The sequence below is a fragment of the Panthera pardus genome, unplaced genomic scaffold (genome assembly GCF_024362965.1).
Source record: "Panthera pardus isolate Hobbes unplaced genomic scaffold, ASM2436296v1 HiC_scaffold_16, whole genome shotgun sequence".
Lineage (NCBI taxonomy): Eukaryota > Metazoa > Chordata > Mammalia > Carnivora > Felidae > Panthera > Panthera pardus.
The window spans coordinates 150,706,403-150,831,642 of NW_026526721.1; the positions used below are offsets into that span (position 1 = coordinate 150,706,403).

General features: G+C 44.6%; 1 protein-coding gene across 1 annotated transcript; it reads left to right on the forward strand.

Annotated features, from left to right (window-relative positions):
- Positions 1–2,156: 2,156 nt before the first annotated feature.
- Positions 2,157–87,657, forward strand: SCN11A (sodium voltage-gated channel alpha subunit 11). Its single transcript, XM_053903973.1, has 26 exons — positions 2,157–2,464; positions 5,563–5,681; positions 7,726–7,827; positions 15,597–15,725; positions 17,025–17,128; positions 20,998–21,171; positions 22,113–22,176; positions 27,581–27,722; positions 28,288–28,485; positions 29,307–29,480; positions 32,564–32,693; positions 33,777–34,015; positions 38,124–38,306; positions 40,724–41,092; positions 43,242–43,673; positions 53,708–53,821; positions 54,553–54,667; positions 56,636–56,790; positions 59,726–59,899; positions 65,381–65,482; positions 65,948–66,217; positions 66,893–66,946; positions 69,645–69,786; positions 77,736–77,836; positions 82,847–83,117; positions 86,044–87,657. Exons 1-26 carry the CDS (start codon positions 2,192–2,194, stop codon positions 87,072–87,074), a joined length of 5,361 nt encoding a protein of 1,786 aa, XP_053759948.1. The 5' UTR covers positions 2,157–2,191; the 3' UTR covers positions 87,075–87,657.
- Positions 87,658–125,240: the final 37,583 nt, after the last annotated feature.

The following is a 125,240-nucleotide window of genomic DNA, read 5'->3' on the forward strand; positions in this document are numbered from 1 at the left end:
TGGGATGTCTCTTCAGTATGGTGCCTTGCTGAGGGATTTCCAAGAGAAACTTGACTATGCTTTTTTTTTTTTTCTTATATGCTATATTCAGAGGCTAACGTGTAAGCTATGATTGCCCTGTATTCAAATGCCTCCTGGCTCTCTCTACTTACAGGTTCATAAACAGCTTCAGCTTTACCTGTTTTAAACTCAATTTCTTCCCCCAAAGCTTCTTCCTTCCCTAGTGCTCTCTGTCTGAGTGAGTGGCACCTCTGACCAAGCCATTGGTGCCCAAGCCGGGAACCTCAGCTCCTTCCTGTCCCTCGAATCTCTCCCTCACCATGGCTATTTCGAAAGTGACTCTCAAATCTACCCACTCCATTAGGTCATCCTCAGCGGTTGTGATCATTGCAACAATTTCTTCAGTTCTACCTCCTCACCTCTTTCAGCCCCTGTCCCAAGTCCTATCTATTCTCATCAGTAAGAGGGATTTTTTTTTGAAACCCTGACAGTGTTACTCCTCTGTAACAACAACAACAACAACAACAACAACAGTAGCAACTCACTCTTTAGCAACCCTCCATTACCATCAGGGTGAGGTCCATGGTTTTCACTAGGATTCTAGGGTCCCACATGCTCTCTCGATGCTGACTGGGGCCTTATCTGGCCATTTTACAATGGCAGATAGAACTTGTTGATGGATATCATGTTCTTTTTCACCCACGGGTCACTGCATATGCTGCTTGTTTCCCCTACCGTACTCTAATGTCCTCCTTTTTGCTTATCTATGTCTTATATCTCCTTCAGGTTTCAGCTGAGACATTAAAGCTTTGGGAGACCATCCCTGATTCCCCAAGACTGGTTCGATGCCTATCCCATGCACAGACATAGTACCCTCTCTTTCTCCCTATAACAGCATCTCTCTTACTCTTATAATTTCCTGCTTTTTATCTGTCTTCTCCACTTACACCAGGAGAGCATAACTTGTAGGACTAGGAGGAGGGACTGTTGTGTTTTTCCATTAGTGCCTACCACTGTTCTTAGAGCAGACACCACGCATGTGGTTGCTGAATGAACAAACCAGTGCTATGCTGGATTACTCGTAATTCTCTGGAGTGCCTTGGAAGTCAATCGTAGATTGGTATTCAGGTAAATAAGAAAGGAAGACGATGCATGGTATGGGAAGTAAAGGCATTTAACATGAGCCCTACTGCCTTGTCTCATAGCCTACTTTTTTGTTTCTTTAAATGTTTACTTATTTTTGAGAGAGAGCGAGAGAACGAGAGCGCAAGTGATCAGGGGAGGGGCAGAGAGAGAGGGAGACACAGAATCCCAAGCAGGCTCCAGGCTCTGAGCTGTCAGCACAGAGCCCGATGCGGGGCTCAAACTCACCAACTGTGAGATCATGACCTGAGCTGAAGTCGGACGCTTAACCAACTGAGCCGCCCAGGTGCCCCTTTCAGAGCCTACTTTTAAACTTGAAGCTATAGAGAAAGTCCTTGTAGAAGGGTTGTCAGGGATGGGGGCCAGTACAGCTATTATCCCATGGTAGAGTGACCCCGTTAGTGTTGGCAAATCATTTCTGCTTTCTTGGATCCTTACTTCTGCCAGGTCTGGGTTTCAGAAGTAAGAGAGTTGGCATGGAATCACAGGTGTTAGTGTAAATGTCCTTGCCTGTGTTTATGGCCTTTTTGTTTCCATTTCATCATATTTTAAGAACTTTGCTGACCAAATGTGAGAAGATGTGTGCACTTAATAGCTTTGATTTTGCAGCTCATACTTATGTCCCACTTGATTCCCTATTTTTTCCTCTCCTGTTCACACTATGGCCACTTAGTCACCATCTGCAGGCCCCATTTCAGTAGTTTAGCTGGTTCAGTCTTACTGTGTTGCTCAGTGCTTGGGTCTCAATTTTAGAGACTGGGCTTCTTCTGCCCACTGTTCCCGAACTTAACTTTCCACTTATATCTAGGTCCTCCAGGAATGATGGCCTGCTTTGGTCTTCCCTGCGCCCAGAATTCCTGCTGTATCCACAATGGTGGTCACCTCTGCTGGCCTGCCCCACAATCAGTGAGCTCCCAAGCCCTCTCACCTCACCCAATCTTATAGCTCCCCATGACATCACCCCTAAGGAGCAGAATTCCAGGGCAGGCTGTGTGATTTCTATCTTCCAGAGCTCTCTGAGGATCTGCTGCTTATCTCTGTCCCGAGGATGAAAATGGATGACAGGTGCTACCCGGTGATCTTTCCAGATGAACGAAATTTCCGTCCCTTCACTTCGGACACCCTGGCTACAATTGAGAAGCGGATTGCCATCCAAAAGGAGAAAAAGAAGTGCAAAGACCAGACACCAGCAGAACCCCAGCCTCGGCCTCAGCTTGACCTAAAGGTCTCCAGGAAGTTGCCCAAACTCTATGGCAACATTCCCCATGAGCTGATAGCAAGGCCCCTGGAAGACTTGGACCCGTTCTACAGAAATCATAAGGTAGTTGGCTGGGGTTCTGGGGTGTTCTAGCCATGCAGTTATAACCGGTGTCACAAGAACCTCCAAACATTGATCTTGGGGTTTGCAGGGGTGTCTGTCCTCCTTTGCTATCACCACTTGTCATTGCCTCCATAGTCCTGAGACCCTCTTTCAGTCTTCATTTTCTCTCTGTAATGCATGTCTTGGCGAAGAAGAGAAGGTCCAGGGGGCAGCAGGAAGGTTAAAAGGAAAACAGAGAAAACATAAATGGTGTCAGGAAAGAGGACTGGACTAGCAGTCAGAAAAATTAGGTGTAGGCCATTTAAGTGACTGGCTTTTTGACTTTGGATAAATCCCTAATCCTCATTCTTCTAATCTGTAAAATGGGAATAAAGCATGCTTCCTACAACATGGACAGGCCACGGAAGCACTTATAAACTGTAAAGCATTATACTGATATGAGAGATGAATATCACTGTCCAGGAACGTCCAATTCAGTAGTAAGTTTTCCTTGAAAAGCTCCCCAGCTATAGGCTTTTTAGGCTATTAAATGAGAATTCTGGAGGTTGGAACCATATGCCAACATGATGCATAAGAGAAGTTCAATAAGTGATGTTCAAGAATATGGTAATCAAGTGGGCAGGTGGAGATTTTGCATAAATCCCATGCCGATATGTGATAGGCTTGCTATTTAACCTACCTGAATATAGTTGTTGCAGGGAAATTCTAGTAAAAGTTCTTTAAAGGGGCTCCTAAGTGAGGAAATGTGAGCTCTGGGCTCCTCTGATGGCTGCTTGGAAGCCTGGGACAGTGAGGACGGTCCTCTGCAGACCATCCGGAAAAGCTCAGAAGACCTTGCCATAATAATCCCATTGTGTGATCCAGCAGAGAATGGAAAACCCACCTCACCAGACTGAGGGCAGAGAGGAAGGAAGTTTGGGTAGAAGTCCTAGAAATATGAGATGCTGAGACCATTCTCTGCTGGCAACCATGAGAAATCGATCTCTCCAGAGAAATATTGCCTGGTATGTTACCTTGCATTGGGACAGACTTAGGGTTACCAGACCAAATGGGAACTGTGTGTATAGAGGAAAGTGGGGTGTGAGTGGGAAAGACAAGAAAGAAGAAGAGAGATGAAGGAACGAAAACACCCCAGTATTTCTCCTTCTTCTTATGCCCCAGAATCCCAGGGGCTTCTTGGAGGCAGAGTTGTTAAGTGCGAATTAATTTCTGGAGGTCTTCTGCTTCGAGGCTGGAGCAGGTGGCAGCTTGGTATGCTGCAGACAGTCCTGGGAGGACAGGTTCTGTTCCAGCCTGGCTGAATGTTCTAGGACTATCTATCTCTTCTCAGCTTGGGCTCTCCCTTTAAATTAGAAGACACGATACTTTTTTAGAGCTCTGCACACCCATGACCCTGCATGGCTGGTACTCTCAGCAGTCATGTGAGGTATATGTGATAGTTAGCCCTCCACCTCATAAATGAGAATCCAAAGACCGGATGGGGAAGTGGATTATGACAGGTCAAGCAACCAGTAAGGGATGAAGCTGGGCCCTAAACCCAAGGGCTCTTTCGATAGTCTAAGGCCACTTCCTGTCTTTTGAAACTTCCATTTTGAAGAGCTACAGAGAGAGGGGTGGAGATATGTCAGCAAGAAGACAGAAGGAGCGGGTACCTATCATTTTAATAATTTAAACCCTGGTGAGTATAGTTAAATACACCATTAGCTGAAATATTTAAAGCAGGGAGAGATGGCATTAATAAAATATCAAGGGGCACAGAGACAGAGCCATATCATGCCACCTATTAATCTGGGGTGACCTGCCTCAAGGAGGGGTTTGCTCTCTGCCCTAAAATTGTCTTTCTAGCCGAAGGAAGGGCCCAGAATCCCTAAAGTGGGTCTTGGGCTCCTGAGCTCATAGCTTTCAGAGAAGCCTGTGGCCCATTTCCTTTTGTTGTGGAGGCAACAGAAAATATCCTGCCCCATTTTTTCCTGCCGCCAGATGGCCAGCAGACAAGTAAGTTCCAGCAACTCAGCAAAGGGAGGTTGATGGTTGGCAGTGGCTGAAGTTCTGGTACCTCAGCCAAGGCAGCACCCACCCTGCTATATTGGGCCTTGGCGACAAGGCCTGTCTTTCCTGTATAAGAACATACTGGATTACATGCCAAGTAGTACTTTTGCAGATCTGAAAGGAGCAGAGACGTGGGGAAACAGGAATGACCCTCATTCTGTGAAGGCTTTTGTAACCAACAGCCTTGGGGACATGTAAGGGGACAGCCAGATTATAGCTAAATGGAAAGAAGGAGCTTTCGGGGGGTTGATGTGAGACCCTGTGAGTGATGGGTTCTTCTGCAGGCACTGCTTCATTCCTAGGTCCCAGGAAGAATTGGGCACACGTCTGGTGTTGTCTTCAGTGGAGCCCAGTGGGCATTTTGGATGGGACAGTGTACCACTTAGCAGATCTGTCCGGGGTTCGGCATCCCTAGACCTACCCACTAAAGACCAGTAGGGCCTCCAGTCGTTGTGACAGACAGCCAAAAACACCCACATGTATTTCCAGACGCCTTCTGTAGGGCCTCCCCCACCAGTTGGGAACCGGAGGCAGATTTGCTCATACATCAGTGGGGAGAATGGGAGAGCAAGTCTGGGAAGCTTGATGACTTTTTCTGTTGAAGATCCTCAAGGTTGGAATTGATCGGCAGACTATCTCGCATAGAACTGCTCAGGTACAGCAACACAGACTCCCCGGGTCCCTGACTGTTCTAACCTTTGTTACGAAGCTCTTATTCGTAACCAAAATAATTGAAAATAATCTGCTGAATGTGAATGTTCAATACTACTCCCCATCTCTTCAAGTTCCCTCCTAGTTCTTATCTCTCTAGACGGAGATACAAGACGAAGGGTTTTGCTGGTGTCCAGAGTCACAGCGTGGGCTGGTTGGAAAGTGCCTCGGGCTACAGAGTGACAGTAGCCCAATCAGAAACTGTCATGATCATGATAAGCCAAGCCACGCCTCAGTCCGCGGTCCCACTGAATTTCCTCTGAATGAACTAACTCGCGATAAATATTGTTCTGTCACTGCATGTAATTCTTGTGGCATTTGTTTGCTTGTCTTCGCAGACGTTTATGGTGTTGAACAAAAAGAGGACCATCTATCGCTTCAGTGCCAATCGTGCCTTGTTCATATTTGGGCCTTTCAATCCAATCCGAAGTTTAGCCATTAGGATCTCAGTCCATTCATATCCTTTCGTTGCATCTTCTGCCAAGTCCAGGTCATGTGAAAAGTGCCAGAGCCCCAGATTGAGGGGAAGGAGCTGATTCTTGGAACCAATAATGGCAGAGTGCCTGTGGCTGCATGGCGGGGGCTGTGCTTTTACTGCGTGTGAACAAGGCTTGGCCCTGCCCTGGGATCCTGTGGCCTCAGAAGGAGACGGGCCAAAAGGCAGGCAATTTCTTCAGTGGGTCGGGCAGTTTGGGAGCCGTAGTGTGGAGAGGCACCGCTGTGCTTTGGAGGCATCCAGGGGGACTTCCCGGAGAAAGGAACATCTAAGTTGGGGCCCAGACTAAGGTGGCAAACCATCTACCTGTCTCTGTATTTACCTGCTAACGGTGTTGTGTTGGACCTAGACAGAATTTATTTTTATTTAAAAAAAAAATTTTTTTTAACGTTTTATTTATTTTTGAGACAGAGAGAGAGCATGAATGGGGGAGGGGCAGAGAGAGAGGGAGACACAGAATCGGAAGCAGGCTCCAGGCTCTGAGCCATCAGCCCAGAGCCCGACGCGGGGCTCGAACTCCGCGAGATCGTGACCTGAGCTGAAGTCGGACGCTTAACCAACTGAGCCACCCAGGCACCCCGGACCTAGACAGAATTTAAAGCTTTATGGAAACACTCTGTAATGTGGAAAGTCCGGATTTCTGGCTTCTTTTGAAAAACGGAACCTCTCTCAAGGCTCAGCCTATAGTCCTAGCTGGCAAAAATCGGTGTCGTGAGGAACCACTGCCTGTTTTAGAGGGTCCATGCAAGCTCTGCTTCACCACCTCTCCACCCCTCTCTGTGGCCCATTTTACCCATTTAAAGGACTCCCGAGGGGCGCCTGGGTGGCGCAGTCAGTTGGGCGTCCGACTTCAGCCAGGTCACGATCTCGCGGTCCATGAGTTCGAGCCCCGCGTCAGGCTCTGGGCTGACGGCTCAGAGCCTGGAGCCTGTTTCCGATTCTGTGTCTCCCTCTCTCTCTGCCCCTCCCCCGTTCATGCTCTGTCTCTCTCTGTCCCAAAAATAAATAAACGTTGAAAAAAAAAATAAAAAAAAAATAAATAAAATAAAGGACTCCCGAGACTCTTAAGGCTTTGAGTTTGCAACCTCAGTCTTAAGGATAAAGACAGGAGGGGATTATTGAGCATTCCTGCTGTGTGCAGGGGGTGGTGGAAGACGCCAGGCAGTTTTAGACTGGGGGAGGTCAGAAAGACATGGACTGGTACATGTATTGAAGTACTGGGGGGATGGGAAGGAACAACTGTTCAGGTTGGCTTCCCTAGAAGCAGAATCTGAGATGGGGATTCTTATTTAATCCCCATCTTTAGTATTATTATTATTTTTTAAATTTTTTAACGTTTATTTATTATTGAGAGACACAGAGAGACACAGCGTGAGCAGGGGAGGGGCAGAGAGAGGGGGCGACCCAGAATCCGAAGCAGGCTCCAGGCCCCCGAGCTGTCAGCCCAGAGCCCGACGTGGGGCTCGAACCCACGAGCCGCGAGATCATGACCGGAGCCGAAGTCGGACTCCGAACCGACTGAGCCACCCAGGCGCCCCCGCCCCCCGCCCATCTTTATTATTTAATTATTTAATACCAAATGATGACTTAGTAGAGGAGTTGCCCTCTGGAGAAGGAAAGAGGGAAGCAGGATGGAGAGAAGGAGGAACAAACAAGGATAGGGTCTCAGCTGAGCCCACATCAGCTGGAGTCCACCAGGAGCTCTGGAGCACCGATGACGTCACAGAGGAAGCCCACCTGGAAGCGAGGGCCAGCTTTTTTCTACGTCTCAGTCAGTTGGACATGAGGGAGGGAGTTGTAGCCCTCCAGGTGAAGGGGCTGCCATTTGGCTGAGGACCGTTCTTCAGGGGAGGGGACAGGTGTGGGCGGTCGCCCGCCAACACGCACCGTCCGCAGACAGGTTGCACCTGCAGCCAATGGGGCCTGGAGGTATGCCCGCAGCCTCCACCGTGACGGATGACCCGGGCCACCCTGAAGTGTACCTGCCTTAACAGACAGCGGTTACATTGTTCAGCATGTTCATCATCTGCACCGTCATCATCAACTGCGTGTTCATGGCCACCGCCTGTGGGAAGGACAACAGCAACATATATACCGACAATGCCGAGTAAGTGTTTGTCCCGCGCTCACCCGACCTAAGGTTTGGAACAAATACGCCTAAACGACCTGTGATTAGATCAGAGTTCAGCTATACGGAGAAAGACAAAGTCGCCCATGGTCCCAACTTCCCAGTGCAAATGCCGGAAGGGTCCATTTTAGTTTGGTACACATATTTTTAACAATTATTTTTAAAGACCTCCAAAATAATAAGCAGCGCACTTACAACTTTTATGTCTAGCTTTTAAGAGGTTTTCTTTGTGTTTATAGAGGCTTTATAGGAATCTGCTTTTATGCTAATATAACATTCTATCAGGCGAATAAACCATAATTTACTTAACCGTTCTAGTATCTTACTCCTATAAATATCACTGCAGCAAGCATCTTTTTTGCATAAAGCTACTTTTCAAAAATGATTACTTTTCTTAGGGTAGAGTCTTAGAAATGGGTTTACTAGATCCAAAGTACATTGCAATGCTTGAAAAACATATGGGGACAAAATGTTTTCCAAAAGGTTTGGGATAGTTGTTAATTTATGGAGTTAACAATATTTCCATTTCCCATGTATCATTTTTGCTTTTTCCCTGGTGAGTTTGAGTGAGTTCTTCCTATAATTAAAATATTAACTTTTTGTAATTTTTAGTTGGCTATTCAGTAATGCAAGTTAATTTTTCAACTTAGAAAGTTCTGTATTTTGATAAGTATTCTCTTATCAAAGAGAATGTTGTCCTAGTTTTTCTAATTGAACATATTTGCTGCTTTAGTCTTTCAGGAATATATTGAATAATTGAGAGAATAATAAGAAATCACTTATTTTATTCACGTATTTTTATCCCATATTTAGCTTAACTGTGTGATAGAAACCATCACAGTCAACATACAGAACATACAGAACATTCCAGACACTCTAAAATTTCCACTTGGCAGTCAATCCCTTGACCCCCACTCGCAACCCCAGACAAATACTGATCTGCCTTCTGTCGCTCTAGACCAGTATTGCCTTTTCTAGAATTTAATATAAATGGACTTATATAATGTATATGATACCATACTTTCCTATCTGGCTTCTTCCACTTAGCATGTTTTGAGATGCACCTGTGCTGTTGTTTGTATCACTAGCTTTTCCCCTCCTTGGTGTTGAGTTGTATTCCTTTGTATGAGCATATCACAATTTGTTTTCCCATTCACCTGTTGATGGACATGTGGGTTGTTTCTAGTTTTGGCCATTATGAATAAAGCTGCTAAGAACATTTCTGTATAAAAGTCTGTTTATGGGGATCACTTGGGTGGCTCAGTCGGTTGAGCATCTGACTCTTGATTTGGGGTCAGGTCATGATCCCAGGGTCGTGAGACAGAGCCCCATGTTGAGTTCTGTGCTGGGTGAGGAACCTGCTTAAGATGCTGTCTCTCCCTCTGCCCTCTACCCTGCTCATGCTCTTTCTTTTTCTCTCTCTAAAAATTGAATTAATTAAGTAGGTAAGTAAAAGTCTTTTTGTAGATATATGTTTGCATTTCCCTTGGATAAATACGTAGGAGTGGAATTGCTGTGACATATATGTGAAGTATATGAGTGAGTAACTTTGTAAGAAATGGCCAAACTTCTCCAAAGTGAACTGTTTTACATTCCTGCAATATATGAAGGCTTCAAAGTCTTTATTAATTTCATCCTTAATTTGCTCTTCTATTTCTAGCTTCTTAAGGTAGAAACTTAAATAGTTGGTTTTAGACCATTCTTCTTTTCTTGTACAATTGTATAAAGCTATAAATTTCCACTACGCACTGCTAAAGAAAGCTTCATCCCACATATTTTGATATGTTGTGTTTTTATTACCTTTTGGGTAAACATTCCCTACTTCTTATGATTACTTCTTTGTCCCATGTGTTATTTAGAAGTGTGTTTTTTTCCAAATATTTTATATTTTTCTAGTTGCCTTATTGTTAATGATTTCCAATTTAATTCTGTGGAAAGGATATACTCTGTAAGTTTTCAATCTTTTGAAATTAGGAGAAACTTATTTTATGGCTCTATGGGGAATGTTTCATGTGTACATGAAAAAATGTGGATTCTGCAGTTTGATATGATTGTAAATAGTCCTATTAGGTTAAGGTGGTTGATAGTGTCATTTATATATTTTATCCTTTTGCCATTTCAATTAGTACTTCTATGAATTACTGAGGAGAGGCTTGAAATCTCCATCTATGATTGTGAGTTGGTCTATTATCCCTTCATTTTTGGCAAATTTTGCTTTATATATTTTTGCAGCACTATTATTAGGCACATACAGATTTATGGTTATTATATCTTTCTGATGTATGCATTCTTTTATCAGCATGAAATGCCCTTCTTTATCTTTAGTAATATTCCTTTTAGTATTTGTTTTGTCTGAGGTTAATACAGCTGCTCCAGTTTTCTTAGGCTCATTGTTTGCATGGTATATCTTTTTCCATCCTTTTACTCTCAACCCTTTTGTGTTTTTGTATTTATAGTGTATCTCTTGTAAAGAGCACATAGTTGGCTTTTGTTTTTTATGCAGTCTATTTTCTAATCTCTGCCTTTTGATGGTATATTTATTTCATTTGCATTTAATGTAATTATGAATGTGCTTAAATTCAGGTCTGCTGTTTTTCTATTGGTTTTCTGTTGCTCTCATCTGTTTTTTGTTCCTTTCCTCTTCTATCGTTCTTCCATTCCTACCTTCTTTTTTGTTAATCAGGCATATTTAGTATTTCATTTTAAATCTCTACTGTTTTTCTGTTAGATTTACTTCTTTGCATTACTTTTTAGTGATTGCTCCTTCTCTGTCGTTAAGTGGGACTTGGGTCTAGTTAAGGACAGTGAGCTTGGGGCTATGCCTTGAAGCAAGGGGCATGGATACTGCTGAGAATAGAAGTGATCCTGGGCAATATCACTGGGGAAAATGGTCTCCCCTTTAGATAGTTGGCTATTCCATGTGAGGAGCTAATTGAGAGTGGAGGAGTTGCTGCTCGTTATTTACTGCAGTGTCTCTGGAAGCCTTTGTAGTCAAAGTGTAGCTGAGCCTGCTCGGCTCTTCTAGTGAGATGCAATGAGTCTTCTTTTTCCTATTAATGGAAAGCAGTGGCCCAATTGGATGCTAATCTGCTCAAAGGTCATTTTCACTACTAAAAGACCCATAAGGCAAAGATATGAAAAAACCCTTGTCTAGGCTGTAGGGAAGCTGCTGCTGTCTCCTGGTGGCATTTGTACTGACAATGGATGCATAAAAGTGAGGGTGGGAGGAGGAGGTTGAAAATGTTTTTACAAAAGAAGGCATGTGGTTGAGTTATTAGGCCCATGGGGGGAGAGTTTCTCTAATTTTGTCAGTGTCCTTTGGTTAGAAAACTTTTAAATGGGAAATTGATTCCAAGTTTATAGCTCTCAGAGAATGAATGCCAAAGTGCCCTAGGATCAGGCGATGGTGTTCTCTTAACCTACCTGGACACCACCCATGGCCCTGATTGGATACCCTAACCGTGCTTGAACTGACAGTGACACGCTCCAGAGGGCCTCATTTGCCTGGTGGGTTGGGATCTCTCTGTCATGGAGCTCCCAAGCCCTGTTCCTTGTGGTGGGCATGGCTGTACTCCATATCAGATAGCATGGTGGGTCTGCCTGTCCCTCTATTGGCCAGGCTTCGGCTGGGAGTGGGAGGTGGGAGACCAGGTGGTTAGGTAGAAATGGCAGTCAAGGGCTGCTGTCTCATTTGCCTGAGACCTAGATGGAGATTTGCAAAATCCCACAAATCTGCAATTACAGCTTTTCCCAAAATACCCTTAACTTTGTAATTATGCCTGTTTTTTTAAAACGGTATTTCAGGGCAGACATGAATTAATCTGCTATGTTCTTTTGTCACCTAAAAGGTGATCAGCTTAGAAAAAAAGGGCTGAAGCAGAGAGCAGCTCATAACCATTTCTGCCCTTGGATTTGGCTACTTTGGATTTTTCAAGTTTCCAAGATCTTAGCTCTTTAGCTTTGTGGGCTGCCAGTGGTTGGATGTTCTACCAGAAAAGGTCCATTTCTTTTACTGTGAACCAACAGATTGTTTGAATTGATTGTTTCTGTCCCCAAAGTGGAACCTGTTGGTGTGCGTGTGCCCACGTGCGCACGGACAGACCCAGCATTTTTAACAGACTGTTTTAATTGTGGTAAAATACACATTACAGTCACATAGTTGTGCAACCAATTATCACCATCCGGCTCCAGAACTCTTTTCATTTCGCAAAACTGAAACTCGGTGCCTATTAAACACTAACTCCCCTCCAGTCCCTGGCAACCACCATTCTACCTTTGGTTGCTATGTATTTGACTGCTCTAGGCGCCTCACTTAAGTGGAATAATACAGTATTTATCTTTTTGCACCTGGTTTATTTCCCTTAGCAGAATGACTTCAAGGTTCATCCACGTTGTAGCCTGGGTCAGGGTTTCCTTCCTTTTTAAGGCTGAATAATATTTTTTGGTATGTACCCCATTGATCTGTTTATCCATCAGTGGACATTAAGGGTTGTTTCCAACTCTCGGCTATTGTGAATAATGCTGCTGTGAACGTGCATGTACAATTATTTCTTTGAAGTCTTGCTTCAGTTCTTCTGTGTGCATGCCCACAAGTGGGATTGCTGGATCACATGGTAATTCTATTTTTAATTCTTTTGAAGAGCCTTCGTAGTGTTTTCCATGGCTGTTTGCATCATTTTACAGTACTGCACGAGAATTTCTGTTTTTCTGCATCCTTACCAACACTTGTTATGTTCTGAGGCTTTTTTTTTTTTTTGAAAGCAGCCATCCTAATGGGTATGAGGTGATATTTCACTGTGGTTTTGGTGTGCATTTCCCTGATGATTAGTGGTATTGAGCATCTTGTCGTGTGCTTGGTTGGCCATCTGGATGTCATCTTTGGAGAAACGTCTAATTCAAGTCATTTAGCCATTTTTAAATTAGGTTACTTGATTTGTGCTGTTTCTTTTTAAATTTAGTTTTTTAATTAAAATCTTCTTATGGAAATGTAATGACATCAATACTGTATTAGTTTCAGGTGTATAGTGATTCAAAGTTTATATACATTATGGGATGATCACCATAAGTCCAGTCACCATACAAAGTTTTACAGTGTTATTGACTGTAGTCCCCATCGTGTACATTACATCCTCATGTCTTCTTTATTTTATAACTGAAAGATTGTACCTCTTAATCCCCTTCACCTATTTCATCCATCTCCCAACCCCCTCCCCTCTGGCAACCATCAGTTTGTTCTCCGTGTCTAGAAGTCTGTTTTGTTTTGTTTCGCTCTTTAGTTTCTACATAGAAGTGAAATCATACAGTATCTGTCTTTCTGTGTCTAATTTTACTTAGCATGATACCCTCTAGTCTATCTTTGTTTTCATGAAGGGCAAGATTTCGTTCTTTTTTATGGTGGAATAATATTCCATTGTGCACATATACCACATTTTCTTTACCCATTTATCCATTGATGGATACTTAGATTCCTTCCATATGTTGGCCATTGTAAGTAATGTTACAATGAACATGGCAGTGTGTGTATCTTTTCAAATTAGTGTTTTCACTTTCCTTGGATAAATACTCAGAAGTGGAATTGCTGGGGGCGCCTGGGTGGCGCAGTCGGTTAAGCGCCCGACTTCAGCCAGGTCACGATCTCGCGGTCCGTGAGTTCGAGCCCCGCGTCAGGCTCTGGGCTGACGGCTCGGAGCCTGGAGCCTGTTTCCGATTCTGTGTCTCCCTCTCTCTCTGCCCCTCCCCCGTTCATGCTCTGTCTCTCTCTGTCCCAAAATAAATAAAAAAGGTTGAAAAAAAAAATTAAAAAAAAAAAAAGAAGTGGAATTGCTGGATCATATGGTACTTCTATTTTTAATTTTTGAAGGAACCTCCATATTGTTTTCCACAGTGGCTGCACCAATTTCCATTCCCGTTAACAGTGCACAAGGGTTCCCTTTGCTGCATCCCTGCCAGCACTTGTTTCTTGGCTTTTTGATAATATTCACTGCGACAGGTGTGAGGTAATATCTCACTGTGGTCCTGATTTGCATTTTCTTCATGATCAGTGATGTTGAATGTCTTTTCACATTCCTGTTGGCAATCTGTATGTCTATTCAGGTCTTCTGCCCATTTTTAATCAGATTATTTGTTCACTTGATATTGAGTTGTATGAGTTTTTTTTTTTTTTTAATATTTTTTGGATGTTAACCCCCATGTGATATATCATTTGCAAATCTTCTCCCATTTAGTAGGTTGCTTTTTCAATTTTTTTTAAATGTTTATCTCTGAGAGAAAGAGAGAGAGAGACAGACAGACAGATAGAGCACAAGTGGGGTGGAACAGAGAAAGGGAGATACAGAATCCCAAGCAGGCTCCAGGCTCTGAGCTCTCAGCACAGAGCCAAACACGGGCGTGAAGGGCTCAAACTCGTGAACTGCGAGATCATGACCTGAGCCGAAGTTGGACATTTAACCGACTGAGCCACCCAGGCACCCCTAGTAGGTTACCTTTTCATTTTGTTGATGTTTCCTTTGCTGTGCAAAAGCTTTTTACTTTGATGTAGCTCCATTTGTTTATTTTTGCTTTTGTTATCCTTGTCTGGGGAGACAGAACCAAAAAAATATTCCTGAGACCGGTGTCAGAAAGCTTACCGCCCAAGTTTTTATCTAGGAATTTTATGGTTTGGTTCTTGCATTTAGATCTTTAAGACATTTTAAGTTTGTTTTTGTATATGGTGTGTTTTTTTTGGTTGTTAAGTTGTGGGAGTTCTTTGTATATTCTAGATATTAACCTCTCATCAGTAATATGATTTACAAATATTTTCTTCTTGAAGTTTTATAGTTTCTGCCCTTGCACTTAGATATTTAATGCATTTTTGAGTTAATTTTTATACATGGTGTAAGGTAGGGGTCCAACTTCATTTTTTTGCATGTGGGTATTGAGCTTTCCCAGCGTTATTTGCTGAAAGGCTGTCCTTTTTCCATGGAATAGTCTTGGCATCTTTGTGGAAAATCATATGACCATATATGTTAGGGCTTATTTCTGGCCTCTCTGTTCTATTCCAGTGTTCTATATGTCTGTGTTTATACAGGCACCACACTGTTTTGATTAGTTTAGCTTTGTGATAGGTTTTGATATAAGAAAATCTGAGACCTCCAAGTTTTTCAAGATCATTTTGGCTTTTCAAGGTCCCTTAAAATTTGGGGTCCTGAAGTATGAATTCCAGGATGGATGTTTTTATGTTTGCAAAGAATGTCATGACAATGTCATGTCAATGTGATAGAGATTGTACTGAATCTGTAGATCATTTTGAGTGGTACAAACATCTTAACTGTATTAAGTCTTCTGATCCATGAACATGGGCTATGGAAAGATCCAGCTTTTAACCTTTTCGTTATTCTCCTTGTTTCTTTGCCATCATCCCCTTCTGTACATCAAAGTGACAATTCTAGAATAGTGATGACAAAATAGCAGTGACAACCCCCGTCCCAAGGCCCCAGGTTGCTGAAACAACTCTCAAGAATGTGGCCATGGAACTAAGCACTGAACAGCAGCTTACAACTTTATCTGTGGGCCTGTTGCTTAGAAATTCTGACTACTAGAACTTGCTTACGATGCTTGCCACTCTGAACTCGGGTTTACTGAAAATCAGAATGCTAAACGTCACACTGAAATGTAAAAAAACCACATAAAGGCCAGGTAAGACAGATGGCCTCTCTGCTTTTCCCATCACTTACCATATTCCTTCTTGTTCTGAATGATTTACTTTGCAGGTATGTCTTCACTGGGATTTATATTTTTGAAGCTTTGATAAAAATATTGGCAAGAGGTTTTGTTCTGGATGAGTTTTCTTTTCTTCGAGATCCATGGAACTGGCTGGACTCCATTGTCATTGCAACAGCGTAAGAATGTCAGAGATGTTTACTGAGGAGACTTGGGGTGGGAAAGAAGCTCCTTGGCTTCCACCAGGGGTCTCTGTGGGTCCATGTGAGTAGCTAAGCATGTCCTAATAATGCCTAGAGCTCTGAGTGCAGCGTGGGTTGGCCCTGAACAGCATCATGCAGCCAATTGGCCAGAGGCCTCCACACGTGAATCCATTTCTAGGCCACATTCATGCTCTCCTTCCTCCAGCCATTCACTCCCCAAACAGTGGCCTGTGATGGGCCAAGTTCTGTGCAAGATACAAGGGTTGTGATAATGAAAACAAAACAAAACAAACAGACATGGTTCTCACCCTCTTGAAGCTCACAGTCCAGATGGGAAGAGAGAAAATTAACAACCATTGCAATCTGGTAGGGTGAGTGCTGGGACAGGAGCTGGGCATGTATCGGGCTGTCGGAACGTGTAGGAGGAACCACGGAATCTGGAAAATCTTTGGCTACTGCAAGCTGTCAAGGAGTTTTCCTCATTTTCCTCTAGAAGTTTTCTAGATCTGGCCCTTATGTTTAAGTCCATGGCCCCTTTTGAGTTAATTATTGTGTGTATATTGTATATGACATGAGGTGAGGATTGAAGTTCTTCCCGGAGGAAAGGGCATCAGTTTGGCATCTGAATGATGACACAGGGTCGGCAAAATGAAGAACAAGAAAAGCAACGGCCCATCACTGGCACAATAATAGTAACCTAACATTACTTAATTTGTGCCAGCCATCGTCTTAAGCACTTTGCTTATGCTTTCCTGTTTAGTATTTGCAAAAGCCCTTTGAGGTAGATGCTATTAATTCCCAAGTTTGACATTTGAAATTCAACGGTTGGGTGATCTTGGCTATTGAAAGGTGGCGTAGTGCAGTGGTGAGAGCTCAAGAGTCAGATTGCCTGGGTTCCTTCTGGGCTTGGCCACGTAGTGAGACCTTACGTAAATGCACTGGGCCTGGAACCCGGTAGTCAGTCAATACGTGTTTTGATTGATTTCTCTTATCGATAGCTGTAGCCACAACTGCACGGACTATTCCAAGGGATCTTAATCTATGTCCAAATATAAAAATTAGCCGAGAACAGCCTCCCGTGCAATCTGTGGCCCCCAGCTATGGAGAATGATACTACAGACCCCGAGATGAAGGTGGGGCCAAGAAGGTGAGGCCCCAGATTTCACCTTGGTGGACAGAGAGCTGAGGCCACGTTTATTTGTGGCCCGCGTGGAGATACACAGCGCAGCTGCAGGACTGAGTAGGCCCAGGCTTTTCCTGTGCTTTGTCTTCTAGGTTTGTATCATACTCACCAAGTATCAGGGCCAGTGGCATCAGTCTGTCGTCCCTACGTACCTTTCGGGTGTTCAGAGCTTTGAAAGCAATTTCGGTGGTTTCAGGTAAGTCAGTCTGACTTTCAGCATTGCCTTTTAGTGGGAGGAATGTTCTTGTACGTTAAACGTTTCCCAAGATGACGTATAAACCAAAACCAAACAAATTCTGCTTTCTTCATTTGTTTGATCACTCAACAAATGTGTCTTTGAGCACCTCATATGTCTAGACACTGTGCTAACTACTTGGGGTATATCAGTGAGTGAACACACAGAGGTCCCTGCCCTCAGGGAGTCTACAGTCTGAGTGGGAGTAGGGAGACAGATACTGAGCAATAACTATAATAAATAGGTAATTACCTGCCCTGTTAGAAAGTGCTATGTGCCTTGGAAAAATAAAAAGGAAAAGTAAACAACAGGAGGGCTACTGGAAGCCATGGGTTCAGGGAAACAGGATGCGGTTTTCAATAAAGTGATCAGGATAGGTGTCATTGGGGAGGGCATGGGAGGGCACGGGAATGGATTTGAAGGCAGTGAGAGAGAGTCCCACAAGCGGGTGTATGGGAAGGAGTGTCCTGAGCACAGGCAAGAGCTAGGAGTGCTGAGACTGAGGAATAGAAAGGATACAGATGCGCCGAGCAGACAGAGTGAGGGGCCAGGTGGTGGAGGTGGACCACCCTAGTGAAGGCGGGAGGTATGTAAGCACTAGGAGGACTTGGGCTTTGCTGTGAGATAAATGGGAGAGCTTTGGGCAGAGGAGTCACATGACCTGACAAGGCTTTTGTTTTGCTTTGTTTTTATGCAAGTTGGCCAACACACCATGATACGTTCGTTTCAGGTGCACGATATAGTGATTCAACAGCTCTATAAACTATGCTGAGCTCATCGCAAGCGTAGCTACGATCTGTCGCCATACAGCACTCTTACAATACCATTGACTATATTCCTTATTCTTTTCTTTAAATGTTTATTTATTTTGAGAGGGAGAGAGAGTGCAAGCAGGGGAGGGGCAGAGAGAGAGAGAGAGAGAGAGAATCCCAAGCAGACTCTCCACTGCCAAGGGAGAGCCTAACGCGGGGCTCGATCTTATGAACCGTGAGACCATGACCTGAGCCAAAATCAAAAGCTGGATGCTCAACCAACTCAGCCACCCAGGGGCTCCTCTATTCCCTATTTTGTGCCTTTCTTCTGCACGGATTACTCATTACAAAACTGGAAGCCTGTACCTCCCACTCCCCTTCTTCTGCCCATCCTCCTTCTTCCCCCTCTCTGGCAACCACCAGTCGATTCTCTGTATCTATGAGTTTCTATTTTGTTTTGTTTGTTCATTTATTTTGTTTTTGAGATTCCACATGTCAGTGAAATCATGCGGTCTTTGCCTCTCTCCATCTGACTTATTTCACTGAGCGTCTAGGTCTATCCGTGTTGTTGCAAATGGCACTCTTGTTCTTTTTTATGGCTGAGTAATATTCCTGTGTGTGTGTGTGTGTGTGTGTGTGTGTGTGTGTGTGTGTGTATTTACATTTACCACGTCTTATTTATCCATTCATCTAATCTGACAGGTTTTAAATGGACTGCTCTGGCTGTTACATGGAGAATAGAGTGAAGGGAAGGAAAGGCAGAAGCAGGGAAATCAGATAGGAGACATGGTGGTCGCCATGGAAATGTGTCACTCAGATCTGCTGCGGGCAGCATAGCTGAATAATGATCCCAGCTGCCACGTCTCTGGATTCACCACTGCATCCGTGTCCATGCCAAGATCATGCTTTCCCGCATGTCAGGGGGCCTAGTGCAGGCCCATTGCTGAAGGACATGGGCCCCCTCTAGTGGGAGACGTTAGTTCAGGGGCTCCTCAGCAGCCAGGTTGCGACTCTCTCGCAGTGGCTCTTCTTGTCCACTCCTGCTTCCTTCCCACTCTCCTTTCCCAGCTGTCAGCGCTGTGTCACGGCCCGAGGCTCTCCCTGCCAGCTGTGCTCTCTTCCCCTTTTTCTTCACGGGCATGTCACCCAACACATCCCATGCAGTTCTCATTCCAGAGTGTCTGCTTCTCAGAGAACTCAAACAGAGGCACAAGAGGCCACTGTCATAATCCAAGAGGAGAGACAGTTGTGCTCTAGGATCAGGTGGTGTGGAGGAGTGAGTCAAGGTTCTTGGCCCAGGTGACTGGCCAGATGGAGTCATCATTAACTGTAAACCCTCTTCACTAAAAAATTTTCCCTCTCTGCAGTCCTTCCCTTCCCCCTTCTTCTTCCCTTCCCTTCTAGTCTCTTCTATCAATGCTTAGCTCCCCCACCAAAACGCTAGGCAATTTGGATCCTTTCAAAAAGAGGCAGTGGGTTGGTTATTTTTTGAAACCTCAGAAAAACAGCCATGTAATGGTAAACTGGCAGTCAAGGACACTTTATGTAGGATTTGCCCCTCTCCTTCTTTTCTTCCTCTTTTGCAAGGTCGGCCTTGGTTTCCCAAGTTAAGTGAGGGGCTCAATGCCTTGTGTTTCCTATAGGTAAAATATACATCAGGCAGTCACTTAGCAGCTGTAGAGTTTCCTTCTTCATCTCTAAACGGGTGACCATAGTCTGTGTTTTGACCCATGAAACACATGAGATCCCTGGATACTTTCTGGAAGTAAGGGCGTGAGGTATGATCCTTTAAGGAACTTTGTAAAAATTATTCAGGCGTCCCAGCCGTCTTTCAGCCAAATCTTCTTGCTTGGGAGAAGACTCAAACGTGTTGTTATAGATGCGAGTCGGGCTTAGGTAAGGTTGAAGCGTCCACTTGTTTGGCTGCCGCTGGGGACACAGTGAATGTCCCAGCTTGGCCTGAAGCCTCCTCCTTATGCGGCACTGCACTTTGTGGGAAAGTCATTTGCTGCCGCTTTGGCCTCCTGTTAGGTGCCACTTTCCGTTCTCAAGTCTACCCGTCGTGGTTTACACTGATCACTGGAAACGTTGTCACTTTGTGCCATCCCACACACTGTAAGTCCTGTCTGGTCGTTTATCTCTCCACCTGTGCTGACAGCGGCGCCCCTGGCTCAGTCATGTGCTGGGGCTGACTTGTTCTGGCTCCGCAGCAGGAGAACGTGCCCATCCTTTTCCAGCTCTGCATCCGGGGACGTCGTGCTGTTTAGCCTGAAACCAGCTGGATGGGAGGGCTGTACGGAGGGAGAAGAGGGATCTGCTGCGCAATTCTGCAAACAAGGAAGGCTGTAAATGCTACAGATGGGAATTTCCCTGCACATACACCCCCTCTCCCCTCCCCAGAAAGCTGATTTTAAACATTTGCCGTCCTACCAAGGATGGTGTCCTTATTTTGAAACTTGGCAGCCTATAGAGTGCCGTGGACACAGTAGGTGTTTAGTAAATATTTCTTGAATTAAAAAAACCCCTATTAGAAGTAGTGATCCGAGTTCCCCCCGCCCTAGAATATTCTCATTATCTGAGTCCAGAAAGAGCTCCTCCTTCTAGCTCCCTGCCCCCTGATTTAGCGAGGTCTCATGGCACCTTGCAGAGCTTATGGTTGGTAGTGACCACTGAATGTTAAATACAGCTCTGTGTCCTCCTCTCGGGTGGCCTCACTGTGGCCTTAATGCTGCACGTGACCCCCAGCTGTGCGTTGTCTGCACAACTGTAACCAAGTTGCCTATATGGGATGTTTCTGTTCGGTCTTCTAACTCGCCCTGCGGAGCAACCCCGTCACAGACACAGGGCGGGAGGAAGAGGCTGAGCCCTCGACTGGCGCCCACCCAATGGCACGTAACTGCTCTGGCAGAGTTAGAACCAGAACCCGGGGCAGCAGAATCCTGGGCCAGGCTAGTTTACAGTCCCAGCCTGCAGTCGGGTGACACCCGAGGCCTTGGACATTCGCTCCACGCCCTTTGCCTGTGTCTGCTGTAGACGTGAGTGGGGGCTTCTTCCCACCCTGGTCCTTTTCCTCCCCAGGTCTGAAGGTCATCGTTGGGGCCTTGCTGCGCTCTGTGAAGAAGCTTGTTGACGTGATGATCCTGACCCTCTTTTGCCTCAGCATCTTCGCCCTGGTAGGTCAGCAGCTCTTTAAGGAAAATCTGAACCAGAGATGTGTCCGGAAGGACTGTAAGGATATGGATAACCTTGACGGTAAATATTCTGCCTTCCACACCTTGGTCCGTGCATGGCTAACTTTTATTCTCACCATTCATGCTGTCTACAGATCTACGTTCCAGAGTCTTAGAAGGGAGGATGATTTCATCCTTCCAGGGGTCTCACATGGGCAGATGCGCTTCTTAGAGAACTGCCTCATTCTTCGGGTTTCCATGGAGAAGGCAAAGCCTGAAGCCATATCCCTACAAGTGGTGTCAGCTCCCATCCCTTCCCCTGTGGATCTGTCCACTCTGTGTCATGTTTTGCTTTATTTTTTTTAATTTGAGAAAGAGAGAGAGAGGGAGAAGGAGAGGGAGATGGAGGGAGAGAGAGAGAGAGAGAGAGACTGAGCGTGAGCAGGGGAGGGTAGAGAGAGGAGACACAGAATCTGGAGCAGGCTCCAGGCTCTGAGCTGTCTGCACAGAGACCACTGTGGGGCTTGAACTCACAAACCGTGAGACCAAGAGCTGAGCCAAAGTCAGACACTCAACCGACTAAGCCACCCAGGAGCCCCGATATCACTTCTTTTTCTGCTGCACCCTCTCCACACTGAGGTCGACCCTCCAGCAATTTCACATGTCCTGGATCTCACATGGCTACCCCGTTTCCATGTCTGTCTTGGTTTATTTAACTTCTCGTGGGTTGCGTCTGTGTCCAGCTTCCCCCAGGGCCTGGTCTCTGGTTCAGTTTTATGCACTGAGAGGCCAGGGGGGCATGGTGGTGTCCCTGCTTCCTCCTCGTCCTTCTTCCTTCTTCCTTTCCCTCCTTTTCTCTTGCTCCTTCCTGAGGGCTTACTGTCTGCTTCTTCTCTGGCTGCCCACTTCGATCATTTTAGAGGATTCCAAACCATTGGTTTCAAGCAAACCTGGCACATTGGCTGTTGTCTTTCCTTTCAGGTTTTGCTTTTAAATCTGAATTTATGATTCTTTCCTTTTCAGACCATTGCTTTGAAAAGAAAGATTCCACTGAATTCAGAATATGTGGCAGCTGGATGGGTGAAAGGTAAGAGGTTCACACTCTCCTTTTTTCTCCCAAGCAGATCACTTGTGTACCTTTTGGGGTGCTGTTGCAAACGGTCTTCATCTAATGACTCATGGAGGCAGTGATGGCAGTTGACAAACAGTCCCGATTATTGCATGCATCTACGCAAGTTTCGACATGCATTATTAAGTTATTAACAACTCACCATTGTAATTAATAAAAATAAAATCAATTATTTTTAAAGTTAATAATAAAACAATAAACTTACTGTAATTGCTACGATATTCATTTAAACATGAATTTAATATAATTCAATTAATTTCATATAGTTTAAAAATAATAAAAAAATAATGTAACATAATTTTAAAAATTAATATAATAATTATTTCCAAGTGTTTACAGCAGCTTCCCTTCCTCCCCAAAGTTAGGTTGAATTAGTAGCTGAAGAAACCTACTAAGAATGTAGTATTTTGACTTTATGGAGTGAGTATTCAGGACTTTCAAAGGTTAGGAAGAAGGTTATGACTGAGAACCTCATGGAATCCTTATTTTCTGTTCAATGGCATGGTCCTGATGCAAGGCTATTTGAACGTCTTTCTCAGGTGCTCACGTGTTGATCACCAAAGCCTCTAATTTCATACACGGTTTTATGTGTGTTCACAGGCCGCTCGTAGCCCTCTGGCCCTTTGGGGATACCCTTCTTTCTTCCAGGGCCTCAGTGCTCTCTTGTGGTGAGAAATTCAATTCTGGGTGATTTAATGAGCATATTTCAACGTTTATTTATTTTTGAGACAGAGAGAGACAGAGCATGAACGGGGGAGGGTCAGAGAGAGAGGGAGACACAGAATCTGAAACAGGCTGCAGGCTCTGAGCTGTCAGCACAGAGCCCGATGCGGGGCTCGAACTCACAGGCTGTGAGATCATGACCTGAGCCGAAGTCGGACGCCCAACCGACCAAGCCACCCAGGCGCCCCTAATGAGCATATTTCAAATTAAGATAATACACAAATCCTTCTCATAAAATAGGCTAAATTTGCACCCCAGTAACAGATAAGTATCAAAGGCCAGCAGCATGCCAAGCTCTGTGCTAAGCCCAAAGACTGCAAGTGCGAACCAGGGAGCATATTCCTCTGGAAGCTGGCCTCTCACAGGAACGAGAGAAAATGTGTTTGACTCTTTGAAAGTATGATGAGTGTTTTAAGAGAGATGTGTAGATACTGAGAGAAATAACAGGGGATATAACCCTGTCTATAACATGAGAGAAGCATCCTGCAATACCACGTGGGACGGTCACAGGTTCAGACTCAGCCAAGCCCACAAGACGCCATAGGCTTTAATCTAATACAAAGTTTATTGAGCTTTCTGAAAGGATCCCCGGCAGGACACTGCACCCACAGTGCTTTCGTTTAATGAGGAGACAGACAGTGTAACGTACTGTGCTTCCTTGACCCCACGCAGGGCAGGTACAGTTACTATGGGCAAAATCCAAGGGGGGTTGGGCCACCTGGACACACAGATACCGCAGCCTTGGCTTCTAAATGGTCTTTATTGTGTCTTCGTCTCTCTAAGCTTGTATGCCGGTCTTAGTTCTCTAGTCTAGGTGTAGTCTCAAAGCTCAGGCGTTGTGTTTTTTTTTTTTATTTTTTTTTTAAGGTTTATTCATTTCTCAGAGACAGACAGAGCGTGAGCAGGGAAGGGGCAGAGGGAGAGGGTGACACAGAATCTGAAACAGGCTCCAGGCTCTGAGCTGTCAGCACAGAGCCCAATCGGGGCTTGAACCCATGGACCACGAGATCGTGACCTGAGCCGAAGTCGGACGCCCAACCGACTGAGCCACCCAGGTGCCCCAGGTGTTTGATAGACCAACTCTTAGTACATGATCTTCTGCATTGATCATAGCACAGTAGTTTCCAAGGAGATGGCAGGTCTCAGGTCACCTTCCTAGGCAGGTCTCCTTCTGCCCAGGGCCCAGGCCTGGTCTTCAGCCTTTCCTCGCTGCCTCGTGCCCTGAAGACCATCCGGCTGGTTCTGAAGCATGAGTAGGAGGTTCTGGTAGGTGAGGAGATAGTGTGAACAAGTCCATTCAGTAGAAAAGTAACAGGGAAGGCTCTGCGCCTGAGGGCAAGTGGTCAGGGGGAGTAAGAAGAAACCCAGCAGCTTGTTGGGCAGAGGGGCAGGAGACGGGAACTAACTCTGCAGGGTCTGGTAGCCCGTCAGTGCCTAGGGTTTTTACTTTGATCACAAAGGAAACAAGACCTGACCAGGTTAGGGGTTTATAAAGGTCCCTGTGGCTGCTACATGGAGAATGGATGCATGGAGTAGATGAGGCAGCCACTTAGGAGACTACGTTGATACAGGTGAGAGTCACGAAGCAGTGCGGTAGAGATGATGAGAAATGGATGGATGAGTTCCAAAGGCATTTAGGAGACAGAAAGAGCAAGATTTGTGAATTGAACAGTAGGGTTTCGCTGAGGTCTGAGAAAGGGGCACAATGGATGTCTTCCTTCTGAGTCACCCTAACGCCAAGTCTACCCCTCACCGAGTCCTATTCTGCCCACCAAGCAAACTCCCAATCAATTTGTCAGGACCTCTGATTAAATGTGACTGAACAGCCCAGGCTTACCAGGTATCTGAAGAAAGCCTTTGGCATAAAGGGGCCGACATAAAGAAATGGGAAAAATGATCATTGTCATAGTTCAGGCAGCTATAATAAAATACAGTAGACGGAGTGACTTATCGACAACAGGAATTTATTTCTCACAGCTCTGGAGGCTGGAAGTTCAAGATGAGGGCACCAGCTTGGTTGGGTTCTAGTGGGGGTCTCTTCCAGATTGTAGGTGGCAGTCTTCTCTGCTGTGTCCTCGCATGGCAGAAAGGGGGTGAGAGAGCTCTCTGGGGTCTCTTTTATGAGGGTACAAATCCCATCATGAGGGTTCCACTCTCCTGCTCTAATCACCACCCACAGGCCCCACCTCCAAACAGTATCCCACTGAAGATAACAACTGCAAGGTACAAATTTCAGGAGGACCCAAACATTCAGGCCATAAGAGCTGCGGACAAAACAACAGTTTAGAGAGAACCAACAAGGACTTTTAAAATCTCAAATAGGGTCCTCAGTGAAATTAAAAGAGCTATTATATACATAAAAACAAAAATAGCTCATTATGAAAAAGGAACAGGGCTGTCTGGGTGGCTCAGTCGGTTGAGCGTCCGACTTCGGCTCAGGTCATGATCTCCAGTTTGTGAGTTCAGCCCCGCGTCGGGCTCTGTGCTGACAGCTCGGAGCCTGGAGCCTGCTTCACATTCTGTGTCTCCCTCTCTCTCTGCCCCTCCCCCAGTCAATGCTCTGTCTCTCTCTGTCTCAAAAATAAATATAAACATTAAAAATTTTAAATATTATTTATGTAATTGTTAAATTATTATTTATTTTATTATTATATTAAAATTTTTAATATAAACATTAAAAAAAGGAACAGTGAACACAAGGTTTTTTTGTAACATGATTCCAAAAACTCAATAATAGAATTAAAAGATTAAGTTGAGGAGGGGCACCTGGGTGGCTTAGTCGGTTAAGTGTCCAACTTTGGCTCACGATTCCATGGTTTGTGAGTTCGAGCCCTACACTGGGTTCTCTGCTGTCAGCACAGAGCCCGATTCAGATCCTCTGTATCTTTGTGCCCCTCCCCCATTTGTGCGCACGTGTGCGCGCAGCGCTCTCTCTCTCTCTCTCAAATAAATACATTAAAAAAAATTTTTTTAAAGATTAAGTTGAGGAAATACTCCCCAGAAAGTAGCAACAACAGACAGAGACAGAAAATATGAGAATAAGTATCAATCCAGAAATTCCAACTTTCAACTAAATAGAAATTTCTGAAACAGAGTACAGAAAAAACAAAAGGGAGAAAATTAGCAATGCAACAATACAAAGAATTTTCCTGAGCTTGAGGATGCACGTCTCTCTGTCCCTCCGTGTCCCATAAAGTGCCCAACACCGTGAATGAAGAAAGGCCATGCCAAGGGCATTATTGTGACATTTCAGAACCTTTAGGAGTCAAGATCTTAAAATAAAGAGAAAAAGGTTACCCACAAAGGAACAAAAATCAAAATGACATCAGAATTCTCAACAGCGACACAGGATAACCACTGCACAATGCCTTCATATTTCTAAGGAAAAATTATTTTCAAACCAGAATTCTACTTCTGACCGAACTATCAACTGTGAAGGCAGGATAAAAGTATACTCACATAGGCAAAGATCACCCAGTCTTCTTAAGAAGCCACTTGAGATTTGTTCCAGAAAAATGAGGAAATACAACTTGGAAAAAGCAACACACAAGAGCCAACAAAAAATGGATTTGACTGGGGAGAGCCATCAACCAAGGCCGCGGTACTTTTCTGGAAAGAGGGATGTAAGTGGTGATGGAGTGGGATAGGATATTGGGGAGCTAACCCTCAGAGCAGCAACTTAATCACCAAGGACTAAAATTGAGAGATATCGGCATAAACATTATCTTTAGAGGTACGGACATAAACGAGTTGAAAGTTGTTGACTTTGGGGTATGTAAATGGTGGTTAAAGAGTGGTGATAAAGGTCTTAATTACAAGTCTTTGGGTACCACATGGCTTTTAAACTGTATGCATGTATTCCTTCGATCAAAATGCTGTACTTATCAAAAATGAAGAAAGTATGTACCCTTAGTATTATCTGATAGATGCACTTAGTGATGTGTGCTCTGATGACGTGGGCAAAGACCCATGTACACGATATCCACTGTTTGTAAAGTAAAACCCAAATGTTTGTGAGACCAAAAAGACTTAACAACCGAAGCATAAATCTTCACCATTAGCACAGCAGTTAAAAAAATCATCGGGCTGTAAGGCACGAAAAGAAATGAGATATTTCCCTGTATGGTCAGGTGGAAAGGCCTCCGTGCTATCTTGTTCCATGAAAAAAAACAAGGCGCAAGAGAGCGGTCAAAGAACGCTCCCATAAATGTATTGTAAAAGGTGTATACGGGTACATACGTGCTTCTCTTTGTAGAAAACTGGTGGAAAGTTATAGAAGTCACTGTTAAGCTGTTACTTCTAGGAAGTGGGACTGAGGGTCTGAGGAGAGAGGGAGATTTCATATCTATTACCACTAATTGTTCACTGTGTCCCCGCACTCCATTTTTAATGAAAAGAAAAAACCTGCTGATATGAACTTACTAATCAATCCAGTTGAAAAGAGCCAGTGAGTGCCCACAGTAAGGTGCGGGCTGGGAAGCTTGGCAGCTGGGGCACAGTCACTCGACAAAAGCTCTAGGGCTTTCCAATGGGAGCCGTGGTCCCTAGAAGAGCAGGTGCGTTGGCCAGGATGGGCGGGAGGCAGGAGCGAAGCTGGCCTGGAATGTAATTCCTCCTCTGTTCCTTTGTTTCCATCTAGTGCCTGTTCTGAACAGTTTCAGTGCAACCACACCAAAAGGAATCCCGACTATAATTATACCAATTTTGACAACTTTGGCTGGTCTTTTCTGTCCATGTTTCGGCTGATAACCCAAGATTCCTGGGAGAAGCTTTATCAACAGGTTATCTAATTACCCTCCCTCCCCCTCCCCCTCCGCTCCCTCTCCCCCCTCCCTCCCTCCCCCTCCATCACTCATCGACATTTCTGTCGTTTATTCATAACTTGCCATCCACTCCCCGCCATTGTCATCTGCTCTCCGTCCTCAGCAGTTGTACTGTTAGGTTCTACTTCAGCTATTCCGTTAGAAACGCCAAAAAAGTGCCTCCTTTTCCTAGAAATGCTGCCCCTCTCCAGATTCCCTGCAGCCTGCGGTTCTGCTACCCATGCTGGGGTTTTCAGGAAGCATTCCTTTCTCTCCTGCCTTTTCAATTCTAAAATGCAAATACCCTTGAGAAAGTCATCATAAAGTTCCGAGACTCACATGGGAGTTCAGGGCCGGCCTCTCCTCACTGATGGGCAGCAGGAGCCCCCCAGGAACGGGAGGCTATCCATGATGCTGCTGTGGGCGGCTCAGCCAACCGGTGCTGGGGGCGGGCCGCTTGCCACTGTGCTGTGTCTCCTTGAGGTGACGGTCACCTCCTGCGGAACAAGGCTTCAGACGCAAGCGTGTGCTGTGTCCTTTGCAGACCTTGCGTACCTCAGGGCTTTTCTCAGTCTTCTTCTTCGTGGTGGTCATCTTCCTGGGCTCCTTCTACCTGATTAACTTAACCCTGGCTGTTGTCACCATGGCTTACGAGGAGCAGAACAGAAACGTAGCTGCCGAGACCGAGGCCAAGGAGAAGATGTTCCAGGAAGCCCAGCGGCTGCTGAAGGAGGAAAAGGAGGTAGGGACACGCAGCGTCTGACAGTGGGGTCTGCTTAGGGGGTGGACTGCAGAGGTCACGAAGCCTTGAGCCTTAGGCCGGGGCTCAGAGCCTTCTCTACTATGCTTTTTGGAGAATTTAAGCCCCTTGAAGACTGGCTCTGCTGCTGTTCTTACTGAGCTGTCCAGGCACAGAGCTCTCGCGAGCAGGAAATCCTCGGTCTTCTGAGACCCGGGCCTTGTAGGACAGACCCCAAACCGGGGCTAGAGGATAAAATATACATCTATGTAAATTAAGGCTGGGCTCCAGGCTTGTTTATGGGAACCGGAGATGCTTGTATTCAGGGCCTTTGCTTGCCTAGGCTTTGGGAAAGTTAGACACAATAGCCGTGATTACCTCTCCCTTCTTGAAATTCCCGTCATATTTACAGGCCATTCTCATTGTTTCTTGGCGTCTTTACATTTTTCCAACTCTAAGACTTCAGGAACGTGTTTTGTTCTCTTTCTCGTCCTCCACGGAGATTTGTCAGAGGGAGGCCCCACCGTGCTTCATACCGGCATCATCAGGCACAGACACGATAGAGTGCCGTGCTACGGTTTAGCGATAGAGGCACGAAAGCATTAACCTTGCCTTTGAGGCTGCAGTCTCTGTGGATAAATAAACAGGATATGTCCTTCTGGTAAATAATAACAAAGCTAACATATTCCCAGTCGGCGATGAGCAATCTAAGTGGGTGGACGCCTCCAGGAGGGAGGAGAGAACGCTCACGAAGGTCAGGTCATTTGCAGTGTTTTATGGGGAGGTATAATCTGTTTATTAATTGCTTTTGTTCACTTTCTAAGGCTCTCGTTGCCATGGGAATTGACAGAAGTTCGCTTAATTCCCTTGAGGCATCATCTTTTTCCCCAAAGAAGAGAAAGCTATTTGGTAGTAGGAAACGAAAGTCCTTTTTTTTGAGAGACTCTGGGAAAGACCAGCCTCCAGAATCAGATTCTGATGAAGATTCCACGAAAAAGGCAAGTCTCGGCCCAGGGATTGATGATCCTATAGCACCGTTAGGGGGACAGGTCAAGTTGTCAGCCGAATTGAAGGGATTCACTCATTCATTCAGTCATTCATCCATTTGCACATACTTTCCCACATCCATGCATGCATCTGTTCAACTACCCATCTCTTTACAAACATCTATTTGAAGTGTTGACAGGGTTTACCAGCCACGTGGCACTGGGGTAGGTACGAGGGCTCTGTGAGATGTCTGAAACAGACAACTAACGATTGTTAGTTGACCCACGAACAAGGAGGCAGTTATTGTTTAGTATGACAGCTGACATGATGATCACATATGGGAGAACAGAGGAGAAGCCATGTCTTAGTGGGGGTTCCTGGCGAAGCAAACCCTGAGACGTTAAAGTGCAGGTAGATTATTTGGGAAGTGATCCCAAGAGGCACCAAGAGGAGTGAGAAGAAGGGTTACATGGAAGGTAAAGTGGCCAACTAAGGTTCATCATGAAGCTGGTTACCACTGAAGGTACTTGGAGTTTAATCTCCGTGGAGTGAGGGCACTAGAGTATTTATACACCGACTTTGGTCCATCATTGGTTCCAGACTGCTGGATTCAGGTGACAGTCATTTTCCTGCATTTCTGACTTTGTGTTCATTAGGGCAGAGGGTGGTCAGGTCGCCAGAGAAAGCCCTCAGGGAGGACCCGGGGACATACAGATCCAGCCAACGGCAGCATCTATGACTTGGGGGGGTGGGGGGTGGGAGAAGAGCCATGGATCAGAAGAGTTCCCAGAGGAAAAAAGCATCCGTGCCCAAAGGATGAATTAATGTTTCATCCCTGGGTAAAAAGTGAATGGAGCACCACAGGTAGAGGGAGCAGCACACACAAAGGCCTGGAGGCAAAGGAGAGCGGGAGAATGTGACCTCGTAGAACACTTGTGAGTGTGTGTGTGCACGTGCATGTGTGTATGAGGCTGGAGACGGCCTGGCAAGAGGCTATAGCGGTAGGATGGGGTCATCACAAAAGGCCTCGAAACCAAGCTGAGGGGCTCAGCCTTTACTCAGGGACCAAGGGCTAAGCAGTATTGAAAGCTGTTTGTTTGTTTTTTTAAATACTTATTTATTTTTGAGATAGAGAAAGAGACAGAGTGTGAGCAGGAGAGGGGCAGAGAGAGAGGGAGACACAGAATCCAAAGCAGCTCCAGGCTCTGAGCCGACAGCAGAGAGCCTGGTACGATACGGGGCTTGAACTCATGAACCATGAGATCATGACCTGAGCCAAAGTTGGACACTCAACCGACTGAGCCCCCCGGGCGCCCGTGAAAGGTTTTAAACAAAAGAGTGACTTGACCAGGTCGACAGTTTTGAAATCCTAGATGCACTGAAGAGACCGGACCAGAGCAGGACGAGACTGGAGGGAACCAGTTGAGAAGCTGTGGCGGCAATCCAAGTAAGAGGAGACAGGGGCTTAAACTGTGGTGAGGGCAGGAGGATGAAGAGACAATAATGGTACAGTGATTTCCAGAAGAGAAAATTTGGCACTTGACTAGATAGATGCAGAGAGGGGGAAGATGCCAGGTTGACTGCTTGGGTAGCCAACTTGATGGACGGTAGTTTACCGAGACCGGAAAGGAGCTTGTCCTGGGGGAGGGAAGGATGGCGAGCTCAGTTTTGGGTGTGGCAAGCTTGAAATGCCTGTGGGGCATCCTAGCAGGGATATTTTGTAGGCCAAGTGGATATGAAGCTATGAGGGGTAGAGAAAAACCCTATCTTTATCAGTGTGGTGGGGGATGTTTGAACCTGTTTTAATTGTGGAGAGAGAAATCGGAGGAGAGGAAAATGTTGAAGATACAGGCCAGGGAATAATGGCGAGAGCCACTTTTCTGAGATGGGAGGAAGAGGTGAAGTGGTCGCAAGGGAGGGTGCATGCCTGAGGGGAGGTGGGGAAAGGAGGTCGGGGGCCTTTACAGAAGTAGGTGGACAGACCTCATCCATCGCTGTGTGCATTTCTCTGATGGAGGGACAGGGACCCATCTTTCAGTTTAGAGGCTTCTCTAATGTCAGACCATAGCATATTGAAGAGCCTGCAAATATTTTTTAATATTTTGAAGGTTTTTTTTTCTCATTTCACAAAACAATAGACCAAGAGCAGACAGCTAATAAAAAGTGTCTTTTCCCTAAGCCAAAATAGGAAATAGCTATAGAAAGACTACAGGTTGCCTTTAAAATAGCTTATCACGGGGGCACCTGGGTGGCTCAGTCAGTTAAGCATCTGACTTCAACTCAGGTCATGATCTCACGGTTTGAACCCCGCATGGGGCTCCGTGCTGACAGCGTGAAGCCTGCTTGGGATTCTCTCTCTCTCCTCTCTCTGCCCCTCCCCAACTCATGCTTTCTCTCTCAAAATAAATGAATAAACTTAACTAAAATAAAATAGTTCCCTCTGGGGCCACGGTTGGTCAGAACTTTGGGGAAATAAGTCATCTAGGTAGCTGAAGATTTATGTACTGTCGTGTCCAGAGACCTTAGAATTGTAGGTAAGGCGAGAGTCGGGCCCCCAAGCACGGCCTGAGAGAATGCTTGAGGTTTAGGATATAGACTTTGTCATATTTATTTTGGCTGTTCTTTTTAGTTACTGACTGTTTCAAAATCCATTTAGGCAGCCATTCTAACCTGGCCCCGATCCACCCTTCTAAATGTATCTATCCCCCCACTCCTGCCACTCAAAAACATTATTTCTAATGTTGACTTTTTATTGCTTTTGTGTCCTGAACCGTTTATTGCTCCTTCGTTTTTGTAAAATTTTGTTTGCTCTTTGTTGACAATGAATAAATCACAGAGAAAGAAACATTTCCGTAGTTAGGATCCGGGAAATTTGCATACATTGAAAAGTATGAATGCCACCCTGTATTTTAGTTATGAAATCTGAAACAGGAAAGCTGAACCTTCGTCCTGCCGTGAGATGCAAGGGAGCGGAGCTATATAATATACTAAGTCTTTTCCAGGCATGTGGCGTTCAAACAGAGTAGCTTGTGACCTTTTGAGGAGGGGCAGTCCCTTCCCTTTGAAGGTCTACCGTGCCTTCCTTCTCTTACAGCCACACATCCTAGAGCAAACCAAACGGCTGTCCCAGAATCTGTCAGTGGATTTCTGTGATGAGCACGGGGACCCCTTCCAAAGGCAGAGGGCCCTGAGTGCCGTCAGCATCCTCACCATCACCATGCAGGGTAAGCTCTGCCCTCCTGGCCCCAGGGACAGCCCAACTGCAGTGACGTCCCTCCATTTTCCTTCTTTCCATCTCCCCCAGAAGCCCTCTGTAGCCCCTTCTGCTTCCTGCAGAGTGACTTCTTGCGCCTCTTTGGAGCATGGGAGCCAAGTGGCTTGCGGAAGCAGGCCCACCCTGAGTTGGCCCTTGGGTATTGGTGGGAACTGGCTAGCTTTGGCATTTAGGACCAAGAGTACAGACAAGACCCCCACCCTTACCCACCCTGATCAGGCCAGGCAGTCACAGGGGGTCGCAGTGGCAATGACAGTGACCAAAGAAGAGACGACACAGAAGTTTCCAGAAGGTGACAGTTGTCATGGAAGTTAGAGTTAGGAATCTGGCATGCAAAGTGGAAGACCTGTGTAGATAGGCTGGAATCATCTGACGGACCTCATCAACAGCAGGTAACCAGGACCCCCAACTGAGGGGTTGGTGTTCAAAGGCAGGACCCAAGTCCTTACAGGGACGGGGTCAGATTCGTCCTTAGCACTTTTGAGCCCTATTGCATCGCTTCATTTGGCTTGTATGAGTCCCTTGAAATGGTGCCGGGGAAATCGGAAATCAGGGGTACAGTGGCCTTGTGGCCTGAATTCAACCTGCTGATAGAGTACCTCTTGCTTCAAAACAAAAGATGCCCCTGCCTGAATACCTGGCCTTCCTCTGAGCCCTGGTAGCTCTGTGTGCCTCTGGTACAGCTGTCACTGTGGTCTGCCTTGAATGAACATAATTTGAGCTTATACCTTTCCCTCTCATGGGTTCACAGCCTGTGAGTGTTGACTTCCCCATCTGTATCTCTAACGGTGCGGCTCAGCTCCCAGATGCTCAACACAAGTATAAAGACTGGATGTACACGGCTGTACCACAGGGAAGTTGTATACGGCAAACCTTTCTGGCTGTACCCGTCAGCGCCCCTCTTGGCTGATCGTGTTGTTCACGAGAGACCGTAGGGAAGAGGGGGGGAAGAGAGTGGAATGCACTCAGGCAAACAGCGGCCAGATGGATTCATAGCTAACTACTCAACTGCTCTCCCATTCTCCTTCTCCAGAGCAAGAGAAATCACAGGAGCCTTGCCTCCCGTGTGGGGGAAACGTGGCGTCCAGATACCTCGTGTGGAACTGCAGCCCCCAGTGGCTGTGCATTAAGAAGGCCCTGCGAGTCGTGATGACCGACCCCTTTACTGAGCTGGTCATCACCATCTGCATCGTAATCAACACTGTCTTCTTGGCCTTGGAGCATTACAAAATGGACCAGAGTTTTGAGTATATGTTGTATACAGGGAATTTGGTAACTTTAGGCTTTTTAAAATATCCAAATATTCCAAACTGTGACTTATAACTCTTTCAAAGTCTAAACATTTTGTAAGTGGCCTAACCTAGCCTAGGTCCCTGGTCCCCTTAAGTAGAGTCGAGGGCAAATGCAACTGTTAGAATTTTGTTTTTACTCGTTTGGTAATTTTCCACGGCCCCTGTGTTGGCCCTCTGGTATGCCAAGGCATCTCTTCAGCCATCCAGTGGTAAGCCAGAAGGCAGCAGACATTTTAAAAGGTCAGCTATTTGGCACGATCTTGGGGGCAAGAAAACCTTAATGATGTCCAGAGACCCTTGGTAACATGTCTCATGGTCCCCAGTGGTGCTGATGGCATCATTTGTCACAAAATAATGTGACTGCCATTACTAGTTATTATTCCCCCTGGAAAGGTGGGTCAGGGCGTGGCGGCTGTGGGAGGCTTGCTTTCCCAGGAGGGAAAGCTTATGCTTATGTGCAAAGCTTATGAAGTACAATGCTTATGAAGGTGGGGTGGGGCTCCCGACTTGAGCCTGCTTCGGTATGTTTCTCGTTAGATGTATCTAATCCAAGTTAAATTGGGAAAATTAAGGTAGGAGAGCAGACGTTTCATGAACTGCTCAATTTATTGTTCCCGGAGAAGGCATTTTTCCCGAGGATTAATTAGTCTCCTAAATATCAGAAATAGCAAATTACCCGCTGAACGTTCTATCCTAATTAGCTAATGAGTGAATAGGCTAAAAATCTTACCAGAGTATGTAGCCATTTATTCTTTTTTTTAAAAAAATTTATTTATTGTTTAATTTACATCCAAGTTAGTTAGCATATGGTGCAACAATGCTTTCAGGAGTAGATTCCTTAATGCCCCTGACCCATTTAGCCCATCCCCCCTCCCACAACCCCTCCAGCAACCCTCTGTTTGTTCTCTATATTGAAGCGTCTCTTATGTTTTGTCCCCCTCCTTGTTTTTATATTATTTTTGCTTCCCTTCCCTTATGCTCATCTTTTTTGTATCTTAAATTCCTCATATGAGTGAAGTCAGATGATATTTGTCTTTCTCTGACTAATTTCGCCTAGCATAATACCCGCTAGTTCCATCTACATAGTTGCAAATTGTAGCCATTTATTCTTAAAGTTTTATTTCATTTTTCCAACTTAAAAAAGTAATACATGCTTTTTTTAAATTTTAAAACTAAGGAAAATTTTAAAAATGAGGGGAATACAAAGCAGAAACTTATTTCCTATGGTCCTGTTAGCAAAGATGATCATTTTTTAGCATGGCAGAGGATTTCTAGGCAATATGTACGTATGTGTTTTTTAATTAATTATTTTACGCTGATCGGAACCCGCTATGCCTATTGAATCAGAAGTTGGTTCACAGAGCTGCTTCCATGCATCAGGTTTAGGTAACTGTCACCCTCAGTTCCAGGGCCCCTCAGGAGGAGCAGGGATCCAGTGGGACCACAGTGCAGGACCAAGGAGGCTCTCCATACAGTCTGCATTTAAGTTTCTTTCCCCAAACTGCCCTTGGGTGGAAGTGCCCTTGTGGGTGTGTGTGGGTCAGATCAGATTTCATGCTGCTCGATGAGCCTAACACACATGGTCCCTTCTAATAGGCTGGTGTCTTCTGGGCTCTAGGCCAGCGTATTCACCTATCTCCTGCTGACGTATCCCAGACATGGGCTGACAGTGTTATTTCCCTTGGAGACAGAAAGCTGTGCCCAGGAGACCATTGGTTCCCGGCTCAACGGAGTCAGCAGAGCCATCCTTTATCACCTCCTGGTGGATGGAGTTATTAGATTAGTTCCAGAGAATAACCCAAAGAACCCAAAGTCATGCCCCTAGACAGGGCTTTCCAGTTACAAAGGTGGCCTGCCTGTCCATCCCTTCATTTTCTGATCCAAGTGTGGGAAATGACAAAAGCCACCCTCTCAGATTTCCCACTGATTAGACGTTCTGGGTGTTGGGGTGAAGCTGCATTTTGCAGTCAGAAGTTGGATAATTAAGTGACATTCTTCTTCACTCTCCCCAGAAGCGGTATAGAAGGAGGCCCAGGGACATTGTTGGTGTCTGAGTTCACAGGCAGAGGCTGCACCCCGGCCCCCTGAAAATTGACACGAAACCTGCATTGCTGGCCACGTAGCCTGTGCTTCCATCCCCTGCGCCCTGTTCCCTAGGCACATGATACGAGGGTGGTAGCCACCTCATCTGTGCCCCCGTAGCAGCGGTGGAAGGAGGCTTTGGAGCCCTGAGTTCCCAGGAACACATCCAAGGCTCCCTCCTCCGATGGGTGGGCGAGGCTTTAACTGGCCTATGGAGGTTCTGTGGGACTGGACTTGAAAATGGACTCTCTAGGCTTTGGGACAGCTTAAATCAGGGGAGTACGTTGAGCTCCCGAAAAGCCATGAGTAGCAGTTGAGTGGGCTTGCAAAACCCATGGTCCCAAGGCATGTAGGGTTGCTGTAGGGCTAGACAGCTTAAGCCTGAAGGGGACAGGATGGGGAGGAGGAGCTCAAAAGGGAACAGGGATCAGTCCAGCACAATTAACTAGAACAGGTAACACTGCGTGCTTTCAGACTCTGGTTGCAGCTTTGGGCAGAAGTAGATAGAAATATTTAAAGGGAAAAGACTGATACGAGCTTTGGGTTTTTTGGTTTTTGGTTTTGCCCCCTTGATTTCTTTTTTTTTTTTTAATTTTTTTTTAACGTTTATTTATTTTTGAGACAGAGAGAGACAGAGCATGAACGGGGGAGGGTCAGAGAGAGGGAGACACAGAATCTGAAACAGGCTCCAGGCTCTGAGCTGTCAGCACAGAGCCCGACGCGGGGCTCGAACTCACGGACCGCGAGATCATGACCTGAGCCGAGGTCGGCTGCTTAACCGACTGAGCCACCCAGGCGCCCCTTGCCCCCTCGATTTCTATTTGCCTATCTTGGATTTATCTTTGCTTATTCCCCCCTTCCCCCCCCCCTTTTTTTTTAACTTGTGTCACTTTATTTTAGGGATTTTTAAAGATAAATAGTACGTCATCAAATTATTTATAAAAATGGATCATCTGTTACTTTTAATAAGGACGTTTAAAAGTCATTTCTGGGGTGTTTCTTTTTCTTTTCCAAAGCTGTAGAGTCCTATAGCCGACAACCTTTTTATATTACCTTATTTCATACTATTGTTTCATACTATTATCACTTATTTCATGCTATTGTTTTCATATTTCATATTATTTCATACTATTGTTTTCTCATATCTATTTATTTGTGTATGTGTGAGAGAAAATGTGCTATTTGCTATGAAGAAATGCTTTGTTTTCTCGTCTGCAAAGATGTAGATGATAGATGATGTAGAATTTGGCTGCCGCTCATTCAACACTGCAGTGTTTTTCAGCCTGTATTTATCTAATTTTCAAAGACAAAACCAAAAACATATATTTGTGCCCGTGGAAATCACATCGTTTCGCGCTTTCTGTAGCTCTTGCCTTTCTTTTTGATTCTCCGGTATTTTGTTCTGGAATAAGGAACCCTGCATTCTGCGAGTGAATGTTTAGGATTATACGCCAACTCACTTCTCCTCCTTTCAACCATGACCAATGCGGGGTTTAGCCCATGGTATTTATCATAGAGGCCAAGCGTCCATATTGAGTTGCTCAAAGATGTTTCCTGTTCCCGGCAGTGCTTTTTCAAGTCTCTGCTCTGGGCCCCTTTTAAGTCTTTTTCTGATCAAAGTGGTTGGGTGAACTCCTCCTGGGTTCGGCTTTATGGAGGATATTTATCTTCAGTTTTCAGAGCTGCCGTGTACTCCCCACCTCCCCCATTTTGGAACTTTCGTTGACATTTTAAAGGAACTTAGAGGAGGGATCGCTTGACATTTTCTATCACTCTGCCTTATTTTCAGCTGAATGGGAGATAATATTTATTCTCCACGCCGATGTCCGCGAGCTTGGGAACACTGGAATGGGCACTATGGGGAGAGGAATGGGGGGAGAGGAGCCAAGTAAATCAAAATGCACTGTATTTCTTCCTGACTTCTGCAATTCCCTTGGACCATTCTTAGAACTGTATCTTCAAGGAGCAGTAGTTCCCTTTTCTCATTCTTCCCTGTCTCACTGCAGGTTTTCACTGGCATTTTCATGGCAGAAATGTGCCTAAAAATCATCGCGCTCGATCCCTACAACTACTTCCGCCGAGGCTGGAACATTTTTGACAGCATCGTCGCTCTTCTGAGTTTTGCAGATGTGATGAACAGTGTGGTTGTAGGAAAACAAAGTCCTCTGTTTTTCCATTCCTTAAGAGTGGTAAGGCACTTACTGTTGTATTTTACTGAAATGCCTTAGCTGCCAGGGTTGACGAGAGTCTTGAGTGAGTTCAGTGGCTATTTTGCACTCAACTTGAACTCCTCCTGCCTTAACCAGAGACTCAAAACTGCGCTCCTCCTGCCACCCAGGTTTTGCATATTCTTGGGAGTCCGCGGGGGTCTCCTCCCAGCTGAACCGCTACCTCCCCACTCCCAAGATGATGGTTTAGGCAAGCAGGTGCAGTGTTGTGTCTTCTGGTGTCAGGATTGTGCTCCTTGATTAGCGTACCACCCCTCCCTCCATCTCTTCCCCACCACCCACCCCTGAGCTCTGAGCCAGGCACCCTCACATCTGGGCTCACCAAGGGGGGGGTGAAGACCGACAGGCACGAGGTTCCACCTCACGGCTTCCAGTGCCACATTCCCATGCTGTCATCTCAGCCCTCCGTCTACTGCCCATGGAGGCATGCTGGTGACCTTTGCAGAGGCACCTGATAGGAGCTGACCCGAAGGAGGGCTGAAAGGGGAGGAAAAGTACTGTCTTCAAGGAGTCTGGCATCTAGAGACGAGACAAGGCAGGGCCAGAAATGACCGTGAGGCAAAGTAGAGAACGTGACAGACCCCATGAGAAGTATGGATAGAAAGCTACAGAGAGACCACATCTAACAGGGGAAGCAGGAAGCCAGAAAAGGTGGCCTTTTGTCCCCTTCCAGAGATTTGCTTTTTATTTTGGCAGGGATGAAATTTCCAGGAGTAAGACAGTTGCCCCAGTTACAGAAGGTGTACATTTTATACTTGGGATATGTTAGGCGATCACACTGCCCAAAGTCATGCATCGTTTTAGGCTGCTCTCCTAAAGTTTTATTGGTGCTCAGGTGAGCAAAGTTACATTTGCTTTACGATTGTTTAGGCTTATTACAGCCATGCTCTGACGGGAGGGACTCTGTGGAGTTGTCTATATGAGAACAGAACCGTGATTTCCCCCATCTACCCTCTGGGGACACAGCGCTGATCCTTCTCTTGGGCCATAAGTCTTACTGACCTGAAATGTTTCTCCCAAACAGTTGATAGGATTGTACTTTGGAATGAAACCCATTGGTTTACATTGGAAGTTAATGTAGGAAATGACCTATGAACGTAGTTGCCACGTTGTCTCCTACAGGGTCTATAAGGTTCCAGGGAAAAAATGTTCTTTTTGGAAAAAGTGTGTGTGTTTTAAGTAGCTGATTGCTTTTTCTCTCCTGGGTACAAAATTCATATTACTCTCATCACTGTTAGACAGTTGAGATTCAGACTTGTGACCTGAATTATGTAAAGCAGGAGTTAGCAGTTTTTTTTCTGTAAAAGGCCAGATGGTAAATATTTTCAGCATTATAGGCTATGTGGTCTGTGTCGAAATCATTCAACTCTGCTGTTATAGCACAGAAGTAGCCATAGACATTCGAGAAGAAATGGGCATGACTGTGTTCCAATAGACTTTTATTTGTAGGCATGGACATTTGAACTTCATACAGTTCTCATGTGTGATGAAATACCCTTCTTTTGATTATTGTCTAACCATTTAAAAATGTAAAATATTCTAAGCCCTTAGGCCATACCAAAACAGGCATTGGCTGGATTTGGTCCTTGGGCCAGACTTTTTTGACTCTGGGTATAGTATTCTATAGTATTCTATAGTATAGAATTCCAAAACATTTCATTTTATGCAACAGACACATATGCTTAATTCCACCATCATGACTCCAAAGTATCATTTAACAAAAATCAGAACAAAATATTTCTTTTTTTAAATTTATTTAAATTCTAGTTAGTTAACATAGAGTGTATATTGGTTTCAGGAGTAGAATTTAGTGATTCATCACTTGCATATATCCCAGTGCCCATCCCAACAAGTGCCCTCCTTAAAACCCATCACCCATCTAGCCTATCCCCCTACCCACTTCCCCTCCAGCAACCCTTAGTTTGTTCTCTGTAGAATATTTCCATTTTTATTTTTTTTAACTTTTTAAATGTTTATTTATTTTTGAGAGAGAGACAGCGTGAGCAGGGGAGGGCAGAGGGAGAGGGAGACACAGAATCCGAAGCGGGCTCCAGGCTCTGAGCTGTCAGCACAGAGCCTGACGCGGGGCTCCAACCAACAAACCGTGAGATCATGACCTGAGCCGAAGTCGGACACTTAACTGACTGAGCCACCCAGGCGCCCCAAATATTTCCATTTTTAAAACAAAAAGTAAATATGGGTGTTAGCGTAGGACAAGGAGTTGATGACTATGTTTAGGATGGATTTGGCTTTGAAAAGATTTTTGATAATCATAAATGCTGTGCTTTGGGAACGTGTCATTTACTACATAGCTGAGCAGATGGCATTTGTCTTTAACAGGCTTTTCTTCCACTTTTGTTTATTGTCTGTTTCTACAGCTAAGGGTTTTCAAGCTAGCCAAATCCTGGCCGACTTTAAACACACTGATAAAGATAATTGGTCACTCCGTCGGAGCCCTGGGAAACCTGACCGTGGTCCTGGCCATTGTGGTCTTCATTTTCTCAGTTGTTGGCATGCAGCTTTTTGGCTCTAAATTCAATTCTGTAAGGAATAACACCAAATCCTGTGGCCCTACAGTCCCATGTTTACGACGCTGGCACATGGGGGACTTCTACCGTTCCTTTCTGGTGGTATTCCGCATCCTCTGTGGGGAATGGATCGAAAACATGTGGGAATGTATGCAAGAAACTAGTAAACCACTGTGCGTCGTCGTCTTTCTGTTGATCATGGTGATAGGAAAACTCGTGGTGAGTGTCTTATATCTTTTTTTTTTTTTTAATATATGGACTGAACGGATGCATTACCTTCTTTTGCAATGCTTCGCTAGTGATTATTACTCTACATATAAAATTATGCATGTAATGTTATATGATATTAAAATATGCATTTGAATTTGACTTGAGGAAATTATTATAAGCATGAAACAAAACCTCCTTGTCACACAGTGCTCATGTTGACGGATGCCTCAATATCTATTCTACTACAGGCGATTATTCTAAGATAATTGTATTCTCTTTGTCCATGAATGGCTGAGGTAGGGATGTGTGACTTAATTTGGGCAATAAGATGTAAAGGGATATCTAGTAAGGAAGATTTCTTGGTCTTAAAAAAAAAAAAAAGGGATGAGCTAAAAAAAAAAAATGGTCCTTTTACTTTCCCTGGGCCTTTTTATTAAAGACTGATTCATCTCAGAGCTGCAAACATTATCCAAGCAGGAGAAGAGCCAGCCTAACACAAAGTTGTTAGGAAGGTAGAGGGAAAAGGTGGAACGAACCTATCTTCGTGTTCCCCATGTTTTATTTTTTTATTTTATTTTATTTTTTGAGAGAGAGGGAGAGAGAGAGAGAGAGAGAACACGCACATGTGTGCAAGCAGGGGAGGGACAGAGTGGGAGAAAGAGAGAATCCCAAGCTTGGGACGGGGCTTGATCTCACAACTGTGAGATCGTGACCTGAGCTGAAATCAACAGTCAGACGCTTAACCAACTGAGCCACCCAGACACCCCATCCCCTTGTTTTATTTTCAAGTGTCTTGTGTTACATTTTCTCGTTGTGTAAGTTACCTTGAGTCTATTGCCTGCAGCCGGAAACATAGACACTATTAGCTAATTGGGTACCCAGTAAAGATATGAAGAGACAAGAGACACACAGGACATCTGACCACAAGGTCTTGAGAATCAAGTTGGGGCTATCGTGCAAATATAATGAACCATCCGCATGAACACCATTGCTTCATCCTATGCACGAGATCAGCGTTGTTAGAAAGACAGTAAGTGATACAAAAGTTTCGGAACAGGGTATCACCAATGGGAGTGGGAACGGAGTGTTAACAAAGGATGTGTGGAAGATACAGTACTTGAGAAGGGTACTCAAGAGGCAAGGAGGTGGCGCCTGGGCGGCTCAGTCGGTTGCGTGTCCAACTTCAGCTCAGGTCATGATCTCACGGTTTGTGATTTCAGGCCCCACGTCACTCTCACTGCTGTCAGCCCAGAGAGTGCTTCGGGTCCTCTGTCCCCCTCTCTCTCTGCCCCTCCCCTGCTTACACTCTCTCTCTCTCTCCAAAAAAAAAAAATTATAAAAAAAAAAGAGGCAAGGTGGACTTAGCAAAGAGAGGAAAGCTTGAGCAAAGATCCACAGGTGGGAATTCTTACGGTGAAGCTGAGGGAGAGTGATGAGACCCATTCGAGCTCATGAGATACGCCTCCCCGAAGGCAGTCTATTTTTGAGTGGGTGACAGCCACAAAGGCGCTTGAGGAGGTAAAGATGATGAATGGGAGGGTGTGTAAGTGTCAGCAAAAAAACCCCGAGAAGGAAGCTGATGAGATGATCTGAATTTAAATTGATCCAAGCTTCAACAGAAGAGTCGCAGATTCGCAGATTCGATTCCAACCCCTCCGGCTCAGTCCCAACACTTTGCTGTGGTTCAGGCAACAGGACCTAAAAAGCCTGCCCAAAGCACATCCTCTCTCAAACTGTACCAACAGGAGAGGACTCCACGGCAGTATGAGACAGCAGACCCATATCCCTGTGGGCAATTCCAGGAAAACCAAGGTCAGGATTCGACGGATCCCCAAGGAATATACATGGCCACACAGCTCTGCTTTACCGTGGCCAGGGTTTACAACATCTGTTGCTTGTATGTAGACAAGGCAGACTTGGGCTGTTTGCACCATTTCCCTTCCGTTTTTCTTTTACCTTGCTCTCTTCCTCAATTTTTCTCCTCTTATTCATTTTATAGGTAAACTTTTTTATAGGTAAATACCAGAAGGACGTAGAACTCTCATTTGAGTTAGTTTTGGGTCTTGGGGGGAGAAGTTGCTCCGGAAACCTACTGTATCTTCCCATCTGCTAAACTTCCTATTCCCCTTGTGTCTCCCCTCCCCTCGCCCCGCCCCAGGTACTCAACCTCTTCATTGCCTTGCTGCTCAATTCCTTCAGTAATGAGGAGAGGGATGGAAGCTTGGTTGGAGAGGCCAAAAAAACCAAAGTCCAGTTAGCCCTGGATCGGTTCCACCGGGCTTTTTGCTTTGTAATCCATACTCTTGTGCGTTTTTGTCACACGTGGTGCAGGAGGCAAACGTTACCGCAGCAAAAAGAGGTGTCGGGAGGCCCTCCTGCCAAAAGCAAAGACATCATTCCACTGGTCGCAGGGGTGAAAAGGGGCTCGGAGACCTGGGAGGAGTTCGGTGTAGTCACGTCTGCACCAAAGACCTTGAGTGTAGACCATGACCGGACTTGGTTGGCCCCACTTGCAGAGGAAGAGGATGATTTTGAATCTTCTGGCAAAATCAATGCACAGTGCGTTGCACCACCTGAGGCTGGAAAACAGGTACGAAGCTTCATACGTAGACGTAGAGGTCACATGAAGGTAGAGCTGCCATGGGGCACTGGTGGCCCGCCCTGTTCTGAGCACCACGCGGTATTTGCGTGCACATCCTAGTGCCGGTTCGAATCGTGCTCCCGCACGTACGGAGGCGGAGAGATGGCAGAGGAGTCCAGAGGGGAGCGAGATCAGAGTGGGCCAGGGTGACAGGGGAATCAAGTGGCTGTGGTTGAGCCCTAAAAGAAGCGTAACGTTTGGATTAGCTGAAAGGTGGGAAGTGAACCGAACAGCACAGAAAAGGAGACGGTGGTGAGAACAAACGCAGTCTCTGAAGGGACCAGTAGGCGAGGAGTGGTGGGAGATGAGGCGGTCAGGGAGTGGCAGGGAGCTGAGCGCCCTAAATAAACAACTACAGGCTTCATTCTGGATGCAGCTGGGCTGTCTCAATATTCCTGAGTTTTCCACAGTGGTTGTACCATATTGCATTCCCATTAGCAATCACTGTAATCATTCTGACGGGTTTGTGGTGGCATCTCATTGTGGTTTCAAGTCTCATGTCACTGATAAATAATGATATTGCGTAATATATCTTCATTGGTAAAGTATCTATTGTCCATCTTTATTTCTTATTATTGAGTTGTAAGCGTCTATTACATATTTGGGTACAAGTCCTTTGATAGGTATAACACTGCACATATTTTCTAACTGCCTGTGGTTCATCTTTTATTTTCTTCCCGGTATCTTTCAGTGAGCAGAGATTTTTAATTTTGGTGAAGTATCACTGATCAATATTATTCCTATGGTTCGTGGGTTTTCATTCCATTCTAAGAAATCTTTGTATAACCCAAAACTGGACATATTTTCCCATATGTTTTCTTTGAGAACTTTACAGGTTTAACTCTCAGGTTCGGGTCTATGATCCATTTCAACTTAATTCTCGTGTATGATAGGAGTTGAGTCATTTTTTCCTGTATATATGAGTGATTATAGTACCGTATTTTGAAAAGACTGTTCTTATCCCACTGAATCAACTTGGTATCTTTGTCAAAGATCAAATTGGCTCTATCTGTTAATATTTTTATGTTATTGTAAATGTAATTTTTAAAATTTTAGTTTCTGAATGTTCGGTATTAGTACATGGATATAAATAGGCTTTTGTGTTTTGACTTTGTATCTATCCTGCAGTGTTGGTAAACTGACTTATTCATTCCAATAGCTTTTTTGTAGTTTCCTTAGGATTTTCTAGGCATATAAGTATTTCATCTGTAAATAAAAACTTCTTTTTTTTATGTGGGCTTTTTTTTTTCTTGCCTTATTCCATTGGTTAGAACCTTTGGTATAATGTTGAATAGGAATCATGGGAATGTATTCCTTGCCTTGCTCCTGGTCTTAGGTAGAAACATAAAGTCTTTTCCCATTAAGTAAGATCTTAGGAGAGGAAGTTCCCTTCATTCCATTTGCCAGGAGGTTTTATTTTTCTTTTAAATTATGAATGTATATCGATTTTTCTGAAATACTTTTCCCATATTTATTGGGATAATCATTTTTAACATTTATTTTGGATGCTAAATCACTTAGGCATTCCTTGGATTATCCCTATTTGAGCATGGTATGTTATTATCCTCTTATGCATATTTGCATCCAACTGGCTAGTATTTTGTTAAAGATTTTGCATCCCTAGGTTTTTCCCTTATAATGTGTCAGCCTGGTTTTGGTATCAGGTTAACATGGGCCTTCTTATAATATGATTACCACCGTAGTATTAGCTAACACCTCCATCATGTCACATAATTATTTCTTTATTGTGGTAAGAATATTTAAGGTTTACTCTCTTAGCAACTTTCAAGTATATACCATAGTATTATTAATTATAATCACAACACTGTACATCATATCCTTATTCATCTTCTAACTGAAAGTTTGTATTTTCGGACCAACAGCTACCCACTCCCCCTACCCTCCACCCCCCAGCCCCTGTTAACTACCATTCTGTTCTCTGTCTCTGCAAATCTGGCTTTTTTAGATTTCACACGTAAGTGATACCATGCTGTATTTGTCTTTCTCTGACTTGTTTCACTTGAGCATGATGTCCTGGGGTCCATCCAAATATTATCGGTTATAATTGAGGCTAGAACATTGTGTGTATTGTTTCAAATATTCTGTTCTTTTCTCTCTTCTCCTTCTGGTATTCCCATTACATGTATGTTTTACCTATGTAGGTGCCCCACAGGTCTTAAGGATTCTGTTCCTTTTTTTCCCCGTATTTTTTTCTCTTTGTCTTTCAGGTTTGGAGATGTTTACTGAGATAGCCTCAAGCTCAGAGATTCTTTCCTCAGCTGTATCCAGTCTACTAATAGGCCCATCAGTGACATTCTTTATTTCTCTTACAATGTGTTAGATCTCTAGCATTTTTTAAATCCTTTCTGAGAATTTTCATCTCTCTTGCTCAATTTGCCTGTGTGTTCTTGCATGCTGTCTACTCTGTCCATTAGAGCCCTGAGTATTTTAATCATAGCTGTTTTAAACTCCTGGTCTGACAATTCCAACAACACTGCCATATTGAGACTGGTTCTGATGCTTGCCTGTCTCTTCAACCTATATTTTTTGCCTTTTAGTATGCCTTCTATTTGTTCTTCAGAATCAGACATGATGTGCTGGGTAGATGGAAATGCTCTAAATGGGCCTTTATCAATGTGTTGGTGAGGTTTGAGGGGAATGAAGAAGCTCTGTGGTCCTATGATTAGGTCTCAGTCTTTTAGTGAGCCTGTGCTTCTGGACCGTGAACAGTGCTCCTCAGTGTGGCTAGCGTGAGCTAGAGTCGGGTATTTCCCACCCCCGGGTCAGTTAGGTCCTGATAAAACCCCAGCAGGTTAGGCTCTGGTTAGTTTCTCTTGAGGGAAGGGCTTGTTAAGAATAGAATTCTCTAGCATGTTTCAAAATGGTTCCTTTTACTCTCCCCCTGCTGGAAGCAAGTGTGGATTTTTCTCCTATATTTACTGTGAGAACCTGGTAGAGCTCTAAGAGTTAAAACTCACAAACGTGTGGGGGCCTCTGTTGACTGGGTCCCCTAGGACTTTTATCTCTTAGACTTGTCCACACTGAGCCTCCAGCAGTTTGTCAATTACAGTTTAAGTTTCCCTCCTCGGGGACTGATTCCCACGGAGGATTTTGCTCCTGGGCTTCCGCTTTGGTAAATTGTGATTCTCTGTATTATCCTGTCTTTCTCTCCAATTTGGGGGACAATAATTTGCCCTGGACTTATTTCTCTTATGGCTCTAAGAAGAGTTATTGGTTTTCCAGTTTGTTTAGCTTTTCACACGTTAGGATGGAGTGGAGACTTCCAGGCCTTCTTACATGTCAGACCAGAAACTGGAAGAGAGAGAGAGAGACAAAGCATAAACAGGGGAGGAGCAGAGGGAGAGGGAGACACAGAATCTGAAGCAGGCTCCAGGCTCTGAGCTTTCAGCACAGAGCCCGATGTGGGGCTCAGACTCACAAACCCTGAGATCATGACCTGAGCGGAAGTCACTTAACCTACTGAGCCACACAGGCGCCCCTCTGTGAGAAGTTTTTAAATTACAAATTAAATCTGTTTACTTTGTTATAGGAATTACAGGGCTATTCTGATGTTCTGTTTCTTCTTGTGGCTGTTTTGGTAGTTTTTGTATTTCTAGGAATATGTCCTTTTTTTGAAGTTATCTGATTTGTTAACATATAGTTAATCATAATATTTCCTTGGAATCCTTTTGGTTTCTATAAGGTTGATAGCAATGTCCCCTTTTGTTCCTGATTTTAGCAATTTGATCTTTCATTTTCTCTTGGTCAGTCTTACTAAAGTTTTGTCAATTTTGTTGATCTTTTAAAATAATCAACTTTTGATTTTGTTGATTATATCTATTATTTTCTGAATCTCTGTATGCTTATTTATGCTTGTTTTGAGTTAGTTTTCTCTTCCTCTCCCAGTGCCTTCAGGTGGAAGGTTAGGTTATTGATTTGAGATGTTTTTTAATTGTAGGTATTTACTGTATGCTTATTTATGCTTGTTTTGAGTTAGTTTTCTCTTCCTCTCCCAGTGCCTTCAGGTGGAAGGTTAGGTTATTGATTTGAGATGGTTTTTAATTGTAGGTATTTATAGCTATAAATTTCCCTCTAAGTGCTACTTTAGCTGCATGCATCCAACAAATTTTGGCATATAATATTTTTATTTCCATTTATCTTAAAGTCTTTTATACTTTAAGCCTTAAAGTCTAATATCTTTTGTGATGTTTTCATTTGACTACAAGTCAAATTGGTTGTTTAGGAATGTTTTGTTTAATTTCCACATAGTTGTGATTTTTCAAGTGTCTTTTTGTTCTTCCAATTTTATTTCATTATGATCAGAGAACACAGTCTGTACAATTTCAATACATTTAAATTTATTGAGGCTTGTTTTATGGCCTAGCATATTGTCTATCCTGGAAGTGTTCTGTGTGCATGGGAGAAGAATGTATATTCTGCTGTTTGGAGTTGAGGGTTCCACAGGTGTCTTTTCAGTATAATGGATAGGTCATGTTGTTCAAGTCTTCTATTTCTATCTTCTACTTAGTTGTTATATTCATTTTTGAAAATGGGTTATTGAAGTCTCCAACTATTATTATTGAAGTGTCTATTTCTCCCTTCAATTTTGTCAGTTTTTGCCTCATATATTTTGTGGCTCTTCTGTTAGGTGCATACATGTTTATAAATGTTATATCTTTCTGATACAGTGATTTGTCGTCATTATAAAATGTCCCTCTTTATCTCTAGTAAGTTTTTTTGTTTCAAAGTCTGTTTTGTATGATTTTAATATAGTTATTACAGCTTTATTCTGGCTTCTGCTTGTATGATAGCTTTTTCCATTCTTTTACTTTCAAACCGTTTGTATCTTTGAATCTAAAATGTCTCTTCTGTAGACAGTACATAATTGGATCTTGTTTTCTTATCCAGTCTAACATTTTCTACCTTTTTTATTAGATTGTTTGACCCATTCACATTTAATATTATTATTATTATTCATATTTAATATTATTATTGATCTAGTTTATCTACTAATATTTTACTTTTTGTTTTTATAAGTTCCATGTGTTTTTATTCCTCTTTTCCTCCTTTATTGCCTTATTTCGCATTATTTAAGTATTTTCTAATATAACATCTTAATTCCTTTAACGACTTTCACATCATTTTTTGAGTTACTTCCTTATTGATCGCTCTAGGAGCTGCCACATACATCTAACTTCTTCAGAATTGATGTCTGATAAGTTAACTTAGTTCTAATGAGATACAGAAACATGACTCATGTGTAGCTCTGTTCCCTCTCCCACATTTTTGTACTATTTTTATGATACATATTGCATTCATATATGTTAAAAACACAACAATACATTTTTATCGTTGTTTTATATAATTATATGTTTACTAGTGAAGCTGAGAAAAGAAGGAAAACAAGTATCTATTTATAGAGTTTATTAATTTTCTCATTTATCATTTCTAGCTCTCTTCATTTGTTTCTGTGAATGTGAGTTACCTTCAGGTGTCATACCCTTACTACAATAAAACTTTACTCCTGGTTGCCTCTTTGGTATTATTATTATCACATATATTTTATTTTTATATGTTACATGTCCAAAAATACATTAATTTTAAACTGTTTCAGACGATTTCTTTTGAAATCAGAAGGGAAGAAAAGAAATACGCATTTTCCTCATCTTTTATAATTACAGACTTACCTTTACCTCCGCTCTTTGCTCTCTTGTGTGTACTTTTACTATCATTTAGGATCACTTACTTTCAGCCTGAAAGATCTTTTTCAGCATTTTTTTGTAAGGTGGGTCAGCTCGCCAAGAATTTCCTTTTTGTTAATCTGGGAATGTCTTTATTTCACCTTCATTTTTGAAAGATAGTTTTGCTGGATAATAAAATCTTGGTTCACATTTGCTTTTTAATTTCAGCACTCGCGGCATATCATTCCACTGCTTTCTAGTCTCCATTGTTTCTAATAAGAAGTCAGCTGTTAATTTTGTTGGAATCCCATGGTACATGATGAATGGCTTCTTTCTTGTTATTTTCAATATTTCCTCTGTCCTTGGCTTTCAGCATTTTTACTATGGTATATCTATGTTTGGATCCCTTTGCGTTTATCCTATTTTGAGTTTTCTGAGCTTCTTAAAGGTGTCGATTAATATTTTTGGTCAAAATTGGGAAGTCTTCAGCCATTATTCTGCTCCTTTTTCTCTCTCCTTTCTTTGTAGTTGGTGTGCTTAATAGTGTCCTAAATTCCTCTGAGTTTCCTTTAGGTTTTCTCTCTTCTTTCTTTCCTGTGCTCTTTGGATTGCACAATCTGTACTGATCCCTCTTCAAGGCCACTGATTCTTTCTTCTGCCAGTTCAGATGCGCTGTTGCTCAACTTAGTGAGTTTTTCATTTCCGTTATTACACATTTCAACTCTAGAATTTTTATTGGTTTTTAAAAAATATTTTTTTTAAGGTTTATTCATTTTTGAGAGACAGAGAGAGACAGAGCATGAGCAGGGAAGGGGCAGAGAGAGAGGGAGACCCAGAATCTGAAGCAGGCTCCAGGCTCTGAGCTGTCAGCACAGAGCCCGATGTGGGGCTCGACCTCACAAACCATGAGATCATGACCTGAGCTGAAGTTGGACGCTCAACCAACTGAGCCACCCAGGCGCCCCGAATTTTTATTGTTTTTTAAATAACTTTTCTCACTTCATTGATAATCTATATTTGATTATACATTGTTATCATAGCATCCCTTATTTATTAAATATTGTTAAAAATTCTTTGAACATATTTATACTCGCTGCTTTGTATTCTTTATTAACTCTGGCATCCAGGCCCTCTCACAGGCAGTATATGTTGTCTGCTTTCTTCCTATGTATGGGTCATACTTTCCTGGGTTTTTTCCCATGTTTTATAATTTCTGTTTAAAACTGGACATTTTAATATATTGTAGCGGACCTGGAACTTATTCCCTTTTCTCCTCTCTACGGATTCTTTGGTGACTTGGTTAGACTATTCTAGTGAAGTCTATTCCCTCCTTTCCCTACCTCCCGTCACCACACACACACACAAATGTGAAGTCTTTGGTGCCACTTTGGAGGGCACACCCTTGGGTTTGCTGGCCGTCACTGCAGGATGACAGTTATTTTAGTAGGTCTCTCTTTGACTATCTCTTTCCATGATCTCTCTGTTACTCTGTCTGCCATATATGGTGTCACACCCAGATTTTAGGCTCAACTAACTGCTGGCTTAATTGCTCTATTGTTTTTGACGATACCACAGGGCATTGATTGCTCCACAGTCTGATCTAATTAAATTCAGGTAGGGTTTACTTATTAGGCCAGTCTTGGAGATTTTTTCTGACCCCAGGGAGATTCTTCTCCTCCTCTTCCTCCTCCTCCTCCTCCTCCTCCTCCTTCTCCTTCTTCTTCTTCTTTAAAAAAATATTTATTTATTTATTTATTTATTTATTTTTTAATTTATTGGAGGCATGCAAGCCGGGGAGGGGCAGAGAGAAGGGGACAGAGGATCCAAAGTGGGATCTGCGCTGACAGACTGACAGCAGTGAGCCCAGTGTGGGGCTCAAACTCACAAACTGCGAGATCATGACCTGAGCCGAGGTCAGATGTTCAACTGACTGAGCCACTCGGGTCCCTCCCCTCCGCCCCCAACCCAGGGAGAGTCTTCTCAGTTGTCTCTTTCCTCGGTTCTCTGTGGTGAACTTGCTGACCTGTGGTTTAGTTTGTTGCTGTTTTTTTAATTTATTTATTTATTTTTAAGATTTACATCCAAATCAGTTAGAGTTTGTTGCTTTTCATGAAGAGCTACCAGTCTCTTCTTCCTTGCTTACCATCAAAATCTCCGTTGTTTTCAAGAATACCCTTAGGCTTGGACTCCCTCACATTGTGTCAGATAAAGTCGGTTCTTTTGTGGAGAGCTTCAAAGTTCTCGTTTCTTCTGGAATGCCTCCTACCATAGACAAAAGCCCTTAGCTACTAATACAAGTGCTTGGAGGGGCAGTAGTCTCACATCTTCTCAGCTTCCCTCTTGTCAAAAGAGGGAAGCTCTTCCCTCCAAACTAGCTGGCGTAAGGCTTATCAGGATTCCAGTATTCTCAAGCTGGGGAGCCTGGCATAGTCTCTGTCCTAGGAGACTGGTTTGAAAAAGAGAGCCCAAATCCTTGGCCGCATTCACCAGGAACGTGGCCTCGTCAACTCCGCATTGGAGAGGATAAGGAAAGCTAGTGATCTCCACCTCCTGATAAGATACATCTCACTTCCTTGGGGGCTGAGGGTAGAGGGAACCTCATCTTCCTCGCAGCCGCCTCAAGTAAGGCTTCCATCAAACTGAGCTGGAAGGTGAGAGGGAGAGGGGACATCATGGCTCGATTGCCATGGACTCCTGCTGCTGTCACTGAATTCTGAAGATTTTTTTGAATAAGTGTTTCTTCCTTGGCTGTATGCCCTGAGGACAATTTCCAGAGACTCTAAGTGATTTCTTAAAAATATTTTTCCCCACTGAGGCTCATTTCTCTGGAGAACACGTCCACGGAGCTCCTTACATTGCCATTCAGGAAGTGAAACTCTGTATACTTTTGATTAAATCCTAAACTTACTCATTTTGATGACCCTTCCAGATTATTATATGATTTCGGGTTTTTTCTCAGGTAAATCCACCTCCTAGTAGTTAATTTACAGGGCTACTGATTTGTTTGTCTCCTCCTGTATTTCGGAGCCTTCGTTTAAAATTTCATCTTTAGTGAGAGGATCTGTCACTCCCTCTGCAGTCTAAGTTCTGTGATGTCTTTAATAGATACTTCTGGGGCAAGCAGCGCAGAACCAAGTCTTAAATTGCCAACTTGAGCTTCCTGTCTAATAGTGACACTAGGCGTATTTCAGATCCAGTGGGTACCTTTACTCAGGCCTTATTGCTCCCTTCCTCATATGGGGCACTTTTAGTTATCATTCTCTGCTACACACTTTAATTTTTTTTTAATGTTTATTTATGACTGAGAGACAGAGAGAGACAGAGCATGAGCATTGGAGTGGAAGAGAGAGGAGGAGACGCAGAATCTGAAGCAGGCTCCAGGCTCCGAGCCGTCAGCACGGAGCCCGACGCGGGGCTCGAACTCACAAACCATGAGATCATGTCCTGAGCCGAAGTCAGACACCCAACCGACTTAACCCCCCCAGGCGCCCCTCTCTGCTACACACTTTAAATTGTTACTACTTCGTATTTCTGTTCTGTGTCTGGTCCATAGATACATTTACCTGTGTTTCGTGTGTGTGTGTGTGTGTGTGTGTGTGTGTGTGTAATGTGTCCATGCATGTGTTCGAACGGGAGAAGTGTTCTTAAATTATGACCTTAGAGTGTCAGAGCCACAGGAATATTTACATACACCGTGACATCCTTCTTGATTATACCTGCAGGTGTAATCACATATACCTGCATGACTTTGTACATCTTTCTTGAATTTACCCACAGGTTGTCACACAAAATTCACTTTTTATTTTTCTGTAGTAATACATCTTCATTTGTCTCTTTATGCCCTTTTCTATTTCACTAAGCCAATCCTCCGTACCCCAAAGAATAAAAAAAATTATTTTCCAAATTATTCTTCTAACATTTTCTACTCATCTATTTTTATATTAGTACATCAAATCATTATGGATTTTATTTTTACTGCATTCTGTATTATATTATTTTTTTTCAGGGATAATTATACCAGTACCACTTTTTAAATAATTTATTATTTAGTCATTCCCTTCTGAATTATTTGGTGAATTTTGTACCAAAACCATATAGTTTTGCTTAAATGACTTTTGGGTAAGTTTCATTACCTGTTTCCTATGGTAGCTTTCCCAGAATTATTTTGTGTGGAGTTTCTCCAGGAGAGTTTTAAAAAGTGAAAAGAAAAGGAGTAAAACGTCATAATTCAAAGTTGTTTTATCTCAAGTGAGCTGTCCAGGAGAAATATTAATTGTACTTAATTGGCCTCCTCTGTGTCAGGCCTATGAACTCCCTCAGGAGACCAAGACGTCTACCAGCCCAGGAGCTCAAAGTGTGGAAATCGATGTGTTCTCTGAAGGTGACATTTATCTGTCAGCACAGAACCCCCGAAAGGTAATTTTCCCAGGGTGCTCCCAAGAGGAACCTGTGGCTTATCCATACACATTCTCCAAGACAGTCACTATGGCTATCAAGACTAATGCGGAACCAATTGCCAGAGTCCGATCTTAAGCAAAGGTGTAGGCCAGGGTTTCTTAACCTCTCCACTAAGACATTTGGGGCACGATAATTCCTCATGGTGGTAGGTTCTTCTGTCTACTGTAGGATGCTTGGCAACATTCGTGGCATCTACCCACTAGATGCAAATAGTATCCCCCAGTTGTGAAATCAAAAGTGTCTCTAGACATTGTCAAAATGTATCCTGGAAGACAAAAATCAATGAGAGCCACTAACATAGGCCTACTCTTCTAGGGATTGAGAGAGCTGAAAATTAGTCTCAGTAAAGTAGCCTTCACCTCATCACCCAGCTTCCCTATTTGGAGTTAGGTAGTGTATCAGAGGTATGATTTGTAGAGGGGGGAATGTTGAGACACTGTATCTTCATATACCTTGTCTTTTTTCAGCCAAGGGAGAGTAGTTAGGAAATTCTCTCCTAATGTCAGGGCTACTCAGAGCACTTTTTAAAAACACCCAATGAGAGGGACACTTTCTAGAAACCCCTATACCTGGAATCTTTGTCTAGCTAGCTTTATTCCTAAAATGTCACACACTAAGGTATTAGGTGCTACCATGGTGAGAGACAGTCTTGGTAAATGATTCCCTTTTTCCTTTGTTCTCATGTGCAGAAGTCTGATACTACCAGTGTTTTCTCAGAATGTAGCACCATTGATCCACAGGATCCTTTTGCAAGGATACCGGAAATGGTTCCCAAAAAAGAACCAGAGAGATGTTTTCCCAAAGGTAAGTGGCAGTATTCCTGCATCCAGTTCGCAGAACATTTGGAGGAAATTCTGTTATTCTTGGAAGCTCTGTAGATGCCTTCTTTCTACTTCTACTGGAGACAAAAGTGAAGAGAGGGCATCTATCAATTCTTGGGGCCATTATCATATCCAGGCAAAGGAGATTTCAGGAAATTCTTGATTTAGGTGGGCTCAACTTATATAACCTAACCACTAGGGTAGAAACTCTAGAAAACTTTCCTAGACAGCCCACTGGGCCAATATGTCTTCCACTTTCTCTGACCCCCAGTACATCCATTGTCAGGACGTAGACGAGGTGGTAGAAAAGGGAACCTGACCAGGGTTGAATGGAGCCCTGCCATCCCTCAAGATTTTTCTCTGAAAGAAAGATAGCATTGTAGTTAGGACCTTTGGCTCTGGAGCCAGACTGCCTGAGCTTAATTTTGGCCTCTCCACTTACTAGCTGTGTGACTTAATTTACTTAGCCACTCTGTGCCTCATTTATAAGATGGCTATAATACTAGTATCTACTGCAAAGGGTTATTGTTAGTATTAAGTGAGTGAATGTAAATCACCTAGAAGAGTATCTGGCACATAATAAGCAATCAGTAAATGCAGTCTCTCTTGATTCCTTGAGTAGTTACAGTGGTTCGTTCCTATGTGCCTTTATTATTTCCTATATTCATGTGGGGAATTTATTTGTGTCTGTCTCTCTTGTGAGGTCCTTAAAAACATAGGCAGTGACTTAATATTGTATCTCTAGGGTGAGAATGGAATCTTTCCTAGATTATGGGCTCAACATAGATAGATGATAGATAGATAGATAGATAGATAGATAGATAGATAGATAGATGATAGAGACTTAAGTGAATGAATGAATGAATCTAAAAATTAAAAATTTCTCCATAAGTTTGACACTAGACCGGTCTCAGACAAGACACCAAGAATGGTTTCAAACATATTCCAGGTGATTTGACAGCCCCCCAACTTCCCACGGGGTCAGAAGTCAGGCTAGGAATAGATCACTGTTCTCCTGACTTACATTTGGACTGGTCTTTGAGGTATGCACAGGTTGTCAACAGTGGAGTTGGAGAAGAAAGGTTGGTTTCAAGAAGGGAGGGGTGGCATAAAAGAAGAAATAACCTTTCAGGGAGATTGACCTATTGGTGTTCTAAACAATGGAGGATGGCAGGGGCAGACTGAGGAGACCTCACGGTTGCTTAGGAAGATGATGAGGAAGGGAGTGGAATGTTGTGATCACTGTGAAATTAGCATCCACAGGACTTGGAGGATGGGCAGAGGAGACAAGGGGAGAAGGATGACGTGATTCATGCCGAGGGCTCGTGTGTGTTGAATTCAAATGTCCAGCTATGTGTAAGCACCTCGACAGTGGATCAGATTCTCCCCTGTGTGGTTTGGGTGGTTCACAGAGCCTGTGCCCCTCCTTACCTCATTCCCTTCAGTCCTTAGGACACAGCTTACTATTGCCAAAAGAAATTGCAGTATAACAAACAGCCATGCAGCCCCAGTGGCACACAAGAGTGAACATGCATCTACATGATTCCGCTCATCTAGGCTCGGTATCTCTGCTGATTTTGGCTGGCTTTATTCGTATGAGTGGTAATGACTGGGAGCTGTCCAACCTAGCCTGGGCTTACCTGGGCCACTTGGTTCTGTACCACATGTCCATCCTCCTTCTCCTGAAACCAGTGGGCTGACCCAAATATTCCTTTCTTATGAAAATGGTCCTGGAGAGCAGGCATGTGTGACTTTCACTCTGCTCTATTGGCCAAATCAAGTCACATGGCCAAGCCCAGAACTGAGGGGTTGGAAAGCAACTTCACCTCTTTCTTCAGTGGGAAAAATTGCAAAGGTAAGGAATAAACATAAAGGCAGGGATGAAGAGTTAGGATTATTAATACAGTTCAAGGCAGGCACTAATGATAATGCTACTGCTTATTTCTTGTAGGCCTGGGTCACTGCTTCCCATGCTGTGCCACGGACAAGAGAAAGTCCCACTGGATCATTTGGTGGAACCTGCGGAAAACCTGCTACCAAATAGTGAAACACAGTTGGTTTGAGAGCTTTGTTATCTTTGTGATTCTGCTGAGCAGTGGGGCACTGGTAAATTATCACGGTCTTGTGGGGACATTGGGGATCAAGGCAGCTGGGCTACATTCTGACATGGGACTGTGAATGTGGGGAGACAAGGCAGAAGCGGGATCTCTGCTGCTGGGTCCCCTCAAGGGCAAGATTTTACACAACTTCTAGAGTCATGCTCCAACTGGCAAGTCCCCAAGCCAAAGACACTTTACCTGTGGGGAAGCGTGACTCAAATCAGCACTTTAAAGTGGCTACTGGAGCCTGCCCTTGACCCCAGGCCTGTCCCTCATTCTTGGACAATTTCTAGACATTTTCACTGTATCCTACATATTTCTTCCTCTGGACAGCAATGTTTCTACCTCTCTTTTCCAGAAGAACATAGAGCTGCTCTCCAAAAGGTAAAACATTAAGAGGGAAAGGCTACAGGGACCAGATGAGGATATAATATGTTGTCTTGGTATTTTCCACCACTCATGTTCCCTTGGGAGGAGAAACAAAGAGATAATGCTTTATGTACATGGCAGATCCTTCTAGATTGAGGTGTCAGGTGTGTCCCAGTGAGGTTTGGAAATAACTCCAAATCCATTGGCCTCCATAGCATATATCCTTCCTGCTCTCTCTCCTCACCTTTTGGTCCTTGCCTTCTCTTTGCCCCCCACCCTTGAGTGATAGTATCTTCTTCCTTACTACCTACATGTTTCTCTCTCTCTTTCCCTTCGTCCCCTTCTATCTTGTGTTTTCCCTTAAAATGGACATAATATATAACTAAACTCTCTTACTATTTGGTATGCAAGTGAATGGAACCTTAGGTTCTCCCTTATTGATTTGGGGTCACAGAACATTAAGTCACTAGCCATTGGAAGGGACAAGGAAATGTCTTGCTTCGTCACCACTGCTTTCCTGGCTAGTGCTTTACTTTGTGTGATCTCCAGGTGAAAGCAGATGAGTGCACGCTGGGGCCCCCCAGACCCTATGATCAGCACCCGTCTCCATTTATCTACTTGCAGTACAAATTATTTCTCAAGAAAAAGAAAAGTAAATTTTTCTAAACCATATCAGAGAACTCTCCTACTTTTTGTTGCGAACCCTTGGTCTAGGATCCCCTGAAGTCTTCTGGGCTTACATTTTCACTGGCTATTTACCTTATTCAAGTAATGGGGCTCTTCATTTATTCCACGATGATAATTGGTGTCTACCAAACCCTGTGTTACTCAGTGGGAAAGCACGGTGTTGTCAGAAGGCCAGGGAGACATGGTACCCTCCTTCTAGTTCTCATCTTTCTTATGTTAAGAGAAGTGTAGGTTGGACAAAGCAAGACTGAACACACAATGTTGAGGGTTATAGGAGAGGGACTCGGGTCTAGTTCCACTTAACGTATCTGTAGAGAAAGGAAGACAGGAAACATCTGGTCTTTTGCCACTGTCTGTGCTGTGTGGACCAGCAGCCTTAGTATCGCTTGGAAACTTGTTAGAAATGCAGTCTTGGGCCCACCCCAGGCCCGCTGAAATCAGAACCTAGATGCTTTGGGACTCATGAGAGTTTGGGAAGCTCTGGTCTGGACAACTGTGTAATAATGGGAGCTTCCTGGACAAGGAAATGTCCTCATTATAGTGTGGGAGCCTCCAAAGCTCAGTTGCTAATATTGGCCTACTCTTCTGTGGAGCAAACAGATCTGCTGAGCCAGCTTGCTGCTCAGCTTCCAAAATGACAGAGGAACTGAGCTTCCACACCATTCCCATTTGTCTGTCTTTAAGAGGCAAACACACAGATAAGTCCATGACTTCCAGGAGCAGGGAGTCTAGTAGGGAAGACAGATGGGGTCCAAGCAATTATAGACCAGGACCATAGTGATACACTCAGAGAAGCAGTGGATAACATGGGGCCATGTAGAATGGGCATCTAACTCATTCTTGGTGGAAGAAGGACAGTTTCCTATGGAAAATATCAGCCAAATTAAGACTTCAAAAATGATGAGGAGATGACAGAGGACAGGAGGAAGTGGAGGGTCTTCTCCAGTCAAAGCCCACCTAGGAGTTGAAAGTCAGACTGTTTTATTCTTTTGCATTATTGTTCCCTAGGGCCATGGGGCCGTGGGCTTACCTTCGTACTCAACAGCAGGACCGATTTCTTTCTTGCCTTCAGTGTTTGCCAGATGTCTTGACAGGTTCAGTACTAGGTCCCCTTATCTTCTTTTTTTTCATTCTCAGTTTTTACCCTAGTTATATAGACCCCGAAGAATCACATATGCACTTTGAATGAGGGAAATGCTTGCATGCAGCATGAAAAAGTGTCTCTTCAGAAGCTAAGGCATCTCATTTTCATGATCACACTGAACGAATGTTTCACGTTCAAAGTAATTTACACTAGCCCAGAGCTTCCTCAACTTTTGCATGTGTTGGTACACATAAAAATGAGCACATCCATCGTGAGCACAGGGGTAAGTGGTAAGGCTGTTTGTGGTAGGTCGTTGGCATCAGGGTTGGCAGGATTTAGAGTGGGAGCTAAGGTGTTTGGACCTAAGGTGTTACAGGCAATGGAGAGCCACTGAATAGGGCTACTAAAATAACTAGGAGGATGAGAGAGATGGAATATTTCACTGAGTGGTTCTGGAAACATTGGCAAGATATTGCTGACAAGAGTTGGAAGGATCAGGAAGATCAGGAAATTGTGTGGTGATCTGTTAGGAAGATGTTTTCACATTTCAGGGGTCAGTGATGAGAACCTAGGGAGCTCTTGTGGCAATGGAAGTCTAGAAATAGGATCTTCCTTGTGGTTTTACTTACTCAAGGAATTGATTCCACTGACACATTTCATCCTTAATACCTTTTGAGCAAAACCTCGTCACCAAAAGAGATACTAGTTTATTCAAATAAGGAAGAAAAATTAAAAAGTAAAGTCCTCAAGCAGTTCTGTGCAAATATTCAACCTGGCCTATGGCTATGCTTTATCATTTCAGGTATTTGAAGATATTCACCTTGAGAAACGACCCAATATCCAAGCATTACTTAATTGTACTGACCATATTTTCACCTACATTTTTATCCTGGAGATGGGTCTAAAATGGGTAGCCTTTGGATTTGGGAAGTATTTCACCAGTGTCTGGTGCTGGCTTGACTTCATCATTGTAATTGTAAGTTTACCAGCTCTGTGTGCCATGCGGGCAAGGGTTGGGGGGAGGGGAGGGGTGGGTATCATACGGGAGCTGCCTTTCCTGTGTGCCTTATATGGGTGCCTCTCCAAAATATTTTTCTTCACAGTACTTGCAAATAGTCGTCATCTACCCATCAGCAGTCCCGTCTGTTCTGGGTCACATTCTTCACACTGCACTTCATATTCTCACCACCCCAGCCCTTTCCATGATGACTCATCCAGTTCTCTCCATAAGCCCTGCTGATGTCTGATGTATGCCTAGAATAATATTGAGTGTCCTACCCTTCTCCTTCCAACTTTCTATTTTCTCTGAAGACTTCTCAAAGCAGGTCAGAAGCCAGTAGACTAAGCTGGTCTCCCTTTTGATTGCCAAGCAACATAAGAACATTCTTTCATTTAATCTGCACATCAATGCTCTGGCTTAAGCAGAGTTATACATCACCTACCAGATTACGGACAAAGAAATTTGAAGCTCAGGTGGTTAGCAACTTGCTTCAGATGAAACTGGGACTCACACCTTGGTCTGTGCGATGCTAAAGCTAATAATAGTAGATCACACTTATCAAATCCTTTGTCTGTACCAGGTATTCTGCCATATGCTTCATATGCATTCTCGCTTTTAGCTATCACAACCACTCAGTACGGTAGGCACTATTACTTTTCTCATATACGCAGGAAGAAACTAAGTCATAGAGAAGTTAAGAAACGTGTCAAAGATTGGCTAGAAATGGTGGAGGTGAAACTCAAAAACCCAGTAAGCTTCACTCTAAAGCCCTTGATTTTAACATTGATATCCTTTCTACCATGAGCTAACTAGTTAGACTTTGTCCCTGCTATTTAAAGAAGCAGACACGACACGTGCATAAACCACGTGGTCAGCATACCTATTTGGAGAACCATAATGTTGCTAATGTTGGTGGACACACCCAAGCGTCCATCGACTCATGAATGGATAAAAGAAGATGTGGTATATATGTACATAGTGGACTATTACTCAGCCATCAAAATGAATGAAATCTTGCCATTTGAAACAATGTAGATAGAACCAGAGTGTATTATGCTAAGCGAGATAAGTCACACTGAGAAAGACAAAAGCCATATGGTTTTACTCATACGTGGGATTTAAGAAACAGATAAACATGGGAAGGGGGTAAAAGGGAAAGAGGGAAACAAACCGTAAGAGACTCTTAACAATAAAGAACAAACTGAGTGTTGCTGGAGGGGAGGTGGGTAGGGAGATGGGCTAGATGGGTGGTGGGCATTAAGGAGGGGACTTGTTGGGATGAGCACTGGGTGTTGTATGTAAGTGATGAATCACTGAATTCTACTCCTGAAACTAGTATTGCACTGTATGTTAACTAACCAGAGTTTAAATAAAAATTAAAAAAATGATTGGTGGACACAAGTAGCCATGTGTTTCAGGCATTTTAGAAAGGCAGCAGTGCTATGGGAGCTCCAGCAGGAATGATAAAAGGAAATAAATATATCCACGTCTGTCAACCCTGTCAGTTCCCAGGGTGCAAATCATTCTGAATCCATTATCTTCTTATATTATAGTGAAGAACCCATAAGACAGTGGACAAATGATTGGCATCTCCATTCTAGGGACCTGTGGTCCACTGACCTCAACTCAGGAAACTGATCCTAAAGCTCTCTTGCCTGTGCTTTTTCTGTGTAACCTTAAGCAAAGTGCTTCCTTCTTTTGACATAAATCTTCACATTAATAAAAATGAGAGTATAGACTTTTTACCGAGTGCCAAAATTTGACCAGAAACAAAATAGAAAACATAAATCTAACAATAACCATTTAAAATACCAAAACAGTAGTTCAATACACACTGTCAAAAAAAGGCACCAGGCCGAGATGGTTTTACAGGCAAGTTGTATCAAACTTTCAAGGAGTAGTGCTATATACTGAATGTTTGCATCCCCTAAAATTCATATGTTGAAACGTAATCCTCAATGTGTTCCTATTTAGAGGTGTTTATTAGGTTACGAGCAGAGGTTATGAGGGAAGAGCCCTCATGAATGGAACTACAGCTGCTATAAAAGAGAACCCCACAGAGCTTCCTCACCCCTTCTGTCACGGGAAGACACAGGGAGAAGAAAGCAATATGTGAGCCAGGATGTGGCCTCTCACCAGACAGTGACTCTGCTGACACCTTGATCTTGGACTTCCCAGCTCCAGACTGTGAGAAATAAATTTCCATTATTTATAAGCAACCCAGGCTATGATATTCTGTTACAGCAGCCTGAACTAAGATAGGCAGTTACCCCCAACCTTATTCAAATTGTTACAAAGAATACGAAAAGAGAGGAAGCTTACAAACTTTACTTAATGAGACAAGTATAACCTTGATAACAAAATGAACGGAACAAAAATGAGTAGAACAAGGAGAGAAATAATCTTATAATTATATGCTTTATAAATCCCAGACAAGGCACTGGATAAGTGTGGTCCACTATTGCTGTTATTAGCTTTGGCATCCCATAGGCCAGGGTGTGAACGCCAATTCCACTTGAAGTAAGTTGTTAATCCTCTGGGCTTTGGGTTTCCTTGTCTAACATGGCAGGTGATATAAAATGTACTTAATTCAGAAAATTATTGTGCAGATTAAATAAGAGAATGTCTGTGAATAATCCTTTTACACTGCTTGTTAATCAGCATTGTGTAAAATGATCTTTATAATTTTGAAGTAGAAAAATAGAGGGGCGCCTGGGTGGCTCAGTCGGTTAAACATCCAACTCTGGATTTCGACTCAGGTAATGATCTCACAGTTTGTGAGTTGGAGACCTGCACTGGGTTCTGCAGTGACAGCAAGAAGCCTGCTTGGGATTTTCTCTCCCTCTCTCTCTTCCCCTCCCCTGCTTGCATGCACTCTGTCTCTCAAAATAAATGGTCGGACTTAAAAAAAAATGTATGTAAAAAGAAAAATACAAACACAACCACAAGAACATAATTGAATTCAACTATCCCAAAATGTAAAGCCTCTGGTTTTTTTATTCAATAGAATTGTAATTATAAAGACAGGCTAGGGCCTGGAGACAGTATTTGCCATATACATAACAGAAAATTATTATCCATAGTATAAAAAACTCCTTACCGCTCAACAAGAGAAAGACAACCCAATGTAAGAATGGGAGAAGGATGCAAACAGGTAATTCACGTAAGGAACTCAAGTTGTAATAAATATATGAAGAAATACATACTAGCTACATCACCAATTAGCACAGAAGTACATGTTAAAATGAGAAACTGTGTTACTCGTCAGACTGACAAAAATTTTAAAGTTGGATAATCTCTAATACTTAGAAAGATATAAGAAAATGGAATCTGTAGTCACTGCTACTAATGTAATAAAATTTCAGGGAAATTTTTGCAGTATTTTTTAAAAAGGTTTATTTATTTATTTTGAGAGAGAGAGGGAGAGAGAGAGAGAGAGAGAGAGCAGGACAGAGGGACAGAAGGAGAGAGAGAATCCCAAGCAGGCTCCACACTCAGCACTGAGCCTGATGGGGGGCTCGATCCTGTAACCCTGGGATCATGACCTGAGCTGAAATCAAAAGTCAGACACTTAACCAACTAAGCCACCCAGGTGCCCCAGAAAAATTTTGCACTATTAAGTAAAATTACAAATGAGCCCAATTTGTAATTTACTATCCAGAAATACTACTTCTAGTTATACACGTAAGGAAAATTCTTGAGTACGTAGGCAGGAAAAATGCATACAGCTGTCCAGTGTGTTGTTCATAGCAGCAAAGAAGTTGAAATAACCTAGATACTCACCAAGGGGGAATGGATCCATAAAATATGAATATTTATATACTGTAATATTTTACAACAGTTAAAAGGAATAAACCACAAGGAAAAAAAGATATGTATCAAAATGGTGACTGTTCACACGGTGCAGACTGATAAATGCAAGTTAGATCGGAAAAAAAGATAAGATAAAAAGCAGCAGAAGACTGTGGAGTGGGAAAGAATGCGGGTGTTTTTATGTCTGCGTGTCTCATCAGTGCTTCTGAATCTAGTGGAACGGAGACTGGGGATCGGATTCCAGGTGAAAAGGTGGACAATGTCCCTCTAGGGACCCTTCTTCCCCACCCATGATAACAGCTACTGGGTAAAGCCAGAAGAACTGTTAAGCTGTGCTGTTCTTTTCCCTCTCGCCAGGAACCAGGTAGAAGGAGTATTTGTGGAAAAGCTGCTGAAATAACTCTCCCGACGGGCAGCGCCATTACAAGCAAACAGCCTATTTTAGGAAACCTTTATAAATAAGAGCATTCTGAATCGATAATTTTTTAAAAGCTGAATTACCCATCTAAAAATTTTGCCATTCTGCCATACCAACTCACTTAATTCCTCTGAATTTGCCAGTATTTTACTACTACGATGAGATTGACAGGATTAGTGGGGAATGGTTTTAGATAATAGTGAACTCTAATGTCAGCACAGTCAGTTGTAGGATAACTCACTTCCTGTCCCGCTGGGCAACCCGTCTTGCAAGCTGAGCCTCTGCATAATCGATGACAGTGACTGGAATCCACAAATGGTGGTGTGCAACTTAAGCCCATTATATTTAAGTTTCAGTTTAGTGTGTTTATAGAGCTTTCCAGTCCTTAGTCCTGACTCATTGGGAAGAAGTATGTTGGGAGAGAAAATTGGATTGAATTCCCCCCCCCCAAGTTTAACTGAGTGAGGGGAAATACTAGCAAACAATTTATTATTTCATTGTAGCTTTTAATTTTGATATTGAAACGGGTATTTGAGGATGTTACGGAAACGTTGCAAGAAACAACCTAAAGAACCCCTTACACTCTTTCCCCAGATTCACCAGTTGTTAACATTTCACCCCATCTGCTTTGTCCTTTTTGCTTCATTTTTCTTGCTAAGCTGCTTGAGATTAGGTTGCAGGCACCACACCTCGTTACCCCTAAACATTCCAGTGTGTGTTTCCTGAGAACAATGAAATTGTCTCACGTGGTCACAGCACAATTATCAAAGTTAGGAAATTTAACATGACTCAGTAGTAAGATCCATACACGCTTTCTAATTTTGTCAATCGTTTCAATAAGGTCCTTTACGGTTAATTCTTTCTATCCACCTGTGTCACCTTCCCTCACCTCCCCCTAGTCCAGGATCCAATTCAGGACCCTAAGTGACACATCATTGTCATGTCCTTTGGTTTCCTTTAACAGTTTCTCACTTTTCTTTGTCTTTCATTAAACAAATCATGTAAGTGCATTGCCCTCACCTGCATGGGTTGTAGCTTTGGCAGACTGGAGCAAAAATAGCCTCTTCACTTGCCTTCCGACTTCTAGAAGGCTGGCTGGCTTCTGTTTCTGGATAATCCACTGAGGACACCCTGTGTCTGCCTCTCGGAATGAGGGCTACCAGCCCCCCACTGGCTTCCCTGGGAGCCAAGTCAGGTACACTACCTATCGCTTCTCTTCCCACCAGGTCTCTGTGACCAGTCTCATCGACCTAAAGAGCTTGAAGTCCTTCAGGACTCTACGAGCACTGAGGCCCCTGCGCGCACTGTCCCAGTTTGAAGGAATGAAGGTACGTTCTTCAGCAAAGGGGAGGAAGGTCAGCTGTCAGGGAGAGGTGGAAACACCAATCGTGCTTCTTGGGCTGGGCTTCCCTTAAATTGTCAAGCTGTTTCTGGACTCCTTCCTACCTAACGCGCTGTTTAGAATTTGAGAGATGAAAAATTTAGGATGTGGCATGCATTCTGTGGTAGGCAAGATGGGTTCCGGCTTTCCTTCAATCCTAGGGCAGGTGTCCCATAGGTCTGTGACACTGTCATCAGAGGACACTTCTCAAGTGATCCTCAGTGACAAGAGAAACGGGTCCATAGGGAGCCGAGAGCAGGGCTTGTCCTAGGATGCGGGGTTGGGAGTTTGAGGGTAGAAAGTAAAGACAGACCCTAAGAGGTCCAGTCCTGCACATCAGGCCCATCCTGAGATCCAGAGCGTGGTGAATCCTACACATCTGTTACGTTTTTCTTCCGTTTTCTTTTTTAAGGTGGTCGTCAATGCTCTCATAGGTGCTATACCTGCCATTCTGAATGTTTTGCTTGTCTGCCTCATTTTCTGGCTCATATTTTGTATCCTGGGAGTAAACTTCTTCTCTGGAAAATTTGGAAGATGCATTAATGTATCAGATACAAACTCAGTTATAAATTACAGCGTCGTCGCAAACCAAAGTCAATGCGAAAGTGGAAATTTCTCTTGGGTCACCCCGCCGGTCAACTTTGACAATGTGGGAATGGCTTACCTTGCCCTCTTGCAAGTGGTAAGTGCCGTTGGTATATTTTTCACCCTGAGGAGCGAAACCTTTAAAGAAGCATAAATCGTTTCTCGGGTTAATGAAAAACACAGTGACTGCATTGAGCTGGTAGAATCGACTCCTCATGTGGAAGCCAGTGCCCTCTGGAACTGCCCCCCACCGAGTGTCTCCAACTTTCTTGTTTCCTGAGCCTCAACCTCCATGCAAGGCCCTGTACATCTCTCACCCTATCCCGTATGGCGCCTTACTCTCCAGAGCCAAACAGGGGCGGAGACTCAGTTGCTAAGCAGCACTTCTTGGTTGGAAGTCAGTCCTCTGGTCAAACCACGGTTGCCAGGGCTTGAACAGCACAAACATGAGGCACGAGGGAAGCCTCGGCCAGGCTCTTTCCAGCAGCTTTAACATAGCTTCTCCAGAAATTTTTAAGGCAGGAATGTCTTTTAAAAAAAAACCAAACCTCTTTATTTTGTATAAATGAAGAAGAAAAAAAAACCCCACAAGACACCCATAGTCTGAATTCCTTTGTAAAGGAAAGGAATTCTCTTTCACCTGGCCATTCCATCCTGGAAGAGTGGGGCATCGTCTTAGACGCATCTGCCCACGGGGCCTCGCTTGCTGTTTTACGGCACTTATCTGCAGATGGCAAGTCTCTGTGTTCTTGTTTCTCTGCTTTTGTTACAGGCAACATTTAAGGGCTGGATGGATATCATGTATGCAGCTGTCGATTCCAGAGGGGTGAGCTCGTGTTCTGCCACGTTATAGAGAGTGCCAGGGTCACATCAGGGATGTCATCACTACACGGTCTAGAACTTCCCACGTCGTAGTTCCACTGGCTAGCGTTCTTGCCCTGTTTTCCTTGGGACAAACACTATGAAATAGGGATCAAAAAAAAAAAAAAGTTTCCACTCATCTTCTGTTGAGCATTCCATTCCATTCTGCTCCAAAGCCCGGTCCTGTTTCTCCATAGTGACCAAGGAACAACCTCTCACGGAGGAGAACTTGGACAAAGGGGCTTTGGGATGCTTTGGAGCCAGAAGCAACAGAATCACAGAATGCCTTGATTTTCCTCTCTCACTTCTTTTCCAAATGGGTATACAGGCAGAAGCCAGATTTCAAAGGGTGCCAGCCAAGGGCTGTGGGAAGACCTTACAGATGGACTGCGTCTGATAAGAGAGGCTTCCCATGGCTACAGTCTCTCCAGAGACTAAAAGGGCTTCTGGCGATTGCCACCTGTTAAATTCTAGTTAAGTAAGAAGTAAAATCATGGATTCCCAAAGTTGGAAGGGTACTCAGCCATCTAGGCCATTTCTATTTCGCAGTAGGGAAAACTGAGGAGTAGAAGGGAAGAATGCTGCCCAAAGCCATGGAGTAAGCAAATGGTTGAATCAAGAATGGAGCCAGCATTAATTTTTTTCCTGTCGTCACACACATGTTGTTCTGTTTGAGAGTCTGCAGAATTGATGCCTGGCACATAGTAGATGTTCAATACATGTGAGCTGGTAGAGGCAGCACTGGGGGTATGAGAAGTGGTACAGTAGTAAATTATAACAAACACAGGATTTTAAAGTATTGATGTGCTTAATTTTTGTCTTTTGAGTATATGACCTTCACCCTAGTTTACCTTAGGCATCCATTTGCCTTGAGGTGGAGATGGGGGATGGGGAGGGAATCTGATGCAGAAGTCTGCAGGAAGTGTGACTTACGTATGTTCCCTGAGCGAATGATAGGTGGGTGGCGGTGGGTGGAGGGATGTCTAGCCTGATGCTGGTCCTGGGACATTATAGCTGGTATGTGCTGGCACCTAGCATGATGATACCCTTGTCTGCGTAGTCACAGAGAATCTTGTGGGTCTCAAATATCGGTGAAAACATGGGCCTTTCTCCCCCCTTAACTCTTCCTGGCCTTAAACACTGACTCTCTGTCATGTCCTCTGCTTGGCTCCCTGGCCCAGCAGGCTACTCCCATCACTTACCAAAAGCCCGTCAGGGCGGGCCCATGACTATCAACTCCATGTCCCAGCCTCATGAAAACTGAAAAGTCTGAGAGACTCTTTCTGTCCAAGTATGCCACTCTAACCTCTTCAGTCATCCTGCCTGCACAATGTATCCCAGGCCTTCCCAGCAGCAGCTTCCTTTTAGAAAAATACAGAAGTTGAGCAAAACTACCCTCTTTCCCCCCTTCGTGTTCCTTTCAATTTACTGAATCCCAAGTCCCCTCTCCAAACCCGTGGAGGGAGAATCAGGATACACATCTCATGACTCTGATGTTCTCTGTCGCTCTACTGCTTTTTCTGGGTACAAGAGAGGTGAGCTTTTATCATTTACTTTCCCTAGTTGAACCTCCCTTTGCAGGATGGTTAGCCTGCATTATAACCTTATTTTAAATGTCAGATGCTGAGTGGTGATTCTTTCCATTATATAGTTTTTGTACTAATGGCTACCCTTAGTTCAAACAAATGGACATCTCAAGCAATGATTCTTTCCATTATATAGTTTTTGTACTAATGGCTACCGTTAGTTCAAACAAATGGACATCTCAAGCCGATTGGGACCAAGGCCAGGTACTCTTCAAGGCAAAAGACAAAAATATTTTCAAATATTACCTTCATTACATTAGTCTGTGTGGTGGGTATTAAATAACAAACATCATAAAAACATTCAACAAGTGACAGAGCTATCAACACTCATAGATATATCTTCGCATGTCATCTGGAGAAAGAAAAGAGAAATCTTCCTGTCACCTGTTTCCAAACTGCATAAAGCCAATGACAATGTGAAGAACTTGGACAAAGGGGATTTTGGATGCTTTTGGTCACACCTTGAGTTGGGGGAACTTAGTTGTGGTCCATTTTTGCGTCTGCTCTAGAGCTTGATTATTAATTCACTCATCCATCCATCCATCCATCCATCCATCCATCCATCCATCCAAGGTGTATTGAGAATCTACATGTCACAAAGTATGCCAGGCACTGGGAATTCAAGACTGACAGGGCACAAGCACAGACTAAATACAACAGTGGGCTCTATATGAAGGATGTAGCTGTTCAAGAGTTGGTAGTCACCTTCTCCAGTGGCCTTATCTCCAGTCTGGCTCCTTCCAGTTATGTGTCCATATAGACATTCTAGAGACCTTCTCAAAGGACACGTGGTCATGCCATTCCCCAATCTTACAACCCTTTCATGATTCTCTATTGCTTAGGAGAAAAAGCCTACGCCTCTTTTCACATGCCCACCCCATTGCATGGTACCACTTAAGCCCCTCAAGGGGAAGCTTAAAGAGGGTTTCCCTGCACGAGCCATGGCTGGTTGGCAGAGGCTGGGGAGCTAAAGCTCCTGCCGAGAGACACTGTGGTCTTTTAGATAAGGTAGTTAAGATGGCTTCTACTTTTCTCCGGTAATTGTTTTCTTTTCTTGTTTAAAAAACTCCCTAACAGAAAGAACTACAGCCAGGGTTTGAGGAGAACCCACAAAACTACCTTTTCTTCGTGGCTTTTATCATCTTTGGCTCATTCTTTACTCTGAATCTCTTCATCGGTGTTATTATCGACAACTTCAACCAACAGCAGAAAAAGATAAGTATGGGGGTTGTTCTGATTTGGTGGTTTTATGTCTTCCCCAAAGGGCTTGGAAGGAACACAATGCTGATCTAGATTGTGGTGCAAAGCATCATCTGCATGGGAACAAAGCCACCTGGAGAAGATTCTTGGAGATACGGCTGAAAAGAGATTGAGGATAGCTGGTTTCTATTAAATCGCTGCTTTTATTCTCCACTCTACCCACTTACACAGAGGACATTGTTGAACCCCAACAGAAAAACACGTACTAGGATTAGTATTTATGACTCTACAGTCATATTTAAGTAACCTTTCAAGTGTACCTTGTAATCCAAGATAAAAAGAAGAACTCTGCTTTTCCAGCAAACTTGTGTCCTGGCTCCCAGCACGCGAGTCTCGGCAGATTTTGTGAACTTACTTGGAAACAAGTTGGTTGGGAAAGAGGCAGGGTTTTTTTAGGGAGATTTTTTTCGTCATGCATTGTAATAAACAGATGTGTATTCTTTTTTTCTGATTCTGTAATCTATAGGGGATGTTTAGTGAATGTGGAAAATAAAAGAAGACTAAAAAAATTTAATCGCCACTAAGGTGGTCACTAGATGATAACAGTTTTAGAGTAAGCCTCGTCAGTTACTTTCTCACTAAATATGTATTCCTTGTACATGGTTGAGATGACAGAATATTTTTAATTTTGTAGCACCCCCCTTGCCCATTAGTACTGAGCCCATGTGATGAAATCATCTCTATTGTGAGAATTTTCAGGGCTGAATTGCATCTCATATTATAGATAGATAGTAATTTATCTTAATCATTCCCTTCTTTTTTGGACATTGAGGTCATTTCTAAATTTCTTGCTCTTCTGAAACAATCGTGAACATTCTTGAAATTCTCTCTGTATCTGTGATTATTTTCTCAGGATAAGTTTCTAGAATTTAAGGCATTAAACATATATTGTCAAATAACCTTTCAGAAATGCTGTGCTCGGCGTTCCTTGCAACAGGATTGCAAGATATAAAAATGCCTGTTTGCTCTGTTCTCATCATTCGTATTTTTATAATTTTTCGTTTCCAGCTTGATGGGTAAAGGTGTTATCTCATTGTTTTATATTCATTTATTTAATCATTTGTGAGCTTATATATTTTTTCAGATTGATGGCTCTATTTCTCCCTTTGTCTCTTTTCCAAATGGAAATTGTCATTTTTTCTTATGTTTTTATATATTAAGTCCAATTTGTGACTTGCTTCTTATATTTCTGTAATGACATTTTCGATTTGTAGGCATTTAGTATTTTTATGGGGCCGAACTCCCAATCTTGTCCTTTTTTGGCTTCTTCTCTTACATGTAGGAGCTGAATCCCCAAATCCTAAAATCAGGTAACTAAATATTCACCTTTGGTTTTCTAACTGTTTTTATGGCTCTTTTCAATTTTTCTTCAACTCTTGTAACCTATCCAAAATGTAGACTGATACTGATTAGCTTTGTTACTCATTAAAAATATTTTTTTAATGTTTATTTTTGAGAGAGAGTGAGAGAGAGAGAGAGAGAGAGAGAGCAGTGGAGGGGCAGAGAGAGAGGGAGACACAGAATCCGAAGCAGGCTCCAGGCTCCGAGCTGTCGGCACAGAGCCTGACTTGGGGCTTGAACCCACGAACCGTGCGTGAGATCATGACCTGAGCCGAAGTCAGACGTTTAACTGACTGGGCCTCCCAGGTGCCCCTGATTAGCCTTTAGTGACTTCGGGGAAAGTCACTCATTGTCCTTCTGTAAGTTTACTGCTGCTATTACTTGGAGGTGTGTGGTGTGGCATCACCTCTGTTATATGCGGCTTGACTGCAGTCAATACTTACAATTTGGATGTCAAGGCCTTGTGATTTTAGATTTCAGCTTACATTTGAAATCACTGTTTTGATCAGGCCATGGCATTTCGTTTTGTCTTTACTTTTTATTATAGAAAATTTCCAACATGCACAAGAGTCTACTAAAATGAACCTACACTACCCATCACCCAACATGTTTATTGATTTAAGAGCTTCTTTATGGGGGCGCTTGGGTGGCTCATTCGGTTAGGCGTTCGACTTCGGCTCAGGTCATGATCTCACTGTTCGTGAGTTCGACCCCTGCGTCGGGCTCCGTGCGGACAGCTCAGAGCCTGGAACCTGCTTCAGGTTCTATTTTTTTCTCTCTCTCTCTGCCCCTCCCCCTGCTCATGCTCTGTCTCTCTTTCTCAATCAAAAGTGAATAAAGCATTTTTAAAAATTAAAAAAAAAAACATCTTTATGGCATCTCTCCCCTTATCCAATCCTGCCACCAGGTTTTTCAACAGAGCAAATGACAGCACATCATTTCATCCACCGATATTTCAAGACATATCTCTTTTTAAACATAAACACAGTCCATGATCACACCTAAAAAGTTTAACATGAAATCTTTAAACTTGTCAAGTACCCAGTCAACATTCAGATTTCTTTGAGTCTTTCATTTTCTTAAAATATTTATCTTTCATCCTTTGATCAAGTGATCTTAAAGTTTGTTTCTTTTCAAATCAGGATTAAAATCAGGTCCTCCCGTTTGACAGCTTCCTTGCCATCTGGAATGACAAGATGTTCCAGGGCTAAGTGGTATCACTCCTGTGCCAGATCAAGAATCAGCCATTTCTCTAAGGAGTTCTGTTTGTTTGGTTTTTTTTTTGCAGGGGGTGGGGTGGGGAGGTGGTACCCCAAGATCACAACCTGGAACGCTCATTGCCATTGCTTCTAGGATTTTTCAGTGGCCAGAGCTATTCACATTTAGAACTTCAAGGAAATGTACGTAGAAATAGGAATACTGGTCATTCAAGTTGAGAACTGTAAGGTTTTCACGTAACCTCTTCTCTGATAATAACTTGAATTAAATCTCTTCTTTCCCATGCTGAGAAAACCGATTCTCACGGGCACAGGAAATGATAGAATTAACATTTTCCATGATTACTCATTTTTGCTTTATACCCCAACACACACACAGGACAGTCTCAGAATAACAGCACTAATACATACTGTCATGATGCATATGATTACTGAAGACGCATATCTGCCAGGCATCCGGAGACAATCTGGTTAACTTCTAGGGCTGCATTTTTGTTTTTTACAAAAAAAAATTTATTTATTTTTTTACGGTGGTACAATATACATAACATAAAATTTACCACCTTAACCATTTTCCATGTACAGTTCAGGGGTATTAAGTACATTCATAATGTTGTGCAATCATCACCCCTACCCATCCCCACAACTCTTTTCATCTTGTAAAACCGAAACTCTGTACCTGTTCAACCCTGCCTCCCCATTTTCCTTCCCCCTCCCCCAGCCCTTGGCAACTACCGTTCTACTTCCTTTTGCTCTGAATTTGGCTGCTCTGAGTACCTCGTGTAAGTGGAATTATATGGCATTTGTCCGTTTGGGATGGACTTATTTCCCTCAGCATCGTGTCCTCAAGGTTCGTCCGCGCTGTAGCGTATGTCAGAATCTCCTTTTTTAAGGCTGAAGAATATTCCCCCGCGTATATATGCCGCATTTTGCCCAGCCACTCAGCTCTTGATGGACGGTGAGGCAACCTGGGTTGCTTCCACATTTTAGCTTTCGTGACCAGAGCTGCTGTGAACATCGGCGTGCAGCTTTCTCTGACTCGCGGTGGTGAGCATTTTTTTTTTCATAGGCCTGTTGCCTATTTATATGGCTTCTTTAGACAAATGGCTAGTCGAGTCCTTTGCCAGTTTCTGAATTAGATCGCTTTATTTATTTATTTATTTATTTATTTATTTATTTATTTAGAGTAGAGTGGACACATAATATCACATTACTTTCAGGTGTAGCACATAGTGATTTGCCAAGGTTATACGTTACGGTGTGCTCACCACGGTGTGACTGCCATCTGTCACTCTTCAACATTATTACAGTATCACTGCCTCTATTCCATATGCCGCGCCTTTTGTTCCCAGGACTTATTCCCTCCATAACGGGAAGCCTGTATCTCCCACTCCCCTTCCCCCATTTTGCCCAACCCCCCCCCCCTTCCCTCTGGCAATCATCACTTTGTTCTCTGTATTCTAGGTCTGATTCTGCTTCCTGTTTGTTTATCCGTTTGGTTTTTAGATTCCGCGTAGGCGTGAAATCATGTGGTATTTGTCTTTCTCAGTTTGACTTATTTTACTTAGCATAATACGCCCGAGACCCACCCAGGTGGTCACAAATGGCACAAACTCCTCCTTTTTTAATGGTCGCATAATATTGCACACCTGTGTGCCACATCTTCCCTTTTTTTTAATGTCTATTTATTTTTGAGGGAGAGAGGAAGAGAGAGAGAGAGAGAGCGCCCAGCATGGGCAGAGAGGGAGAGAGGGAGACAGAGGATCCAAAGCGGGTTCTGCACTGACAGCAGAGAGCCCGATGTGGGGCTCGGATTCATGAACCGTGAGATCATGACCTGAGCCAGATTCAGATGCTTAACCGACTGAGCCACCCAGGCACCCGCCCCTGTAGTACATCTTCCTTATCCATTCGTCTATCAATAGATGCTTAGGTTTCTTCCATGTCTTGGCTATTATAAATAATGCTACAATAAACATAGAGGTGTGTGCATCTTTTTAAGTTAGCGTTTTTATTTTCCCTTGGTAAATACCCAGGAGTAGAATTATTGGATCATATGCTATTTCTATTTTTAATGTTTTGGGGAACCTCCGTACTGTTTTCCACAGTGGCTGCACCATTTTGCATTCCTACCAACGTGCGTGAGGGCTCCTTTTTCTCCACATTCTTGTCAACGCTCGTTCTTTCTTATCCTTTTTATTTTAGTCATTCTGACAGGTGTGAGGTGATATCTCACTGTGATTTTGATTTGCATCAAGATCCCAACAGTGATGTTGAGCCCTTTTTCATGTGTCTGTTGGCCATCTGTATGTCCTCTTTGGAAAAGTGTCTATTCAGGTCCCCTGTCCATTTTTTAATTGGGTTGTTGAGTTGTATAAGCTCTTTATATATTTTGGATATTTACCCTTACTGGATAAATCATTTGCAAAGGTCTTCTCCCATTTAGTAGGTTGCCTTTTTGTTTTGTTGATGGTTTTCTTCACCGTTCAAAAGTTTTTATTTTGATGTACTCCTGATAATTTATCTTTGCTTTTTTTTTCTCCTTGCCTCAGGAGACATCTAGAAAAATATTGACAAAAATATTACACTCATTCATGATAAAAACTCTTAACAAAGGGGATTTAGAAGGAAATACCTCAACATATTAAAGGCCATATACGAAAAGCCCACAGCTAACATCATACTCAGTGGAGGGGAAACTGAGAGCTTTTCCTCTAAGATCAGGAAGAAGACAAAGATGTTCACTCTTGGCACTTTTATTCAACATAATACTGGAAGTTCCAGCCATGGCTGGAGACAAGAGAGTGAGACAAGAGAAAAGGAATGAGTCATCCATATTGTTAAAGAAGTTAAATTGCCACTATTTGTAGATGACATGAAACGATACAAACAAAATCCTAAAGACTCTACCAAAAAACTACCAGAAGTAATAGATAAGTTCAGTAAATGTGCAGGACACGAAATTAATACCCACCAATTGGTAGCATTTTAATACACTAATAATGAAGTAGCAGAAAGAGAAACTAAGGAAACAACTCCATTTACAATTACACTTAAAAGAATAAAATGCCTAGGAATAAATTTAATCACAGAGGTGAAAGACCTATACTCTGAAACCTACAAACATTGATGAAAGAAATCGAAGATGATACAAATGGAAAGATATTCCATGCTCATGGACTGGAAGAATTAATATTGTTAAAATGTCCATACTACCCAAAGCAATCTATGGATTCAATGCAATCCCCATCAAAATACCAACAGCATTTTTCACAGAACAAGAACAAATAACACGAAACCTTGTGTGGAACCACAAAAGACCCTGAAGAGTCGAAGCAATCTTGAGAAAGAAGAACAAAGCTGGAAGTATTGCAATTTCAGATTTTAAGATATGCTACAAAGCTGTAGTAATCAAAGCAGCATGGTACTGGGGCACAAATAGACACACAGACCAATGGAACAGGATAGAGAGCCCAGAAATAAATACATGCTTATCTGGTGAATTAATCTGTGACAAAGGAGGCAAGAATATACAATGGGTGAAAAACAGTCTCTTCAATAAGTGGCGTTGGGAAAACAGGACAGCTACGCGTAAAAGAATGAAACTGAACCACTTTCTAACACCATACCCCAAAATAAACTCAAAATGGATCAAAAACCTAAATGTGAGACTTAAAACCATAAAATTCTAGAAGAGAACACGGATAGTAATTTCTCTGACATTGGCTGTTTGGTTTTTTTGTTTTTAAGTTTTAGGAGTTTTCCATATATTCTGATTAATCCCTTATCAGATACATGATTTCTGATATATAAGGGGCACCTGGCTGGCTGAGTCAGTGAAGCATGCGACTCTTGGTCTCGGGTTTGAGTTTGAGCCCCATGTTGGGTATAAATATTACTTAAAAATAAAATCATAGAAAAATATGTATATGATATATACATATATAAAATATATATATATATATATATATATATATATATATATTTCCCCCCATTCTGTGAGTTGCCTTTTGGCTCCACTGATAATGTCTTTTAATGTACAAAATTTAAAAACTTTCATGAAGTCCAATTTGTCTCTTTTTAATTTTGTTCTCTGTGCCTTTCACATCACATGCAAGAAATCATTGCCAAATCTAACGTTGTGAAGTTTTTGTCCTATGTTTTCTTCTAAGAGTTTTATTGTTTTAGATCTTACCTTTATGTCTTTTATCTTTTTTGAGTATTTTTTTTTTTGTGTGTGTGTGTGGTGTTAAGTAAGGATTTACCTTTATTCTTAGTGCTGGGAAAATTGGGGATATCCAGTTTCCCCAGCACCATTGTTGAAAACACTGCCATAAGGCTGTATATTTTTGGTCCACACTGGTAGTGGTGAAAATTCAAATCCCACACTGTCATCAAGGCAGGCCTGGATTCACAAATTATCAGGGAAGACTGGATTTTTACCCAGAGTCCGAACTAAGTTTCCTACTTATCTTCCTCCACCAACAGACAGATTCTGATTTCTTCTTCACCCTTTCATTGGTAGCACTTGGAGAGTCCCAGATTCATGGAGGCATCTTGGCATAAGCCCACTGCTTTTTTTCCCTCATGACTCCCTTATACTTATTAAGGCCTAAGATTCTAGTTTTTACAGAGATTAGCAAATGCTCTTGGCCCACAATGGCTTCAAGCTAGTTTCCTACTCTCTGTCTTTTTTGATCACTATTGATTTTCAGACCCTGGAGATTTTCCTGTCTTTTGTGCCAGTTTAGCTGTACGTTTTAAAAGAATTTGTTCTGATTTACCCAGCATTTCTAGATATTTTACTCCCTCCCAAATTTTCCAGAAGCAGAAATTCTTGTTCATATTTCTATTCTTTCTTGCTCAATAGTGACATTTAAAGCTCTCTAGTTGTTATTGTTTTCTGAGAATTGGTCGGAACAAATCTTATGAAATCCTATTAATGGATGCATTTATACACTTATTCGGGAGAATTTTAATTGCCACTTCGTGAGAGTTTTTGTTTAAATGTTTGTTACTAGATTTTTGTTGCCCTGTGTTTGATTTATGAAACCTGAAATATATTCAGTTCTTGTAAAGATTCCATGGCTGTTTGCAAAGAGTAAGTAATCTTTGTTCACATTCTAAAAAGTAAAATATAGCTGATAAAAGTAACATTATTTCCTCGTTCCTTAATTTAAACCCTGTTACCTTTCAGCCTTCCCCTAGAGTCCCGCCTCTTTTGCTTCCCACTGGAATTTTAGGATAGAATGTAGAACTTTGAAACTGTTTCTGAAAATTTAGAACTTGTTTCCAAAAAAAAAAAAATACTGTTAATGATAATTAGCTCTCATCTTCTCCATATACTTAGGTGGTGAAGATATTTTTATGACAGAAGAACAGAAGAAATACTATAATGCAATGAAAAAATTAGGATCCAAAAAACCTCAAAAGCCCATTCCGAGGCCTCTGGTGAGAGCAATTGATTTGTTCTAAACACATAGATCTATTAAGTAGTCTTGAGCTCAGATGTCTACTGTGCCATTCTCCTTTATTTTCTAAGTTTACACACATTATCTAAGAACTCCATAAAAACCCAGATACACTAGTGTCTTTAAGGAAATGAGACATTCAAATTCAATAATAAGAACTTGGGCAAAAAACCTTTCCTTTGCTTTTTGGTAAGCGCACAATAGGTGTTTAGTATATGCTCATTGCAATGATGTGAACTTAACAGTTTAAATCTTTTTTTCTTTTTTAATTTTAAATTCCAGTGTAGTTAACGCACAGTGTTATATTAGTTTCAGGTGTAGAGTATAGTGATTCAACGCTTCCCTACATCACTTGGTGATGATCGCGACAAGTGCACTCCCCCCTTTTTTTTTTTGTACGTTTATTTCTTGAGAGAGAGAGAGAGAGAGAGAGAGAACACAAGTGGGGGAGGGGCAGAGAGAGAGAGGGGGAGAGAGAGAATCCCAAGCAGGCTCCACACTATCATTGCAGAACCCAACGCGGGGCTCAAACTCACGAACCGTGAGACGGTGACCTGAGCCGAAATCAAGAGGTGGACGCTTAACTGACTGAGCCACCCAGGCGCCCCGCGACAAGTGCACTCCTTAATCTTCATCACTTATATTTCCCCCCTCCCCCTACACAGCTCCCCCTGGTAATCCTCAGTGTGTTCTCTGCAGTTAAGAGTTTGTTTCTTGGTTTTTCTCTCTCTCTCTCTCTCTCTCTTTCTTTTTCCTCTCTTTGCTCGTTGGTTTTGTTTCTTAAATTCCCCACGCAAGTGTGATCCTATGGTGTTTGTCTTTCTCTGACTGACTTATTTCACTTGGCCCTAGCTCCCTCCATGTTGTTGCAAGTAGCAAAATTTCATTCTTTTTATGGCTGAGTGATATTCCATTGTGCATATCCATCTTTGCCCATTCGTTAGTTGATGGGCACTTGGGACTGTTCCCATAATTTGGCTATTGTAGATAGGCTGTTATAAATATCAGGGTGGATGTATCCCCCCAAATTAGTATTTTTATGTTCTTTGGGCAAATATCTAGGAGTGCGATTGTGGGACCTTAAGGTAGTTCTGCTTTTAAGTGTTTGAGGAACTCCATAGTGTTTTCCACAATGGCTGCCCCGGTTTGCATTCACACCAACAGGGCAAGAGGGTTCCTTTTTCTCCACGTCCTTACCAACACCTGTTGTTTCTTACGTTGTTAATTCCGCCCACCGTGACAAGTGTGAGGTGATTTCTTCCTGTAGTTTTGACTAAATCTTGACCAGTTTAAAATGTATTTATACTATCCTTGACCGGTCTTTTCTGGTGTGAAGTCTAGGCCATGCCTACCGGCTTCCGCCTCACCAGCATTTACCACGAAGTTTCTGTGTCGGGAGTTGACACACCTTTTTCCGCAAAGGGTCAGATAGTAAATATTTCAGCCTTTGCGGGCCGCGTGGTCTCCACTCTGGCATTAGCACAAAGGCAGCCGTAGACAGTATTGAACTAATGGTCATAAAGCATGGCTGTGTTCTAGGGCAACTTGATTTATAGACACTGAAACTTGGATTTCTTTAATTTTCACATGCTGACATTTTATTTTTCTCGTGAGTTTTCCCCCAAACATTAAAAAAAATGTGACACCCATTCTGAGCTCCCAGGCGACACAAAAACCAACTGCGGGCCAGATCTGACCCCTGCTCTCTGTGAGTCGTGCTTTCTCAGGTAGTCTGGGGCTGTCTCAGGCTTGCAGCTTGATTGAGGCTCTGGAATTGGGGCACACCAGATTAAAAAGGGATGGCTAGCCATAGTTAGCAGCTCTGACAAGTGAGTTTCAAGGTAGGGAGGGGGCTGAAAAGTTCAGGAAGGCAATATGGAAGAGGGGCTTGATATCTGCAGCATGTAGACGACATAGAGACTTTCACTCGAACACGAGACCCCAAATTATCAAAGGTATGTTTCGTTTACTGCTATTCCCGTGACGCAGAATTGAGCGTGGCACAGCGTGTATTGTCCGTAACCATTGGCTGAGTGAGAGGTTATGTTCGAGGGCCCACACAGAGTCCACCCCACTAGGATTAAATATTTGCGTTGCGCTAAAAATACCTGTGAGTGTTCGGGCAAAGGGTTTAGAATTTATACCAGGAAGAATTTTTCACCGGGAGGTTAATGATATAACTATATTTGAGGAGGTTGTCATTTGACCTCGAGCCAACAAAAAAGACAGAGAGAATTTTTATTCGCCCGTGGGTGTTGTGCAACCGCTGATTCGGGACTGGTTGGTCCTAGGTTTGAAATTAACTGGAAGACTCAAGAGACACAATATGTTCCCACGTATTTACCCGTCGACCTCGTAAAGGGTATGAAGCAAGCAAGGCAGCACACAGCCAGACAGATGTTGCAAGGGCACAGATGCAGCTTCTAGGCCTTTCTGCTGCCCTGGGCATGCTAGGCTGCAAGCGCTGAGCTTCCGGTGGGCACGAGCTACTTTACCCCAGGGAAGCTGCCACCTCCGTGCTTGAACCATGTCTTATGGCGTTTGTGTCCCATGGATTGTCTGCGGGTAGGTGTCACCCCGTAACCCCCTGTGTAGCTGCAGCTTACCAGTCATAGCTTCACACCGAGCGATTCCAACAACCGAGTATCATTTCCCCAGTTAACGCATCACGTTTACGTTAACTTCTATGTTCCAGACAGCAGTCTTGCAAGAGGTAAATACATACTCCCCGATGTCCCTGAATTTAAGACTTTACATCAGCTGTTAGCACTTAACTTGCAACTTGACCTCCCTACTGACATTAAAAAAAATTTTTTTTAATGCTTATTTATTTTTGAGAGCGAGAGAGACAGACAGAGCACAAGTGGGGGAGGGGCAGAGAGCGGGGGAGACACAGAATCCGAAGCAGGCTCCAGGCTCCGAGCTGTCAGCACAGAGCCCGACGTGGGGCTCGAACCCACAAACTGTGAAATCATGACCCGTGCTGAAGTCTGGCCCTCAACCGACTGAGCCACCCAGGCGCCCCTCCTACTGACTTTTTTTAATCTCTAAAATCTAAATATTATCTTTGGAACAGATGAATAACAATTGCATGGGGGGAAACTCTAACTGTTTTTACCTGAGCAGTGATGCATTTTCTTTTTAACAGTAGAGGAAGGGATCTGGAGTCATTTCTGATTCTTCCTGAACCATCCACACAGTGGCGGGGGGGGGGGGCGGGGAGAGGGGGGCTCCATTACCGGTTTAAAAATGATACCGAGGTGCAGGATTCACTGTACATTCTAATGCTTTTTTGTACATGCAAATGCTTTTTTATATCTGCCAACTTAGCTACCTTGTATTCTTGATCTCCTCTGTTTGTCAGAGTTGAACTCTTAGGCCTAGGCTTACCCTCCCTCACTCTTAATTCTTGCCACTCACTGGGCTTCCCCGGACAGCGCCCTTTAAAGTACCTTTTCTCCAGTTCCTTTCTGACTTCCCAGATGCATTCTCCCATAGCAAATGCAATTGACTTTCAAGTTTCTCCTCCAGACTCCTTTAATGATTCGGGGACAAAATTTGGAAGACACCAACTTACGTGTAGTATCCCTCCAGTGCTGTCCCTAACCCCTCTTCTCATTGCTCTCGCCCTTCCTGACTGATACCGTTCACTCTCATGGTTTTAAGTCATGTCGGCACTGGTGCCCTTGAACTCCACATCTGCGTTCCAGCTCTGCACCTGAGCTCCGTACCCATACCGTTACCTGCCCAGGGCCCTCGGATGCCTCACTGGTGCCTCAAACTCAGTGTTCTCAGGACAGATCTTATCATCTCCCTCCGAAATTCCGCATTGTCTGCTCTGTGGCTGGCCGACCGGTTCCACCAGCCTGAGATGATAGCCTCAGCTTATCATTTTCCCACAGCCACCGCCATGAAAACACTCCTTCTGCATTTACTTCCCTCTTAGCTCTTCGACCTAAATGCTTATATCTCTCTCCACTATTACCACCACAAGCCACCATCATCTTTTGCCTGATTACCGTAACGGATGCTAGGGTTCTAACGATGATTCTTAGGGGTTTAGGAGTTTTCCAAGTAGACTGGCGTGTGTATATTTTGATTGGATGATAACATAAAATACCTTAACATATACATATATTATAAAACAATCAATTTATAGTCAAGCATAATTAGTGTCTGAGTTTGTGTTTAAGAATAGCTTTCCACTAAGAGCAAAGTAGTGCTTCACAGCCGTTAGATTACGGAAAATATAGTGGAATAGTTGAGTCATATCACTGCGTGTGGTGGGTTAGGTGTGCAAACTTGAGCTAGATAGAACCTGTACCAGAGCAACTGTGCATCGGATGGCCATCTGTGTACCAGCCAACTGTGCAAGTTCACCATCAGTAATAAAATGAAATCATTTTTCCATTTCTGTTTTTAGTAATCATTGCCTCACAATACCATTTACGTAGCCTTATTTTCAAGTGAGCCACATGTGGAAAATTGGCATTCAAGAACTGCTCGCATATAGGGTTTGGGTTAAGTACAAGGTCTGACTATTCTGAATTAATGAACGGAGCCTTGGGGATGTGAATTCCATTTTGTCCAGCATACTTATGTGAGCAGGTGTTATTGAAGTCAGAGTAAAGAAACAGATGAGGTATAGAGACCAAAGGTCATCTTTTTGTCATTAAATCCAACATGAGCTGTTCTATTTCAGCAAAACATCCATCATATCAAAGTTATGCTGTTACTAAGAATTTTTAATTTTTTGTGTTTTAAAATGGAATTAAAGCTGTAAGCCTACAGCTTAAAAGCAGTCATGTAATTAAATTTAAATGAACATGTATACGCAAGAATTTCTTGTTTAAAAAGGGTGTTCATTTTTCAAGAAACTGCTTTAATTGTAAGGGAGGACAAATTCTGTCGTGTGTGTCTTCCTTATGTACGTGACTTCGTTCTTACAATGCAAAATGATCTAAGATTTATTTTCTTTTCCCCCTCTCAGAATAAATGCCAGGGTCTCGCGTTCGACCTGGTCACAAACCAGGTCTTTGACGTCATCATCATCATCCTCATTTTCCTCAACATGGTTATCATGATGGCTGAATCAAATAACCATCCCGAAGACACAAAAGCCATCCTTGAGGATCTCAACCTGGCCTTTGTGGTCATCTTTACAATTGAGTGTCTCATCAAAATCTTTGCTTTGAGGCAATACTACTTCACCAATGGCTGGAACTTATTCGACTGTGTGATCGTGGTTCTCTCTATTGTTAGTAAGTAAAATCAGAAGCCAGAGGGGCCTTCATCTGAGAGCTAGAAGTAAATCCTATCATTTGGTAGCGTGTCCAGACTATCCGCAACGCAACAAATTAGGCTTAACGTGGATTCTGAAAAAATAGGTGTACTGATGCCATTCTCTCCTGGGAAGTTGCTAGGAGATACGGAGCAATTTTCATTCTCTTGACTGTTTACATGAGTGAAATAGAGAGTCCAATAAATGTGCGGATCCATTTATTCAGTGGAGAGAGACAAAGTTAAGATGACCTTAAAGTGTCTGTGGGGGTACCTGGTACAGTCACATAGTTGAGCCAAAGCTCTACCTTTCCTGTGCAACTATAAGCTCTCGTCAGCATCTTTTAGTTCGAAGGATTTGGCACTTAGTTCCCACGGTTTTCCTTAGTTCAAAATCCATGTGGATATCAGATCACAATTACTGTACCCCTGGGACATTCCTAGGCCCTCTCTCACCTCCTATACAGGGCCTCCATGGCTTCCAAATTGGGCTTCCAAGAGTGTGTCCTAAAGATAAGCAGAGCTTTCTCTTTATTCTGAATCCCACGTTAACCTAAACCACAGCATGAACGATGCTGGTCTCTACTGCTTGGACCCCATTCACCAACCAGCCTTACTCTATAATCAGTATATTTTTCTTAACATAAGCAGGATTACCTATAAGATTTATGGAAGAAGAATACAGAAAAAAAAAGAGCTGTTGCTGTATACCTTTTATAACACACATACATACACACACACATCAACTTTGAAATTAAATTCTTCATGGCTAAACCGTGAGAGTTAACACTCTGGGTTTTTGCAGTTTGCTTTTAACTAAACCGATAATTTGACTCTTTATAATTGTGTGCAACCACCCAGAGGCCATTCTCGTAGTTCAAAAAGCAATGAAGATAATGAAAACTGATTTCACAAGTGGGAGCTTTTGTGCTCCTTCAGAAAGGATGCGTTAAACAGATATGCGAGATCAAAATATTTTGGTTCCTATCACTACGGCAGCAATGCCGATGTTTCCAAGAACGAGAAAACGGTACAGATGATAGTCTGTTCTGGCTTCTAAGCCATGAAACTTATGTAGATAAAGTTTAGCAATAGATCCTTCCACACGCCTACAGTGAAATGGATCGCTTATCTTCGTCAATCAATTCCAATCCCAAGTCCCGGTGAAACTGACAGCAACAGCAAACCCAGAAAACTGTGGTAAGGATGGGTCTGGCACAGCCCTCGGAGAACTTGAAGAGCCCGTCCTCCAATATGTAGAGAGCAGCTCATTTATCCCACCCCTTACTGAGCTCCTTCCAGGCAGTGCCAGCCATTGTGTAGTTTGTGGGAATATCTCTTACTTCTGTCCTTGGAACAACCGCTAGGCAATTTGAACAGACCCCAGCAGAGCACTGTATCGCATTTTGCTCCAGTGGATGAGAAAATGCGTGCGCTGAGCCAAATCCCACTCGCCGATGTGGGCAGCATTTTATCTGCCTTTGCCAGTAGATAGATATCCCACCCAACACTAAGCTTCTATGCTTTCTCAAGCTCTTTCCTAAGCTTTTAGATAAATACAAAATGAGTGCGAGTCAAAGTGAATCTCTCTAGGAGTTAACGAGGCAGGTGACGTATTGAGACTTACTCACCTTAAAGAGTCAGAAACCGAGAAATGAGCTGCACACCAAATCTCATGGTACACGGAATTGAGCTCAGATAAAGGACGGATTACTGTTGGCTCGATTAGTCAGAGAAATATTCGTGGAGGAGGTGGCCTTAAAGGGTGGACCTCCTCCAGTTGTTGCTAAATTGGAACTTAATAAATTCCACATCTACCAGCGTTGGCTGCAAAATTAACATGTGAATTTAACTTCATTGGCACAACAGGGCAGTTGGTGAAGTAGATTATCCACCACTTCTCTTTAGTCATTAGGCGATAGCAGACAATTCGGGCTGCCCACCACCCCTAATGACCTCAGAGGACCCCCCAGAGCAAGACCAAGGCCATATCTACACAGGGTAAGCAGGTTCCAGCCGTTCTATAATATTTAGGCCAAAATGTGAGCTGTTTCAAATCCTGTATCATTTCCTTGCAGAGCAGGCGATGAGAGAACAGGATGACATTTTAGGGCAAATATTCAGCTGTTTGCGGAAACCTCTGCTCGAGATGCTCTTTTGGGGGGTGTCTACAGCAATACGGAAAGTATCTCCAGTCCCTCAAGCTTTTTGAGCAGACCCCAGGAGTCCTTCCTTGGGATGAGCATATTGACAAATATGAGACGCCCATGGCAGCTTCCGCCCAGATTTGAGCCTCCCAACACCTTCTCCCTCCAGCCCTGTCATCACCTGTAGCAGGCTGTGCTCACATTCCCCTACACAAATAGGAACTGGCCTTTTTAAGGAGTTTTGGGGTTAGGGTTTCCACAGTTTCTGATGACAGCTCAGGTTCAAGCCAACCTTCGGTAACAGACATTTCTCCCTGCGCTCTAATCTGAAGGACTCCATCCTTAGTTTATCTGTTTTCCATCTGTTTTCCACTTCCATTTCCAACAAATATGGAAAACTATTTATCCCGTGAATGACTTTCAATACCCGGCACAGAAAATGTACTTCGAGTGTATGAGATAACTCACAAAATAGCCTTTTATAAACTGCATTCTCTTTCCATTCCTTGGGTGCCTTCAATATTTTAGATCATCTCCTATTCCATCCAAAGTCCCATCTTAAAGTTGTACGGTGCTTGGAAACTATTTTCCAAGTTAAGGCACAGGTAGATATTGCCCTGATATTGGTAAGTGTGCGGTGCGTAAATTGCAAAGTACCGAGAAAAGTCGGTCACGCTAAGATTCCAAGGCAGGAGCGACAAGCTGGATCTGAAAGCAGTGTGCCTGCTGGAAATTAATCGACCTATCTCCTTCTCCTAAGGTGCCATGGTTTCTGCCTTGGAGAACCAGCAGCACATTCCCTTCCCTCCAACGCTCTTCAGAGTTGTGCGCTTGGCTCGGATTGGTCGGATCCTGAGACTTGTTCGGGCAGCACGAGGAATTAGAACCCTCCTTTTTGCTCTGATGATGTCCCTTCCCTCTCTATTCAACATCGGTCTTCTGCTTTTTCTGGTTATGTTTATCTATGCCATTTTTGGTATGAACTGCTTTTGCAAAGTGAAGGAAGGGTTTGGAATTGATGACATATTCAACTTCAAGACTTTTGTTGGCAGCATACTCTGTCTCTTCCAGATCACCACCTCGGCAGGCTGGGATGCCCTCCTCAGGCCCATGCTGCAATCAAACGATTCATGCAACCCCAACTTAGACAGCCGTCACCTCCCTGCCATAGCCATAGCCTACTTTGTTAGTTACATCATCATTTCCTTCCTCATTGTTGTCAACATGTACATTGCTGTGATCTTAGAGAACTTCAATACTGCCACTGAAGAAAGCGAGGACCCTTTGGGTGAAGATGACTTTGAAATATTCTATGAAGTCTGGGAAAAGTTTGACCCAGAAGCAACACAGTTTATCAAGTATCCTGCCCTTTCTGACTTTGCCGATGCCCTTCCTGAGCCTTTACGGGTGGCAAAGCCAAACAGATTTCAGTTCCTAATGATGGACTTGCCCATGGTGAGTGGAGATCGCCTCCACTGCCTGGATATTCTCTTCGCGTTCACCACCAGGGTACTTGGTGACTCCAGCGGCCTGGACAGCATGAAAGCAATGATGGAGGAGAAGTTCATGGAGGCCAACCCTTCCAAGAAGTTGTATGAACCCATAGTCACCACCACCAAGAGGAAGGAAGAGGAAAGATGTGCTGCTGTTATTCAAAAGGCCTTTCGAAAATACAAGCTGAAGATGTCCATGTGTGCCTTAGAAGACGGGCCTCGTTCACCACTCCAGACACTCTGCAATGGAGACCTCTCCAGCTCCGGGGTGGCCGAGGGCAAGGTCCACTACGACTGAGCCCCTACCTCCACCCTTACCTCACAGCCTCACCACCTTGCCTCCGGCCTCTCAGCTCCAGGGGTCCACAGCTCGGTGTGTGAACGAGCAACTGACTCCCCAAAATAGCCATCCCATTTCTTTTTCTGCCTAAAAGAAGTGATACGTCAATGTTTATTTCAAACGGTTCTTACAGAGATAGACGATAAGGCTGCCTATGAACCACTGGCAGTATCTTAGCCAGGAAGACACTAGAAGGGCTGTAGAGGACACACCAATGTTAGGATTGAAACACAGTTCAAATCATGGAGAAACAAAAGAATAAACAAAACAAAAACCACATTAAAACTGTAGATGGTGTTTTTCCATATTGTTTCTAAGCACATTGTTCAATACCTTTGTTCCGTGTTTTCCCCAATGCAAGTATGTGGCTTATCCCATATAACTCCTTTGCATGCTGAGTAAAAATTCAAAACCTGCCAATAAATAAATAACCTATTGCAGATACTTTTTTACCAGCCATTAGTATTTTGGTTTTGTTTTGAACCTAAGGCATGATCTCGACTTCTCAGTTCCCACCCTATCTTTCACCAGCTGCAATCTCCGTTATATACATTTCGAAAAAATAAATAAACAAATGAGACTTTTAGTTGGCCTTTCATTCAGATGGCACACTGAAAAAACATCTTGTTTGGCGGTTGTCTAAGGAGTCATTTAAAAGTGGTGCTTTGCTTCGAATTTCGATGGAAGCCAGTCATCTGCTGATAAATGTATAGCAACTGGCTCTTCAGGAAAAAAAAAAAAGGGCCACGATTTGTAACATGTACTGATTTCTGTGGTGAACTCTCCCATCAGGCCTGATTTCAGGCTACCGACATGATATTACTGAATGTGGAGCGGGAAAGAGATGCCCGAGCAGTTCTCACGAGCTGGCCCCAGCACACCACTGGCTGGAACCAGTAAGAAAGCCTCCCTTAATGGGGCGCCTGGGGGGTTTAGTCGGTTGGGCGTCCGACTTCGGCTCAGGTCATGATCTCGTGGTTTGTGAGTTCGAGCCCCGCGTCAGGCTCTCTGCTGACAGCTCAGAGTCTGGAACCTGCTTTGGATTCTGTGTCTCCACCTCTCTGTGCCCCTCCCCAGCTTGCACTCTCTCTCTCTCAAAAGTAAACATTAGGGGAAAAAAAAGAAAGCCTCACTTAAAATATCTGCAGTGGCCACCTTGGGCAGGGAGAGCACCTTCTTAGCCACACATGGACCCCTGGGTGGGGGAGCCGTAGTGGGTGAGCTGATGAGCCCTACATTCAGTTCTGGCTGAATGCGTGAAATGCAGTCCAGAGAACAAACCAGGCCTCTCAAAAGGCCCAGGACCTCCCTAAAAACTGGAGGTGTCTACAGACCAAGACAGGCTTGGCAAGAGGCTGCCCTGGGGGCGGAGAACCTACCTCGTGACAGTGGAGGCGTAGAGGAAAACCCTGTGCAAGCCGGGGCTGCAGGCAGGCTGGAGGGGCTGGTGCCTGCCAGCGGCCCCGGGTCTCAGGTCTGAGCCTCTGACCTGCTGCTCCTTGTCGCGGGGAGGGCACAGGCTCTGCTTCGCTTTAGCCACAGACTGAGCCACGCTTCCTTCACTAGATGGCAGCAAATGCCCGACGTGCTCTTTTCCGAGCGCTGCCCGGCATCTGTGTGTGAGCCTGGCACTGGGAGACCCAAAGGGCTAAGGGAGGAAAGCCAAGGCGGGAGAATTATCCAAATCCTGGGCGGGTGCTAGAAGTCTCTCTCCTCTGAGAAAGCTCGCACCGTGCGGGGCTCCGGGATACCCCCAGGACACAGAGACGATACTCTGTCCTCCCGGGGCTAAGCTGCATGTCCAGGGCAAACAGCCCTCCAGGCACAAGAAGCCAGGCGTCTTGTCTTCTGAGTTGTATTTCCAGGCAAATCAGCCCCTGCTGAATTCAATCGACAGCCACGTCCCTGAGGGCCAGTGCAGGACCACCCTGGGTAAACTGCTCACAGCCAATAGCCCTTAACGTCACGAGCACATACGCTGGTGGGGCGGGGAGTCAGACAAGGACTCATGGGATAATAATACAATGCAACGTAACAGGTGCAGTAAACCAGGGACATCCCTCTGTTCTCGAGAGTGTGTAGTAGGCAAGCTCCCGGGAAGGCTTCACAAGAGAAAGTGGGGTACCCGAGGTGACACTGATAGATGTGCAGGATTGTGGCAAGGGAAGCTGGCTCGGGAGGGTGTTGAAGTGGAGACGGCAGAGGTGGCGCCGTGGAGGGGAAGGAGAAAGGTGTAGAAGGTATAAGGAAGTACCAGCCATCCAACTGACCCATTGGGACGTAAGAGCACCTTGGTGGAGCAGCCCCAACAGGATCTTGGAAATGGGCTGTTCTCTGAAGAGCCTTAAATGCCAGGGCGAGGAGTTATAACATATTTAGGTAATAGGGAGGCACTGAAGGTGTTTGAAACGGGGAGAAAAACTAATCAGAGGATGCAGGGTGGAATACAGTGGAAAGAGAGCAGAATACTGGCCTTGGAGGGGAAGAGGCGCTGAGGAGGGAGGCAGGGGCAATGCAGTGTGACCCTAGGATGCTTGTGCCCACTGACCGGCCGTGGTGGAGGGATCCAGGGGGAACCTTAGGATTTGAGGGTCAAGGTGACAGGGTAGACAGCAGTGCAAGTTGCCAAGTTCATGACTATAGGAGGGCAAGAAGTCGTTTGATTTCACGGCTACGGCGGAGGAAATTTTTCACATAAAATTTTTTTTAATGTTCATTTATTTTTGACAGAGAGAGAGAGAGACAGAGCATGAGCGGGGGAGGGGCAGAGAGAGGGGGAGACACAGAATCCAAAGCGGGCTCCGGGCTTCGAGTTGTCAGCACAGAGCCCGACGCGGGGCTTGAACCCACAGACCGTGAGATCACGACCCCAGCCGAAGTCGGACGTCCAACCGTGGAGCCACCCAGGCACCCCTGGCAGAGGAAATTTTTTTATTTTTTTAATTTTTTTTTTTTTTTTTTTTTACCAGTTCAGAACATTTTTAACAGTTGGGAACATTTTGAAGGTTTAAGATGCCGTCCAAGTGACGGTGTCCAGCCAAGACCGCGAGGATAAGGCATGAGCAGGGATGGCGTTTGAAGCCCCAGGAACAGATGAGCTCATGGAGGAGAGGACCATACCCAGATCTAGAAGGAGGCAGAGGCCTCGCCCCGGGGGACATGCTTTCAGAGGGTAAAGGCGAGGAGGAGAGACAGTTCGGCCAAGGGCGTGGGGAGGCAGGGGAAGGGAAACACGATACCAGGCCGTTTGGGCGTGGAGCGGGCTTCAGGAGAAATTCACAGCCAACAGGATGAGTTACGTGGTCCCACCTTCCCACCCCTTCCACCAAGAAGCAAGCCAGGAACCAGGACTCGGCGTCGTTGGGTTCCAGGACCCCACTGCCCGCTCTTCTCCCTGTCTGTGGAGCAAGCTTGAGACCTTGCCGTATACACAGTCCGGGCTCAGGAGCCGGCTGCTCTGGGGAGCCGTCTTGGAATGTCAGCCACTCGTGCTCGGTGCCCTTGGGAAAGTTGAAATCCTGTGCGAGCTCCTCCTGCTCAAGGAGGGGGAGCCGCCGGTCCCGGAGAGCTTGTTGCCTGGCAACACAGAGAGAAGCGCCAGGGTCATTCACTGGGCAGTCCTGTCCCCGTGGCTGCACAAGGAGTAATCAGAGGCGGTAAGGAAACAAGAGCTAACATTTATTGAGCGCTTATTCTGGACCCGGTGCCACTTTACCGGGACGACCCCGTTTCATCGGCACAACGGCTCTATTAGAGGCTGGTTTTAATCCTCACCGTTCTAATGAGAAAACTGAGGCATGTAGAGGGTATAAGAGGTCTGTTCAAGGCCACCTAGCCAACATGGGGCTCTGGCAGGATTCAAACCCAAGCAGTCGGGCCACAGGGCGCAAGCTATCAACCGCTGCCCTCCACCGGCCAGACACAAAGGGGTAGTGTGACTGGAGTCGAGGAGGGGGGACAGAGTCGGTTACGTCCGTGAACCTTTCGCCACCCCCCTCTTCTCCTCTGGAGATAACGCATGTTTTCCAAGTTCTTGCATTGTGGAAACATCACCTACAGCGGGGGGACACAGATGCTGCCCCCCTCCCCGCCCCCGTGCATGTCACATCCTCAGTTCTGTCAATGTACTCGGTTCCCTAACATTTTGATGTAGTTTCCATCCTTTTCCCGCTCTCCCCCTCCTTCTCCAGACAAACTCTGGTTAGTCTATCTCCTTTTGGACAATATATGTACGGCTATTAATGTCAGCTTCAAGCGTGCTAACGTGACCGCGATGGTACAGGAGGTATCGTGGGGGTGCTGATTTAGTCCACCCTAATCTCCATCCCCGGCCCAAGCCACCCGGGACAAGCACACAGTCCCCCGAAAACCACTGTGTCTGCTGAGCCGTTGGAAGTTCGAATGCCCTTACCTCCTCTAAGCTCTTTTCGTATTTTAAAATCGCTTCCGGATCCAAATGTTAAAATCACTTCCGGATCCAAATTTTAAAATCACTTCCGGATCCAAATTTTAAAATCGCTTCCAGATCCAAATCACATTGATGCACTCTATTTTTTTCCCAGCTTTATTGAGGTATAAAAATTGTGTCTATTTAAGGTACACAGCATGATGGTTTGAGACACGGATGCATTGTGGAATGATTACCGCAATCAAGCTAATTCCCACGTCCAACGCCTCACTTAGTTTCTTAGCAAATGTCTGGTATATGACACAGTGTTATTAACGATAGTCACCTTGCTGCACGTTCAATTCCCAGAACTTAATTCATCTCACAACTGAAAGCTTACACCCTTTAACCTGGATATGTTTCCCTTTCTTCACCCCACCCGTAGCTCCTGCTGTCCCCCTTTCTACTTTCGGGTTCTATGAGTTTGGTGTTTTCTAGATTCCATAGATAAGTGAAATCATGCAGCATTTGTCTTGCCGGGTCTGGCTTACTTCGGTTAGCATAATGCCCTCCAGGTTCTTCTATGTTGTCACAAATGACAGGATTTCCTTCTTTTTTCATGGCTACATGATGTTCCATTAGCATTCCAAATGATATTTCGTTCACATTTTTAAAATCTGTTTATCTGTTGATGGACTCTTAGGTCATTTTTACATCTTGGTGGTTATGAATAATGCTGCAATGATAATTGGAGTGCAGATACTTCTTCGAGAAAGTGATTTCATTTCCTTTAGATATATATCCAGTAATGGGCCCGCTGCATTGTATGGTTAGTTCTATTTTTTATTTTTTGAGGAACTTGCATGTGTTTTCCACAATAGCTGTACCGATTTACATTCCCACCAACAATACACAAGGGTTCCTTTGACTCCACACCTTTATCGACACTTGTTACGTCTTATCTTTTTGATAATAACCATTATTATTATTATTTTTTTTTTTTTGAGAAAGAGTGAGTGAGTGAGGGGCAGAGAGAGAGAGCGAGAGACAAAGGGCGTGAGAGTGCAGAGCCTGGAATGGGGCTCGAGCGACCTGATGCGGGGCTCGAACTCACAAACTGTGAGATCATGACCTGAGCCGAAGTCGGTTGCTTCGCGGCTGATCCCCCCAGGTGCCCCTGATAATAGTCATTCTAACTGGGGTGAGGTGATATCTCATTAGTTTTGACTTGCATTTCCCTGATAATTAGTGATATTGAGTACCTGTTGGCCATTTTCTATATCTTTTCCGGAAAAGTGTCTACTCAGATCCCTTGTGCATTTTTAAATTGCGTTATTTGGTTTTTTGCTATTGAGTTCTTTATATGCTTTGGATATTAATCCTTAATCTGATACATGCTTTGCAAATATTTTCTTCCATTCCATAGGTTGCCTTTTCTTTTGTCGATGGTTTCCTTTGCTGTGCGGAAGCTTTTTAGTTCGATGTAGTCCCACCTGTTCATTTTGGCTTTGTTGCCTGTGCTTTTGGTGTCATATCCAAAAAATTATCACCAAGACCAATGGCAAAGAGCTTTTCCCCTATGTTGGCCTCCAAGAGTTTATGGTGTCAGGTCTCAGGACTTTGGATGGGAGAATTTAATCCATGTGCACGTAATTACTGAGAAGTAAAGACTTACTATTACCATTTTGTTAATTGTTTCTGTCTGTTTGTAGTTCCTTTCTTCCTCTGTCATTTTCTTCCTTTGTTATTTATTTTTCACAGTGGTGTGAAAGGCTTTAATTCCTTTCTCTTCGTCTTTTGTGTATCTCTTGGCAGTATTTTGCGTTCGTGTGGTTATTACCACGAGGCTTACATAAAACCTCTTATGGCTATAACAATCCCTTTAAAACTAATAAAAACTTACATTCAATCACATACAAAACCCTATACCTTTACTTCTCCTGTCTCCACATTTAATGATATTGACATCACGCCTTGTATCTCTTTATATTGTGTATCCATTAACATGTATTGTAGCTACAGTTATTTTTAATACTACTGACTTTTAACTTTTATACTAGAGATAAAAGTGATTTATACACCACCATGATAGTGTTAGAGTGTTTTGAGTTTGACTATGTATTTACCTTCACCAGTGAGTTTTTCTTTTGTTTTGTTTTTGTTTTTTAAGTAGGCTCCATGCAACCCGGGGCTTACACTCACTACCCTGAGATTGAGACCTGAGCTGAGATCACGAGTCAGATGCTTAACCGAGCCACCCAGGCACCCCTTTCCTTATAGCAGTGAATTTTATACTTTCATGTGTTTTTATGTTGGTGTTTAGCGCCCTTTCATTTCAAACCGCAAACAAGTCAAGTGTCCATTAACAGGCGAATGGATAAATGAGTTGTGGTATATCCATCCAATGCTGTACTACTTGGTACAATGGAGCAAACTATTTGTACAAGTCATAACATGAATGATGCTCAAAAGAATTATTCTAGGTGAAATAAACTGGATAAAAATGAATACGGGCTGCATGTTTCCATTTCTATAAAACTCCGGGAAACATAAACTGAACGGCAGTGACAGAAAGTCAATCAGCGGGGATCAGGGGCTGGGGGAAGGAAGGGTTGGTAAGAGGGAGGACAAAGGTGAATGAGGAAACTTTGGGGAATGATGGATATGTTGACTATCTTGATACTGGTGATGGTTTTATAAGTGAATAATAAATATCAAAATTTATCCAATTGTACACTTTAAAAATGTGCAGTTCATGGTATGTCAATTATATGTCAATAAGCCTAAAAAAAAAAGGGCCAGCTCTTGAGTTTTTTGGATCTAAGTGAAAGTCTCCGTAAGCCTCTGGATCTTTATTTCAGCGCTCAAGTCCGCAGGGACAGGCTGCTACTGTTCCGGGGAGGGCTGCTAAGCCTTGCCACCTGCACATCAAAGGTGATACCCTGCCTGGGGTTGGGGGGAGGGGGGAGGAGCTCTTGGGATAAGACCTGGGGTAACTCCCTCATTGAGGAATGACAAAGCTCAAAAAACTTCAAGACATCATCTTGACCAACTCCTCATTGCCGTGTGTAGAAAAGAAAACCGATGCCCTGAGATTGGTAGTGATCCAACCCAAGGTCCATGACCGATGGTGGGACAGGTTCAGGGACGGAATGGTGAGCGAGCATGGTCAGGGGAGGGAGGGATGCTCCCTATGAGCAGGGACTGCGTTACATGTCTCTTCTCCCCTCCCCTGCAGTGGGCACTCATCCAACAGGCTTGACTGCCTGAAGGCCTTTGGGTAGGTGCTCTTGGCTCCCATCCCCCCCCTTCTTCCCCTAGATTTAATGAGAATCAGGCGGCCACTGAACCCTGCATCCTGATCTGCTTTCTCTCCCAGGGCCTCACCCCTCTTCTCTCTCCCAGGAGAGGACTCCACACTGCAGCCCCGAGGATGAGCTTTCTGCACCCCAGACGCAGCCCCAAGAGGCAGGAAATGCCAGGCACTTTCCTTCTCCCTACAGACCTTGTGAGCTCATTCTGGTAAAAATTTAATGCCTAAAAGTCAATTACACTTAAGAATGCTCTGATGAGCCCCACAGCAGCCTTTTCTCAGAGCCACCGGGGCCTGCAGCTGCTTTCCGGATCCTTCTACGCGATGCTGAGAAAACCTCCCCGCCCTTCCTCACAGCACAGCAGGGGCCTGACCTCCTGCTTTGCCCCCAACTTGCTAAGTGACCTGGAGCAAGTCCCATCCCCTCTGTGGGCCTAACTTTGATGTGCATAAAAAAAGGAAAGGCTACTTGGGGTCCTCTCTGAGGCTTGGCTCTTTCAGGCTCACAGCTCCACGCCACCTCGGAAGGCAGGCGAGAATAAGAGGACACCCCAGGGTAGAGACCTGGGGTGCAATGGCCAGGGCCAGAAATGCCAAAACACAGAAGTGCGGGGGGCAAAGGGGAGAGATTCTGGATGCGTTTCTGTTCTCTGTTTTTCTGTTCTCGTTTACAACGAACGCACAGAGAATTCTGCAAAACGCAGTGCAGGTTACAGTGACCTGGCCACCTTTCCTGTGTGGCATCCAGCTCCCGGTGCCATTGCAGCTGTTTCATCAGCCGGCCCCACGTGTGCACAGCTGGCTTCAGGCAGGGGCTGCATGGCTCAGACAGGCCCAGGGAGAGAAAGAACGATGGCGCCTGGGTCTTCCATAATGGGCACTTTACCTCTGATCTAGCCGTTCGTTGCTTCCCATTCAGGCCCTGCCATCCCTCAGTGGGTCTCTGCATAATCCTGGAAATGTCCTCGCCTTCCTGTTCCCTGCCCAAGCAGCTCTGGGCTCGACCTCAGGCACCTTCTCTGCCTAACTGCACTCCGAGATGCCTTGGAAGATTTCTATCCTTAAACTCTACCCATGCCAGCACTACGCAGGGAACAGCTCAGACACGATGTGGAGGCTCTGGAACCATGGGCTTTGTCTGCTCCCCCGTCCCACCACGGGGGCCCCACACTGCATAAAAAATCCTGGCTAAGATGCTGGTGGCCCCGAGAGGTTCGTTCCATAGCCTAAAAGGCAGCTCTTTTGAGCCAGGGGAGACCTTCCCTGTGGGGCACAAGGGCGTGATTCTGTTCTGCGTTGAGGCTGCTTCAGAAATGGGGGACAGTGTGTGAACCGGGGGAGTCTGGGGAAGAACCACTGTCCTCAGTGAGGGCCTTGGACAGCGCAAGCCTGGGGACTGAGGAAGGAATAGAAGAAGAGGGAGATGGGATGGAAAGGGGGCAGGTGGGAGGGGTAGATGGCAGAATAGAAGATTCAGGTCTGAGTTAGTCCACAAAACACCAGGAGAGGCATCTTCCCGCCTCCACCCGCTCATCAAATGGGATCAAGGTGAGAGCCAAAGCGAGTGCAGTACAGGTAAGAGTCTCTAGGCTGGCAGCTCGGGGTGGTTCATTTAGCCTTATTTCTAGGCAAGTTTTCTTGAAGCGGCAAATGCTGCCTGTGTTGGCTCTCAGCCTCCCATGCTGCTCTGTCTCTGGGGACCAGCATGCCAGCTGCCCTCGGGCCCCACAGACAGTCCCAGCTTAGAGAAGACTGCGCCTGCTGGTGTGTGTGTGTGTGTGTGTGTGTGTGTGTGTGTGCGCACGCGCGCACACACACACACACACACCCATGGGTAGGCAGGGCACCTTCCTCCTGCAGTTACCAGCAGCCTCGCATTACTGCGCAGGGGGCCCCTTTGTCGAGTGGAACTGCCTCGGGGTGCCCTCTGTGAGTCACTTCCTGTTATTCTCCTTGGAGAAGTCCTGCCATTCTTTAAAGCGAGATTTGACATTTTTACAAGACGAACTTCGGGGGCCTTCTGGTCAAGAAAGAAAGAAGCAGGGATCCTTTCTTTTATATTTACAAAGCCATTAATCGGCTCCTTTATAAAATTAGACTCTATTATAAGCTCAATTGGAGTGGGAGCACAGCTTTATTTAGTCCCAAACATCAAGCAGTCTTTTAAAGGATTCTTGTTAATAACCAAATGTTTCGTAGCGCGAAACTGGCACGAAGACTGGCGAGGTAGGCTCCCCTCCCTTCTTTCTGCTGCTGAAAGCGGGTCCAAGGCCACGTTCATGGAGTGAGGCTCTGGTGCGAGCCACTGTTGTAACAGGTGGGAAGGTAGAGCCCAGCTGGGGAGAGTGATTTTCCCAAGATACTTGATCAGGCTTGAGGAAGCGTCTGGGGCGAGCTTACCGGTCTCCTGTCACCTGGCCTTCCCTTAGGAGACAAGCTCACAACTCTTCACAGAAATGCTTGTGAGGCCTAAATATGCTCCTGCATCACCTGGGACCCCGTTAAAATGCAGATTCTGGCTCAGTTGGGCTGGAGGGGGGCGGCTGAGAATGTTCATTTCTGGCAAGCTCCCAGGTGGTGCCGATGCTCCGGGTTCTTGGACCCCATGTAGTAGTGCGGTCCTGGACGATGGTAGCACCCATATTTTATGAGGTGCTGTTACATGCATTAGCTCCCCTGAGGCTCATAGGAGCCACCGGACAAAGTCAAGTTCATGTATAGGTGCTTTCCTCCCTGAGGCCAGCCCAGAGACGGGATGCTGCTGGGAAGGGTTTAGAGCTGGCCAGGCTCACCTCAAAGTTTCTTACGGTTGAGCCGCTTACACTTTTGTCTCTATAAAAATGCTTCTCATGGCTGACCTTGACCATCATAGCTCACCCGAGTCAGGTCAAGCAAAGTAAAGTTATGACAGAGGTGGGAAGGGGCTCACCAGTAGCCACTCTCCTCTTTTCTCAGTAAAAGAAATCAGACTTTGTTAGAAATACCAAGTGGCCACCTTGAAAAAAAAAATAGTTCCAATCCTCCCTTAAGCTAAGCACTAAGACTTGTACTAAGTTCTGGCCAATGAGGTATGAGTGACCATTACTGGATGAGGCTTCTAGAAAAGCTCCTTAAAAGAGGGGCTGACTCCATCAAAAAGAATGAAATCTTGCCATTTGCAACGACGTGGATGGAACTAGAGTGTATTATGCTGAGCGAAATAAGTCAGTCAGAGAAAGACAAATATCATATGATTTCACTCACATGTGGAATTTTAAGAAACAAAACAGATGAACCTAGGGGAAGGGAAGGAAAAATAAAATAAGATAAAAACAGAGGGGGAGGCAAACCATGAGAGACTCTTAATAATAGAGAACAAACTGAGGGTTGTTGGAGAGAAGGTGGGTGGGTGATGGGCACGAAGGAGGGCACTTGTTGGGATGAGCACTGGGTGCCATATGTAACCGATGAATCATTAAATTCTCCTCCTGAAACCCATACTATACTATATGTTAACCAACTTGAATTTAAATAAAATCTTGGAAGAAAACGAAATAATAAAGAGGGGCTAACTGGGTTCATACATGCTTTTTTTTTTTTTTAATCTTTTTTTACCTCCTCCTTCTTCCTGCCTGGAATATAGATGCGATGGCGTGGCTCTCATAGCCACCTTGTGACCTTAAGGCACACTAAAGAATGGCAGCTACACCCTAAGTAGGGCAGAGCAGAAAGATGGAAAGACTGAGACTCTTTCACCTGCTGTACCGGCTCAAAACCACCTACTTCTGCACATCACCTTAGGTTAGAGAAAAAGACCCACATATTTTTTAAGCCATTCTTTTGTGAATCTCTGTTTCAAACAATTGTGGAGGTTGTCTAACTGATACCATGATTCCGTCATCAACCTTGAAGGGTGATACAACATTTCCTATGTATTCCCTTCCCAGAACAAAATAACGGAACTCAAATTGGGTTTACAATGACCAGATCCTGAGGCAAGGGAAACAAACGCAAAAATAAATTGTTGGGATTACATTGAAATAAAAAGCTTCTGCACGGCGAAGGAAAACTAAAAGGCAACTTAAGGAATGCGAGAAGATATTTGCAAGTGACCTGATAAAGAGTTAGTAGCGTCCAAAATACATAAAGAACTTATAAAACTCAATAACCAAAAAACAAATAATCCAATTAAAAAATGGACCGAAGACCTGAACAGACATTGCTCCAAAGAAGACATCCAGATGGCCAACAGACACACGACAAGATGCTCATCGTCATTTATTAGGGAAATACACATCAAAACCACACTGAGATATGACCTCACACCTGTCAGAATGGCTAACATCAACAACACAAGGCGGGTGCCTGGGTGGCTCAGTCGGTTCAGCGTCCGACTTCGGCTCAGGTCATGATTTCCTGGTTTGTGAGTTCGAGCCCTGCTTCGGGCTCTGTGCTGACAGCTCAGAGCCTGAAGCCTGCTTGGGATTCTGTGTCTCCCTCTCTCTGCCCCTCCCCCACTCGGGCTCTTATGACCCAGCAATTGCACCTTTGGGTATCTACCCGAAGAATACAAGAACGCTAATTCAACGGGATGCACGCATCCCTATGTTTATAGCAGCATTATTTACAATAGCCAAGATATGGAAGCAGCCCAAGTGTCCACGGCCTGACGAATGGAGAAAGAAGGTATGGTGTATACATACACAGTGGAATATTACTCAGCCATAAAAAAGAGTGAAATCTTGCCATTTGCAATGACATGGATGGAGCTAGAGAGGAAAATACTAAGCGAGACAAGACAGTCAGAGAAAGACAAATACCATACGATTGCACTCATATGTGGAGTTTACGAAGCCAAACAAACAAGCAAAGAAAAAAAAATAAGAGAGAGAGAAACACAAAGCAACAAACAGACTCTGAACTCTAGAGAACAAACTTATGGTTACCAGAGCGGGGGAGGGGGGGGGGGATGGGCGGAATAAGTGACGGGGATTAAGGAGGGCACTTGTCCTGAGGAGCACTGGGTGATGTATGGAACACTAATAGAACACTGAAACTAATAGAACACTGCATGTTCACTAACTGCAATTTACATAAAAACTGAAAAAATAATTAAATAAAATAAAAATAAAATAAAATAACCGGAAACAGATACATCGGGGTGGAGTGAGCCAGGGAGGGTCTGGGAGAGCAGTCTGCCCCCAGCCCTCCTCCATCCTCACTGCAAGGACTCTGTTATTCTCTCTGGGCCCCAAACATGGCCGACAATGGAGGCTGCTTGGGCCTCACGTCCATACCTACCTCATGAGGTAACTGCGATCCTTAGATGAGATAGGGCTCGATGCATGTTATGATTGTACGTATTAAATCTTCATTGTATGTATATTTGCTATATTTGGAAGAGTCAGGATGGGATGAGTAGGATGGGATGAGTGTTCCAGACCTTGTACGGAGGCCTGGAGGGCTTCCCTCACCCCCGGGAGGGCATAGAGAGAGGAAGAGCCCCGGGGATGACTGAGGTGAGGTTCTCATTTCCTGGATGGACGGGGGCCCACAGACACACATCATGGAACCTTAGAAAACTAAAGGAATGTAGCATCACGTGTCCCCGAGCATCGCAGTGCAGGAAAACCCCTGCTCGCTACACACAGACCCTCCCGTGGTCGGAACATCTAACAGCCTTGACGTCAGCCCACCCGCTTGCACAAGATCCTTCGCCGGGGTGTTGGCCCCGTCACTGAGTGTCCTCCCCATCCTCCTCCAGGCAGTCGGGCCCCGAGTGGGCCTGTGGAATGTACCTGCTACGGGCTGAACTGTGCCCCACCCCCACCCCTGAGTCACAGCCTCAAATCCTGACTCCCAATGTGACTGCGGTTAGAGATAGAAGGTGATTAAGAAGATAACTAAAGTCAGGGACACCTGGGTGGCTCGGGTCATGATCTCACGGTTTCCGAGTTCAAGCCCCGCATCAGGCTCCCTGCTCTCAGCACGGAGCCCGCTTTGGATCCTCTGTCCTCCTCTCTCTCTGCCCCTCCTCCACTCATTCTCCCTCTCTCTGTCTCTGTCTCTGTCTCTGTCTCTCTCTTTTTCAAAACAAATAAATAAATTTAAAAATAAATATTAAGAAGATAATGAAAGTCAAATGAGGTCACAAGAATGGGGTCCTCGTACGGCGTCACAGTCCTCATAGGACTGCGTCCTTATAAGAAGAGCAAGGAAGGGGCACCTGGGTGGCTCAGTCGGTTAAGCATCCAGCTCTTGACTTCAGCTCAGGTCATGATCTCATGATCTCACTGGGTAGCGCAGAGCCTGCTTGGGATTCTCTCTCTCTCTCCCTCTCTCTCTCTCTCTCTCTCTCGTTTTCTCTCTCTCTCTCCCCTGCCCCCTTCCACTTGCACTGTCTCTCTTTCCAAATAAGTAAATAAGCTTAAAACAGAAAAAGAAGAACAAGGGATGCCAGAGATTGTACACAGAGCAGAAAGGCTGTTTGAGGACCCTGTGAGAAGGTGGATGTCGACAATCCAGGAAGAGAGCTCTCGCCAGTAGCCCAACCCTGCCAGACTTAATCTGGGACTTTCCAACCTCCAGAACTACAAGAAAATAAATTTCTGTTGCTTAAGCCCCCCAGCCTGTGGTATTTTATGACAGCCCACACTAATACACTACCTGAAATATAGGGCTTGATGTCCTGCACCAGAATCATCTGAGTACTTGTGAAACAATGAAGATTCTTGGAACCTACTCCAAACACATGGAAGGAGGAAGGAAGGAAGGAAGAGGGGGGAGGGAGGAAGAGAAAATAAGGGAAGAGGAGAGGAAAAGAGGAGGGGAGAGGGGAGGGGAGGAGAGAGGAGGGAAGGGAAGGGAAGGGAAGGGAAGGGAAGGGAAGGGAAGGGAAGGGAAGGGAAGGGAAGGGAAGGGAAGGGAAAGGAAGGGAAAGGAAGGGAAAGGAAGGGAAAGGAAGGGAAAGGAAGGGAAAGGAAGGGAAAGGAAGGGAAAGGAAGGGAAAAGAAAAAATCTCTAAGGATTGGAGCTCTAGGCTATGCATTTAGGACCACCCAAGGTAATTCCTAAGGTTGGAGGTGCTTCTGGACAGGATACTCCTGCCAGTGACATTTGGCCACCCTCTGCTCATCCATTGCTGGGTGTCCCCCTCCCCCCATCCCACCTCTCCACTCAGATACAGCCCTGCCCCTTCCAGGAAGTCTCCAGTCCACCCTGACCCACCTCCAGTGAAATCCTCAGATGAATTTTCTGCTCTGAGTGCCAGGAATTGTACCCTTCAGAGATCCCAGACCGTTTGCCATGTTATAGTCCTTTCTGACTAGAGGAAGAAATCGTGGGCCAGGATGCGTACTTCTCCTCTGCATTAACAGCAGCTTTTCAGGACACCCAGCCTCCACCCACCTGCTAGCAGTCCTTCTTCAGCTTCAGACGGCCCTGCCATCTTTATCGGCTCCAGGCACAGATTGTTCTAGAATATCTGTGCCCAGTGCATGAACCTTCACAGCCCATACTGTGGGCTTACTGAGGGAGAGACCATCTGGGTGTCCCCCCCCTGCAATGCCAACTCTGTGCACAACTCCTGACAGAGAGACTCGGCCCAGGTGTTTCCCACCCTAACCTGCTATCAGCATCTACCGTCATCTTTCACTCTGTGGTTGGTTCATGGGCCAGGGGAGGGCCAACTCCCTGGGAGGGCCCAGGGGAGTGGGCATCTTACCCACCCCTGAGGAAACTCTCCCCCAAGAAAATAGACTCCTAACCAGCCCCCCACCCAGTTTTAATCTTATTCCAATTATCAACGTAATATCTTTTCACCGTAGAAAACTTGGAAAGCACGGGAAATTAGCTGCCTCATTAAAGTCCATTTTCACAAACCTCCTCTGACAACTTCAACTTCTTTCATTCACTTAATCAATTGGTCATTCAGCAAATTCTTGAGCTAACAGTTCTCTCCAAGAATAAGCATCAGAGAGGGAGAAAATAAAGGTCACAGAACAATTCCTACCCGGCATGGAATTGCTAACATCATTTTGATTTAAGATATGTGGTTCCTTTCAATTAAATATATATTATATTGAAATGCTCCTTGGATTCATATTTCATCTGGGATTGAGATATCCATTAACAGCCATTCTATACTTCCTTTGTCCATTTGGATTAAGTTGTATTCCGAGCTCCCGATTCTCCTGGGCACGGCATAGCTCTTAGAGGGCGCCCTGCTCCTTCCAGCCCATCTCTGAATTTTTCCTGAAGTCAAAGGCTAAGGGATTTGAGATCCCAAATGTTTTCTCTTCTTCTAAAACTCTCTTTGGCCAACTTCTACTGAACCCACAGCAGGCGATGCATTTTCCTTTGATTTAGGCATTTTTTTCTTCCATCTATTTTCTCCTTTCACTTTGAAGTTATGAAAACAGGTATCAATTATGACTCTAAAACAATTGTCATTTAAACGAGCGTGACTCTATTTCAAAGATAATGTGCGTAATAGTGCAACTCTCCTGCACCACCCCCATCCAATCCTATTGTAACAAGGAGCTTGAGGCGGAAAATAAAATCGCATCTCTTTTGCTATTCAAATTCATATAACTCCAAGCCCCATTCTGTTCCCTCTGAGAGTGTCTTTCTTCTTTAGTGCTGACTGCTCGCGCACAGTTCCAGAATTCGAAGGAGGTTCACCACACTTGGTCCATCGTATCCCGGTAAGTTGGAGCCACGAGGGGAATAGTCATGGTATCATACCATTTCCTTCCAGATAACGCCTTGACCACTGTGCACAGTGCCCCTGTTTCATTCCAGTGACCTTCCTGGCTTGGGAGTTTGGGGTGGGATGTGGTTTGATGAATCCCATGCCTACAGAGCCCCAGGCCTCTCAAACAAATGTCCTTTTATACCTACCCTCAGAGCAAAGGGCATTCCAAGTCCTGGCAGGTGTTGGATGAGTCCTCGTGGTGCCCTCCGGTTTCAGCTAAGCTCCAGGATTTAATCTTGGCTCTGGCATTTGTTGGCTGTGCAAACTCTGGGATCGCCTCCCTGAGCTCCAGGCTTATTATCTGTAAAGTTGGGATCAAAAAGCATACGCCCAATGGCCACTCTCAGTCGTGGCTCCTGGAGCAACAGGGGCCCCGTCTCCCCTGGCCTGAGGCAGCAGTGGCCATCCTTAGGGAGAGGGCCCCTGCAGGGAATCCCACTGCAGAGTCCCAGGGAGCTGGGATGCCAGGAGTAGCAGGAGCCCGCAGAGGCCATCACACCTGCGATGCCCACGGTGGAGTTGGGGTCTGAAACATCAGCACCCACTGCTGACCCTGTCTCCCCAGCATCTGGAGACAGGGGTGGACCCAGGAATCTGTTCTAACAAGCTCTCCGGGGGATGCCAAGGCACACTGAAACCTGAAGACCATTTCTCTTATCTTTCCCCACCGTCCCCATGCCACCTCTGGGCATTTTGCACCAAGGAGCCCCGAGACCCAGACACAAGAGGCCAGGTCCCCTGCATCCCTAGTAGACTGTCACTCAGCACTGCCTTTTAAAGGCCTCCAAGGCTCCCCACCACACTCACCAAGCCAGCCCAGCTACATTGCCTTTTCCCATGGCTCCGAATCCCCTCCTTGGGTGCCGCTTCAGGAGCCCCCCTTGTCACGGCTCCGGGAACAACAAGCTCTCCCCTCCCTCCGGCTCTGCGTGACTTCCCCCTTCCTGCTGCAGCCCACAGACCATGCTGTTCTGTCCTCCACGGCGCTGGTCCCTTCATCCAGACCCTCTCGATCCCCTGCACTGTGGTTGTGCAAACAGACTAGTCCGGAGTCCAGGCCCGCCCCACAATGGCTGTGTGATCCAGACGAGCGACCTAACCCACCTGGGCCTCCATTTCCTCCTCTGCAAAGTGGGGAGGACAACGCTCACCTGCCGGGGCTGTAGTGAGGGTAGGAGGAGGTTCTGGCACCCTCCTGGCAGGTTGGCTGCTCACAGAACGACAGTGACCGTCTTATGCCATCAGGAGGTGGGGAGGGAGAAACACAGCCCACCTCACGAGCCGTACTTAGGAGGGAGGAGGAGGGGTGTAGACCCAGGAGGAGGACTAGCCACGTGAGTCCTCAGGGCTCAGCTCCCCGACTCCCCACTTTTGCTGAACAGATTTCTGCTTCGTAACAGGACGCATACATTTCTCAAGACCGAGGGCAGTGTCTTTTTTTCTTGTGTCACTTCTCCCCCCACTGAGGTCCCGAGGACAGCCCAGGTCTCTCGACACGGATGCTTCAGTAGGCAGTGGGTGAGCGGAGGAAGGGGACGCTGCCGGCCTCATCCTCAGTGCATGGGGATCCTGGCAGGTGGGGATACCTTGTTGACTGACCCACGCTTGCGTGAAAGTCACGTGTTCACCCCCGCACAGCTTCCCGCAACTCTGGAGCCCCGTCTGCGGCAGCTTCCGGCACAGTGACCGCGGCAATGAGGAGAGAGGCCATCCCACCTGGGCTAACACACTTGCTGCTGGGGCCAGGCTCTGCCACCTGGGTGCTGTGGGCCCCGGGCCCTTACTTCCCCCAAATGACCACTGCACCCTCCTCTGTAAAATGGGATAACACATGTACCTCTCTCCCAGGAGGGCACAAGATGATAGAAACAAAGGGTGAAGGGCCAGAGTCCGTGGTAGCTATTTTTGCCATTATTACTACGTCCCTGACATTAGAGGCACGCAAGATTAGAATCAAGCCTGGGAGGACTTTCTAGACTAACGGATCCAGACCCAACAAGTTTCCAGCGGGGAGAGCTGCCCAGGACCCCATGCAAGCAGGGCAAAGTCATAGATATGGTGGACGCGGTGGGAACCATGCCACCTTCCCTTTAGCGAGGGCTCACTGCCCAGCTCTGGGCGTGCTCGGGGCAGACTTCACCGGCCAGCCTTTTAGGGATGCCTCGGCTGCTGGTGGCTGCCTCCCCAAGGTGATGCCCTTCTGGGGATGGCCCACATCCAGTGACCAACTGAGGAGGGGACATGAGGCCCTGGCCATCCCGCCCCGTGCAGGACAGCTCTCGCAGTCACCTCAGCACCAGAACTGCCCATGGGATCGGCCAAGGCTCCATAAAACCTGCATCATGGTTGACTTCTCCCCTGCCCTGTCCTGCCGCTGCCCCCTCCTTTTACAGCTGTTGGCCCCAGGGCTCCCCTTAATAAACCTCTGCAAGTTGACCTCCCTCTCTGAGTCTTCCTGAGACTCTGACCCGTGACAGCAGCTGGGCGAGGCATTGTCAGTGAACAGCCAGATCTCCTGGCTCCTGGTTTCTGCCATTTCCACATAAGGGCACCGGGCCAATGCCCTTGGCCACACCCCACACAGAAGGAGATCCTCGACTCTGAGAGAGATTAGTCACCAACCTCGGGTCCTCGCCAGGATTTCTGCGGCCACGTCACTGTCCTCCCCGCCTTCCATCCCCTCCTTCAACCTGCCTTTCATTGCTCCCCAACATCCACGGTGACCTTTCTAGATCGCTCCTCGAGCCACCCTTCTTTCCTTGTGAAATGAGTCCTCTTTCCCCCACAGGACAGAGCCCGAGCTCTGCAGCCTTCCACGGGGGGAGGCTTGCACCTTCCCCTGGACGCACATCCTCCTTTCCCTCTCTCTCCAGCACCCAGACCTTGTTATCTCACAGAGCATATTCTTTCCGTGCCTCCTGCTTCCCCTTCTGAAACTTCCCCAGAGTCGGTCAGTCCCTCCTGTTTCTCGTTCCTAGTTCCACTGTGGCCAGACCATGCTACTTGTAATTACCAGCCCAGGGGCCATTGTCCTTGCCCCTCCTTGAGGGTGGGGACCTTGCGTCTGCCACCTTGGTGTTCCCAGGCATGGAAGTGAGGTGTGTGTGGGGGGGGGGGGCAGGGAATGCCCCATGCATGACACAGAAAGCCCCACCGTGCCAAGCTCTTAAAGCTATCTTTGGTTGGAGGATGGGTTGAGGGACAAGGGCACCTGTCACTCCATCTTTCTTCCAAGAGCTCTGAGCAGGAGAGGAGCTGCTTGAACTGCAGGGCAGTTTTGATCTGGGGATCTGACCACAGGCAGCGTGTGCCCACATCCGTCCCCATGGGAACCGTGTCAGGCAAAGCCCCAGCTCAGAATGAACAGCCTGCCTCGGGCCTGAACCCGGTGGGGGCCGACGTGGGCACAGGGCTCCATCGGGCCACCCGCAGCCCCCGCCTCAAGGGCCCAAGAGGGGCTGCAGCTGCAGGGACCGGGTGGGCAGGTTGCCATGGAAACCAAGCTGTTCGCCTCTCCTGGCGCTTGGAGTTCTGACAAGGAGGCTGGACTCCACAGAGCACCCTCGCCCCGGGCTCCCCCTCGCCCACGCAGTCTGTGTTCAGGGCACATCGCAGGCACAGAGATGGATGGCAAGAGCTCAGAGGAGCAGGGCAAGCAGAGGGATCAAGACACTGGCAGTGAGTCTCTCCCTTCCACTCATCTGACCACTGCCATGATTCCAGGGGACGGTTACTGCCTGAAAACAGGTGGCTTGCCCAAGGAGCCATAATCAAAGAAGGCGAGAATCACATCTGGGAAATCTGTGTTGGCAAGAGCCTGGGAGTAGGAGACCTTGAGCCCTCCTCCTTGTCTTCATGCTTTGCATGGCTGTGGGTCACTGGTGAAGCCTCTCAACCTCTCTCAGCCCAGTTTTCCCACATATAAAATAGAGATAATTTGATCCACCAGACATCCATCAGGTACCATGATTCAAAAGTAAGGTATAAGCTATTAAGCCCTTTTGTGGATAAGAGATGGTTACTACAGCAGGCTAAGACCATAATCTGTATTCCAAAGAATTAGATAAATGCATGCGTGGCAAATAGATGATGGATTAAAAGGAACAATTCCTTTTAAGTCTTAGCTTGGTGCCTCTCTAGGCAGGCATGGTGCCAGCGGCTGGAGATTGGAGGGACTCCCAGCATCATAGAAGGGTTCCACATTGGCTCACTGCACACCTAGCGTGAGGCATGTTGTAATATGCATGGACACGCACAGAGAGAACTTCTAAGGGCGATGAACACAAGACATACACCTACAAGACGTGGAGGGAGGTTGTAACTTATTGGGGAAGAAGACTTTCAGGGATGTCTTCACTAGGAACCTTCAGCCCAGGGACTATCCTAAAAAGGTCCCTAGGATAAAGTACGGGAAGAGAAGGTTGGGTAAAAGGAAGTGAGATGGGTCTGCATCACCAAAGAATTCTTCAGTTGTTTGGAGAAGAAGAAATCTTTGCAAAGTGTATTGCTTCCTGGAAAATTATTCTTTTCCTTTAATATGCTAAGAGTGTCCTGAACCCCTCCTTCCAACAGCTGGGTGTGTGTGTGTGTGTGTGTGTGTGTGTGTGTGTTGGGGCGGCTCCCTCACAACCGACGAGCAAGCCTCCAATTCTAGCTGTGTGTCCTACAGGGCAGCTCAGTTCTGACAGTAACTGGGGTTGGCAGAAGATTCCACAGCTCAGGGGTTAGACCCTCAAAACTGACGTTAAATAACAAAAATTCAACAGAATAAATTACGAGATCTAATTGGCTTTATTCCCACCATTCATGAGTAGGGCAGCATCCCGTCTCACAAACAGAAAGGATCTCCACTGAGCTGTAGAGAAGGAAAGGTTTTTAAAGGCAACAAGGGGGGCAGAAAATGGAAGATATTAGCAAAGAATGCATTGTTTCAGGCAAGGTCGCCTTCCTAAGGGGAGCAGGTGCCTCGGATTATCGCCCTAGTGCTCACCAGGTAATTCGTGTTGACGGGCTAAAGTTTACAGTCCCGGGGGATGGAGGCTACAATGAGGTTAGGTGTTAAATCCCTGCCTGCTGATATGGGATTTAGCAAAAATGACTCCCTTGTGGGCCTGCTGTCTCCTTTTTAACACTGTCCTCTGCTTCAGATGCCAATTGCGAACCCAGGTCGTCGCCTGTGCTTCTGACGGACCAGCTACCATGCAGAGGTTCCCATGAGCCCCTGCTTGCTAGAGCGGCTCACAGAATTCAGGAAAAGAGTTCACTCACTAGATTACCGGCTTATTATAAAAGGTTATAACTCAGGAAGAGCCAGATGGAAGAGGGGCATAGGGCAGTGTACGTGGAGGCAGCAAAAAGCATGGGGCTCCCTAGCATGCCGCTCTCCCCCAATCTCTACGTGTTCACCAACCCCAAAGCCCCCCAACCTCGTCCTTTTGGGTTTTATGGAGACTTCATTACATAGGCACGCTTGATTAGATCACTGGCCATTAAATCACTGGTGACTGGTTCAACTTCTAGTAGCCCTCCCTTCCCTGGAGGTCGGGGGGTGGGACAGAGATTCCCACCCTCCACTCACTGATGGGTCCTCTTGGCAGCCAGTTCCCACCCTTGTGGGGTTCCAAAAGGTACCTCATTAACATCGTGAGAGACTCTCATCACAGGAAACTCCAAGCGTTTCAGGAGCTCTGTGCCAGACCCAGAGGCGAAGACCATGTATGCATTTCTTATAAAAGACAGCACCACATACGTGTTTGTTCATTTTTTTTTCTGCAATTTTTGTTTTTGTTTTCATGAGAAACTCGAGCCTACTTCCGCGAAGATAACTTTTGACCTGAGGTTTAATGATTGAAATTACTGGCCCAGTGGTAGTTCTCTGGCACAAACACCATAGTATTTCAACTTCCTGTTCGTTAATTTTTTTAATCGTTTATTTTCTACTTCCCCTTCTAGAATGTAAGCTCCATGAGAGAGGAACTCCACCTTTCCATTTTTGTATCCTCAGCACTTGGCTTAGATATGGCATAGGTTCTTCATAAGCACTAGTTAAGTAAGTAAGTAGGGAAGGTAGACATTACACAAATATCTTGAAGAAGTGCTTTACATGCTCAGTCATATAAACAGTTCATTCCCTTTACTTTTTCCTGTTGTAACTGGTTGCACAGTACAATCCTGCCATAATGCCTTAAGCGAGGCCCAAAAAGTCCATTCGTGTAGGATGTGTGATGCATTATCATGAGGCTCATGAAGTGATGGGGGTGAGCCAGCTGCTAAGAATGAGAACTGATCACCCGTTGCTGCCTGAATTTGCATTATTATGGCTATGTCATCACAAGACACATTGTCATGGTCATTAGCAGAACTATTTGTTCAGTATCTCTGTCCCACGCTAAACTGTGGGTTCTTGGCACATAGACAGCTCTCAATAAAAATGTGTTGAATGAATGAAAGAATGAATTCATGTGAGGGCATAACATGAGCATCCACCCTGGTTTGGAGAGTCAGGGAATGTATTCTCAAGGGAGCGATGTTTAGTTTGAGGAGTGAAGGATAACCAAATATTAGTAACAAAAGGAGAAGGGAGGAAATTAAATGCAAGGAAACAAGAGTGAACATCATCTTCAAGGACTCTGAGTTGGAAGGTAGCGTGGTGTATTCAAGCATCTGAAAGCAGCCCAGTATCCCTGGGGCACAAGGATGGGGTGAGTGGGCCATTGTCACCACTAAGATTACAGGGAGCTCACAAGCTGTATCTGGGATCTGGGACTTCATTGTAACAACAATGGCCCGCGTTCATGGGTTTTCTGCAGAGGTGATTTCTGATCAAATGTCTGTGGCACAGAATATTCTAGCTGCTGTATGGAGAGTGTATTGGAGAGTGGGAAGTGGCAATGGGGAAACTGAGGCCCAGAGAAATCAGGTGACTTGTCCAAAGACACAACACTTCTCTGGCATCAACCCCAGGGCTGCTTCCCTCAAGGGTGCCACTCTGAGAACACCGAAGATGATCTCCCATGGTGATGACAGGGTCTAACACACAGCCCCGGGAGCTCAGGGAGCATCCCTTGACTGCAAGGATCCCCTTCTCTCAGGCCAGCATTCCCAGAAGCCCCTTTTTCCCACCCACCAGACCAGGACTTGTGGAGCAGAGATCCTGGGAGCTGGAGCTCTAAACGTGCTCTCTAAAATTGTCTTAGGGACACCTGGGTGGCTTAGTCGGTTGAGCGTCCACCTTCAGCCCATGTCATGTTCTTGCAGTTTGTGAGTTTGAGTCCCGCATTGGGGCTTTCAGCTGTCAGCATAGAGTACGCTTTGGATCCTCTGTCTCCCTTTCTCTCTGCCCCTCCCCAACTCTCTCTCAAAATAAATAAATAAATAAATAAACATTTAGGGGAGACTGGGTGGCTCAGTTGGTTGAGCATCCAACTTTGGCTCAGGTCATGATCTCACGGTTCATGAGTTCGAGCTCCATGTTGGCCTCTGTGCTGACAGCTCAGAGCCTGGAACCTGCTTCGGATTCTGTGTCTCCTTCTCTCTCTGCCCCTCCCCCGCTTACACTCCGTCGCTCTCTGTCTCTCAAAAATGAATAAAAACGTTTAAAAAAATTTTTAAAGAAATAAACATTTAAAATGAATGAATGAATGAATGAATGAATAAATAATAGTGTTTTAAGTTACCATGCTTATTGTGAAAAAAATAACAAAAAGTTACTAATACAAAGTAAATCACTCCTAATTCCACTATACATATACAAACAAATAAACTTTTGGTGTCTTGCCTCCCAGACAATATTTTCTACAGATAGCTACAATATTTGTTCACAAAGCTAGGATCACGATAGTGTCATAATCCACTTTTCATGTAACAGCCTTTGCATGAGCACCACATTTTAAAAACCTTTTGTTAGAGAAATTCAAGCATAGTCCAGACTGGAGAGAATAGTGTGGTAAATCCTTGCCTACTCCAATTCCACAATTATCTACTCATGGCCAATCTTGTTTCATTTTCACCCCTCTCTTCCCCCCCCCCCACCGCCTTAGATTATTATTTAGCAAATCCCAGATAACATGTCATTCTACCTATAAATACAGTTGACGCTTGATCAACACAGGTTTGAACTTAGTGGGTCCACTTCTACACAGATTTTTTTTTATAAATACAGTACAGTACTGTAAATGTATTTTTCTCTCCCTTATGATTTTCTTGATAACATTTTCTTTTCTCTAGCTTCCTTTATTTTAAGAATAGAGTATATAACATATATAACATACAAAATGCATGTGCAGGTCTATTTATGTTATCGAGAAGGCTTCAGGCCAACAGTAGGCTATTAGCAGTTAAATTTGGGGGGACTGAAAAATTTTATGTAGCTCTTCACCTTCAGGAAGGGGTGTCAAAGTACCCCCAACCCCCCAATTGTTCAAGGATCAACTGTATTTCAGAAGCATTGCCTTTGGAGGCACTTCAGATGCCATTGCTTGGATGGACCACAAGGAGAAGCATCTTTTTTTTTTTTTTTTTTTAGTTTATTTATTTGACAGAGACAGAGAGAGAGCACGAGAGAGAGCAGGGGAGGGGCAGAGAGAGAGGGAGAGAGAGAGAATCCCAAGCAGGCTCCTCACTGTCAGCGCAGAGCCCGATGTAGGGCTCAATCGCACGAACCGTGCGATCAGGAGCCCAAATCAAGAGTCAGAAGCTGGACGGACTGAGCCGCCCAGGCACCCCCAGAAGAAGCGACTTGAGGAGACTGCAGCGGGCAGGGGGCAAGGAAGCTCTGTCCTCCCTCCCCACCCTCCCATGGAGTTGTCCAGACCCTACACCTCCACCCTTTCTACTGAGCTCTGCCTTAGAGCAGGGGTGTTCCCCCTCCTCTGCCTGACCCTTTGAAAGAGAGGTCAGCATTTCATAAGATATGAATCCTGACTTGAAGAAGCTACTTTTTGTTTGATTTGGGAGATTTTGAGTAAATGGAGTTGTAATACGATAAAGCATCCAGCCAGTTAGTTTTCTGCAGTACAAACTGGGCATTGAGGGACAATCCCCATGCCTGCCCACAGTGAGCCAGGCAGCCACAGTGGGGTCACCATGGGCTGCGACCTTCTGTCTCACCTCCCCCTCCCTCTTGGCCCCATCGCCACGAGCCTGGGTTATTTTCTCCGGCTCTTTTCTTTAAGCGAACCTGAGGTTTGAGACCTTTTCTATCATTTCATTTCAAACTCTTGTTTCACACGACCTGGTCTATTACTGAGGATGCATGAAGAATATGAAAATTACTCAAACGCTTTTTTCAATTAAATGTCTCCAAAATGCAAAAAAAAAAAAAATGTTTTTTTCTTTTAGGTTTCAGTCGGGGAAGGGGAAACAACATTTTGATAAACGTGAACGTTTGTTCTGGAACAAGGACCTAGAGACGAGGAAGGCACCATAGGAATGGGTGCAGCTCTGCTCTCTGGGGTCAGTGGTGGGAACCAGTGGGTCGGGCTCTCCCGGGCAGCCTCGTTCTGGGCCGGTAGTCTGGCGTGCATGCTGGAGGCTTCGTTATCTAAGTGCAGCCTCTTCGCTGCCTCGGGTTTCAGCGTTTCCCATGAGACCATTTAAAATCACATTTGTTACTTTACCATCTAATCACACATAAGCTTCTCCCCACGCCCCCGCCCCCGCCCTGCTTCCGTCGGAGGAGTGCACTTTCTGGGGCACCGGCAGCCAGGGTGGGACTCCTGACGGGAAATGGGAATGGCACCCAGGGAAGCATGACTCCTCGCAGTTCCCTGAACATCAGGGAGGTTCCTACCAGACGGGCCGGAGCACCTTAACTGAAGGCACAAACAAGTCTAAGTCTTTGCAGAGCAGGGGGGTCTCCGACCCGCTTCCCCTGCCAGAGCCGCTCACTAGCCTCTCTGCAGAACAGACACAAGACGGAGTCTCTTCTTCTCGCTCCGCCCGAATGTTGACCTGAACTTGTGTTCCAGGAGCTCATGGATTCCAGGGGAGGCGAGCTGGGCTAGAGGAGAGGATCTCTTACCCAGAAGACAAGCGAGATTGAGCCAGCAAAGGTTTGGCTGTGGGACTCGGGGGCCAGTCTATGGCTAATGGTGTAAAGATACATGCGCGGGGTCGTGTGGGAAGAATGATAGGTTTTATCCATGAGCCAAGATTGAAGCATGTTTGTGGGCTGTTTGAATATACGACCTTCCCCAAACACCCGCAGTTCTTAGGAAACTAGTATTATTATTCTGTTGCTACAGAAGACTTCCATGTTTCCCTTCCTCTGAAGGATAAGGGGAAAAAATTACAGCCAGATCCAAAAGCTAGCAAGCTCTACATGACAGATCAGTGTCAAGTTTATGTTCTTCGAAGAGTCACACTCACATAAAGAGATGTCTTATCAGCAGGTGTGATTTCAGAAATTTTACAAAGCTGAGGTAACAGAGGCCATATATCCTAGAAGTATTGATGAAAATGTTACAGCTACATAAAAATGGGCATAGAAAGCAGAGAACCCATAGTCCTCAGATAGGAGATGATACACTCCTTCAGAGATGAGTTTTGCCTCACACATGAGGCAAAAGTACTCTCATTAGAAAAGTGGATAAGGTTGAATGCAGTGGTTTCCACTCTGGGTCCAATATCAGAATATTGGAGAATGTTTTAGGGACAGACTCCCGACCCCACTCTCGGCATGCTGAATATGAATGTCCAGGGGTGACAGCCAGGTATCTATGGTGTTTTTCAATGCTTTCCAGAAAATTCCAGTGGACAACAAGGTTGAGGGGCACCTGTTTTGAGATATTTTGATGAAAAAAGACAGACCCAGGGGACCGAGAGTGTTTTCTAACCTGCAGGGAGCATTTATACATGAACAGAAAGGTGGCAACAGGTTGGGCCTAAGTCATCTATTCTTTGTTTTTAGCCCAACTTTGAAATCCAGAGGAATGATTCATTGAAATATTTCTGTGGTTCTGGCTTTGCTTGGCCCTTTCCCCCCATAGCTGAAGTGCACTTAGTGTAAATTGACTCCTGATCATGATTTTGCTCTTTGAGTTTACCTGATAGGCTCAATGCCAGAAAAAGAAAAGTCGGCTATGAGTTTTTAAATGCAGCTTGAGTCACCTTTACTGGCCGTGCAAAGTGAAGCAGGTAGAGTAAACTGCACATAAGTATTTTGAGTAGCAGAAGCCAAAAGGTTGGACTTTCTAGCCACATGGTGTGGGAAGAAGGCAGAATGACGCAGAGAAATGAATTGCTTTTAGTCTGATGGAAAAATTTGTTTTGAAATGGCATAAAGTTGGTTTGAAATGTTAGGAAGATTTTAGAGTGGTCTTAAAAAGCAATTTCTTACTTCCCTGTCCACTCACTTAGCAGTCAACTAACGTTGATTACAACAATAATAATAACGAACAAGCATTGAAGGTGAACACCGGAACATATATGCAAAAAGCTGGTTTGGAGAAAATCATCATCAGAAGGAAATGGAAAAAGATGCTGAGGGTGTTCTGTAATGGTAAATGGTAGATAAAGAGTCTTTCCCAAATAAATATTGCCAAGGAAATGCTATTCTAGGGGGAGAAAAAAAATAGTGATCGCCGACTCTGGGCAGGTGCATGGTCATGCATTCCCTTGTATCAGAAGCCTACCAGGTCAAGAAGTTTCCTGAGACCCCGGCTCTATTAAGAGCTGTAGCCCCATGCTTGCCATTCATTCTCCTTCCCTCAGAGCAGACTGGTCCTAGGGTTCCACATACAAACCAATACCACGAGTTTGGAGTTGATGCTTCCTGAGCCCATGGAAGATGCAGTTTCCCTTCTCCCTTTGGAGCCGCTGTGTCCTTTCTCATACATTCTTCACCCTTTCTGCATAGTCACTCCCTGCCCAGACCTTCCCGTCCTTCAAAGTCTGGAGAGCCTCCATTCTCTCACAAGACCCTGTGCTCTCTCTCTCTTCTCTGCCCCGGCATCATCTCTTTATTTATGTTAGTGTGTATGAGCCTGTCTCCCATTACAGTGGTGCCTTCTGTTGGTGCCTGCCCCCTCCCAGACTGTGAACTCATGAGTGGCAGGGGCTCGGCCTGCTTGATTCTTATACCTCCATCAAAACTTTGTACATGATAGCAGTTCAGTAAGTGCTTCCTGAATAAAAATCATGGCTTGGCATCCTGGATCATGTGGGAAGGAGATTCAAATATGACAGACAGCACCCTGTCTCACCTCCCCTTTCAAACAAATGTGGTCCCTTCCTTCCCCACTGGCATCGATTCTGAGAGGCTCACAACTCTGTCCTGAGGGAGGATGTCACTCTGGTCCATCATGCTCGTGAGAGCCCATGGTCACTCTCCTTGGCTTGCCACTTGCTACTGTGCTTTTCCCTGGCTCTCCGAAGACAACTAGAGCCATGTTTTATGAGCTGGTTCAGAAGAATAGGAAGAGGTGACAGCGGCCGCTACCAGGCGTAAAGGGACGAAGAGCACAGGCCTGGGGGCTGGACCGGGCTTTAGTCAACATTCCAGCTTTTCTATTTATTAACATGTTGGACCACTCTCCCCCAATCTTTTTGTTTCCTCAACTGCAAAATGGCCATACTAATACCGATTTCACAAGACAATTGTGAGGTTTAAACCAGGGGATGTGTGAAGGGTTCAGCCCAGCCAGTTAGCTGCTATTCCCATTATTATTTAGTCTGATGCCCTCATTTTATAAAGAAACTTGGAGTCCTAGAGTTTCAGTTTCAGTGAGTTGGTCAAGGTCACATAGCTGGTTACGGGGACAAGAAGCAAGAACCCTGGTCCCCTGCCCAGGGTGAGAGGCGTTCCCTCCCCCACCCCCTAGGCCCACCCTGCACACCGTATGGCACTAACTGACTCCTGGGTGAAAGAGGAAGGCCATGTGGGAGAGGCCTTGTTCACATTCTGTAGGAAGGGGCCGAGGCACCCAACGTGAATTCCGTGAACTTAACCTTGCATTAGGTTAAGTTCGTAGGGGACAGTCGTAGGGGAAAGGAGGTGGAGCGAGTTGTGATCTTATTGTTTTTATTAGTTGTTGTTATTATTATTTTGAGGTGTTTTCAAAGCCAACCAGCAGGACAAATCAGAGAATCCTTCAGGGAGGGCTTGAATAGCAGCTGGGTTTTAGAGAAATGGAGAAGAGGGGGGAGGTTGCTGTGCCCTGGGTGTGGTGACATGGGCAAAGGCTCAGAGACACCTAGAAAGTGCTGACGTCGATGACAGAAGTCACAATAGTGGTCCTCTCCAGGTGGGACCTGGATAGCCACTGGGAAGGCATCAAACTCTAAATTTAAGGTCAGTGGAACTCACTTATTTTGTATATGTATATTCTCCTTCTATTTAAAAAATCACCAGTAGTGTCAATCCCCAAGAATAATCAGGGTTCATATTTTTATTTTTTACCTTCTGGGATAGAAGACATAAGAGTAACAACTTAGATATCCAATAGGCTATGACCTTGGCTAAGCTAGCTTCAGGGCTTTAGTGCCTTACCTGTGGAAACGGGTTAATAATAGGATACATTTCCTATGATGCTGTGAAGATTAAGTGATACAACGTATGTAAAATACCCAGCATCCTCTATAGACTGTATATATGCACCCCCACATATGACAGCAAACAAGAAAATGTATTTATTAATAGGACAGTCACCTTTTTTGGTTCAATTTTTAAACAGGTGAAGTTGTGACTACTTTTTTTTTAAGTGCTGGCTGGCTCAGTGGGTGACCATAGGTCAAGCGTGGGTCAGCGTCATTCAGAGGCTGCATTCAGAGTGCCTCAGAGCTTGTCAGCAGGCAGGCACTGATCCGGGTGCTCAGAAAATATTAGCTTATTCTTGGCTCCGTGCCCAGCTGCAACCAAGTGAGCAGAGAGGGCTCAGCATGTCCTGCCCGTGGTTCAGTGCTCGTCCAACACGGCTCTATGTCTCCTGCTTCAAGTGATTCCAATCCCAGCTTTGTGGGAAATCAGGATGAGGGCAGGAGAAAGGGAATCCTGAGACGACTGACAGTATTGATGCTGGAACGTGGAAAACACTGGAAAATCTGGGTTAGTGTCCCAGCCCTGCCTTTTTCTAACTGAAGTCCTTGAACGATACCCATTGTCCACCAGGACTGTAGATTCTTCATCTGTGGATTGGAGATAGCCATCTAGTAATTTGCACAGTGGCGACTTAAACCCAGATAGTCTGGTTCCAGAATCCAAGAGTGTAACCGTTACACTCTGTTGCCACACTTTACCTCGATTTCTTGACCAGTGGAAAATATTTTGTTGTGTTGGGGGAGACAGGTGATAAGTGCAAAAATGTGTACAGATGTGTAAAAAAAAAAAAAAAAAAAAAGGCAGAGGACCAGGTATTAGATGCAATCACACAATGCATTTTGAAAACTCTGAAACATAAGCATATGCTCCATGATCTGAAAAATGTGACTATTTCACTGAGTCCCTACTTTTCCTTAATGATGACATTTCATGCTGTACATGGTGCCAGACACTAGGGACACAGAGCTGTGGACGGAAGAAATTTTGCTTCTGCCCTCACAGGACTGACAATCTAGTGGGGCAGACAGATATTGAATAAACACACAAATAAATATAATTATAAACTGTGACAGCATCAGGAAAGAACAGGATTCTCTGGGGGATCATCCTGCAGGCTCCTAATTTAGAAAGGCAAGATTGAGGAAGGCATCTCCGAGGAAGTGACATTTAAGTGGTGGCCTAAAAGGAGATACGTTGTTTTTGTCATAATTTGCCTTTTGGAAGCAGAGTTTCGGGACCACGTCACAATGTGATTTGTAGACAAAAGATGATTCCTTCAATGTTGGGAGCTGGGCAGCCGCGCTGGAGTTTCTGAGTACACTTTGCTTTCCTGGAATAAACCGATGGGCTGCATTATGTTGGTTGGCATTTATATAATATTCACAGTGCTCTTGCCTTAGACCTTGTCCAAAACCCATTTCTACCTGTCAGAATTGGCATGGTTTTTCTTTAGAAACTTAGCAAAGAAAAAGCGGGATTATTGTTCATGAGAAACATATTTGGCTCTAAAGTAATTAATGTTTAAGAAGATTAACAGCATAGAATTGCTTCATGAAAAAGGCCTCAAATAGGTGCCTCTGCCTTTAGCAGGTGTTCAATCAAGGCCAGAAAGTGCCCCAGAGGGAGCATTCAGCATACCCAGTGGGCGTACATTTGCATATTCTTCAGGGTTCCAGACCCAGAGGGTACTTATACCTCTCAAGCTAGAGCATGTGGATCCATATTGCAAAATATACAGTCATAAAGACACTGTACAAACAACTTCCTCCAGGAAGGCTTCACTGAGCTTCTCTTACTGTTTCGGCCCCTCCCTTCTTCACTTTGAGTCACTTGTCTTTATTGCTTAAAACTCCATGGTCAGAACCACATACTGTAGCCCTTATTTATTTTTCTAATTATTTCCTAGTCAGGAAGGTTTCTTTTCTCCCCGAGAAGACTCAAAGGCCTCCAAAACAGGAAACATGGCTTCAGTATAACCCCAGGCCAGTCCCCTCATTGTACAGATGAACAGTATGAAATGCAGAGAGAGAAGATACCCAAAGGCTGAACATGGCTCATTACAGACCTGTGGCTGGGACTCCAGTCTTCTGACTTCTGCCCACTGCTCTTCCCTCTACACCACACCATCTTCCATGACACTCAATAGTGCTAAATGCACAGTAAGCCCTTAGCAATTACTGAGAGTGAGAGAATTTCTGAATATTTGACAGAATGAGGAAGAGCTCAGTGCTTCTGACTCACCCTGCAACCTCCGGCAGGCTCAGCTGGGCACTTCCAGGCTGTGGCAGTTTGAAGGGAGAAGCCTCTGAAACTTACAGGCACAAGGTCCTGTTCATATTTGAATGTAGCCAAGAGAACACAGTTCTGTTGCTTCTCCTTCCCTCGGGAGGCAAGAATCAGAACAAATATGAAGGGTAATTGTCTTATCCCTCCAGGAGTTGCAACCAGAAGGCAATTGAACAGGGAGGGAGAAATGCTGGTGCCAGGTCATGATCAAACCCAGTGCTGTTGCTGCAAAGCCAATCCATCTTCGTGGAACCTACCTAGTCTTTCATTAAACAGAATCTTAGTTTCCTCACAAAATCAGAATCAGAACAAGTCACAGCCGTAGCATTACTTCCAGATTCCTGAGGCAACAGAGCTCACAAAGGACACCTGAGAGCACTTCCTCATCTTTCGCTATGGTGATTGCTTCTCAGAGATCAAACAAACAAACAAAACATACTCAACATGAGAAAGCAAGTCGGCAGAAGGACCAAGGGCAAACTCAGGTCTCCTCATGCCCCAGTCATAGTTGTTTCCATTGCATCACAAGGACTTTCTCTTAGTGAATGTCCTTGAATTCTCCTCCAGTCATCTTTCCCCCCATTTCAGTTTTCTTGCATCCATGTACAGCTCCAGGATTCTTTTTCTATACCAAAGAAGCTCAGTCATTGGACGGTGGGAACAATCTTTTTTACACTAAGATCAAATCAGGTACACTGACAACAGAAACTCTTGACTGAACAATCATAGGTCATATTCATCATGCTCCTCTAAAATAGTTTTTCTCTGAGAGCCACCCTCACTCGTGTATTCCTCTACTCAACAAATATTTATCAAATGCTTAAATGTGTCATATTAACCTAAGTGCCAGGGATACAGCAGGGGGAAATAGACATGGTCCTTGGCATCAGGGAGCTTACTTTCTACCATAGGAGCAGACACTGAGCAGGTCATTACTGAAATAAATGAAAGTACAGGCTTCCATACAAATGAATGACAAAGCAAACTAGTCTAGTCTGGAGGGCAAGGAAAGAATGCTATGAGGGAGTCATACTTAAACTAAACTGAAGGAAAAATAGAAGCCAGTCAGGGGAAAGAGATAGAAAAAGCATTATTGAGAGAAAAAAAATGTGTTTGAAGCTACCAAAGCAAAAAGGAACTCAATGAATTTGAGTAAGTGAAAGAAAACCAGGGTGACTATGAGGGAAAAGCAAGGAAAGAAGTGATATAGATGAAGAGATGGGCAGGGACCAGATCTTGCCAAGACTTATGTGTCATGTGAATGAATTTAGGCATTGTCTGAAGAGCTTGGGAAGCCTTTGAAAGGTATAATCAGAGGGATGATATGATCAGATTTACATATTAAAAGTATTATGTTTGTTGGTACACATATAGGTAAAACAGAATATGTGGAGAGACCCATTAATAAGCAAGCATAGAAGCCAGATAAGAGATGACTGAGGCTCGGTGATTGAGGCCTATATGGACAGTGAGGGGGAGGGAGAGTTTATGAGTTTATGATGTAAGCAACCATAAAGGTACTTATTTAATAAAACATGGAACAGGGAAGAAGCCAATTTAGATGAAGGAACTAGAAACACAAAAGCAAAAACAGGCAGATAGTCAGGTCTGGGACAGAAGAGATGTCTGAGTGGAAGTTAAAAGCATGGAGATAAGATTCCCACGAGAGGGAGTGTAGGTGGAGTCTAGGACAGACCCCAGAGAAGCTCAGTATTTAGTAGCCAGATAGAAAAGAAGCCTTCCATGATGTCTCAGATGGGACAGAGAGAGAAGATTTCAAGAAAAATGGAATGGCCAACTGTGTCAAATCTCACTGAGAAGTGAAGTAAGTAGAGATGCAGAAGTTTGGATTTGGCATCCCCGAGGTGATTTACAACTTAGTAAGAGCTTTGATGAAAGGGGCTGGGAGAGACGTATTAGAGCGTATTGAGGAGTAATGACATGCATGAAAGGGTGCATTTGTCATGTACGCCCTTTGCGATATCATGTCAGTCATCTAGTTAAATCTGATGCTGATTTCCAGCCTCCCTAAAAATATTAATTGACTGTCCAAATTCTACTGTCCATCAGGACTTTACAAATGGCAAAGAATTATCTATGTGATGATTTCAGTATTCTGGTTGAATCAAGCTTACACCTTATCCTTAAAAAATCTTTAGCTTACTTAAATAGACTTGGGCAAAATTAAGCCACAGTTTTAAAAATCATAAGAACTGCCTGGCCAGACCACGTCCCTGAAGGTGGACATGAATTCTGAAGGTCTGTTAGTGACATATTCTGATAGGATCCTGTCAAATAGGACAGGAATTCTGTTGGGGGAGAGAATAAGAATAGGGAAAAGGAAGTAGATTCTACATGTTTTAAATAAATAAAAATTTTTATCTGCAGCATAAACCCCCTTCAAATTATTGAGTCTATTGTAATTTGTATTACTTCATTAAATAAACACTTTTATTTGGGACAGCAGAACCATATTCAAAAGTATTCACACATTAAAGGCGGAAATAGAGAAATAAAGTAACAACATTATGAGTTCCTTATACTGCTTAATTGTAAATGATCTCCCAGCTTATTTCATTTATATGCTGAGAGCTAGTGGCGTGGAATTGAAATAAGCTAAGTGGCTATTGGTTATTGAATAGCATGTGTAATGGGAAATATTAAAGTCTATATTGTGCATTTGCACAGCACTTAGCTTACAAAATGCTTTCACATACATTTGATTCTCCCGACAACAGTGTCGGATTAGCAGGGCGGATGTTATCATCACCAGCTTTCAAATCACAGAAATGAGAGTCAGACAATCAAAAGACTTAGTTAGTGTCAGAACTAAAGCTTTCTGTCTCCAAGCCTAGTGCTATTTTGACAAAACCACACTACCTCCCTGGGTCTCTTGAATAATTATAACTTGACTTGAAGTCTCTAAAGCTGACTCAATCCACCATCCTGAGTTTCTAAGTCCACAACACTCCCAGACTATGTGATGAGGAACTTGTTTTCTTCCTTAGTGATGAAAATCTTTTTTCCTCTTTCTAATCCCATTTTCAATGGGTTGGAGGAGATGGATGGCAGGGAGGTAAGGATCCTTTATAAAGGAATATTTTCCTCCTCTTTAACTTCATTTGGATATTCATTCTGGTGAGCAGAGATGTTTTGATTAAATGTCTTTTGGACACTTTCTTCCCCAAACTCCTAGATTTCTTTCTTCCTTTAATTATTCCTTTCTTCCATTTTAGCTCCAACAGAAACTCGTTTACTCTCAGCACTTCAGCCTGGCACACTCATTCAGCATTACAAACATATCAGTTATTCACCAAGCTTCACAGAAAATCATTCCCACTCAGCTTTCACCCATCCCCACCCGTCTGGTTTAGCACCACAGACAGCTCCAGACCATACTAGACACAGCCTTGCTCTTTCAGAACCACGGACAGTACACGTACTTTCCCCTCTTCTGTGAATACATTTGTTGTACTCCATCCCTGGACAGTAGATTAACCAGCTATTATCTCTGAATTATTTGGAAGTAAATTATGTTCAGCAAGGGTTTCCATAACTCCAGTCCATTAGCACCAGGGGCAACTCAGGACTATTCAGTTTCAAAGACGGTTTAGTGACATTTTCCTGGTGCCACGGATACCTGAGGCTCAATCTTTGACTACTGGGCAGTGGCATAAGTACTTCAAATTCTATCTTTTCCCTGGACAACTTGCTCACATGTCCAGTGCCCTGTTTCTCCAATCAGGTGCCTAATGATCAAACATTTCAGGGCAATGGATTTCTCAGATAGGCACATGCCAGTATCACTGCTGATCTAAAATGCTGAAATCTCAGGGACTTTTCTAAGACTTGAATGGTTAGGTGGCCACATCCACCTAAACAGAGATTGAATTCCATGCTCCCATTGTCATAGAGAGTCCAGAAATCACCCCAGCGCCAAAGCTAGCTTGGTGTCTCATTCCATGAATTAGAGAGCCTGACCACACTCTCAGCACCATGTGCAACAACACAGTTTCACACAGATGTTTCAGTATCTTGGCTACTATTTCTCACCACCAGCTCATCATATTCCCAATCCAGTGCCATGAAAGGTCCAACTACATTCTCAGTCTTAGTGACATCCTGACAACATGCTTGCTATTCCATCAGGCAGGCAAGTGAGGGCAACAGAACCTGGATAAGTTCATTATCATGGCCCTGCTCTTTGGGTACCTCATGTAATAATAGTTTATCCAAGTTTCAGTTACACCCATATCACAACTACTCTCTTTCAACAACACAAACAATCTAGTCATATCCTCTGCACTTCATGATGCTTATTCACTTTCTCTGACTAAAACCATTCCCATTACTAGAACAAAACTCAACAGTTCTTAGAACTTTTCTTCGTGTTATTTCTACAACACCAGTATTTTCTTGTTCTTCTTCCTTTTTGGCTGGAGCGTCTCTATAATGTTCAGTGCTTCTCTGCCCCCATAGCCTTCCAGGTTCCAGCCTTAATTTTTCTCCTCTCACCTTGGATAACAAATTTTATCCAAATAAGAGTGGATTTTAGGAAAGCTTTCAGTTGTTACTGAGCAGACAACCTATTTTTCCCCCAGCAACATGGGAAATGGTTAGTTTCTACCCACTTTGGTCTCATAGTTTAAGTACTGGTGCTTGTTTTCCTAAAACTCAGTTCTGCTGCAGATGAAAATCTCTAGCAATGTTCTGTAAATATCTGATACCCGTTCAGGATCCTTTGAGTTCATTCACTCATGTATTCCACAAATGTTTGTTGATCATCTAGTATGTGCACTGTTCTCAGTGTTAAGGGTTCGTTAACCAAACATACAGAATCCATATTTTCAGGAAGGAAAAATTCTAGTTTAAGGAGATAGTAAATATATCAAAATGTTAATATTAGTTATAAGTACTATGAGGAGAAGTGAAGGGAGGTAAAGGGATGGAAAGTGGCCAAAGGTTGTTGTTTGGGAAAGAATGGTCAGGGAAGGCTTCCCCAACAGGTGATGTTTGAAGGAGCCATGTGTTTACAAATGGGAAGAAAATGCCAGGCAGAAAGAATAGCAAGTCCAAACACCTCGAGACAAGAGCATGCTTGGTGTGTCCAATAAACACCAGGTGTTTATGACACTAGGTGGTCTATGGGCCTGGGTTTCAGTGAGCAAGGGAGATAATGATATGAGGGGAGCTCAGAGATGAAGTTTATGGAAACACACTTCAAAGGATCACTCGTATTGCTTCCAAAAGTGTAGACCGCAAAGATTTGAGAGGATCCTAGCAGTGAGACATGTTGAGAAAATATAATAGCGGCCCAAGAAAGACATGACAATGGTTTGGGCTATGGAGGTAGCAGTGGAAGTGGGTAATAGTGTTTGAACTATGGAGATAGCAGTGGTGGTGAGTGATAGTGCTTGGACCATTGCAGTAGTCATGGAGATGAATGATAGTGGTTTGGACTATGGAGGTAGCAGTGGCTGTGATGAGAAATAGACAGCTGTACTTCACATGTAAGGTCATTGGTTTTCTGATCATCCAAATGTGAGATTTGAGAGAGAGGAAGTGAAGTGATACATAATTCCAAAGTATCAAGACTCGGGGTTTGAGCCACTGGTAGGATGAAGTTTCAATTTACTGAAATAAACTTGACAAAGAGAAGAGCACATTTGGAGTAAGGTTATCAATAATTAGGCTTTATACATCTATCAAAAATCCTTGTGAGGGGCTACGAGTGGATAACTAAATATAACAATTTAGAATGTAGGTGAAAAGCTGGAGATATAAATTTAGGTTTATGTTTCAAATGTGACTCCAGACTTCCCATGATGTCATTGTAACTTCAGTCTTTTCCGTAAAGTCTCTCTCTA

Coding starts and splice junctions, on each gene's coding strand:
- SCN11A (XM_053903973.1), top strand. CDS start 2,192: ATGAAAATGGATGACAGGTGCTACCCGGTGATCTTTCCAGATGAACGA. Junction 27,723..28,287: donor GGGAGAAGCTTTATCAACAG/GTTATCTAATTA, acceptor TGTCCTTTGCAG/ACCTTGCGTACCTCAGGGCT. Junction 29,481..32,563: donor ATGAAGATTCCACGAAAAAG/GCAAGTCTCGGC, acceptor CTTCTCTTACAG/CCACACATCCTAGAGCAAAC.